General features: G+C 39.5%; 8 protein-coding genes and 1 long non-coding RNA gene across 12 annotated transcripts; 2 read left to right on the top strand and 7 right to left on the bottom strand.

Moving 5' to 3' along the window:
- Positions 1-7,079: 7,079 nt before the first annotated feature.
- On the bottom strand, positions 7,080-28,077 carry znf1035 (zinc finger protein 1035). Its single transcript, XM_023283152.3, has 3 exons — positions 27,591-28,077; positions 16,329-16,385; positions 7,080-16,236 (listed from the first exon to the last, which is right to left on the bottom strand). Exon 3 carries the CDS (start codon positions 16,193-16,195, stop codon positions 7,739-7,741), a length of 8,457 nt encoding a protein of 2,818 aa, XP_023138920.2. The 5' UTR covers positions 16,196-16,236; positions 16,329-16,385; positions 27,591-28,077; the 3' UTR covers positions 7,080-7,738.
- A 5,980-nt stretch (positions 28,078-34,057) lies between these two features.
- Positions 34,058-36,404, bottom strand: si:dkeyp-84f3.5 (uncharacterized protein LOC334144 homolog; the record flags this gene model as incomplete). The annotated part of the gene is made up of 1 exon (XM_023283174.3): positions 34,058-36,404. A coding segment is annotated over one exon (2,004 nt), but the record flags the coding sequence as incomplete, so codon positions are not given.
- Positions 36,405-55,304: 18,900 nt separating this feature from the next.
- LOC111577086 (chemerin-like receptor 1) lies at positions 55,305-57,990 on the bottom strand. The gene is made up of 2 exons (XM_055013504.1): positions 57,792-57,990; positions 55,305-56,702 (listed from the first exon to the last, which is right to left on the bottom strand). The coding sequence occupies exon 2, from the start codon at positions 56,683-56,685 to the stop codon at positions 55,582-55,584; it is 1,104 nt and encodes a 367-aa protein (XP_054869479.1). The 5' UTR covers positions 56,686-56,702; positions 57,792-57,990; the 3' UTR covers positions 55,305-55,581.
- A 2,742-nt stretch (positions 57,991-60,732) lies between these two features.
- Positions 60,733-63,655, bottom strand: LOC111577087 (chemerin-like receptor 1). The gene is made up of 2 exons (XM_023283177.3): positions 63,396-63,655; positions 60,733-62,118 (listed from the first exon to the last, which is right to left on the bottom strand). Exon 2 carries the CDS (start codon positions 62,102-62,104, stop codon positions 61,016-61,018), a length of 1,089 nt encoding a protein of 362 aa, XP_023138945.1. The 5' UTR covers positions 62,105-62,118; positions 63,396-63,655; the 3' UTR covers positions 60,733-61,015.
- Positions 63,656-68,870: 5,215 nt separating this feature from the next.
- Positions 68,871-74,535, bottom strand: fpr1 (formyl peptide receptor 1). The gene is made up of 2 exons (XM_023283175.3): positions 74,381-74,535; positions 68,871-72,222 (listed from the first exon to the last, which is right to left on the bottom strand). The coding sequence occupies exon 2, from the start codon at positions 72,209-72,211 to the stop codon at positions 71,069-71,071; it is 1,143 nt and encodes a 380-aa protein (XP_023138943.1). The 5' UTR covers positions 72,212-72,222; positions 74,381-74,535; the 3' UTR covers positions 68,871-71,068.
- Positions 74,536-83,363: 8,828 nt separating this feature from the next.
- On the top strand, positions 83,364-85,871 carry LOC111577097 (trypsin-3-like). 2 transcript variants are annotated; one of them, XM_023283191.3, is made up of 5 exons: positions 83,364-83,521; positions 84,784-84,937; positions 85,080-85,342; positions 85,458-85,594; positions 85,671-85,871. In XM_023283191.3, the coding sequence occupies exons 1-5, from the start codon at positions 83,482-83,484 to the stop codon at positions 85,821-85,823; spliced, it is 747 nt and encodes a 248-aa protein (XP_023138959.1). In that variant the 5' UTR covers positions 83,364-83,481; the 3' UTR covers positions 85,824-85,871. The 2 variants fall into 2 exon arrangements, with proteins under 2 accessions (XP_023138959.1, XP_054869483.1); XM_055013508.1 differs by lacking the exon at positions 83,364-83,521 and adding an exon at positions 83,594-83,621.
- Positions 85,872-86,665: 794 nt separating this feature from the next.
- spaca6 (sperm acrosome associated 6) lies at positions 86,666-119,436 on the bottom strand. 2 transcript variants are annotated; one of them, XM_023283181.3, is made up of 11 exons: positions 118,729-119,436; positions 118,528-118,614; positions 118,270-118,341; positions 117,991-118,014; positions 117,479-117,556; positions 116,851-116,954; positions 112,785-112,941; positions 111,288-111,465; positions 110,796-110,870; positions 99,993-100,067; positions 86,666-86,819 (listed from the first exon to the last, which is right to left on the bottom strand). In XM_023283181.3, exons 1-10 carry the CDS (start codon positions 118,940-118,942, stop codon positions 100,052-100,054), a joined length of 1,005 nt encoding a protein of 334 aa, XP_023138949.2. In that variant the 5' UTR covers positions 118,943-119,436; the 3' UTR covers positions 86,666-86,819; positions 99,993-100,051. The 2 variants fall into 2 exon arrangements, with proteins under 2 accessions (XP_023138949.2, XP_023138948.2); XM_023283180.3 differs by lacking the exon at positions 86,666-86,819 and adding an exon at positions 92,997-93,996.
- has1 (hyaluronan synthase 1) lies at positions 90,507-95,346 on the top strand. Of its 2 annotated transcripts, XM_023283164.3 has the most exons (5): positions 90,507-90,578; positions 92,328-93,031; positions 93,129-93,354; positions 93,466-93,598; positions 93,705-95,346. In XM_023283164.3, exons 2-5 carry the CDS (start codon positions 92,339-92,341, stop codon positions 94,378-94,380), a joined length of 1,728 nt encoding a protein of 575 aa, XP_023138932.2. In that variant the 5' UTR covers positions 90,507-90,578; positions 92,328-92,338; the 3' UTR covers positions 94,381-95,346. The 2 variants fall into 2 exon arrangements, with proteins under 2 accessions (XP_023138932.2, XP_054869474.1); XM_055013499.1 differs by lacking the exon at positions 90,507-90,578 and having other exon boundaries at positions 92,291-93,031.
- Positions 119,437-121,841: 2,405 nt separating the features above from the next.
- On the bottom strand, positions 121,842-143,933 carry LOC118471193 (uncharacterized). The gene is made up of 3 exons (XR_004848430.2): positions 143,373-143,933; positions 131,819-131,879; positions 121,842-123,024 (listed from the first exon to the last, which is right to left on the bottom strand). It is a non-coding gene; the product is annotated as an uncharacterized LOC118471193 (long non-coding RNA).
- Positions 143,934-144,179: the final 246 nt, after the last annotated feature.

Below are 144,179 nucleotides of genomic sequence, written 5' to 3'. Positions count from 1 at the left end.
TCAAGGACCAAGAAGTGTTGATGTCAGTGTAATTCAGGGTCACTTGGTTTGTTGTGCTGTAAATTTTATCATCCTCACTTTAATTATATGTTTTGTGCCATGATGTGTCAACTTAGCATAATGGGTGTAGAAATGTTTTGGCTGTAAGAATGGCTTGCCATTAAAGCCCCACCAAATATAAAGAGTGAATTTGCAGCCTGATGAACACTACCGAGCTTTCTCCTGAGGTGTAGCAAATGACTGCTAAGCAGAGAGACAATGGGAGTGAAACCATCTGTGAGGCAACGTCCTGTGGTGATGTGAGTGGTTGAGGCAGCTGCATCCGCTCACATATTCTCTAGTGAAACTGACTCTGATTTAGCGGTGTGTGCCTGGCATTTGCAAATGGCAGCTTCAGATGGTAATAGGATGGACTGTAGGAGAGCATCCACTTTGTCATAATGCAAAATGTGTTTGTCATCTGATCTTAAATTTCTGTGTTTCCAAAGAGAACCAAGATCATGCACTATACCCAAAGCATACTTGTAGTCAGTGTAGATGAGCACAGGCTTACTCTCAGTGATCTTGCATGCAGTAGTGAGAGCAGTTAATTCAGCTTCCTGTGCAGGGTAGTGAGAAGGGAAGAGAATACCACATGGTCAGACACAAAGACAAAGAATGCACGTGACTTGCCCGTGGCAGAGTCACCAAGGAGGTCACCGCAGCAGAGCCATCAACATAATGAACAGGATCAGTTTTATCCAGGGGAGGGTTGTAGAGATCAGGTCTAGGAGAGCGGACCTCATCCAACACAGCCAAACGGTTGAACAGAGACAGAGGGTTGAAAGCAATGCAATGTTTAACAGTGACATTGGACATGTCCAAAATGGTGGTATGGTATCTGAGAAAACGTGCTGAAAGGTGTGATGTTTTCTGTTCAAGCAAAAGGAGAGAAATTGCACGAGGAATGAGCAAGGTGACCTCAGAATAGCCCACTATATCTTGTGAAGCTTCGACAGCTTTTTCAGCTGCTGCAACACCTCTCAGGCAAGGAGGAAGGCCTGCAGTTAGAGCATTGAATTCAGCTGAGAAATAAACAACTGGCCTAAGTTTGTCAACATTTCTCTGGAGGAGTGCCGATGTCACATATCCATCTCTTTCATCCCGTTTGAGTGAATTGGATGAGTGACAAATGCATCAACAGCTTCCTGTGTCCATATGTTTTTTTCATACGACTGCGTGTTTGTGCCAAATATGAGAGAATTTAGAGATGATTCAAGAATGGCATAGTCAGGAACAAAAGATCTGCAATAGGAACAGTCCTAAGAATTACAACATTTGTTTCTTAGTGGGTGGCTTAGGAATGTTTTGCATGGTCATTGTGTTTTGGAGACAAGGTTTTCACCCTGAGAGGTGACACTGTGTCCCAAAAAGTTCACTTCCTGCTTTACAAATTGGAGTTTTGAGATCCCGGTGTGAAATATTGTAAAAATTTTACTGTGTCTGATGTGCACTGTTCTTTGGTTGGAGCACACCATAAGATCACCAATGCAGTTCAAAAGAGCAGAACCTGGGGTGAATACTAGGATGAGAGGCTGTCACGTAAACATTCATTGTAAATGGTAGGAGAGTCTGCGTAGCTTCAACGGTAATGAGTAAAGGTTAGCCATCAAAGTTGAAAGCAAACCAAAATTGACTCTCTGGGTGCACAGGAACCGTGAAAAATGCATTAGAGTGACAACTATTTTACATCAGACAGGACTGGGACAGAATGGTAAATGGATATGGAACATTAGAGGCTTTGTTGACTGCCTGCAAGTCCTGTACGATCCTTCACTCTGTTGGTTGTCTCTGATCTCTAATCTTTTTAACAGCAAAAATAAGCGATCTCGCAGGTGAGTTTGAGCATGTTACGGTAACGCCAGGTAGTAATGACTGAAAAACTGGTGTGATGCCATCTGTGGCTTCCTGTCTCAGGGGATAGTGCTGCCTGCATGGTCTGTATGAAGAGGGTCCAGCTGCAGACCTCACTCAGTCTGCACATTTTTTTTCAACACCTCATAAAATTTGTTGTTTTAATATTTCTGTTCAGGTACATGTGAAGTACAAATGTAATACTAATGACGCTGCTTTGAGTTTTGGTACTGAACATTCTGTTACGTACAGACCTATAACAGATTTTGCTGTTGGATTACAATTCCATCAAGGTTTCATCTCTGCACCCTGAGACAGATCTTTGCACTCACGCTCCATTTTGAGTTAGTACCCACACACTACAGCTTCACCATAAAATACCAGCAAACCTTTTTTTGTCTCTCTTTTTAACTTAGCCATCTTGAGGCATGGTTTTCTGCTACTCTTGGATATCACAGAATGACAGCTTGCAAGTCAAGATCTATCTGCATCTGGCTGCTGTTGATCTTGGATATGCAAAGAGCTTGTTTCTACAGCAATCAGGTGCTGTCCATAGACCAAGGTTGACTCCTGCTCCTACAGAATGCATGCCATCCATACCAGCTCAACACTGGCAGTGGTGTTCTGCCTGCAGTCCACACAATGGCAGCAAGCCTTCCTCACTGGTGACCCCTCCAAAAAATGGATACCCAGAGATGCTGCCTGATTTATTTAAAAATAATGATCAGACCAGGCATCAATATTCTACTTGCACAATTAGATAGTATATCAGAGCCTGCCTATGGTGCCTGGAAACTGGCTTTAATTCAGCAGCTCTTACATCTCTTGGTAATTGATGACAGGCCAGATAAACAACCTAATTTGTGTATGTGTTGAAGTTTCTCGTGGAATCTGGTGGTATCTCAGAAACCCTGAAAGAGACTCAAGCGTGTCAATTGCAAAGTCACTGCTTAACAAGCTTTTTATATCTTTTTTGTGAACACAGGATGTCTACTGAAGCGAGAGATACAATATTTTAACTTACAGTATGTGCTGTGCTCTGGGCAAGCAGCCCAGGCTACTAAGGAGCTGGATAGTACATGATGCTGTGGTTTAGCATGAGCTGGCAACCAGAGGTTTAACAACAGATGGGACCAGTGCTGCGTGAAGTCAAAGTTCTTTTTTTAAAATTTATTACTTAATAGTAATTATTGTTTTGAGTCTAGTTTCATTGTAAATGATCAAAGGAGGAGTCTCTATTTAAAAACTTCTGAATGAAGATCAAATGACTAATTGTGGTGCAAGAGGTAGAAATTTCCTGCAGCAAGCTGTCAGCACCACCCCCAGTGAGACCAACTCAAAGGCTCCAATGACACCACATTGACAGACAGGTTGAGCTGTGATCGGGCCTCCACTCCCCTGAAATTACCATGATTAACCTCTCCTTCTTATGGTACGTGTCCACAGGGGGAGTGTGGGCAAACGGCTAGGTAGTGTCACAATGGTGATTGACAAGTGGTCTCCAGGAAACCAGCACAAGCTACAACCTCCCACAAATGCACAAACACTGACTCCACCTGATTGGCTAAACACGTCACTCGCGGGATGTCTGCTCCTGGATTTCAAACCTGACCAACATGGCGACTCATTTTAAAAGTTTCTCTTACTCTAAGTAAACAGGTCATCAAATAGCCCTGCAGTTGCTGAATCAGTTAGTTTCCAGAGGTATTGAGTGGATGAATTTTATGCAGATGAGGAGTGACCAACATAACGGCCCGTCTCTCAAAACATATCAAGGTGCTCCCAGAATAAATTGCACAGCTGCTTACATAGACGATGAAAGGGAAATGTAGAAATAACAGACACTGTGGACATTAATTATTCTAGAGTCTAGAGCAAGAAAGGAAGTGTAAGTGGGACACATCACTCTGTTATCAAAGAACCAGGGATTACGTTGTGTATCCTAGTGTTCTAACATCACATGGGATTTCATTATGGGAGATACAGATATCAGAATCAGAATCAGCTTTGAAGGCAAAGTACATACAACATACAAGGAATTTAGTTTCAGCTGTTCGTGTCACTCTAGGAGTAAGGAAAAGAGCATACTAAATTAACTATGGGGAAAAAATAGGTATTTATACATCTAGAGAAGATTATACATCTAGAAAAGAATCTATATACAAAGCAGTGCAAACGACAACAGTGCAAAAATATTGTACAGGTGCAGTATTTAGCTGAGAATGGTTCAGCTGTTAAGTTGCAGCAGTGGGGAAGAAGCTGTTCTGATATAACACCCCTCCAGATTAATAAGCCCTTATGGCCTCCAGTGAGAAAACCTCTGGTAGAAAAATGGTTTGTAGCTATTGGGAAAAGCCTAAGAAACAAAGAGTTGATCGGTCTTCCTGAATTTCACAGTTTGAGCCACGTACACTCTCGGAGTCCACACAGGATATGTCTTAAGCTGGAGTCAATTAGGTTTTGAGCCAAAAACAGTAAGAAGTCTTAATAGAGGGACGCTTCCTGTCCACCACCTCAGTTGGCTCACAAGAGTGGTGAGAAAGGCCAACTAACACGACAGACAGATCACACAATGGGACCAGAGGCCTAGATTGTGGGAGTGCTTCCACCCCCAATGATGCAGCAAAACAGGGGGCACTGTCACATGTTTGTCACCAAACCCTACAGGCTAAAAAAATCCATCAAATAAAAGGTTCAAGTAATTGTGGAAAAAGCCTCCCATTTACAGCAAATTCTGCAGAAAACAACACATTCACCACTGAAAAGCAATCATTTAATAATCCAACTACTCTTCAAACACCCAACATTTACCATGTAGAGAGCAGGTGGATAGGGCTCTTAAAAATAGAGGCACACGTGATTTAAAATCCACTTTTCACAGGCCCAGAGAGCTATGCAGTCTGGCTGAAGATGATAAATCTGCCCCCGCACCTGGGGCAGAAGATGCCTGTGAATAAGTCAAGGCCATGGTTTGCCTGCCAGAAGCTGAATTATCTCTGCGATCCAGTGCTTGGATGGCCACCGAGGAGTTATCGGGATTAGAGACAGGCTCTGCTCCATCACTCTCATTAGAGCTGGGGAGATCAGGTGGAGAGGAGAGAAGGTATACAGCAGGACATTTGGCCATGGATGGGTATCCGTATCCAGTGGTGCATGTGTGTCTAGCCGGGAGAATAACAGCAGGCATTGGGCGTTTCCCTGAAAGCAGTCTGGTCGTATCTCTGCCAGATGTGTCTCACTATCTGGGGGTGAAGTCTCCTCTCTCCGAGCAGCGGGTTCCCTCTGGACAGAAAATCAGCAGCCCTAATCAGAATCTCTGGCACATGAACTGCAGAGAGAAATGTGGTGTACAATTATGTACCTGGCCAGCCTGTGCAGCTGCAGACAGCGAGTGTTCTGATGGTTGATCTAAGCTACAACGGCAGAGTTGCCTCAGCTTTCATGTCTTTGGAGAAAGGACAGAGAACGTTTTTATGCCAAAAACATTTTCAGCAGCTTTAACTCTTTCATATGAACCTGAATGAAACACATCATTCTGATATCAAAGAACTAGGGTTTACATTAAGTAATGTAGAATGTAGATGTAATGTAGAATTTTCTGTATCCAGATTGGGATAACAAAAGAGCAGATTTTCAGTCCTTGTTTCTTGCAATCCATTAAATCATTTGTGGCAGAAGCTTATTAGAAAATCCTGCTTGACAGAGGTATTCAAGATAACCCATTTCATATTCTGATTTCCTTTGACTCAAATCAACAAAACAATTTTAACCCAGAACAAATGGCCATTGTAAACGCTTGAATTCAGTAGTGTGCAAGATATACCTTAGATCACATCACAGGGACTACTTCAAACCAACCTGTTAGCTCAAGATTGCAGCATTTACAGGTTAAAAAAAAAAAAAAAAAAAACATGATCTGATGGATATACTGTACCTCCAGAAAGTCTGCCCCGCCAAGGTGATTGAGTCTGCAAGAACAGGGATCAAAGAAATGCTCCTTTTACAGTAACCATACCTGTATCCATTACCATGGCAACAGAGACCCTAAAACCAACCTGCTGAGCAGCTGTAACCATCATGTGTCCAGTCTGAAGCAGTGTCTGCACCAGCAGTCCTTCCTCTCATTACAGTGGCTGCCACAAGTTATCATGGCTGGAAATACCTAGTTGTGCAGCTTTGTACCACTGTTTATCTTTACAAAGTAAGTGGTGCTTTTTTTTTTTTTTTTTTTTTTAAACAAGTATTTGAAAAACCGTTCTAATGATTCTGTAATTTATTACAATTGTTTTAAATGAATAGCCCAAAATATAGATAATAGTAATTGACTGCGGGCATTTTTACTTTAACATGTCCTGCCTGAAATCCTAATGAATTACATCACAGATAATATTCCCCTTTTCTAAAGCAGTAATTTTATTGACACCAAGAACAGTACATGTTTTTATTCTGTGTCTATCAGCGTTGCAGCTGCTTCTTGAAGTCCTACTTATTGTGATTTGAAATGACACATTTTCAGTTACCTTCATTAACAGGTGCAGCATCAAGTAGTCCAGTCATGTTAGCTCTGATTTGGGTTGGTGATTGTTTCTTAAGCCTCTGAACCCTAAGCAGTTTCTGGCTGTTTATTGTTCCCATCACATTTTCACTCCCTGTGGGCTAATTTCTGAATGCAACGTTAAGTTCTGCATGTCTACAGAAACAGGCTGGAAGTAGACAGAAATCAAATGTATTTCATACAGTACAACAAAATTTTAGTGCCATATGACTTACAAAAAAGGAAACATGAATTTCCTTGATTTATTTTACAAAAAATGAAAAAACCTGGAATCAACATGTATAACATTTTTTGAGAATTTAAAGAACGAAGCGTATACAATCAAGAGATTTGGAGAAATATCACAATTTTGAGCTTAGATTTAAATTTCTAAATGCAAACTCATATCACACAATGAATTCAAGGACTGTCAGAGTTGAAAATCTGACAGTTTCTTCTATTTTTACAGTTTTAGACTGATAAATGATGTAATTTTGGCAAATTTTAAAAGACAGTATTCCTTTCAAATCTACCAGCAGATTTTAGGGGTCAGTGAATTAAAAATCAATCTTTTTCGAATTAGCCAGCCAGTCCTTAGCTTCCATTTGTTTCTCCCAAAGTAAAACAGAAACAAAACCAACAGGAGCCACAATAGATTTTCTAGTTGACTTTACTTCATTTGAATGCATCAACTCAAATTTCTTAAGAAAAGTAACATCTTCAGGTTGCCAAAAGAATATTCATCTTCTCAATGTCTGTACAAGGTACTTTTCTTTATCAAAAAATGCAACCTTTAGCAAACACAGGAAAACAATAAACTGAAAACTATAAAATTATACATAGTAAATGACCAGCCATATCATAGAAAATAGCAACAATTAAAATGACCAGTGTATTTTACATACCATCAACTGTCTAAACCTATCTCAAAATATATGTCAGATGTGATCATGATTGATCAGACCTCTTTATCCAAAACATGTCAGTATCCTGCCATGCTTAATCGGTATTCAAACAGAATAATAAACACAGATTTACAAACACTGTCAAGAAACTAAATGGCTAATTTCTTGTATATAAATCCCAAAATTAGAAGTAAACATATGTACAGTCAATAAAAATTCTGAAGGTGCTCTGTCATAGTGACACAAGCCAAGCGCTTTAAGCAACAACTGCAAAAAAATACAAAGTGGATGTAAATTTTAAATGAAGTGGAAGTACACAGTCGGATGTAAGGCATGAAAGGGGTTTCAAGGTATTTTAGTTTCAGCTATCCAAAGGGAAGATTAGGTGTATGGTATGCAAGAGCTATTACTGTGAGGACCCAGCATGAGTCTGTTGATGTTCCTCCAGTAGGTGAGGAAAAGCAAAGGCTTTGTCACATTCTGTGCATTCATAAACAACCTCACCAACATGACTTTCTTGGTGCTGCTTAAGAAAAGACCACTGGCTGAATGATTTGTAGCACATGTCACAGCGGTACTCTCCGACTTGTTTCTCAGCATGGACTCTCATATGCAAAGATAGTTCTAGTGCTGTACTGAAGCGACGGATGCACTGAGGACATTTGATCGTGTTCTCAGCCAACTGAGCCGCGTTTGCAGCTTTTTCACTGTGTCTGCGCTGGTGCTTGTAAAGGTACCGCTTCTTGGCAAATGTTTTCCCACAAATGTCACATGAGAATGGCTTCCCATTCAAATGTTCCTCATTCTGATGCTCCAGCAAGCCACTTTTGGAGGAGAACTGCATTGAGCAAATAGGGCAATAGAAGAAATCCTCTCCCGTAACATCAACCTCCTCCTCCTCTCCTGCTGCATGATAATAAGCAGAACTCGATGTCTTCGCTGATGGGTTTAAGTGTTTGGTCTCTATTATTGCCTGCTGCCGATGGGAACGATGGTGCTGACGGTAAGCTTCAGCCCCCAAAAAGCACAGACCACACTGTGTGCACTCATATTCAGAAGGTGGCATCAGATGATGCTGTTCTTTAAGCTGACTTCCAGAAGGAGATTCTATTTTATCATGCTCTAATGCACCATCAGAGTGCGTGGGAAAATGAAGAATCAGTTCAGTGGCAGAGGCAAAACAGCGGTGGCAAACTGGACATATGAAACTGAATGAGGATCCTCCATCACCTGCTGCAGTACCACCATGGCTCCTAAGATGGCTGAGGAAGTGCTGAGAGGAAGGAAAACTGCTGTTGCACAGATTACATGGATATTCGCTATTTGACCATGATGGCCGATGGGTGTTCCTGTGCTTTTTCAGGTGAGACGCATGAAGGAAATGTTGATTGCAGTCTGTGCAAGAGTATGGTCGCTCTTTTGCTTCCATGCAGCCATGCTCCGAGAGCTCCTCAGGGTCTCTGAAACGCACATTACACACGCCGCAGCGATATTTCAGTTCTGAGGTGAATACAAATGAGCTTTCAGAGGTTGCAGCTGACTTTTCATGTTCTCCCCTTGACACTGAAGGTGGAAGACTTGAACTGGAGTGGCATTTCCGATGCTCAGCCCGACTACTCTTGGACTGAAACACACGGTTGCATATATCGCATGGGAAGTTCTCCTCTCGGTGGGCGGACATGTGTTCTGCAAGCTGTGTGGATCCCGTGAAACTGAGGTGACACTTGGGGCACCGGTATGGGCGATTCCTGCCGTGAGAATGCTTATGTTTCCGCAGTGCGAAGAGAGAGACAAAACCCCTGCCGCACATCTGACACTGGAATTCAGAGTTGTGCATTCGCTGATGCTGCTGCAGCTGGGACGCCTGGACAAAACATTTGCCACATTCTGCACATTCGTGTGGCTTTACACCCACATGACACAGCTGATGATCCTCGAGACTCTCAGATGTTGAGAACGTCTTGCCGCACACGTGGCATGGGAAGTAGGGCGCAGAGTCCGAGTCACTGTCCTCGCTGCCGTTGTTTCCATCCTCATCGCTTTCACCAGCTTGACTACTGGAGTGTTGTTCACTGCTGCTCTTCTCCAGTGCAGCATCCCTCTGCTCTTTGTGATGCCATCTTTTATAGTGTCTTGACAATGATTTTTTGATCGCATAGGATTTGCTGCAGAATTTACAACTAAACACATCATCTTCATGTTCATCCCGGTAATGGCTGCATAAAGATGGTCTTGTCAAGAACCGCAGATTACACAGTCGGCAAACATAAGGCCGACTTGGGTCGTGACAGCTTTTGTGACTTTCCAGTTCAGATATGGTGTCAAACTTCGCAGAGCAGCTTGGGCAAGGGAAAGCTGGACCACTTCCATGCATCCTCATGTGTTTTTCAAGATTTGCTTGATTAGAGCACACTCGCCCACATTTGCTGCATGTGTTGCGCCTTTTCTGTTGCTCCTCTCTTCCGTGGTCTTCAAGGTGACTAATGAGCATTAAGCCATCTGTGAAGCTCTTATCACATTCTGAGCACTGATACTGCACAGTTTTCTTCTCTTTGCTTGAGTTGCTTTGCTCCTGATTCTCTTCAGAGTTTTGTGGGTATTCGTCTACTGCCTCATCTTTGCAGGAGAAGTTGGTCTGTAACACCCCAGTGCCTGTTGTTTTAGAGCCCTCCTTAAAAACAAGAACAGACTCATTCAGCGCAAAATCAATCTCTCCTGTCAGAGGGCCTTCTGACTCTTGGTTTGTAAAACATCCATTTTTACATTTTCTGTAGTGATTCCGGAGAAGAGTTTTATTCCAGAAACCCCTATTGCATAATTTACAGTTATGGGGGCGACCCACTGCATGTGTGCGCAGATGACCAGCTAGTCCAGCTTTATTTAGAAAAGATACATTGCAGTCTTGGCAGAAAAATGTTTTAGGGGCCTCACTCTGAAGAGCTGCACCTAGATTGCAGATTACATTAACACCACCACTGCGCTCTTCATCACAACTCTTATCTGAAGGCTCTTCTTTGATATTTGGAATATTAGCCAAGAGCTGTTGTAAGGGGGCAGTTGACACTGGGGGAGCCATTGTTTCCACTTTGTGTGCATTCAAAAAATGCTCTTGAAGCTGTGAAAACAGCAAAAAACGGGAACCGCAATATGCACAAGAAAAGCCTTTTGGTGTGCTATCAGAGGTTGAACGTTTGCTTTCTGTTGACACCGATGAACTTGGTGTTGAGGTGCAACTTTTTTTGTGATTTTCAAGCTTGTCCTGAGAGAAGAATCCTCCACATCTGTCACAGAGAACTGTGCTTCGCCGTTGTTTCTTGAGGCATTTTGGATAATGACGCTTCACATAATCCTTCCTTATGAATCTCATACCACAATAATCACAGGAATATGGCTTTTCTCCTGTGTGTAGGCGGACATGCACGTTTAATTGCCAGCTGTTTGCAAAAGCGCGGGGACAATAACTGCATGAAAACTTCAACTTTTTGTGAAAAAAAGGCTGGACCCTCTGTATAATTCTTTTTTTCATCCTACCAAGTGGTTTTGGAACATTTTCTGCTGGTGGATCAGTTGTTGGCGGCTGAGAAGCATTTGTTTCACCTGAGGGCTTTTTGCACTTGTATCTCTTCTTGTGCTTTTTCAGAGATCTTTCATGAGAGAATGATGAGCCACAGCGCATGCACTTGAATAACTTTGGAGCATGGAACATGGAGAAATGCCTGGAAAGTTTAGACTTGGCTGAGAAGCTTCTTGAACAGACTTCACACTCAAATGTCTCCTCTTTTTGGGCAGGCTCGCTGCCAAACCTATTCTGCCAACCTTTGCCAATATCGTCTAAACTGATTTTGGGAATGCGGACTTCCAGTCGCGTTTGTTTAACTCTGCACCGAGCCTGATGCACTTTCAGGTGATCGTACCTCGAAAAGCAGCTGTCACAGGCTTTACAGCGATATGGCTTCACTTCATTGTGCGTCAAAATGTGAGTTCTCAGGGATCGTAATTTCATAAAAGACTTGGTGCAGAATTTGCACTTGAACTCTTCATCAGCTGCTTTGGGCTTTTGCGCTGTCTCTCTACGAGTGGGCATGCTTTCCTGTTTTGTTTCAGTGTCACTTGAGACATTTGGTGGCCCCTCTTTGTGTACATCATCACAGACAGCTTGATGCTGCACACGCATTGAATGACTTGCAAATCTGTCTCCACAGTGCATACATGCATAGGGTTGCACACCCGTATGTGAAACAAGATGTCTCGAGAGTAATGATGGGAACCTGAACTTCTGCGGACATTCAGGGCATTGAAGCTTAAAGATATCGGTTGCATTAGGCTTTAAAGGCTTTCTATGGACCATTTTGCTCATCTGTGAAGTGCTGTTATTGACATCTTTTTTAGCAGGTGGTAAGCTAGCGTCAGATTTGCTAGTGTTCTCACAGTCGTTCCGATGCCTCGCTATTTTATTAATTCCAAAGTACTGTCCACATGCTGAGCAAAAGTGCAAGGAGTTAGCCATGTGAGCACGGTGATGATTTTCCACACGGTCTTTTTTACAAAATGTCCGTGGACAGTAGATGCAATGGTAGGGATTCTTTGTCTTGTTGTTGGACTCCACTGTGACATGAGTATGATGAGCCAAACACTTCTCACTGTGAAGTTTAAGGAATATGTCTTGGTAAAACCGTTTTCCACAGATGGTGCACAAAAATTTTTTGCCTCCAGTATGTCTGACCATGTGGCGTAGCAAAGAACGGCGACTACTTAAATTACGTTTGCAGAATGGACACTGCTTTGAAGAGGGCCCAGATATGTGTGTAAGGCAGTGTCTTCGCAGTAGATGGCCATCAATAAATACTTCTTTACATAAGGAACACTGCAGCTGCTCTGGTCTTTCCTCCTCTTCCACAGATTCCACGGACTGCTGTGGCTTTAAAGGTTCTTTATTTTCAAGCTGAGGGGGTGCCTTGTTTTCAGTATTTTTGTGAGTCTTCACATGTCTAATGAGATGTGCAGGATGTGGGAACTGCATGGGGCAATCTGGGCATTTAAGCATTCCCCTTTTAAGATGTGTACTTCTGTGCTGGATCAGTTCTCCAATGTTTGGAAGAATCTTTTTGCAGACAGTGCACTGTATCCTTCTCTGGTGAACAATTTTATGACTAAGCAGATGGGCATGTTTCTTGAATCCCTTTTTACATTCCAGACAGCGGTATGGTCTTGCACCACGGTGACCACGCTCATGTTTCTTCAGTGTCTGTGCATCACTGAAACATCTTCCACAGAAATGACAGCTCAGGGCAGGGGCGCTATTTTCCTCAGGCACTTCCAGGTCATCCTTGCTCTCTTCTGTCTTTGCGCTGCTTGAACTTTCTTGCATTGACATGATGGAGAGAACTGAATTCCTATACTTGAACATTTTCCCAGTAAGTTTAAATAACTCATGTTTCTTCATATGCCTGTACTTTCCAGAAGCGTGACGGAAAACTGCCGGACAGAGATTGCATTTGTAACGTGGCACAACTTTAAAAGTTTTCAGAGGTGGAGGTGCTATTTTTTTCTGTTCATTTTCCTTTGACTGTGTTTTCTGCACAGGCTCTTTTGACGGTGTCTTCTCCACATGCTCCTTTGAGTTCTGCACAGGTTCCTTTGACAGTGTTTTCTGCTCGTGCTCCTTTGTTTTTTGTTGGTCAGCCGTTTGCCTTGATTGTGCCATCTCTTTAGAAAGTCGACTAATATATTCACGAAGGCAAGTTACTTTAATGTGTCTGTATCGGTTGGATGATAAAGTGAAAGTCGCATGGCACAAGGGACACTGATATTTTCCACCAACTTTTTGCTTGCCACCATATATTGCCTCTTTGACACAGAAACGTAAATGTCGAGACCGGTTGTAGGAATATTTGAAAAGCCTTGGACAAAGAGGACATTTGTGTTTTCCTCTTATTTCCTTCTCTACTTCTTCATCTTTCACACTACTAACACTGGTGGCATCTGATGCAATTGCCACACTCTTTCCATGGTGTATGTTGGAATAGTGCTTTTTAGCTCTCTTAACAGAGCTTTTGACACAAACACCCCATATATCTGTCTTGGAAATGTCAAAAAGCTTGACGTAGCATTTTGGCATATTTGCAGAAGAATCGCTCTGCACCTCATCCTTAAGTGATGGTGTTTCAGTTGTGATGATATCAGCATTAGAATTTGTAACAGGACGTTTGGATGGCTTGCATCTACCAGGTACGCTCTTATGTCTGTACATCGTGCTACTCTGGGCGAAATATATGCCACATGCATCACACCTAAATGGCGTTTTGCCAGTGTGAGTCCGCATATGCTTGATATAATGAATTACTTTTGAAAATGTCAGTCTGCACTTGATGCATCTGTGGCGGCCCTGGGGATTTCTTTGCTTCTTTAGGGCAGAATTAGAAGACAGCCGGAGCCTTTTTTTGATCACAGTACACAAATGTTTTTCAGCTTCTTCATTCTTCATCAGATAGACATTGCAAGTCTTGCAAAACTGAAAACTGTGCTCTGAATGGCAGCAGTGGTGGTGTTCAATCAGATGATCCATATTGTGGGTTGTGTGTTGGCAAACTGCGCAATGGTATGAGTGATTCATTGCATTTGTTGAATCCAAGTTCTTCAATGTTACAACCGGTTGCAACTTTTTTCTCATTTCCACAGAGGATTTAAGTTGAGATCCTTGTCCTTCTGAATCTGTGTCAGCTCTGGCCAAAGTTGTTTCTTTAAATTGACTTGAGATGAGCTTAGTTTCATCGGTGTCACACGAAGAGTCTTCTCTTGACAAAGGTTCACCATATAGCATGCCAGACATCGAGTGTTCCTCTGCAGAGTCCAACTCTTCAAACGACCCTCGTGCATTTTCAGCAATATCTCCACCAAGACTTAGTGGTTCTTGGGCCACTGGAATTGTCCATCCCTTTTCGGAACAAGAATTGATATCTATCTCTGAGGCACTAGGCTGTAAGCAGGGTTCAGAACTACTAGAAACCTCTAGCTTTGTGCCATCACTATTCACAGCATGGCTACTGCATTGTGGATCTATAGAGGACGTTGTACTGGTCTTCTCTTCCTTTTCTAGACAGGGAGAGATGTCTGTGCTTGAGCTGTCTGGATGTAAGCTGGATTCTGGATGAATAGCAGCATCTTGCACGTTCTTGTCACTAGTGTCTATAGAAAGACTGTCACCAGTGACAGTGGGACCACTACCATCCTTATCTGGAGTTAAAGTCTCACTTGTCTTCTTGGCTGCATTTGTCAATTCTTTATCAAGATGGGGATTCATATCTGTGCTGTCTGACTTTAAGTGGGACTCTATATCACTGGCTGTACCTTGCTTGTTTTTGTCATTAGTATCTATAGAATCACTAGTGTCGCCTGGGCCACTACAATCTGGATCTGGATGACATACAGTAGTTGTCTGCCCTGCTGCACTAGTCGATTCTTTATCTAGACAGACAGACATTTCTTTGCTGAAGCTTTTTGGCTGCAAGCAGGATTCCGAAAGGCATGCAACTCCGACATTGCTCACATGACAATCACTCATCTCAGCATGGCTTCTACAAACATTGCCCTGAGTTACACTTTCAGACTGATGTTCCAGAAACTGCAAGCTGGATTCTGCATCATGATTACTGCTTCTCAAGGTGCCTGTGCATTCTTCCAATTCATTAGTAGTACCTTTAGAACTGGATGCCTTCTCAGCTGATGGATCAGAAGACTGAGAGGTATTTGTCTGAATTTCTTTATCCTGACAGTCGGTTTCCGTGTTTTCATCTTGACCACTTGTGGAATTGGGAATTGAGGAGTCTTGCTCAACACTAAATGATTCTTGGTCTTTCTTTTCATCTACATTATCTTTCTCTTTGTTAGATGTAGTCGTGATATTTGGAACACCTGAAGGGATTTGCTCCTCCTCATTGGGTCCGTTTGGGTCTTTATCTCCAGTTAAGTTTTCATAGTTACTTATTGTGATGTCTGAATATTTACCCTCAGTAAGATCTCTTTCCACATTCTCCTTTTGTTTATGATCTTGACAACCATCATAATCTTTTCTATTATGTACAGTCTCATTTTCTGGGGTTGTCACCGTGTATGAGGTAGTTGAGGACTCATCTTGTACTGCACAAGATTCAATAGTTTTTTCTGGACTTTCCATCTTTTCTTGTACACATTCAACTATGCTTTCTTCTGACTTCACATCTGACGGTGAAATTGCATTAGACTCTGATAAGTTAGGGCACAGACTGTCAGTTGGAAAGGTCATGCTTCCAGTCTGATTAAAAAACCATTCTGATGAGCTGTGTTTTGTAGGAACATCAGTTTTCGGTTTTGGAAATAATTGACTTGCCATAAATTTACAAGAAGGCCTTATTTCACTAGCATCTGCATCTGAGCAGCTGCTGACATCAGAGTAGTTCTCAAGAAATGATGTACCAAGCATTCCGCAGTCTTGTTTAATCCCTTGTAAATCTGCTGCAAAAGATGAAGGAAAAGATTCCGATCCAGTTAATCCATCGATGGCAAAATCTGTGATGTCACTATTTCCACAGCTTTGCAAGTAATCTTTTTCCATTTGTTCTCCATCAGCTTGCCACTGCGTTTCACTGCAGTATCTCTGATAAACACAGTCTGAACTCGAATTCGCAATAGTGGGATTTGAGCTATAGTTTGTTGTAAAGTTTGAGTTTGGTACAGGAGCTTCATGCGAAGTCGCTATGCCAGAGAAGTCATTGTGTCCCATGAAGTTCTCAATATGCTGGGAAATAGCTCCATCTGACTCTGATGTCCTTGGATCCGATGATAGAGGTGGGAGGTCATGGTAGTATGAATCCCACCCATGAGCCATTCTCTGCAAGAACTGGAAACCCTGGCTTTTTGTACCCAATTCTGAAAACACACAGAGACACAAAATATCTAGAGATAAACTACAATAACTATTACACAAAAGTGTGTACAAAAATGGTAAAGAAAATCCTCACCTTTTTTGGACACAAAAGGACTATTCAGGATGATATGGGTTACATCTGATTGGAAACCTGTGTAAAAAAAAAATTAAATCAATTATTCTTATTACTCTTAACATTTTACAGCCCTCAGAAAACTCATGTCTACAAATGCAAATAGAAGTCGTCTGACATTGTGGTCTGTTGTAAATTTAATTTCGAATTAATAAAATAGGTACCTCTGCTCATCAATCTACACTTAACAACCCAGATTGCTTGATTTTTATCCCAAATTTACTGAAAATGAAAACCGACATCCTTGGGGTATGTCTACAACCTGTGAGAGAGAGAAGACATTGTATAGAAAAGGACTTATTCGTGTATATCAGGTGGCACAATTCACACTGCATGTCAACACAAAAACCTACCCTTTAGGTCCAAGAAACTCTCTGTAGACCTGTGTGACCAAACTATGGAACATAATGGCCTTTTAAACAGAGCAAGTTTGGAACCAGCAGGACGAAAAACAAGTACAGAACAGAGCCAGTACGCCCTTGGTCAGGGAGGTGACCAAGAACCCAACAGTCACTCTAACAAAGTTTCAGAAGTCTTTTTCAGCAGAGTCGAGAGAACTTGCTTAAAGAACTAAAATGGCAAAAACCATCATTAGGGTGAAGCATGGTAGTGGCATCATGATGCCATGAGGGTGGTTCTCTGCAGCAGTCACAGGGACACCAGTTATAACTGAGGGAAGGATGGACTGCCACCAAATACAGAGGGGTCCTTGAAGAAACCCTGAGAGCACATGATTTGAAACTAGGTTAGCAACTCAGCAAAGGCTTGATGCACTGCTAGCCAGCTGGTGGGCTAAAACCTTGATAATGGTTTGGTCTAGCCTGCAGGACTTTGCTTTGGGAACTCCATTCCATACATGTGTAGTAGGTAGTGTCTGCATATCCCATGCATGCACACCATGGCCAAGCCTGTGCACAAATGACCTTTTAGTGCAGTCGCACACATGTTGGACTGCACAAGGAGATCCACTGAAAGGTCTTCAATACTTACAGGGCTCCGGAATAACGTTTTTATAATAGTTGCACTGTTGTGCCTAACCACTTCGCTTGGATGTACCAGCATGGAATTTAGGTGCACTTAATATTTTTCACCGTCACTTTTGGCACCACAACAATAAGTGTAGCTGCTGGTCTTCCGCGCTGTGCTTTCATGAAAAAGACACACTGTGAGCTCTTGGAGGTGATCTTTGTTACATCTGACAGTGACAAAAGATGCAGAAAAACACAGTGTAATAAGGCTTTCAGTCCAGCTTCTCTTCCACAGGAGAACAGTACCAAGGGTTTAAAAACGTGCATGGATGTTTGGAGCCCACAGCAGGGACTAGTGGAGGGTTTATTACTGATTGGTCAGCAATGCAGGAGATGGGGCCAACTGGCCTACCTCTCTCAAATGAGTCAATCTGCTGACATATCCTAATAGTGACCTGATGAGACAGCTGGACACAGCCGAAGCACAGCAAGTTCATAAACAAAAGTAAACATCATTGCCAGATGTATTAATACTATTCAAAAGCATAATGTACTTTAAAACATCCACAAAGACAGACTTTGTAATTTACTATTGGCTCTCATAAAGGCAAATTATTAAAAACAACTCTGAATCAGCTTGAGTAATCATCATAAATCAATGCAGTACCCAGCCTGAACACAAATACCATAACCATACAGACTAGCCACAAACCACAGAAACACTTGAGAGTCAAAGCTTAGGGTACAGCAGCGTAGTTCAACAGAGCACCTAGTGGGAGCTCACGATCGCCAATCTGTGCTGTAAAACAGACTTTGGGTGGGAAAAGAAATAACTCTGCAAACATAAAAACAGATACAGGAATCTGATATTTTTGGTTGCATGTACAAAATGGTCTCACTCTGGAGCACTAAACAAAGCCAGCAACCTACTCAGTTTCTGTTTAACAGAGTAAAGGTTAAATTTAATACTTGACTCTGAAAGTAACTTAGACAGAGCTATCATGAATCTTTCATTTTTAAAGTAGCCCGGGGAAAGGTGGACAGGAGAAGCAATATTCTGATGATGTGGCTGAGTGCCGAAGTGTAGAGTTTTTCCTGGAGGACTGATTTTTTTTCCAACTGCACATCGCTGAGAGGCTGGCACATACTGTACTAATGCACCAAACAGTCTCTTCTTGGAGTCTCTGTGTTAGGTCCTGGAGGGAGCACTGCTTGGGGACTTCATGGTCACACCGCTGGAAGATTTCAATATTCACAAGGTAATAACAGAAAAACCTGAATAAGAGTAATGGTGAGGAACGGTTTGCCTCATCTGAACCAGAATGCTGCCTCTGCTGACCACATTAAAGTACCAAAATGGGCAACTTTCACTCTATTAGGCATGCTTGGAGGACACAGAAAACAAGATGTGGTATATCATAGGCCGGGCAAGAAAATTTTACTGGAATGTTCCTGCAATAGATACTTTATCAGTAGTAGCAAACATTTTTCAACAGAATGTTTAACAGTTTCACCTAAAAGCATTGGATGCAAAGTGCTATGTAAGGGAATTACACAAAGCTCAGTATCATGAACAAACCCCAAGCATTCTCACTCTCTGACTCATAACAGCCTATCATACCCTGATATTTTGCACCTTGCCCCACTGCTGCTCTTCCTGGAGCTGTCGAGCAGGCTTACCGAGGCTGCCTGGGCTTTACGTCTCTATCTGCACTAGGGCTGGACCCGAACATCCGAATATTCGGTCACTGTGATGGTATCCAAATATTAATTTTGAAATCCGAATAATCGAGTCCCACCCCCCGTATCATGCGGACCTACCAATCCTGACGTTACGCTTCACTTCGCCGGTGTTAGTAAACAGAAGACAAAAGCTGAAGACGGAGATATCCATGCTAATGCTATGCTGTTGGACTCCGAAGCAAGATCAAAAAATGTGCTTCACCCCCCTTCCCCGAGACGAGCCAAATATTCAGATTATTCGTCATTAATTGGGACCAAATATCCGGAGCCCAGAAATTGCTATTCGGACCAGCCCTACTCTGCACACACAGACCTCCCCTTTTGGAGGCTACAGTGAGCCTGGACTTGTGAGAGATGAGCTTTATGGTCTATGCACTTCCACAACCCTCTATGCGTCCGAGTTCTACTTTTTGTAAAATTCATTTTATGTGCATCAAGCTAAGATCATTCCTTTACGCATATTATCATATCCAACATTGACTGAAAACAACTTCTTGCAATAAATTTTTCAGGTGCATTGTCCACTGCTAGTTTTCCATTTCTATTTCTGCAGTATTTTCTTGCCATTTTGAATGCTGCTTTTTTTTTCTCTCGAAAAAGACTATTCCTGCATGAGTGAAGTTTGGAGTTATGGCTTTGTAGCAGAAAAAGTACCATCTCTTTTAGGCGTTATCAACAAACTGAACTAGTCTAATTCAAGAGAATAATAAAATTCAGCGCTACTACCTCAATCTCCATTGCATAATTTCTGCAAAGCTGTTTTCCATCTACACACTAACATCCCAAGCCAGCATTTTCAAATCTACACAATCCACAATGTAGGAGGCCCTAGGATAAGGCTATGTCCTCTGTAGAGGGAACAAAGCCTGGGGAAGCTTTGCCCTTCTCCCTCTGTCAACACTTCAGCATTGTATGTTTGCCAGATCAGGTGCAATTCTTCCAAGTATACTCAGACAATAAATTTAATACATATTTAACAATACACACTTGATTACACTAACCTAGAAAACCATACCCTCATATTACTAGTATATGACCAGCATTGACAAAGGTGGTAATTACAATGATTGAGAGTATCTATTGGTATCTTAAAGAGATATATATATATATATATATATATATATATATATATATATATATATATATATATATATATATATATATATATATATATATATATATACACACAATGTTTTTTGGTGGTTTTTTTGTAATACTAGTAGTAGTCACGATCAGGCATTTCAAATATACACATAATTGTAGTTTTTTTCAGTCAAGCATTTCTCAAATACAAAAAGAAAACAAGAACACACTTGCAAACTTATTTTAAAACTTCTGTTCCTGGTGCTACAATGTCTGCAGTCATCTAAATCTTGCCGACATCAATCCTGGTTGTCTGTAGAAGGGGAAAAATGCTTTCGTATCATTACAAGTTTTAAGTGAATTTTATCTTTGCAAAACTATGGAATAGTCCTCTCTGTCTGTTGCTCCAGACAAGCCATATGTCTGTCAATTGGTTAAAGCTGTGATCCATATGCAAGGTGTCCACGCATGCTTGGTTTACAGATCTTGACTATCTAATCACAATGTAGCCTGAGAATGAATATTTCAATAATGCAGGTAACAAGGTACCTCTGGGCACCCTGGTACCTTAGGTGCATCATCAGGTGCACTTCCAAATCCTTAAGGAAGTGGCCTGGGTATACCTTTAGTCTGGGCCCTTTGCTGCATGTCATGAAACCAGTGTGTAGCTGAAATGGCCAAATGAAGGCAGAGTTGAAAGATGGGTGTGGCCCAACCCATAAGTAGTGAATAGCACGTAACAGTGTAGTATTGATTAACTGAGTACTCATGGACTGAAAAGTCAGCATGTTGACATTTTGTGGGTGTTTTGCATCGTAGCCTTTATGGGTTGTTGGCAACAGTTTATGACGATCACTGCAAAAATATACCCATGACAGTGGCAGAACTCCAAACTAAGGTTGCAACTAACGATGAATCAAACAGAAATCACATATATATGCACGATGCAGCGCGGATGTCCGTCCGTGTTCCGCTCGGACAGTGATTTCTGTTGCATTGCGCGCTCACTTCTGCTTCTGATGACGTATCGTGCCCAGGCGATTCATCGATTCATCATTAGCTGCAGCCCTACTCCAAACTGGGACCAAAATGGTAGAATATGCCACTATTGGGCTCATTTACAATGCAAACGTTAACTACCATGTGAATTATTGCACGTGAGAGTAGTACCTGTTGTTCTTCATGGGCTCAGTCTGTAAATTCTACCTGCCATAGCCCAGCATGATGCGTGAAACCATCCGTTGCGCTTCTCTTATGTTCTAAAGATGAAGCTAGTTCTACAGTTGATTATTTTAAAGAAGAAAATGAAAAGCAACTGGGGGAAGGTGGTAGCGAGACACTCAGACAGACCTGCTAGTAAGGGTGCAGACAGGGAGATGCTAACTGAGCCAGTGAAGAAGACAAAGTGCAAGTTCAATCACTTCAACTGCACCACTTGCAGTAGGAGGTGGAGAATCAAGGCTTTTCTGTGCAGAGCCACATAGGCCACATGTGAAGCATTTAGGGAAAATCTGTAAATTGTAGTAGCTATCAATATAATGATGTTCAGCAAGTAAAGAGTATAGCCTGTGCTTAGTCTTGGGGTGATACCAAACAATTTCAGGGGCTCAAAGAACACAGCAAAGTTTTGCTATGCCCTCCAAGCTGCACAGATTCCAATCTGATCAAGCATCTGTGGAATGTGCCATACAATCAGGATCCACGCAAGCTCCATCCCACAAATCACAGGACCCAACAGATCCATTGCCAATACCTCAATACCACACACCAACACAACCAGTGGTTCTGTATATACGGCACAACAGGTCATTGCGGCACAAAGGGGATCTACACAACATGAGGAAGGTGGTTTTAATGTTGTAGCTGCTCATTGCTCATTCAAACTATTCAAGCAGTTTCTCTCCTGTGGAATACTACTATTGCAGGTCCAGCAGTGTAGGATCTGATCACCATTGTTTGTGTTACCAGAAACACCTGTATTTCTGGGACATCATCCAGGGAATACAAAATGTCCAACTCCAACTCAGAGTGTTACTTGAAAAACCACAACCTAAAGGCAATCAACCTCCACCCCTGAGACTTTGAAACAGAAACAGCTCTAGTCATTCGTGATTTCCAGCATAATGTGGAAGAACTAAAAGCATGAGAGAGACTCGAGTGTATTTGACTTACATGTGCGCAGCTGCTATCTTTAGCAAAAAAGCAGAAGTAAGCACTATGCAGGCTCTACAGTAGCAGACATGTTCCTGCAAAACAAGCCAGCTGCAAAAGCTCCAAGCACTGACAGATTACCACACATGCCAGTGCTTGCTAATTTGGCAACAGAAATCATTTGAGAAATGCGCTTTTATCACCTGAAAGTGCCATTTCACCTAAACAACAGGCATTTACCCTTAACTAGTACTTTAACTATTAGTAATTAAATTTTTCAAACTGTACTATCCCCTATTTTGACAAGTTGTTATATCTGCACACCATCCAACTAAGAAGAGCACCTGGTTGCTTGCCACAAGATCTCCAAACATGTGTCTTCATTAAGTTACCACTGCTTTTAGCTACACTACCTTATCCATACTGAACGAGAAAAATAAGTGACAGTGCCCAAACAAATGTGACACCAATGAAACAGCCAAAGAAAAAGAATCCCAACAGAATAATGCTACTTCATACTAATCCTACAGATGAACCGTTGTGAAGGCCATCATAAAATCTCATGTCTACCTCACAGTGAGCACAAAATGGTGGGGTACCAAGCAACAATAGCCACTGCATTCCCTCCAGGTGTGCCACTGCTGTTGTACTGTGCATACTACGTCAGTGCAATACATTGCTGCCACACCAAAAGGCACAGATCTGTATGCATTCGTTGTTCACATCCAACACTGCCTCCTCCTTCCTCCCTCTCTTCCTCCTCTGACTCCCACAATGGACACCTCCCACCAACCATGTCAGTCTCCACACTACTGCACACCTTAGTGAGAGATGGGATATCAGCACAGCCACAATCCCAACAGATTTAAATTTTGGTTTTCATCAAAGCACCAGTTATGTTAGAGTATGATTTGTTTGAATTTGGGTGACATGTACAAGGAAATATCAGAAAATGGAATTGTAATGGAAATACACTATTTAAGTCATATAATAATGGGGAAAATTATTCAAATACATGCTATATATGAAGCTATGGCACAGTCACAACTTCACATGAGAATTATGATCCTGAATCTTCTCACAAAAGTCAAAAATACATTTTTAATGATGTTAGTGAAGAACATCATGTTGACGGAATGCAAAATTGCAGCCAGGGTTACACTTTCCACCTTTAACTACATGATTTTCTGCATGTACATCAGTCATGCTGCTCCATCCAATACCACAACAAATTTCTCTACTGCGATATGTTAAAATGGCCAACATAACGCATTGCATTTAACGCAGAGTCCGACCAAAGCATGACTGGGAACATCGCAACAGAATTTTAGCGCTAGGCAGCAGTAAATGTAAGCAGTAACAAGGCTCCAGACCGTAATCAAAATGGTCACATGTGACTTTTTTTGAGAGTGTGTTAGTTGAAATTTCCTGTGGTCGTATTGTGAGAGTGATTGATGATCATGAGGCTGATCTGGTGGTGGTCCTTCTGTCAGCACAGGGAGCTATTGCGTAAGTTATTGTGGTTGGAAATAGTACTATTTCTTCCACCTTGACCAAGTCTCTCCATGCCTGACATGTAAAATTGTGCATTTCACGTCTACAGTCAATTAAGAGTTTTTGTTTTTGTTTTTTTTTTTTAAACCCAGTGAGGACAGAGAAGGAGGCTGGAGGAGTAGGAGAGATATGACACACCTAGTGATACAAAGTGTTATGGTGCAGGCAGAGAGATCTTGACTAAGTCAGAAGAAAAAGCAGCCCCCACATTCAATGATGATGGCTCAAATTTTAACAGCAATCACAATTTTGACGATATAAACATAATCGACTACAGTATTGACATTTTAAATTCGATCCACTTGTAGTCCACTCATAGAAAACTTTGCTAATAGAAAACAGTGCAGTTGATAAAATCCACTCAGTTTCAACGCTCTTTTCACTGTTTTCCAACAAATCTTTGGTCAGACACCAGCCAGAGCTGTTGCACTGCAGCTGCCTGGTTGTGTCTACCAGAGCCTGCATGTGAGGCATTTAGGGTAAAATGTAATATCTACCAATAAGCAGCAAGTGTTTAGCCTGTGCCCAGTTTCAGACAGATGTCAGAAGAGGACTAGTGACAAAATAAATATATTTTCAGATTAAAACCTATTACAAATATCAAGTCTTGTATCACTGAAAGCTAATGCAACATACCTAAGTCATGCAAAACCCCTATTCATCAGCAGGCATGGTGGATAAATAGCTCTGGCAATGATGAACCAAAATAAGGTGGTGGGATGGGGTGACCAAATCATTTGCTGATGCGACCAACCAAGACAGTTGGCAGCACCAGTGTGACCAGTGGAAAAGTTAGTCTGGAGCCCTGAGTAAGGAGTCAAATATAAGAAAACTTCCCACTGATTATAATACCACCAAAGAAAAGCTACCCTTTACTAACTTAAATTCCCATATCATCCTTAAGTACAGCTTACATGTACAAACATTTTTCTGCACCTTTATTACTCATTACAAACCTTTACATAACGTGTTACGACATTTCCAATGTGTATGGGAACTGACGACAAATGGTAGCGTAACCTAAATGAAAAAGTTAGGTGAACTAGTGCAACTCATGTAAAAAAAATAAAATAAGTGTGTCTAGAGCCCTGACCCTTATCAAGACACCACGTTGTTTCAGCTGCAGGTCAGTGGGCTTAGGACAAAAGTCAAAGGTTTGGCACACACTCTCCAGATATAGTGCAACTGTTCTTTTTTTCTTGAATCAAGCATTGTTTTGAATCACATGTTGATTCTGAATCAAATTGTGACACCAAAAATTTGAGTCAAATCATGAGATTTCCAAAGATATTCACCACTGCATGTTAGGACATCAACAATATGTTTTTTGCACACAGGTTCAAGGGTCGAGAGAAATTCTAGAGAACTGGGTCTAGAGGTTTCACGGTCCTGGATCAGTCTGCTGCTGATCACCTGAGCAACACAACTGTCTAATAATATGACACAGTGGAGGGTTTATATAACACTTGATGATAACTCACAACTACACACTCCAGAAAGGTGACATTTTATGGGGCAGGTGCTTCCCCTCCATTTTGACCACATGCAAAGGTTTCAATGCTTGGAAATAACACTCGGATTCAGTTGACCTAATTTAGGACAAGTGTGTTGGAATAGCAAATAATGATGCAACCTGCATGACTAGAAAACCACTTGAGGCAGTGAGGCATATTCCAGAAAAATGAAACATGCCCCTAGGCATATTCAAAGATGTAGAAAACAATACAATTTGTGTTTAATATGATGATATAGACTTCATTTATCACCTTATGACAGACTGACCAATAGTCTAAGTATGAGTGAGCGCTACAGACAGGTGACACTTTAAAAGAAAAATTAAGATAAAATGTCATCACAACAGCTTCAACAAGCCTTGACAGTGATTCTGCAAGTATCTAGAACTCTATTAGACAGAGATGAAACATCATTCTTCCAAAGTAAATTCCCCAATTTGCCGTTTATATGATAGCAAGGGAGAATGCCACCTAGCACAAGACTATAAAATCTCCCACGTATTTAACTGGGTTGAGATCTGGTGACCACAGCATGGTTCACAAAATTTTCCCCCTGAAATCATTCACTGTCCCCTGTGCCCTATTTTGAAGGGCTCAGTGATCTGGGGTAAAGAAATATTTGCAATTTTTCTGACAGACACTGCAATTGGATTTGCAATATTTTTATTTTCTGTCACGCTTCAATGGAATAAGCGCTATGTTGCATATGAGGTCCCATCAAATATATGACCGTCGCACCAAAAGGGTGGCATGAATTTGTAAAACCAATGGCAATATAAACCCACTTCAGACACACTCCATAACATACATCCTAAACTGCAGCCTTTGTCATTTGCTAATTACAATGTGTCAAATCATTATTGTTTTTGGATTTGAAATCTATCACTTTTTCAGATTATTACTGAGGTGATCACTCAGTACAAAGTTGCATTGATTTGCAGAGATTGCTCCCTCTGAAGGGACTTGTGGGCCCAAATCATACCAGCAAAATGCCTCCCACTGTATGACAGAGTCAAAATTGCTCACTGGAAAAGTTAAGGTTTTATGTTTTTCCTAAAACTTGACAGCTGCCTCTATATATGCATAAGAAAGCAAGCACTATGCATATCACTTTCTACTGTGTCTATCAAACTGTAGCATACAGCAAAACTGACTGTGTGCTGTGACAGGGGTGCAGTCATTATTTTTCTGAAAGATGCAACAATTCGAAATACAACTAGCTCCCCTAACTTAAGCCACAGCTGGGCAAATCAGCCCAAACACACCATAGAACATTTGCAAAATCATTAGATTGCAACACATAATGTATGTTAATTGACTTTTGATTTAAATCTAATATACAAAGGGGAACAAAAGTCTATCCTGGCTACAGGATACTTCTCATTCATTAGGTGTCATTGATTACTTTCTTTGAATGACTTTACAATCATTCTATAAAACTGGAACAAAACGTCTGTTTTTAATTTTTCTTGGGTATTAATCTACTATTTCACCACATTTCCAGTGTAATTCACAAAATAGTTAACAACTGCACTTCTAATACTAATGCAATCAAACACAACTGCTCAGCCATAAATTAGAACTTTACAAAGATGATAATGTTGAGTTTAGATTGAAACTGTCATAGAAGCATTAATTTAACTTTCTTTGTTATTGAAGATGCACTAACAGGAGAGGGGAGGAATACTAGAAAGACACTTCAATGTAAGACACTACAACATCACCACTGTTACCTCAGTAATAAACTTAGAGCTGAACGTGTGGATGTTTTAACAAGAATTGGACATTTCGTGCTTTGTAAAGGCAGAATATGTGGCATTTAACTGTGAAGCTGCATCTAATAATTATCACATCATTCGGCATTGTCAGAGCACCTGGAAGCTGTGTGCTACTCTGGTCTGACAGTATTACTGTGAGATGATGTAGTTTAATCCAAGTTGCACAGGGAACAGCGGACCAAAACAAAACGGTAGGTTGCAGTTAGATCTACAGGAACATAAACAAGCACAGCAGCGGTGCGGTTTGTGACTCTAGCCACGTGTTTGTTTATTTTGCACTGACGTTAGCTGATGATCTGATGCCAGCTGATGATCTGATGCTAGCTAGCTAGCCCCTGAGCCAGCTAGCTAGCAACTAGCACGATGCTAGCTAGCATTGATACCTAACAGCTAATGGCTTCTCCGCAGCTGGTATTGAGCAGAACCACTCACCAGATACGGGATCCGCGTTGCTCTCGTCACCTCCAGATATCCGTTACCGGCTACATATTCTGCCCCGTAGCTCAACAATAACTCAACAGACTCCGCTCGGCGACATTGCACCTCGGCTTTCTGTGCCAGGATAAACAGAAAGCGACTGTCCTCTTTGCTAATGTCTTCCGTCTTCACCGTCAAGGGACCTCTTTTCCCTTTTTCCTGGACTGTGAACCGTTGGGACTTGTTCAATCAAAAAGAACAAAACATTGATCTCTTATTCAGCATTAGCCGGCTTGTTGTGCACCGAAGAGCGATGCTTGATTCAGAACCGCCTCCATTATCTTTATTTGCGCATTTACGGACAATGTGCCCGAAATTGTGCGCACGTTACACAACTGTCGGCTAACAACCAATAACAAGGTGCAGGGACTCCAGAAGAGCCCGCCCCCTCCCCGCTTCGTGGCTGTCCCCGCTGCAGCCGGACGGGGCGGTATCAAGGACGCGCCGCGGTTGAGTCCCTGCAGCTGCTCCTGTTCAGGCTCAGGCGGTGCTGCTCGTTGCTGACGGTGACTGCGCCGATCTGTGAAGTCCTCAGCGGGGTTTCGGTGCTCCCATTTGCAGTTTCACTACCTCTGTGCTGCTGCTGCTGCACAAGTAACATCAAAGTTATGTGGGCACTCGAGCAGACATGCCTGCACCTCAGCCCTGGTTGGTATTTAAAGGGTTAATAAGTTCCATACAACCATTTTGTGTGCAAGACTTGCTACAAAATGGCGCCACCTCTTCTTGTGCTGGTCTACTACAAAACCCCTTTGGCTGAGGAGGCTCACAAGAACCAGCTCCCACGGGAGGGGGAAAACACACATTGCTGTAGAGAAGAAAAGAAAAAAAAATCCCCAAAACCTGCATGGATGATCAGTAACTTGTGGACATGTTTGATATTCTGTGACCAGTCTTTACCTCTGGTACTGGTGCACTCCTGCACCTATCATGCTATTTGTGCTTTTACCTCAGATTGTGCAGATATGCAATAATTTATTAGATTCAATTAAATGTGTCCTACAAAATTATGCAAATCAGTATGAAACCCCTCTCTGACCAAGTCAGACCACATAAACCACTCAAATTTTAAACCTCCCACCCAAAGGAGCAAGGGAGGAAAAAAGGTCCACTGATGTAACAGAACTGATTGGATCTTTTTTCCTGTCTGGAGTCCATCCATGTACTGCAGCTTGCTATACAATACACAGGTCTGGACTATCAGATGACATAATCAGTGTGTATCTTTAATGTCAAAGTTTGTCCCATGAATGCTTCTCTTGGCCTGTAGCCTATAACTTTGTGAGGGGCTATTTTGTCTTATATGGCATTAATATATTTGCAGAAAAAAATGCATCAAAGTTAAATTGACTGCACAAGCTGTACACTGAACTTGCCTGCAATGGTAGAAATCCCACACTCACATGACAGCTCTTGCCTGCTGTCAGTGTAACTTCAGATGTGACCAGTCAGCCTGAAAGAAGTAGTCTCTGCAGGATCAAATGCTTCATCCTGGGATTTGGGGGAAAAAATTGTTGAACTAGGACATATGAGCAATGTCCAAAGGCAAAAGTGCTCACAGCTGCTCCCTAATAGACATGCAAACAGGTCAAAAAGAAGAGGCAAGATGGTAAAAGGATCAAATGGAGACGATAATGTGGACTTTCAGACTCTCCAGAAAATCTTTTATTGTGTTGCATTTATTTGTACGCATTCAAAATGAGGGAAGTACCGAGGGAGCTTGGGGGTGAAATGTGAACCCTGCCTGCTCTCACTTCTACACATCTGGCCAAAAGAGGGCAGGGTTGACTTATTGTCGGTGTTGGAAAATCTACAGTTTTTGGAGTTCTAGACCCCGCCCCCAATTCCGACATTGATGGAGCGCATGGGGAATAGGTGGTGGTGGGAAGTTCAAATGCTCATTGAGTGTCTGCTACGCATATTGGCCCTCTTAAGCCCAAAAGTTTTACAATAAAGGAGGATTTCCTAATCTATGTAAGTTACAAAAGTGAGCAATCAGCTGTTGATCAGTGATTAGGTACCATGAGAGTAAGTGTAGCTTGGAGTAAGCCACAAACAACACAGGAATGTGAGGCACTTCTGGTCTAGAGGTCACACTTGGTAGTGCAGCATCATGTCGCGCACACCAGCCTAAAAAGTCTTTTCCTGTCCACTATTGTCAGAAAATAATAAGCAAAAAAATAGTGAATACATTTTCTGAGCATGACAAGGATGCCAGAATTTTAGTATTTTTTCTGTTTGATCCATTTAGTGCAATAAAATGTTTAATTATTTTATACCATTTATGTTTGCCGTGGCTCATCAGAAAATCAGCTGCTTTGGCTGGAGGAAGTCTCCAACATGAATGCTTTCAACCCCCTCACTGAGAGAAGGACACTGGTGCATATGCTCTCTGAGCCAGGAGACCATTTCGGCATATCTGCCAGGTGAGCGAGTTTAATAGGAAGAAGATGGACACCATGTTGGCATGTGCTACATGGCTCCTCTTAAAGTATCCATTGGTAAAGACTTGTCTACACTGCATACTATATGTGTAGATGAAAGGTGTGTCTTCAGAAGTGAAGCCAAAGTATGGGCACTGCCATCTTGCACTTAGTTATGTCATTTGCAGCCAGAGTCTGTACAGGAGTGATCGGGGTTGGAGAAATGGTATCGAAATGAGCTCAAGATAACAAAGGGCACAACCAACCTGTCAGGAAAAAGTACTGGCACCACTCAGCCACAACAATAAAAGACCTATGTAATACTCTCTAGGTCCTCGTAGTGTGCTGAAATGGCTTTGGTCTGTCAGGGCATGAACATAGAACCTCTAGGGGTGTCATGTGGTTTGGGGCATTGGGATGTTGGATCCTTTCTCCTGTAGGCTGCAAGATGGGGCCTCCATAGATCTGGCACATTTTGCCGCATCCCGATGACGATCAATTGGGTTGGTATTTTGGGTGTTTGGAGGTTAATTCAACGCTTTGGGTTCTTGGTCGTGCTCCCTAAGCCATTACTTAGAAGCTTTTGCGGAGCGGCAACCCACACTGTCCTTCTCGGGGAGGTCAATACTGGGAGCCTCAGGTGCTTGCCATGGGGAGAATGCTTGGTTTACAGTGTTTAAGCAGGTGATACGTGTCACATCCACAATGGTTAAAGTATCCTTGAACAACATTTAAATGTAGTGAGGTGATGACCTGTCAGTCGGTTTAAAGTTGCAGTGCAACAGAGCCTGTGAGCTCACATTGACCAAGCAGGTGGCAAGACAACAATATCATGTTTTCCACCCCCGGTCACCACAGTGCATCCTCTGACACAGTTAAGAGTGGGGCCTTAACTCCCTTCCTATTGTAATGTTTGTAGCTTTTTAGCTCACCCAAGTGTTCTACTTCCCCTGGATTTAGTGCTTATTTTCTTAACTTCGGTTAGTGAAACCAAGTTCTTCACCACATAGATATTACTTTGACATGTAGCACCCTCTAAAACATTGTTGCCAAACAAAAATACTATTCTAAAATACCCAGATCCATAGATCCCCCACCTCGCAGCCGACGGGACTCAAAGGATCCACTACCAAACATCCTAGTGTCAGATGTCACAGGACATCTCCAGTGGTCATGTGTCCTTAAAATGATGGGTTTCAACTGTTTTGTTAGTAAGTACAAAATGTAAGGCAGGTGGTTTTAATGTTGTGGCTGATCAATATACATTTGGCAGTAACAGAACCATGAACTAGAAAGAGTCAGAAATCCCTCCATATCACTCATGGCAGGCACCAAAGAGGGGATGTCAAACTGTCAACCCACATTAAATGGGGGGAAGCTGCTGAAGGACTGTGTGGTGGTTGCAGTGTTATAGACTGGTCTGGCCAGTGATTGATGAAAGACGAAATGACAGTTCCTCAAAAGTGAAGCCAAAATATAACCTGTCGGGGCATGAACACAGGACCTCTAGGGGTGTCATGTGGTGTCTGACACTGGGATATTGGTAGTGGATCCTGTGGGTTGTGAAGTGACATCTTGGGTGTTTGAAGGCCAGGCCAGCACCTTGGGCCTGTTTCCATGTTCATCAATATGTTCCTAAGGAGTTTTATTTGATATTAACTATAAAGAGTGATATGTGAATAGATTCTTAAAGATGCTGTACCATTGAGTCTTGCCAAAATGTGCAGTCGACAAACTTTCCCTTGTAGTGAACATATCATGGGTTTGTAAAGATGGTTGACCTTATATGCCCAGAAACAAGAATGATGGCATATGCGGATGTCATTCAACAGCAGACAGAGGTGTCATTAGGCAGGGTTCCTGTTTGGATGGCCAAACATGAATGGTAAATTCCTTAATTCATAGATCAGTAATACACAGGTAATTATAGGGCATAATGACTTTGTACAGGTTTATATTACGCTCAAAATCTAATTACCGACCACCTAATAATGCGAGTTAGCAAATCACCTTTGCTGTTCCATGTTATTTAAATTTTTATCCTGAGTCCAACATATATGCACAGTAGTCGATCACGATATGCAAACCAAAATGTATGTGGAGCTAGGAAACATGCTAGGAAGGTATGCAATTAACTACAAAGAAAGCTTTCCACTACAGGAACTTTGAGTAGGCGTGAGGTGGCAGTTTTAGGAATGGCCCTGGATTGGGCCATTTTGGTCCTTCGGTTTCCAATTCAGTTTAGGATTTGATGGGTTTGGACAAAACGTTAATTCAGACTGCATCAAAACCACAAAAAATGGCAGTTGCTGGACATGAGTCGAGTTCTATGAGCACATGAAAAATCTAAAAATGGAGTTTGCTACTTTAGCCCTTATGATGAATTCAATGTTTGAGATTGCATAGTAATGTTTAAGGACTGGTCAGAAGTGCCTATTGAGGAGTTGGTACTTTTTACTCTCTCCAGAGAGAGCCCACAAGTTCTTGCAGTTGAAAATTGTCTAATAATACACAGGTGTCACTTTCCAGATAAACAAAACTCTTCACTCTTGTCTACCTTACTAATCCCTTTGTGACACACGAGTTCTTATGGAAATATGGAGACACAGATTAAATTCAAGCAAGAAGCCTGCCCTCTGGAGGTAACAATGGGACCAGGGAAGTAAACGATGGTAAACAATAAAGACAGCGAACAGAAAGGCACTAGAGACATTTCACATGCATTCTAATACATGTTACAAGGAAGGGAGAGTTATGTGAGCACTCTGTGGATATTGCAATAATAGCAGTAAAACTTTGATTTACTGCATGTTCTTGCCAGGGGGCCAGGGCACACACCCACTTCTGCTTTGCAGAGAAACCTTAAGATCCAGACATTTATGTCTACACAAATTCAAGAAGTATTCAGGCCAACATTAACTTGCCTAAACTGGACTGCGGTATTCCACACATGAGATAATGAAATATAAACTACAATTTGAATTTTTTGATTCCTGCTTTAAGATGAGATTTGTCCACTCACTGCACAAGGTACTGGCTGCTCAGAGTTTACAACTTTTTCTTTGACCAAATAGCAGCAGTTGATTTGTCAATCAGTCTAGCTGTCTTCTTAGTACGAGATTTGTCACCAGAAAATGTTTAACAGTGATTTATGAATGACATGACCTTTTATCTAGAAACACCAAAATGTGAACCCACTGTCACCAACACCAACACTTATGGGTACAGCCAAATAATTTGGGGCTAATGATTATCAAGCTCAAGTTTTTGACTTGATTTGGTATTTAATGTCCCACCTGTGATACCAGGACAGCATTATGTGACAGTGTTATCTGTGATTTTGCCCATCACACATGCATAGTATTCACTTCATACAGAGGATAATAACTGACTTTTTGTGAAGTTTAAAATTTCATGTCAGCAATTAAATGGGCATGTCTCCAAATCAGTCTTTAAGAGTGAGCCCTTAAGAATAAGGTTTTCTTGTCCACAATTGTACTGCGGTTGGCAATCAGGACAGACAGGCCACTGGATTTCCTACAGCATTGCCAGCTCTCTGACTACATGCAGATAAATAACAGTAGGAGGAACTACAGACATTGAATATCATTATTTTAAGTGTTTAACATTTTTAATAGAAAGGCATAAATGTCATCACTGGTCACGGCTCTTAAAATGGTGTTATATTATTTCAGGATGTTGTAATTAACCAACTGCAGTATGATAGAGATGTCAATAAATGTAAAATGAGGGTTTCAGAAACCAGAATACAGAATCCATAATGGTGAAAGATAAAAAGGTGGGATAGACAGGTAAGTAAAAACTGTGTGCCAACAACAAATGCTGCTTACATACTCCCACTTTCCCTCAGTTTCTATGTTGCCGTCAAGTATAATTGAAATTATAAACCTAGATGACATGTTGAAGGAACAAAAATGTACAACTACAGCCAAATAGGAATAAAAAAGGGAGTCACAGCAAAATTAAGAGGACATAAAATCATTTGTACAATTTTAATGACGCAGTCAATCTAAAGTGTGACAATGCTATCCTTTCAAAATCAAGATATATGCACATGACAGGTTTAAAGTAATCTCAAAAATCACATGATTCTATGTAAAACAGGATAAAAAAATGCAGCAACATGACTTACAGTAACAGCATTACATCAACGGTAGCCATTGAAAAATACAATGAAAAGCAACTTAATTACCCTACCTAGTTAAGTGGTGGGACATTCACGTTAGCTGCACCCATATGATGTGGGAGAACACTGGGTTTAAATGTGCATTTTACCCATGACAGAGTTGTGTCCTTTTTATATTGTTCGTCTGGCATTTGTTTAATTGTTTTCTGAGCCATGAGAAGTCTGGTGTTGAAGAAACGTCTCCAAGCACGAAAATGTCTCAGTGCACTCGGTGCATTCGTAAAGAACCTCTGAGGAATTTCTTTTATCATGTTGAGTTTGGTCCATATAGTCATCTTCTATGTCCTCTGCATTATCCTTTTCCACGGCAGGGTCCCTATTTGTATCAGTGCCATGAGATGCTTGACCAACATTGTCTTCTTGTCCAGTGGTTGGGTGATTTTGAAGATGAAGCTCAAGGGACGAGGAACTCCTAAACTGAGCTGGACATTGAGGACACTTGTTGGGTTCCTTTTTGTGATAGCGCAAGTGCCGTTGGTACACACATAACAACCCAAATCTCTTCCCGCACTCCTGACATTTGTAGTTAACTCGACCTGCTTTTCCTGACTGCTTCTCTTTTGCTTGCTGATCTGGTGACACTACTTGCTCATTGTCAGAAGAGCTTTTGGTGTTCTCCTCAACAAGACCTGTGATTTTATCATCATCAAGAGATCTAGGGAGAGGCCCATTTGAAGATGCATATAAGTGCTTCAAAACTGGTTTCTTATCCAGTTCAGCTTTGTGGTACATGACTACATGCCTTCTCAAATCACAGCGCTGAGGAAAATGTCTACCACAAAATACACAGGTGTGCATTGTGCCTTTATGGTATCTCATATGCCGAGATAAACTACTAGAATGATTGAAGACACGATGGCAGTGTTTGCAGGGATGCAGCTTTCCATTTGGATTACTCCCTCTTTTACGCTTGCCTTTTGGTGGCACCCTTCGCTTAAAAGTTCTTTGGGATTCTTGATTCAGCTGATCTATTTCCTCCTGAGTCTGATGTGTGAGATGATGCTCCTTTAGAGCTGCCAACTTTTGGAAACGATCTCCACATAAACCACATCTGTATGGTGTGAAAGAGTATTCAGCGTCAATCTCACTGCTATTGTCCCTAAAGATTTTGCTGTCCCCATTCTTAATATCAGCAGATGTTCCATTGCTGTGGCAGTTTTCAAGCTGAATGTCATCTAAGCTCTTAGTATTCACTTCAGTTTCTATTTCAGGTGCAATGAAAGCATCAGGCTCTTTTCCCTTGCAATGATAAAGTGAATGTGTCTGGAAATCTGACATCCAAAAAAAATTCAATTTGCATTTCCTACAAGGATACGTTTTCTCCTGCTTTTTTTCCTGCTTAACCTCTGATTTACCCAAAGCTGTAGCCTTGGTGGAGGGGTGATTTTCTTTTTGATGAGCATTCAGTGCATCCACTTTCAGAAATCGCTTACCACACTGACCACAGCAGTGAAACCTTTCATTGACATGGTCTTGGAGGTGTTTCTTAAGGTCCTGTCTATCCTCAAAGATCTTACAGCACAAAGTGCACTTGTAACCTCGCTCTGTGTTTCGATACTGTTGGTGACGATGTAAACTCTGCAGACTGTTGAAGGATCTGTTGCATATTTCACAACGGTAATGGCCCTGGCGAGACTTGTCCAAGTTTGAGTCTGATGGTCTTGGCCTGAACACATCTCTGTAAGGAGAAGGCTGCGGCTTTGGAGTTGGAGATACTGGTTTGATTGGTGATGAGAAATGTGATGGCAACACTCCAGGAGATACTGGTTTCATAGAAGAATGTGACTGCGCTAAACCATTTACAACTGTCAGTGTCCCATTTTCTTGTAGCACATATTCTCGAGGGATTTCAAATCCATTGGATGAGCCATCAAAGGAAAACGACTCCAAAGGTCCGTGAATGGCCATGTGGGCCAACACATTAGAATACTGACTGAACCCATCACCACACTCAGTGCAGATGAAGGTGCATGATTCTCCACCCAACTGTGCTGAACCAACACTGTTCACTGATCTCTGCTTTTCCATGATGAAATGGTTTTGTCCGTGTGCTGATGGCATCACTTTTCCACCTGCAAGTACTTGTAAAACTTTATCCAGACACCGATACCATTGGTCTCCATGTGGCAATCCGTATCTTCATTCAACACTATGGCCTTCCGAAGACATTGTTCTCCCTGTGTCCATTCCTCTGCTTTTCCATCTTGTATTAGCACCTACAGGGATAGGAAAAATGGAATTAGAATCAAACCACTGAACCTTATGCTTGTAATTTTAGGAAAAGCATGGCTGTCCACAGCATTTTTAATGCCAGTGCACCTTTGATCAATTAATTCCTTGAATTACTAATTAATAAGCTGATGACTGAGCAAGCTCCATTATAGGATGTTCCTTGCTGATATCCCCCTTGGAGCTGCAATTAGCTTGTTGGAGTGGTTAAAGGAGACAAATGAGTGGAAGCACTTGTCCAAGATGAGACGTTTTAGCATGAAGCATATATTCTACATACTGCCATGCACAACACTTCTGCCCAACACCTTACTGCTTCTTGTCCTTGACCTCCCAGAACCAAAATTAGGTGTGTGAGCCTTTGGAGAGTTCTTTGGTCACAACACTATGGAAGACGGAGAACAGGCAGATGTAAGGGCCAATAATGTGGGGTTCCCATGGAGGGTTCTGAAAGCCTGGTGGCTTGTGACTTGGTTGTTGCTTTTTTTACAGGATTTAGCAGCTTGTCGCAGATTGGGCTAAAGCAACATCTGAATGTGATCACTCCTGAGGTAGGCAAGTAACATGTCATTTTTGGTGAATCTGAGTCTTCCCACTGTGATAGCATGTACAAATCAAACTACAGTAAAAATCTGTCAGTGACTACTTCAATTACAACTCTTTTAATGATGTATTGTAAAAGGTGTAGATGGCAATGTCCTCGCACAGTCTCTCCTCGAAACAAGCATTTATTTTAGGCAACATTTGTTTTCCTGGCACATGTGCAGTTGGTATGCTTGTAATGCGGACAGTACAGAAACTTGCAAATTTTGGGCTGCCTGCAGATGTCAGCAGAGGGGTTCAAGCCGATCTTTGTGAATTTCTGTGGCTCTGTGGATGAAGAAATTCACTTCATGCGACATTTGGTTCTTCATACATTTATTACAGGACCTCTGGAAATATGACAAAATCTGCTAGGCCAAAAATATACATACAGCAATACTAATATTTGGTGAAATGCCCCCTGCGGATTTCACCTCCATTATGCACTTTAGTTAGCTATCGACAAGCTTCTGGTTCTATCTTTGACCACTTCCCTTGACAGAATTGGTACAGTTCAATTAAATTTGTTGGCTTTCTGACACAATCTTGTTTCTTCAGTACAGTGCACAGGTTCTTGATGAGGTCTAAGTCAAGTCTTTGGGAAGGCCAGTCTAAAACCTTAATTTTAGCCTGATTTACAGATTTTTTTTTCATATATATATATATTATTATTATTTTTTTTTTTTTTTTGATGTATGTTTGGGTTAATTGTCTTGTTGGAACACCCATCTGTGTCCAAGGCCCAACCTTCTGGCTGATGAAACTAGGTTTTCCCAAGATATTGTGGAGTATTATATTTACTTTGTGTAAAGCACCAGTTTTGCTGGCAGCAAAACAACCCCAGAGCAGAATACTGCCACCCCCACGCTTGACGGCAGGTTGGGTGTTCTTGGGGTTAGGGCCAACAACACTAGGTAGGGTAAATAAGACCTCACCTTCACTCCTCCATGCACAGTTCTGCTTATTGTGACCAAATCGCTCAAGTTGTTTCAACTGACCACAGAAATTTCCTGTAAAAGGCCTTTCCTTGGCCCATGTGATCAGCAGCAAACTTGAGTCTAGCCTTAAAGTGCCGTTTCTGGAAAAACAGCTTCGTTCTTGCATGGAAGCATTTCAGTCCACTGAAAAAAATGCATGCTGAAATGCCTCCACAGTGATTCCCTGCAGGCTGCTCTGTTAGCTGCCTGCAAAATGTGGAATGGATTTCCTGAATGGAGGCATGTCTGAATGAGACGCGGAATAATGAGCCACGTCTCTGTTCAAGAAATCCATTCCACAGTTTGCAGCCAGCTAGTTGGCGAGCATTGAGCAGCACTGGGGCCAACCAGCTTTTCATCACATGTCTGCTGTGTGAAAATATGGTATGTACAAATGTATGCATGCATGTCCCAAAAGGCAACTTGCCATAAGCATGAGGTCAGAAAAGGAAGTCAGAAAACAGGAAATTCTCTAAACAGGAAAAATCCCATCGTAAAAACAAGTACGCAACTGTGAAGGTACGTGTCCACTCCATGCATTTTTTTCGCATTTAAATGCATCGCATCTGAAAATTGTTCGCATGGTGGTTGGTCACTAGTGGCCGCAACATTGTCACCACAGCTCTTTTAGCTTGACAGTCTGGCAGATGCGTCGGACAGGTATGGTGGGTCAGCTGCAAACTTTCTCTTTTATTTCGAAAACACTTCAGCAAAAAGTATTTCTGAAAGCCAGATCTCTGCACACCGCATTTAATTTGCATAAAGTAGGAGTCAAGTCTACTTTATGCAAAAGAGCTGACCCTTTCCAGGAAGACACACCGGATCGCAGCAAGATATGCATGGCTTGCTGGTCCGTGCATTTCGACATATCTGCCAGACTGTCAAGCTGAAAGTTGTCATATGACCACTTAGTGGCCCGCTAGTGACTGCCCACCATGCAGGCGATTTTCAGATGCTGTGCATTTACATGTGAGAAAAATGCATTGAGTACCTTAAGGGTTTCAAATGGACTGTCAATATTTATTAAATCCAAGACAGATACACACATCTCGAACACTACCCCTCTCCAAATAAAATACAATCAGTACACTCCAGTGATCATCTGATCAGCACAAACTAAGTACACTGGCTCTTGTAGCATCGACAAATCAATATTATACTTGCCTGTAGAGAAGAGTTTATTACAGCCTCATATAAAACCAACAACAATGACAATAATAATATTAAAGCAAACAGAGCTCTGGTATCGGCATAGTATCGGTATCAGCAGATATCCAAATTTAGGTATTGGGATCGAATCGGAAGTGAAAAAATGTGGATTGGTGCATCCCTAATTCAACTATCCATGAAGCACATTAACACTGAGATGCTCCTGAAAGAAGCACTCAGTATCATCAGACTGAAACATGCCCAAGTCTTTCACGCCACATTCAGACCAATACAGTGCCTCAACCTTTCGGTCAGTCTAGAAGGATCAAACCTTGTTTTATACCAAAACCAGCGAGGACAGCCTCCCTGTCCTTGGTAGATAGACCAAACATTAATCTTGAGAGGGAAAACTTCAGCAACACTTGTGGCAACATTCCATTCCAGCATGTGGCATTCAGCTGGACACAGTCCAAACAAAGTGGTCCAACAACATGGTTTTTTAGTGCTGTCAAAATTTTGACAACAACTCTGTTGTCTAGAGCTACAAGTAACGTAATGCTAATACTATGAATGGAACTGAACTACAACACCTTGCTTTTATTATCACATGATAAATGCAGAGAATTTGAGATATGAATGGAGCTGGGCTAAGTTATGCATTTAATTACTGCTAATGCTGAGTAGGAAAGACCTGAATTGTACAGATATTTCACAGAATGTCTAACTCAATATCCATTGAACCAGCCCCACGACATTTTTGGAACAACTAGAGGTAGTACAAACATTAAGCTGTTTTTCTTGCAGGAACTTGAGAGCCATTTTGGGATGGCTCTAAACCTTTGTGCTTGTTCTGGCTGTGAGAATCTCTACTTCTTTTCTTGTTTCCTGAAAAAGGCCTCCTTGTATAATTCTGAAATGTACATTATTTTTCAGTTTTGTGTAACCTTACCTTTTTTTAAACCACTGGCAGTTCACCACTTATCATTGTACCATTTCAAGCTATTCAATGGACTTCAACTGCTGGAATTTCAAAAAAATATGTTGAAATTTTGGGGCATTCTAAAACTTTTGACCTGTAGTGTGTGTTTGTGTGTATGTATATTAGGGCTATATCTTTCATTTTTCTGCCCAGGTATATATTTTAAATGACGCTTCCATACGTTACTCCATAAATACTGACAGACTAGACAGAAGAGTGATAGCAAAGCAAAGCTAAAGTGCAACACGTGTGTGGGAATTTCTGCAACACTGTTGTACAAAAAACATCGACCAAACGTTTACTTTTTACTGTAGAAAGAATACCATGAGTGTTTGGCTGCTGAAAGGACCACAAATCTATTGGTAAAAAAAAAAAAAAAAATGCAATATTTTGTTGTTATGCGATATGTATCATGATATGAAACTTAATGACTTGCATAACTTTATCTGGAAAGAATTAATTATTCTGGGTGGTTGGGATGGTTTAACGGGAGTGTATCTGTATTGTAAATGAAAAAAGAAAAAGCTGAGAAAATTACTTTGTATAGACTTTCTTTTAAGTACAAACTGGAACCATCATCACATTGCATCACACTGGCAAAGGCAGTTTTCTTTCTTTGGATGGAATTCAGATCTGGGACCTTTGTGGTGCTGTTATAAATGGTCAAACAAATCAGCTGTGTTGTCTCATGTAATGGGAACAATTTAAAGACACTGCTGACAGATGACCTGTTTGTGATCAACATTATCCTTTCTATACACTAACTACACTTTCACAAGTATGGCCAACGTGATCACTACAAATATTTTAACCAACACTGAACTCAAGATTATTTCTTACAATTGTTCACGGAAGTTATAGACAACAGACCCCCACATTATACTACCAATCTTTTCAATAAACTGGACATAAGTAAGAAGTCCACTTTGGAATACATTTTACACAAGTAATTTAATTTTACTTACGTACAGTTTTCAAAGACTTACCATCCCTGCAAATAGAAAAAAACTATTTTCTCTGGTCCAACAGATAACTTCGATATTTAATTAAACGTTCTTCATCCATACTGTTTTTTAGCTGGTAGACACAACAAAAATGCCTTACAGATCTTAATTATAAATATCAGTTTTAAATTTACTATAAGCCTCTGATCACCACAACTCACAAATTTGAAAGGGATGTGTTTTTTGTAGTCAGCCACTGTGAAAACAGAAAGCATCGTAGGACATTAAATTTTTCAACTGTCTTTGAAGCCCTCATCCATGACATGCAGTTCTGATGGGAAACATACCAAATCTACACTTAAAATTGTAATATTTCATTATTAACACTTTATTCTACATGTCTCATTTAAGTCTGCCCAAAACTAAAATGTATTTGCCACATTCTATCAAAATAAAAATAAAAACTCTACAATTAAGCCATTAGTTAGTCAGTTGTGACCCAACAACAAACCACAGTTGTCAGCTGAACTGTAGGCTGTTTACAATGAACAGACAAGAAACCAGTATGGAAACAAACTGAACGTGAAAACAGTAAGTGGCCTATGTTATGTAGAGTCTCCTTTCCCCGCAGGTATTAGTAACACCCGTGGAAACTGTGTGTGTGTGTGCATATATATATATATATATATATATATATATGTATATGTATATGTATATGTATATATATATATATGTATATGTATATGTATGTATATGTATATGTATATGTATATGTATATGTGTATATGTATATATATATATATATATATATATATATATATATATATATATATATATATATATATAAACTTGCAAATGCAGATTCAAAGTTTTTCAATTTTCATGACCTAAATAATCAAAACAGAAATGTATCTGTTGCATTTCTTTTATGTAATCATTTAAAACTCTCTATATAACTATGTCGTGCTGCACAACAGACATTTTAGGTTCCCTGTACTTCTAGCCATGGTTGTACTGTTTCTATAGAGGTGCAGGACTTACATTGCATATTGCAGTAAAAAAAAAAAACCCACAATGAGTAAAATCTGAGCCAAAAACACCTGCAAGCTGCTTGAGCTTCAGACGATTAATGCAGGCAAGATACGCACTGTTAACTATATAGAGACATAAAAGACCATTTCCGTTTGGGGAGAAATTAGCCTTGCCAAAATCAAACGGGAGCAAACGTCTAATGTAATCTGAAGCTTTATTTGGTCTACAAAAAGCTTTGACCTGATTTGATGTTCACGGCAATGTGCAACCACAGTACTCTCCCTCACTAGACATAGTATATACTGTAGTTAAGCCACTTAAACTCTGAATCTTAAAGTTAATTAAAAACAGTACACTCCAGTGATGTGTAAGTGAAAGATAAAGCTACAGAAAATTGTAAATTAGCGCATAGGCAATTTAATATGAAGCTGTGAACTACTATTGTGGTAACGGGAGCTAACGCTAGCTGCTGCTTGCTAACGCTGCCCAGCAAAGGTAGAAACAAGCTGTTATTTTTTATAAACACACGCATTTAGGAGTCACACAGTTTGCTCCGAAAATCCCCTTAGTCATGACTTACCTTTAAATTAAGTGCATTTCCAAACACGATAAATCTCCTGTGCGGCACTTTGCCTGCTGTGAGGCCGAGAAACGTTTAATGCTGGAGGCCAGGCGCCTGTTCTTCTTCTTCGAATCATTTCCGGCAGGCTGCACTGTGCAGAGTGTACTACTGCCCTCTGCTATAATTCAAACAAAATGACACACTGCTGCACTTATTTCACAGTCTAATCAGGCCTGGAAAACCTAGTTTCATTTTTTTATACGTTAAAACAAAAAATTAAAAATGCACAGATAAATATATCTTCACAAATAAACAGGGATGAAAGAAAGATTTCACTTCGATTCATTTTAAATAAAGAAAGTAAGTAAAACCTGGATGGGAATGGAGGGAAACCAGTGTGAAACTACAGCACTGTGCTTAAGTGCCTAATCTGGACCAGTGCTGTTTTCCGCTTGAGCAGTTATCATTTTGTCTGCATTATTTTACTTTCTCTTTACCCTGGATAATAACCAATCCACTTTTTTCCCCCCAAGTTAAAGCTTAGATGGACCAATTCGGTTTATATAATGCAGCTTTCCACTTGCCAAAAAGGGAGTGCAGCTCCTCCATTGTGACTGAAATCCTGCTAATTTATCTCAATGAATGGATTTCATTAATGAGAGCTGTGTGTTATACATTATAGTCCACATTATAATTGCATAAGACATCATTGCTTTATTTTATATATCAAACCCATCCATCAATCGTGTTAATTACAGTCTAAACAAAGACATTAGACCTTTGAAACATGTCTTTTGGAGATGTCTTTTGGCTAGATATATCAAATACATTTCATGATAATTACAAAGGAAAAATCCTGTTTTGTCACATTAAAATTTGAGGCCGTGATTGGATGGCAGTTTCTCAGGAACCATTAAAGATAAAATTATTATTGTTCTGTATGTTTAGTTTGTATTTTTGTGGCATATAACTACACATGGCTTTATGTTCATATGCGCTCAAAGATTGGATGTTTTTGGTCATATTTCAACTCACCCATAATCAGAGACTATTTGATCTACTTGTCCAATATTTCAGATTCCGAATCGACAACATGAGAGAAAACAGTGAAAAATTCAGGCTTTTATCTCTAACAAATTCTGAAATACTGTCATCCAAATGTAGCTGTTAGGAAATATGCAGACACATTTATATATTAATACATATATGCTTCATTAATATGAAATTTTATTTTAGCCTGATCTGTTGAACTGTGTGATAATTGTTGTTGTGACCCTTATACTGACAAAAGAGTGAAGTGTTTGAGATGTATCCGGCTGAGCTAGCATTCCAGAGATAAAGAGGACCTTGGAATGAAAGTGGAGATGACCGAGACTGCGCTTTCCCGGCGATCAAAAGGAGAGAAACGAGGAGTGTAACGGGGCGGGGGGATTTCTTGTATATGTATTCGTGAAGACACTGAGACTGCCTCAGTGCAGGTGTAACCCATTGCCTGTACTCCTTGCTGCAAGTAAACCATTAGAAAGACTTTAAAGCCTCACTGAGTTTTGATTTTGTGTTGGGAAATTTTGTGGTATGAACTAACAGCAAAAATACAGTCTTTGTCTTACAGAAATAATTTCCTGACAGTAGCCTTAAGTTTTATTGAAGCTGCTAAAATCTAAAATTTCACAGATACCATTTACATATCGTTTATGATGGTAAAGTTTAAGCAAATCACAGATTGATCAGCCCCTGATGATTTGAGATGAATTAATCCATTTTCCCTCTGCATTTAAGTGAATCTGCTGATACTTTTGTCCAATAACTTTCTTAGTGCTATCGCCGGTTCATACTGCTATCATTTTATCACCCTGGCCTAAATGTAATACAGTACACGGCAAAAAATTCAAGGCAATCTTCCCAATTAGCTGATAGTTATTACCAAAAAAAAGCAACAACTTCATTGAATAGAAAGAAACTCTGACAGCTCTTTAAACAGTTGTTGGGTTTTTAATGTTGAGTTTTCTGCAGGCAAGAAGAACATGGTGCAGAAATTCTGGATTCCCACATGAATATAAACCATCTGTAGTCTCGCCTATAATTTTCCATCAACTTCACCACAGTGACCCATTCATGAGCTGCTCATGATGGCTTCATCTGCTCAGCTACAGCTGAAATATAACCGTCATCATGTCTTGTAAACAAAAATACAGCCTCCTCCTTCTTTCGTCCTTCTACTCCTTTAACTGGTCAATGCTTAAAAATACTTTAATAATGCTGAAGCTTTACAACCTTTCCAACATTTTCCTTTGCAAGAGACTCTTTAGCTTTTTTATCTGCAACGCCGTTACCTCAACTCCTAAATAAAATGTCAGCCACATAAAGTCAACTCAACATCTTCAATCACTTTGAAACCTTGATGTTTCACTTCAAAAGCAAACAAGGCAGCAGTCAGAGCACATGATACAAATAGTCGGTTTGGTCTCCTCCGTCCACCACATGGCCTACAAAGTTACCAATAATGCTGTTGGGAACACAGACACTCAGTTCGGAAAGGCTTTGTCGAATTCCAACATACGTTCCGAATCCTTTTGCTTTTTTTGCAGAAAGTGAATTCTGAGAAACATCAGTAAATATCTTCAACAAACAACCACTTTTTCTTTGATTTACAAGCGATGATAAAACCACCCAAGGCTCTGAGAAGAACCAGAAGGGAACAGCAGATGACCCATATCTATTCTACTTCTAATGTGGCACTCTTCTTAGTGCTTGTTGGTTTTAACAAGAAAGCACATAACCTCCGGTTTGGGATCACTTTGAAAGCCCTTCATGGCCTCTCTCCTGGTTACATTTCTGATCTTTTAGCATCTTATGCACCACTTTGCACCTACAGATCCTCCTGTAGAAGTCTTTTGTGTTCCTGAGCTGAAAACAAAAAGGGAACAAAGTGTTTGCAGTTATGGCCCGAAGCTCTGGAATGATCTGCCCAAAGAAATTAGGTCGGTTGGGTCTTTAGAGTCTCTTCTTACATACAAGACATGCTTTTATCTAAGAGTATTTCCTGGTTTTATTTGACTTTTTATTTCCTTTTAACTGTCTTTTGTTTTGTTCAGTAATGTTCCAGCATCTTAAAACACTGGTGTGTTATAGTTTTATACAATTTTATGCAATATTGTTATTTTCCCCATTCAGGAGAATTTGTGCAATTAGAATTTATACATACAGAAGAACCGGTGCTTATATATATATATAATTTTGTGTATGTTGACATGTTTCTTCTAACCTTGTTGCTGCTGGAACACTATAAATTTCCTCATTGTGGGATCAATAAAAGCTTATCTTATCTTATGTGTATCATGGTAGCCTTCCTAGCGTAAACTGTCAAGCAACATTAACTTTTACTGCTTTGGACACCACAGATGAATTCTTTTAACTCTGCAATAATGTGCAGGACAACAGCTATAGACACCCTGCTAACCTTCAAGACTGTCTGCTGTACAAAAGACTGTTTCCTTCTTTCTTTCCTCACTTCATTCATTTGACTCTATGCGAGTCCATGTGCAGATTCTCAATTAATCTTGATTTTGCGCTTTATTTAACAGAAGTTGCCACTACAGATCTTAAAACAGTTTGGATTTGTCCACTCCACGTCTTGGTTCAGAACTTAATGGCTTTGTAAAGCCAGGTAGGTCATATTTTTCCCTTCCTCCAACTGCTATGTTCTGCAAGACTCTATATGGCATAGATCCAGAGTAGGATTTGCTCTGATGGATTAAATGGGACCACATTGACATGTTTCAATCTTACACATGATCCAACTCAATCTGGAGGAAATATGTATCGAGAATAGGAAGAAACAACAATAAAAACAAGCAAAAAACACCCTTTTAAAGATTCAGTGAAAGAGTTTTTGTGTACCTCAGTATTAGGAGCAGACTTCTCTCAGAGTGGTGTCCTCTGATTTCATGCCAATGTTGGAGTGTTTCTGCTCTTCTTGGAAAGAAGCCTCTAATACATTCAGGAGGAATTTGGGGATTTTATGCTTGAAATTTTGGCTCATAAACATTTAGAGCAGTGAAATGCCAGACTGGTGGTTATAGAAACACCAACAGTGATGGCTAATAACTGGTGAAGAATTTCCTATCTAACTATACGACTATTCGACTAGTTTGTTGTGTAGGTCCAGATTCGCTACCATTGTGGAATGATGATATATACCAGATTTGAGTGTGGTTTTGCACGCAGATTGGAGTGTGCAAGTACAAGCCGATGATTGGTGGGCCAGACGCCGGCAGGTGATTGGCTCCTGGTCCACAACAAAGGAGCCAACATGGCACTGCTGCTATGTGGGGAATAACTACCTCCCTCTCCTCCAAAGTAGACACGCATCTGTTGTTTTCACCTGCAGTTGTTTTTTGTTTTTTGGGGTTTTTTTGCCATATGGAGGAGCTTGTAGGGGCAACAGATTTTTTGACGTTGTTTTCTCCTTTTTAAAAATGGACAGGAAATTTTGGATTGTTGCTTTTGGGGAAGTTAGATATGTTTAGACCTTTGCTCACCCTGAAGATGAATGCGGCTCCTGTGAATGCAAACACGTGATCAAATCTCAGCAATCTGCTCCTCTGGCTGCTTGGGACTTGGGGAAGAAGGCTCACTTTCATGTTGTGTCTTGGCCACCTCTAGATAGAGCATAACAAAGACATTAGAAAGAATGCCAAATTTACCTTCAGAAAGTACAATTCTACAATTTCACTAAGGAGGTAAAAAGTAAAATATTCTACCCTCTCATTTCTACAGAAGGGTGGAGAATTAATAAGCACAGAATATTCTCCACAGATCATCATTTGATTGCTAATCATTATACATCGATTGTTTCTTTTATTTCCGGTGTGGCTGAAGCGTCAATATATTTGGTTCTACTAGTTATAATTAGAATATGGGTGATTCCATCTCAGATCATCAACTTGGCCTTCAAGATCAATGTTACAAGTTGCAGTAAGTTAATGTTTCCTACGTGACAACATGCAGAACTTTTGTGTAGAGATGGACATGAATGACACTATTTAGTTCAGTGGCTGCAAGGAAAAATTATATTTTAAAAAGTTATGTTTACTTGTCTGATTTAAGTCAGCAGCCTGATTTTAAAAAATACACTAAGTTTGCAAAAGCCATCACCTGAGCTTCTTCCTTGTAGAAGCTATCTGCTATCTGCCAAAGCAGCTTCTTTTGTAGGTTCCCTGAGTAGGTGGGATCTCACATATGATTATTATAAACATGTCCTGATTGGTCAGTTTAAACAGGAAGGCAAGCCCCCTGACAATATATATGTATATATATATGATATATATATATATATATATATATATATATATATATATATATATATATATATATATATATATATATATATATATATATATATATATATATATATATATATAGAGAGAGAGAGAGAGAGAGAGAGAGAGAGATATCTAGACAGATAGATAGATAGATAGATATAGATATAGACATAGATATATATATATATATTAGTATAATGAGTATAATGGGAGGGAAACGGAAATGTTTTGTTCAACGCGACATTTTGAACTGTAGAATGCGAGTTTGGAAAGTTTTCTTGTAAATTTATTTGTTTCTTTTTTTCCAACTTATGGAGATGTGTTGCTTGTTTAAAACTGCAAACAAACAGCTTCAGATTTTCAAACACTTTTTTAAATGTTTGTTCACCTCATGCCTCTTTGCAACATTGTGAGTACAAATATATTTATAGGAAGTACTTAAGAATTTACCTTCAAGCATCTCTTCTAATAAGTATATAAATTCAGTAAGTGTAACAGGAAACAGTCCACTCTGTTTCTGCAGGCTCTGAAAATGAAAAATATATCCATATTAAAAAAAAAAAAAAAAAAAGAAAGTCATAGTTATATTTGAAGAATTACTTTCAAACTTATGGAAGTGAAAATAACTTTTTTGCTAATTTTTGTGACCAAGTATTTCATATTTAAAGGGTTTTATGTGTTTGGTTTTGTATAATTGTGACATGCAACTACATATAGGTCAGAAAAAATCAGTAGCTGGTTTCTACACTTTTCATGACAACTTCACTTTTTTAAATTCATATTTCAGCTCAGCCATTTTCAAAGATTATTTGATCTACTTATCCAGTGCTGATTCTGAATCAATTACAAGATGACAAATAACAAATGCTAGTTCCTGAAATTAGATGCCATTAGCCTTAAAGTTCAATGCCTGAGAAAACATGCTGAAAGTGGGTTGATTTGTACTTTAAAATGTATATCTTGGAAAATATTGGATATATTAAGCTAAAATTTCACAGATACCATTTGAAATTTTGATAGTTTGTGATAAAAAAAAAAACAATTCAAGCAAATCAGAGATAGTCGAGTTGAACGCTGCTTTTAATTTCAGATGGAATGACTCATGCATAGCAGCATTTCTGTTGGATGAACATGAGTTAAACTCTTGAGAGCTTTACTGTATTAAAAATAATCTGGCGTTAGTCTTTTGCTTTGGGAGGTTTTAACCAAAAGCTGTCATTATTCTTCATAAATTTAACCTCCAGTGTCATTAATTCACTCTCTTGCTTGCAGTCCTCCATCATAATTAACTTGTGCAGTATTTTTTTCCATATAAAATCAATGTTCATTTGGTTGATGGCTCTGCTGCAAAGAATATGCACAGTATATACAGTCTCTTTGTGGGAATATGATGAATTTAGATTGACCATCTTGAAGCATGCACATTCAAAATTCACTCATATTTTTAGCCATATAGATGGTCAGGTATGTAGCGTAGGGTTTTGTAGGAATGTGGGAACCCTCAGTGAGGGACGTTCATGGACAACCAGGTTTTTTTTTTTAAATGTTGAGGTCAGAGGCTCCTGGAAAAAATACCACTATTTGTTTTAAGGAAAAGAGTGGGATCTTGAACAAACTGAGCCATTATAATTTGCTGGTCAAATATATTTGGTTTGGTTTTATCTGAAGTTTTTGAAAGTGGTGTCATTCAGCTGCTGAGTGATGAAGAATCTGGGCGTCTGTGGTGTCTGAACAACAACATTTCTCTCAGTGATTTCTAACACATAGTTCTTATAAAATTTGCACTTAGTTTGGATGCGGGCTCTTATTTAAAGTAAGCAGCTTGATTAATTTCATTAGCTTCACGCAAGTCTTTAAACATCTCTGAGACACAAGATGGGAGGAAGGAAGATTTTGATTTTAAAAAATTGCCCATCCCATTTGCAATGGATGCAAGGTGCTATTTACTATGTGCCATAAGTACTTAAAAATAAATAAATAAAATGAATATGGTCAAACATCTGCCTCTCTTGTTTTTATTATATTTATTATATTATATTATGTTTTATATTTTATTCTAACAATTACATGCCATCATGTTCTGAAAGTTTAAATGCATTTATATTTGTTGATTTAGTTATGAATTGTGTTTTAAATCACTTCACTTAATCAAAAACAGTACTGTTATTCTATATTTCATAAGTTTGGATTTTGCACTAAAGCTTGAGGTATCTTCTAAAATTACTACTCCAGAGTCTCTTAAAATATGAATAGTAGTAATTTTAAAGATTGGCATTAATCTCCAGTGGTTGCTATTATGTGGGCATTTCCTGAAATAATGTAAAAATAAAGTAGTCCAGTAGTAGCTAGATGGAAAAGTAGGCATTATTCTACCAGTAACAGAAGGCCCGGTGGTTGTCCTTGAAAAATGATGCCATGCACATGTTCAGATTTACACAACCTTGCTTTGAAAACCAGACGATGACTACTTCTGAGTTGGCACGAAGACTGTTTGTGTTTCAGTGACTAGTCAGAAATTGTGTAAAGGGAATTTCTGCAGAAGAAAATGGACTAAAAAAAGCAAATTCTTTGGTCAGATGAAACCACAATAAATTTGCTTGGATCAGATGGGGTCCAGTGTGTTTGGTGTATACTTGGCAACCACTAACACATATTCCACAGTCTGTTGAGTGCAAAAGATGAAGTGAAATTTGTAGAGGACAATAGAAATGCAGGTTTGTACACCCAGATGCTGAAAGTAAGTTTGACTCGTAGCCTCAAAAAGCTTGGCAGGAGAGGAAGAGCAAAAGTGATTTGAATTCCAATAGAACACCTTTGGAGTATTTTAAAGCAGAAGGTAGGACATCCAAACCCCTCCAGCATAGAGCCGCTGAAAACAATCCCTCCACAGATTTGTCCAAGACTGATATCATCTGTGCCCAGGTTTTCAATTCATGTCCAACTGGTGTTAGAAACAGATTATACGCCTCATCTAGTCTAGGAATTTCCCTTAGGAGAAGCTGGAAAACATTGCTGGGGAGAAGGAGGACATCTGGGCTGCTTAGCTTACCGTCAGCGTGACTTGATTTTGAATAAGTGGTAGAAAATTTATGGCTAGAGGGAAACCACCTGCTATCATAAGATTATCAGTGAAACATTCAGTATTTAAGCTATTAAATTCATCAAAATTATCAGAACATTGCAAAGAAATACATTAAAAACCTTCTGATAAAATCTGACGTTAGCACGAACAACCTGCTCAAAAATAGTATTCTGTTGTGTTGTAACTGATTAATGAGGACCAGAGCTCACATTAAGTGGATTTAAAAGCACAAATAGCTAATCAGTTTGTACCATCAAAGGCTAAAAAAGGAGTCTTGCAGTCTTTATTTCCTTCTAAAGTCTGCTGTCCTTTGTATGCACCTGGTTCTACAGCACATTCCTCAATGCATTTTGGGTTGAAAATGGTTCAAATTGTATTCTAATAGTGGAAAATCATGATGGCAATAAACAACAAGATTTGGGTTGCAGTGTTTGAGACACAGAACAAGTTTTCATTTTCTTTGTTGGGTGAAAATACAAAAATTCTCAGGTCTGAAAACACAGGAAATTCTCTAAATTCAGAAAAAAGGTATAGAATTTAGTTTTAGGTCCAAAAACAACAAATAAGTAAACTCTGAACAAAATAGAAGATTATGCAGCTAAATATTTACTGAATTCTGTCTGAACTGATACATACATACATACTCAAGGCTGGCTATATACTAGAATCCTGCCTCAACATCTAAAATACATCTGAAGGTAAAATAAACCCTGTTTTTTTTTTTTTTGCATATTAAGGTAGCTTCACAAGTCAGGGTTTACCACATTATAGTCCTTCCTGTCAGTATCCGCATTAAAACAGATATTTTCAAAGGTACCTGTCCTTATTTGTAGGTTATGAAAGCATGAGCTTGAGCAAAAGCAGGATGTTTCCACCAACACTACTGGTACCACTTTATTATCAGTTAACCCTTTAATGCATAACATGGGTGACAAGTAACCCATATTCAATGGAAAATGGGGATCTCTTGACCCATGTTTTGTATCAGAGGACTAAACACATAAGATAACACCATCGAGCTTCATATTAAAGCTTGATGATGACTAATGATTTATGCACTTTCTGACTACTTGACTGGAATAGACTTAATTCTTCTGGACTGTAGCACAATAACTCTCACAAAATCCTGCCAATGCTAATTCTAAACAGGACAAAAGTGTGTGTCAAATATGTTGTGTATGTGGCAAGGCTACGAGGGTTAGATGTATGTTCGTTATTTACCACGTGTCCGACAACGCCACCTGGGGGAGTTTCACCCCCAGGAGATTTATTTAGGGAGGATCACCACTCCAATGCAGACAAAAAAAAAAGGTCACACAGGTACGAGAGACATCGGAGACTGATGCGATTCCAATTAAAGTATAAAAAAAATGAAATTTATTAACAATATGTAAAAATTTACACTCTTTCATCACTAAAGAAAAAAAAACCTTGGTGGCGATGCCAAGAAATAACTCGGTAGTAAGTGGCACAGTATTAATCTAATCCTCCAGCCCCCCCCATACAAAAAAATTCTAATACTAAAAAAATTCTAATAATAATAACAACACTAATAATAATAATAATAATGGTAATAATACTCTCAATAACAGGCGAGCTGGGCAAGAAGCACGCGCACATCAAGATCGTTGTTCTTTTTAAAAAAAAACATCATACAAAAAACCCCCAAAAAACAATAAAACAATTGCCGATGAGCAGAGAGCTTGCCGCGATGAACCGCAGACAGAACAGCAGTAGCCCGCTTCAGGAGGTAGAGCCGCCCGTCAGTGAAGACGCAGCTTGTCAGGCAACAGGGGAGACAGCCGCGGAAAAATGCAGCTCGATCACTCAAAAGTCCAATGCAGCGCATGGATTTTTATGCACGGCTCCGAGGCCACACACACACACACACACACACACCCGGCTCCCGGCCTTCGGCCAGGATACGGCCGACTCTGATGAAAGGAAATAGCGAAAGCTCAACAGCCAGCGTCTCGAAACCACCACGCAGATCCACGCTACTGATGTAGCCCTCCGGCTCCAGGAACAGGGAAGAGGATGCACGTACGAGACGCGCAGCCCTCTCCCACATATAACTGGGCGTGGCACCGCCCAGCAAGCAAGGTGCATTAGGATGATTACTCCCAGCTGCACACACCTGATCCGATACACACAATACCAGTGGAGGCGGACTGGGCCGTCCTACCACATGTAACTAGCGTAACAGACTCATTTGTGTCCAGCTAAATTAATTATGAATACCATACCTTTTGGTTTTGGTCAGTGCATGCTGTCATCATGGCTCCACCAAGAAAAAGAATTGCCAGAGGAACTGCAAAATCTGTTTGCAAGATTCCTCAAATGTGGAACTAGATGCTGGATGATTTGTAAACAACTAAAAACTGTGAAACTCAGTGAGAACAGTCGCAGCACTCATCAGGAGGTATAGGACGAGTCATAGTACTACTAATCAGAGCTGCAGTGACTGTCTTTCTAAAACTACACCACAGAATGCTTAACTTTGCAGCAGAAATAAACATATTTACAGTCTGATACAAAAATGAATTTAGCACATTTCCCCATCCGTGACAACAGTACAGAGGATGATTTTTTTTAAAAATATAACTCACTTATTTAAATTGTATAAACGCTGAAAATTAGGCATAATTACATCAATAGTCATTTTGAGTGACATGTCAATGCCCCTGCAGGTTATCACAGGAATTGTTTGCAAGGCCTGCATCAGCTCCGGTCACATTCCACCTCTTTGCTAACTTTTGGATTAGCAGGGAGTTAGTAGGAGTCTCCTCTCACACAGGAGAGCACGTTTGCCTTTTTGTATTTCTTTTAAACCAGTCACAATTGTTGTAGGTGGTGCTAAGCCCAGGATGCAGCGATGATGTCCCTGCAAAATAATGACTGAGGCGTCTTGTTTTGGTGGAACATTTGCATGCAAGGAGGCGAGCACTGTCAATAAATCTGAAGTAAACAAATATCTGGCAAAACTTAAAATGTTCAGCATGCAGGTTGTTGCTTTGATATTGTTGTTTACCATAGTGAAGGGTAGTTTGAAAGCGGTAACATGCAGAGAGCAGAAGAAGAAAGCCATGTGAAATGCACCACACATACGGAGGACAAGACAACAAAGTACATGATGAAACACAGAAAAACAAGCGGCAAGGACAGAAGGCTCAAACAAAAAACTGGTTAATGACTTGGTTTGAAACACAGTAACACTCGCAGGTGGCTTGGTCTGTAATCTGGCAAAGTGTAGCACTCTTGATTACAGAGCTGATTGCAGCAGGTGGGATCCAATCAACCGCCTCCTCTGCTGCAATCAAGCACACACATGCACAGACACACAAAGAGCAAAAGAGTCTCTGCGAAATGGAGGCAGGTTAGAGAGTTTAGACAGTAGAGGAGCAGTCAGGAAGGGATGCAGAGGCAGATGTGACAAATGATGACATCCACTAATCCGTGCACAGTACAAGAGCAACATTACAAGATGATTTATTTTAGTTTATTGGAATTTTGTCTTATTAACACGTGCAAGAAAAAATTAGGCAATAGTGTAAATATTTCTAAATAAAATGGCATATTTTATAAATACTGAAATAGAATACTGCAATGTACACAATTTTAATAAAACTTAGTTTGTAAAATTAAAATATAATAAAAAAATTTTAAAAAGTGTAAATGCAGGTGTAAAGTGTCATTTAGGCCTGTATCTGAGTCTACAAAAAAAGTTCCTTCAGTAACGTCTTCTCCGAATTGAACTGTTTAAGGTTCCTGTAGGAACCTCCCAAGTAAGCAAGGACCTCAGAAATCCCCAGAAGTTCCTTGACATTCTCCTAATTCTAAAAGTGAAGGCACAAATAACTCTGACTGATGCTTGATCTTTCTGAATTTACTTTCTGTAGAATTTCCACATTTGCAACTGCATATCCGCCCACTTCACTCTTACCTAAGAAGACCTTCCTTATAAATATTGTGTATTCAGTTTGGTCTCGAATGGAAACTTCCTCTTTTGCCAATCAAACCTGACTTTTTGATGTCCTTGTTGCACAATTTCAACCACCGAGGTACTGCAATACTGATTTAGAAATGACTGCTCAGATCTTGTGTCCAGGAAATTTTACAATCCTTTTCAGTTCTCTTATGGTGCAGCCTGTGACACAAATAGCAACAAGACGGCTTAGATCTGGTTCATCCATTTATTCTATTACAGTTAAAAATGCTCCACTGTCTTGTTGAGAGAAGGTTCAGTCAACATAAAGCATCACAGCATATTGTACCATCAGTCTTCATGGTTCTGATTAGCTGGCAAAGCATACAGAAAAGTCATAGAAAATCTAACGTTATCTCTGTAAAATGATTTATTCTGAGATAATATGTACAGCTTGGTAAAATCCATTTGAAATTGACATTTGAGTCCAAATTGTTTGCACTTTCAGTATAAGTTTCTTCACAGACAACTTTATACCTCAGTATCATCAGCTGCCGACCTCCCTTTGATTTCCTCTGTTTTCTTTTCATTGATGGAGCGAGTCTTCTCCTCCTGGAAGGCCGACTCCAGCGCTTTCAGAATGGATTTGCGGACTTCATCTTTGAAATCTTGTCCCATGAACACATACAGCAGTGGGTTCAGGCAGCTGTTGAGGAAGGCCAGACTGGTGGCTATGGGGAGGCCGACACTGATGACTAACTCTAATGTATCGCTTGGTTGATCTGTCGGGACTCCTGCCAACTCAACAAGACCCATGATGTGAAGTGGAGCCCAGCACACGAAAAAGGTGATGATGATGGCAGCGATGATCTTAAAGGGGCGGCTGGTCTGGCTGGCCAGGGTTCGGTTTCTCCTGAGACGGTGGATGATGATGGCGTAACAGGAGACGATGACAGTGAAGGGGATGACAAATTTCAGGAAAAAGCGGATGACGACCAGCACCTTGTGACGAAACTGTCGCAGCTGAAGCACAGATGGCGTTTCGTAGTCATCGGAAAGAGCAAAGTTGTTGAAGCAGAGCGTGACGTTTTCCTTGGGGGAAACCTCGGTGTCTCTGAAGACGAAATATGGAATGCTGAGAATCAAAGCCCCCACCCAAACTCCCAGACTCACCCAGGAGGCCTTGCGTACGTTACGGTGGTTCTGCGCCCAAACGGGCCAAACCACCGACACGCATCTGTCCATGCTGATCACCATCAAAAGGTAGACGCTGGTGTACAAGTTCAGAAAGGTGACTGCAGTGTTCAGTTTGCACATGAAGTTGCCGAAAGGCCAGTGGAAATCCAGCGCCAGGGAGGTCACGCTCAAGGGAAGACATGCTGTGAACAGGAAGTCGGTTACAGCGAGGTTGAGAATCCAAACCGTGTTCACCGTTTTCTTCATCTTGAACCCAGTCACCCAGATGACCACTCCATTCCCGATCACACCGAGAACGAAGGCCAGAGAGTAAACTATCATGGACATGATTGGCAGAGAGTTTCTCAAATCAGCATACTTGTCAAAATACTCTGAGACATTCCCAGGAGGCACAGCAGTTGTACTGAAGTTGTAGGAAGAGGAATTGATCATCTCCATCACGGCCTTCAGACTTGCTGTGGCAACATGAAAAAACTATATAAATGCAAGTAAAAGTCATAGTTGAGTTTGTCACTGATTCTGTACTTTATTTTGAAAATTTTTAATAAATGAATGCATTAATACTCATACATGTATGGAAGAGTCTTGAACACTGAATGTTCACGAAGTAGGATTCCTCTGGTGACTATTAGCTTTGCTTTCAGCTCACATCATTAAAGAAAGAAAAGCTACAGAACAGCTGTGATGTGATAAATTTGTAGATAGTTTGTTTATTCACATGTCTTGTGGAGGAACAAGTTTTTACTGATGATTAATAATTTGTACCTCTAGAAAACATATTTCATATTCTCCACATTCCCTTAATACTAAATGGCATTAACATTACTACGATGACTACTACTACTAGTGACAAGTCAACTCACCATTATTTTCACAGCACATTTAAAACAACAATAACTAAACCAAAACAGTTTCCAATGGGGCAATATTATTTTTATGAATTTACCAAGTTAAATACTAAGGTTACAACTGTACAGGATTTTTTATGATATCAATTTTTCTAAATCATGTAAATGTTATGGTTAAAACCCTATAATATTATATAAAATACAAATCAACCTGACTAACTGAGTAACTATCAAGGTTAAGATCCTAAAATATTTCATACAAGACAAATTTGCTTGTCTAACTTAGTAAATATTCAGGTTAAGACCCTCCAGTATTACATATAGATGTAATTTACCTGACAAAATTAGTAAATGTTGAGGTTGAGACACTACATTATTACATATAGGACAAATTTACCTGACTAATCTAGAAAACAATAAAGTTAATATCCTACAATAGTATATATAGTACAAATTTACCTAGTATTAATTACTAGTACTAAGACTACTGATAGCAATTCTCAGAATAATGCTGTTGTTTATGCATTGACAGCTTATATCTCCTCTAGTTTTAGCTTCCTGGCCCATTGAATAAAGACTAACTAGTTTTAATCAATTGCTTTATTGTTTAAAAGAAGTGTCAGATGTGAGTCTGTCTGTATCTGGAAACTGATGATTTTATACTCCTGTAACAACAAAATATCAAAGGTAACCTACCTTTTTCAGAGTTGTTTGTTGATGACTCTGCAGAAGAAGAATGCCTGCTTAAACTCTGGTAGTTTAATACAGTCTAAAATAGTTAATGAAAATAACAGCCTTCTCCTTTACACAAACACACTCTGACATCAATATCAGAATACCTGCATTTTTTGGCGTTGATGCTTATCGTGATTCTTCTTCTCAGCTTCTGGTTTTTGCGCAATTCTGACACTGTGCCTTTGCTGTTGGGCAATATTCATGAGTTATGCAGCAAGTTTGAGTAGGATATTTCCACAACCAGTGACATATAACACTATAAAGTAAACATAAAGCAATCAGCTTTATGTCCATGTATTCCTAATGTGTAACTTTATATTTTACTTCATAGAAGAAGAGCAAATGCATTAGACTTTAACCAGCTTTCCCATAATGTTATTTACACCATAGAACCTATTTCAAGGTGGATTGTTTTGACATCACTGGTGCTATTAACTAAGTGAATTTACGTCCACATTTTGGATTTGACTTAAACATGACCATAAAAATGTCATTAAGGGAGGTAAATTTGTCATACATATAATATTGCAGGGTCTTAACCATGATATTTACAAATTTATTTGGGATATTTTGCATAATTAAAATATCAAATGGTCTATGTTTAATAATATTGTAAGGTCCTAACCTTTTGATTTATGAATTTAATCAGGTGAAATTGTATTATATTGATTAATGTAGGGTCTTCACCTTAAAACTTACTGATTCATTTAGGTTAAGGTAGATTATATACAATATTATGAGGTGTGAACCTTAATATCTACAAAATTTTGTGAAGTAAATTAATACAAAATATAGTATTATAGGGTCTTAACCTTAATATTTAGTAATTTATTTAGGTTGTCCTGTATTCTGTACAGTTGAAGACAAAATTTTCCCCCTATGAAATTTTAGTTTTTTTTTCAAAACAATTCCAAGTGCTGTGAAGCAGATCAAGGAATTTTTAACACAGCTTTTCTAAACATCCTACTTTTAATTTGGATGCTTACATTCATAGCATAGCGTAGCATTACATCCAGGCGTATAACTCAAAGAACACCATCCCCACAGTTAAACATGGTGGTGGCAGTATTATGCTGTGGGGATTCTTCAGTGCGTCTGGAATTGTGAATTTTGTCAAGGTTAAAGGGAACATGAAAAAAGAAGGATATTTGACGATTTTGAAAGGAAATCTAAAGCAGTCCGCTGCAAAACTGGGTCTGGGTCAACGATCCAAAACATACGTCGCTCCTGGTGAAGAACTATCTACAGAAGACCAAAGTGAACGTTGCTGACTGGCCTGCACAAAGCCCTGACTTGAATCCCATTGAAAATCTGTGGGGTCAACTGAAGACTAAGGTCCATGTCAGAAGACCATCAAATCTGGAGGAGCCCGAGAGATTTGCCAAAGAAGAATATGCTGGGATTCCTCAAGAGATGTGTCAGACACTTGTTACAAACTACAACAAACAACTGCAAGTTGTTATCCATCAAAAAGGATACACAATTGACTATTACCATCAAGGGGGCTAATAATTTTATCTTCAATTGTATATAATACAGGACAACCTAAATAAATTACTAAATATTAAGATTAAGACAGTACAATATTATATTTGGTGTGAATTTACCTCATAAAATTTTGTAAATATTAAGGTTAGGAATATACAGTATTATATTTAATACACATTTACCTCACTACATTTCATAAATATTAAGGTTAGCACTTCACAATATTGTATATAATCTACCTTAACCTAAATGAATCGGTAAATATTAAGGTTAAGACCCTACAGTATTAAATATAATACAATTTCACGTGACTAAATTCCTAAATCGTAAGGTTAGGACCTTACAATATTATCAAACAATGACCATATGATGTTTCAATTATGCAAAATATCCCAAATAAATTCATAAATATTATGGTTAAGACCCTACAATATTATATGTACAACAAATTTACTTCACTTAATGACATTTTTATGGTCATGTGGACGTAAATTCACTTAGTTAATAGTGCCAGGGATATCAAAACCTAGCATAAATGACACGTTACACCTGTGTTTAAGTTTAATTTTACCTATTTGACCTTTAAAGCCTTGCTTTTTGGTAACTGTGTACACTGAAAAACACAACAGAATTCATTTGAAGTGTACAACAGCTCAAGAGGATTTTTTTCATCAATAATAATAATAATAATAAACCTCAATAAGAATAATAATAACAACAATATATATTATTATTTTTAGTTTTATTTTATTGTTATATTTTCTTACCAACAAGCATCAGAAAAATATTAGACAATATTGTAAATATTCCTAAATAAGATGGTATATTTTATAGATACTGAAATAGAATAGTTCTATGTACACAGTTTTAATAAAACTAAGTTTGTAAAAATAGAAAAATAAAAAGTGTAAATGCAGGTGTAAAGTGTCATTTAGGCCTGTATCTGAGTCTACAAAAAAAGTTCCTTCAGTAACGTCTTCTCTGAATTGAACTGTTTAAGGTTCCTGTAGGAACCTCCCAAGTAAGCAAGGACCTCAGAAATCCCCAGAAGTTCCTTGACATTCTCCTAATTCTAAAAATGAAGGCACAAATAACTCTGACGCTTGCTCTTTCTGAATTTACTTTCTGTAGAATTTCCACAGCATTTGCAACTGCATATCCGCCCACTTCACTCTTACCTAAGAAGACCTTCCTGGTAAATATTGTGTATTCAGCTTGGTCTCGAATGGAAACTTCCTCTTTTGCCAACCAAACCTGACTTTTTGATGTCCTTGTTGCACAGTTTCAACCACCAAGCTACTGCAATACTGATTTAGAAATGACTGCCTGGATCTTGTGTCCAGGAAATTTTACAATCCTTTTCAGTTCTCTTATGGTGCAGCCTGTGACACAAATAGCAACAAGACGGCTTAGATCTGGTTCATCCATTTATTCTATTACAGTTAAAAATGCTCCACTGTCTTGTTGAGAGAAGGTTCAGTCAACATAAAGCATCACAGCATATTGTACCATCAGTCTTCATGGTTCTGATTAGCTGGCAAAGCATACAGAAAAGTCATAGAAAATCTAACGTTATCTCTGTAAAATGATTTATTCTGAGATAATATGTAGAGCTTGGTAAAATCCATTTGAAATTGACATTGACATTTGAGTCCAAATTGTTTGCACTTTCAGTATAAGTTTCTTCACAGATAGCTTTATACCGCAGTTTCATCAGCTGCCGACCTCTCTTTGCTCTCCCCTGGTTTCGTGTCATTGGTGGAGCGAGTCTCCTCCTCCTCCTGGAAGGCCGACTCCATCGCTTTCAGGATGGATTTGCGGACTTTATCTTTGAAATCTTGGCCCATGAACACATACAGCAGTGGGTTCAGGCAGCTGTTGAGGAAGGCCAGACTGGTGGCTATGGGGATGCCGACACTGATGACTAACTCTAATGATTCATCTGCTGAGAATTTTACCAACTCAGTTAGACCCATGATGTGAAATGGAACCCAGCACAGAAAAAATGTGATGATGATGGCAGCGATGATCTTAAATGGGCGGCTGGTCTGACTGGCCAGGGTTCGGTTTCTCCTGAGACGGTGGATGATGATGGCGTAACAGGAGACGATGACAGTGAAGGGGATGACGAATGCCAGGAGGAAGCGGGTGATGACCAGCGCCTCGTGACGAAATTGTCGCAGCTGAAGCACAGATGGCGTTTCGTAGTCATCGGAAAGAGCAAAGTTGTTGAAGCAGAGCGTGAAGTCTTCCTCGGGGAAAACCTCGGTGTCTCTGAAGACGAAATATGGAATGCTGAGAATCAAAGCCACCACCCAAACTCCCAGACTCACCCAGGAGGCCTTGCGTACGTTACGGTGGTTCTGCGCCCAAACGGGCCAAACCACCGACACGCATCTGTCCATGCTGATCACCACCAGAAAGAAGACACTAGTGAACAAGTTCAGAAAGCTGACTGTGGTGTTCAGTTTGCACATGAAATTGCCGAAGGGCCAGTGGAAATCCAGCGCCAGGTAGACCACCGCCAAGGGTAGAAATGCTGTGAACAGGAAGTCGGCCACGGCGAGGTTGAGGAACCAAACCGTGTTCACCGTTTTCTTCATCAGGAACCCGGTCACCCAGATGACCACTCCATTCCCGACCACACCGAGAACAAAGGCCAGAGAGTAAACTATCATGGACATGACGTTGAGAGACTTTCTCAAATCAGCATACTCGTCAAAATACTCTCCAGGAGGTGCAGCAGTTGTACTGAAGTTGTAGGAAGAGGAATTGATCATCTCCATCACGGCCTTCAGACCTGTTGTGGCAACATGAAAAAAACTATATAAATGCAAGTAAAAGTCATATTTGAGTTTGTCGCTGATTCTGTCCTTTATTTTGAAAAATTTTTAATAAATGAATGCATTAATACTCATACATGTATGGAAGAGTCTTGAACACTGAATGTTCACGAAGTAGGATTCCTCTGGTGACTATTAGCTTTGCTTTCAGCTCACATCATTAAAGAAAGAAAAGCTACAGAACAGCTGTGATGTGATAAATTTGTAGATAGTTTGTTTATTCCCATGTCTTGTGGAGGAACAAGTTTTTACTGAATTAAACTGGGTTACTTATGGATTTAGGTCCTGACATACATTTAAATAGTGATTACTTTGCTTTGAGAAATGTAAGAAGTGAACAAAACAGCTTGAATCAGCAACATGATGAATAATTTATACCTCCAGAAAACATATTTCATATTCTCCACACTCCCCTAATACTAAATGGCATTAACATTACTACTACTACTAGTGACAAGTCAACCCACCATTATTTTCACAACACATTTAAAACAACAATCATTGAACCAAAGTGCTCTTCAACAAGGAAATAACATTGTTATGAATTCACCAAGCAAGTTTAAATACTAAGTTAAGACCCTACAGGGTTTTTTATTATATGAATTTACCTAAATAATATAAATATTATGGTTAATATTCTATATGATTCTATAAAATCCAAATTATCCTGACCTATTGAGTAACTATTAAGGTTAAGATCTTAAAATATCACATACAAGTTAAATTTGATTGTCTAACTTAGTAAATATTAAGGTTAAGACCCTCCAATATTATAAATAGATCTAATTACCCTGACTAAATATTGAGGTTAAGACACTACATTATTACATATAAAACAAATTTACTGGACTACACTAGAAAATACTAAGGCTAATATCCTACAATAGTACATATAATACAAATTTACATTAGTAAAGTAGTAAATATTTAGGTTAACACATCACATTATTATATATAGTATTAAATAACCTAACTAAATGAGTAAATAATGATAATAATCACAACAACTACTACTACTACTACCACTACTGATAGCAATTCTAAGAATAATGCTGTTGTTTATACATTGACAGCTTATAGCTCTTCTTGTTTTGGCTTCCTGGCCCATTAAATAAAGACTAACTAGTTTTAATCAATTGCTTTATTGTTTAAAAGAAGTGTCAGATGTGAGTCTGTCTGTATCTGGAAACTGATGACTATACTCCTGTAATAACAAATATCAAAGGTAACCTACCTTTTTCAGAGTTGTTTGCTGATGAATCTGCAGAAGAAGAATGCCTGCTTAAACTCTGGCAGTTTAATATAGTTTAACGTGTGGAGTCGGTCACCGCCCACCTGAAGGCGGATGCACAGGAAGCTTGTGGTTAAAAAAAAAAAAAATTCCCTTAATTTGTCTACTGATGCTCTTGCATAACTGCTGTAGAAGTATCTTGTATGGTATCATGTTACATGCCAGATAAAACTCACGGAGCTTTGGGGCCAGTGTTGTTGCTTTGTGCTCACGTAATGAATAAATCTTGACATTTAGTGTCTCCTTTCTTCACTCTGCAGTAATTTGACCAAATAGTTTAAGAAAATAGCAGACTTTTCCTTACATGAACATATTAACTATGCAGCCTCTGACATCTAAAATCAGAATATCTGCATTTTGTGGTTGCTTCACTATGATTGTCTGTGTAGTTTCTCATTCATCCAGGTCATGGTTATCCAAAGTTGTTTAAATCAATCCAGCTGGACTTTAAGACTTCTTAAAGTCCAGTTGGATTGATTTAAACAGCTTCACTATGATTCTTCTTCTCAGCTTCTGCTTTTCCACAACTCTGAAAGACACTGTGTCTTTGTTTGTTGCTGGACAATATTCATTAGTTATGCAACAAGTTTGAGTAAGATATTTCCACAACCAGTGACGCATAACACTATGAAGTAAATGTAAAGGAATCAGTTTTCTGTCCGTGTATTCCTAGTGTTTGATTTTATATTTTACTTCATAGAAGAAGAGTAAATGCATCAGATTTTAACCAGCTTCTCCATAATATTATTTACACCAGGTAGCACCTGGTGTAAATAAGGTTTCCCTAGCAGGTCGTGCAACCTTAATATTTAAGAAATCTAGTGGGGTAAATTTATATTTAATATAATCTTGTAGGGTCTGAACCTTAATATTTGCTCATTTATTTAGGTTATCCTGTATGATAAATAATATTGTGAGGTGTCAACCTTAATATCTAACAATTTACGTTGGTTAACATGTATTAATAATAATATTGTGAGGTGTTAATCTTAATATTTACTAATTTAGTGAGGTAAGTTTGCATTATAAAGAAAATTGTAGGGTCTTCACCTGAATATCTATCAATTTAGACTGGATAATTTACATAATTAAAGTACAGACTTGTCTTGACCTTCAAATGTACTGAATTATTTAGTTTAGCATGTATTATATCTAGCATTGTAAGGTGTGAAACATAATATTGTAGGGTCTTAACTTTAATCTTCACCTTAATATTAACCAACTTAGTGTGGATAATTTGCATAATTAAAATACTGTAGGGTCTTAATCATAGTACTTTATTTTTTTAAGTATATTTGTGCTTCATGTCATATTGTGGAGTTTAACTTTTGATATTTACATTACTGAGGTAAATAAATAATACCTGAAGGCGTTATTTCTGTAAAGCACTTTGGCTCAACGGTTGTTATTTCAAATGTGCCACATAGAAACAGTGACTTGTCCAGACTTAGATTGTGTAATTTCCTCAATGGAAAGTCTGGCTGACAGTATTCGTGTTGCACAGATGTGTTTATCTTTACAGGATGTTACATTCATCTGATACAAGCTGCCTCATTAGCTGTTAGTGTTCATGTCATTCCTCTGTCTATCAGATTAGACCCTCAGCAGTTTATCCTCCAGCTACTCTTCACAACATCCAGCTTTATAGATTTCTGCAGTCGCTACAGTCCAGTGGTGTCAGATGTTCATGAAACTGCTCCACCTCAACATTCCCATCGTGGTTTTAGCAATTCTTGGGGATTTTTTGGCATCAAACACTTTATTTCCTGCATCTGTTGAATTCTTATGCACCACTTAGGGCTTTTTTTTTTACAACAGTTAATGGTGAAAATACCTATATTTATTTAGGATAACATAAGTCAAACGTCAAGCACTAGATGGCAATTCCATATACAATTGAATATACTGTATATGGATCTAATTGCATGTTTTCCATAAAAGCTGCTCTGTTTGTATGGGCTCATAATTTCACATTTCACTCTATTTAATTGATCTTATCTGAGATTAATTTATTTTATCTGAGATGAACTTAATTTAGCTTATATGAGAATAACTTAATGTATTTGAGAGTAATTTCAATGATCTCAGATCAATTTATTTAGATTATTTTATCTTTTCTTAGATTAATATATCTAAATATTGAGGTGAACATATCTTCAGCGTCCTCTCTGAAATTCCTGCTGGCAATAAACTCGGGTTTGTCCAACATATTGCAAATGACGCCAGCAAAGTATTTATATCAAACTTCCCATGTTGTTTGACTGAGCTCATCAGAAAAAGAGGAAACTGTGATAACAGCTGACATTGGCAGAAAAAAAAATGCCCTCAAAATACACACTTGACAGATGACCCACTTCCTGCCTACAGAACTTGCCTGGAAAACATGTAAGAAGCAGAATAAACACAGACTGATTTGCAGCCTGTAATTGTGCAAACAGATGCGTTTTTTTTTTTTTTTTTTACTGCGACTCAGATCTGCAAAGCACCTGATAATGTAAAACAGCTTCCTCTAGTGGTCACAGTGTTTGGGGAAGTCACGTAGTAGATTACGAAAAGTTGCCAAGTCCAGACAAAAATAATAATTAAAAAAAAAAAAAACTCCTGCTTCAAGCATTAGAATTCTTCGTTGTCTTTTTGTTTATAGTTTGTGTTATTGCCTCTTAAAGAAATAAAATAAGAAATCTAAAGACTGACAATGTAAAGATTTGGGGAAAAACCTGGAAGATTACTTGAGTATGAAAATAATTTTAAGTTTCAGCTATTAAATAAACAGAGTTACTACACATAAACTTTTGTAGATAATGGTACAACATGCATGTGATCAGACAGAAGATAAGCTATCTTAAGTACAATATTACTGCAGAAAACATCATTGGAGCCCCCTTGCCCTCCATCCAGGAACTGTACTCCATTAGAACCAGGAAGAGAGCAGAAAACACTATCAGAGACTCCACTCACCCTAGACACAAACTGTTCTCTTCCCTCCCCTCCGGCAGGCACTAAAGAGCCACATACACTAAAACCACCGGGCACAAGAACAACTTCTTCTCCTAAGAACAGCTGAGCCATTCCTCCACACCTGTAAAATATAGCAATATATGTGTACATTATCTTTGCACTGCATTTTCACTCTAGCATTAGCATTTAAATGTATTTATAGGAAAACCTATAAAGTAGTGTAGAAAATGTTAGGCTGTTCAGCTAAAATGATATCAAATGCTTTAAAATGGCAGTCAAAACCAGAAAGGCGAGGAAGCAAAAGAAAAGCGACTATTCGAATGGATCAGAGAACAACCAAAATGGCAAAGGCTCAGCCAATGATCAGCTCCAAGAGGATCAAAGAAGATCTCAGGTTGCCTGTGAGTACTGTAACAATCAGACGACGTCTATGTGAAGCCAAGCTACCAGCAAGAAGCCCCAGCAAAGTCCCATTGTTAAAAAACAGATGTGCTGAAGCGGTTACAATTTGCCAAAGAACACATTGACTGGCCTAAAAAGAAATGGCGTAATATTTTGTGGACTGATGAGAGTAAGATTGTTCTTTTTGGGTCTAAGGGCCACAGGCAGTTTGTCAGACGTCAAGCCACAGTACACAGTGAAGACGGTGAAGCATGGTGGTGCAAGCACCATGATATGGGGATGTTTCTATGGTGTTGGTCCTATTTATCGCATACCAGGGATCATGGATCAGCTTGAGTACATCAGAATGCTGGAAGATGTCATGTTGCCATATGCTGAATAGGAAATGCCCTTGAAATGGGTGTTTCAACAAGACAATGACCCCAAGCACACCAGCAAGCGAGTAAAATCATGGTTCCAGACAAACAGAATTCAAGTAATGGAGTGGCCAGCACAATCCCATAGAAAACTTGTGGGCTGACATAAAAAATGCTGTTCATGAGGCAAAACCAAGAAATGCAGAGGAATTGTGGAACGTACTACAATTGTCCTGGGCTGCAATACCTGTTGACCGGTGCCAGAAGTTGGTCGACTCCATGCACCACAGATGTGAAGCAGTTATCAGAAACCATGATTATGCAACTAAATATTAGTTTATGATTCTAAGGAAAGTTGAATCTTGAAGCATTTCTTAGTTTATACAGTACATTTTTGAGTTTGTAAAGAAAGAGGTCAATACTGCTATTTTTTTTAACATTATATTTCTTGACTTTCTGTAAAATATTATCAAATTCAATTACTTTTTCCAATTTTCTTGCTTTGAAATAGAATGTGCAGTGTCCCCAGTGCATTTGTGTTCATTAAAATACATTTATTTGAAGAATTTTGAGGTTTACTCACCTTTTTAAACACACTGCTATTATTATGAACATAATCATATATATATATATATATATATATATACACATACATACATACATATATATATACACACACACACACACACACACACACACACACACACACACACACACACACACACACACACACACACACACACACACACACACACACACACACACACACACACACACACACACACACACACACACACACACACACACACACACACACACACACACACACACACACACACACACACACACACATATATATATAAAAAGTATTGTTTTTTTCTCTTATTTTTTTCTTCTCTTCTTCTTTCTATAGTTATTTTATTATTCTCTTCCCTTATACCTGGGGTGACACCAACAGCCAACATCAAATTCCCTGTATGTTGTGTACATACTTGGTCATTAAAAGCAGACTCTGATTCCCATCAGCAGGATTATAAATACTGAAGCTGTATTTAAACAAGAGGCCTTGTGGTAATTTGAACAGTCCCTGTCACATGTGAGTGTAAATATTAAAACATTTAACATTTATTTTGCCTAATCGAGCTCTTTAGCATAAGAAGGTAACTTTTTAAAATGCACATCTTTCTTTTATTTTTTAGTTTCCTCAGATTTTTTCACTGCACTTCAGCACATATGAGCAGACCCCAAGTCTTCTGCAACATAAATATTGCACCAGCTTTTTTCTTGTGTCAGAATGAGTATATTCTGTAAATAAATTGAAGACAAAACGAGGTAGAGAGACAGTGAACTGAGTTTCATTGCACTGATACCTTGTTTATTGCTGCATAAGAATCCTGTGAAAACATTGAAGAGGAAAACACACCGACTCCGCAGCCTTTAATTGTGCACACATTTGTTGCACTATTTTCACTCTAAAAGCTGCAAAGCATTCAGTGTGCATCAGTGTTTTTCCTTCTGCAGTTTGCTGTTCTTAATCTGCGATGTCCCTCATGTGTAAAACAGCTCCCTCTACTGGTTAAATCTATAATAGGAAGCGCATTGCTTTTGATTTGAACATATCACTGTTCATAATTGCACAATACTGGCACAAAGATGCACTCATGTGGTGATTACGAAATGTACATTACGAGTGGAAAAGCGGTTAAGTCCAAAAATATTTTAATAACGGGAATAATGGTTACAGCAAGAACCATAATAACAGTCATCATCATTATTACTGGTTATAGACTCTTATTAAAGTGGGCCCTGTGGCTACGTAAAAAAATATCATTTACATTGTATACATTAGATTTAACCCTGTATAGAGAGGTTCATGCTATACAATGATATACCACATACATCAAAAGTGTTATATGTTTTTTTCTTTTCTTTTTATTATTTAGTTGAGAAAAAAATAATTTGGCAGCAAGTTTGATACCTGATTGATTACCTGAGTTAATTTTCTGAGGCAAAAAACATGAAAAACCTGCTGATTTCTGCTTATAAATGAGAACAATCAATTTTTCTTTTTTGACAATAACTCTTGAATATCATTGAGATGATACCATTCTTCAATAATAACAATTCTACAATAGCTTTTGTAATCAATTTTCAATATTCAATTGAAAGAAAATAATTTGGCACAAGGTTAATTGATTTCCTGAGTACATTTTTTTTAGAGAAAAAATAACAAAATCAGCTGATTTCTGCTTCTAAAATGAGAATAAGTGGTAATTTTAAAAACCGCCTTTTAAAAAAAAAATAGATTTTTTTTAGCAATAACAAGAGTATCTTTGGAATTCTAAATTCTTAGATAATAGCAGTCTTGTAATATTTAAATTTTGTTTTCATTATTCAGTTGAGAGAAAATGATTTGGAAAGAAGCTGACTGATTTCCAGAGTATATTTAGGCAAAAAAAAAAAAAAATTAATAATCCACTGATTTCTATTTCTAAAATAAGAATTGCTGGGGGTCTTTTTTTTTTTTTTTTTTTGCCTTTTTCCCATTAATTTTCATTTCTCTGTTGAGAAAAAATTGCGCCAACATTTTTGATAACTAGCTGATTTCCTGAGTGACATTTTGAGGCAAAAATATGAAAAAAACTGCTAATTCCTGTTTCTAAAATGAGAACAATTGGTGTTTCCTCCATGTCTTTTTTTGACAATAACCTGAATATCTTTGAGAACACAAAATTCTTGGATTATAGCACAACATGCATGCGTTTAGTGTAAAGGTCACAAACATTAACCCCTCACTGCTCTGGCAGCCTTTCAAAGGAGCAAAAATACATCAAAAGATCAAAGTAAACTAAATGTACAATGCAGCTGCTGCTTTAAGCACAATAATCGTATAGTCACTATCATACATATTAACTGGGATTACATTAGACTGTCCTTATGCTTAATAACAAATGTAAACAACATGTTTAGCAAAGCATGCAACAGACATGTGGCAGTCAACAATCAGCTCTAAAAGAATTCTGTTAGAGATGGCAGGATTGATGGCAAACAGGTGCTTCTTACAGCATATGGAATCTATAAACTGAATGTACACAAAGATGGGCTTTGTGGGAAGTGGCATGTGCCCACTTTTGCCAAAGTGGGATCAGTGGGTGAAAAAGGGGAAGTTAGCTTGGTATGAGCCTGTTTGTGGTGAATGGGCAACAATATTTCACACTGGAGATCTCTCTTGTACATTACATGTACAGCCTGCTATACTGAACAGCAGGAAATGCATCGTGTTCTTTCTGTAACCTCCTTAATCACATATTTTTTAGGTGATGTGCCAAAACACAATCAATAAAACCCACAGTTATGCCCTTTGCGTAACTGGCACTTGAATCATTTTCTTTTCCGTCATGCACAGGCAAGACGATGGCAATTAACACGTGGAGTGCACGCAATTTAAGTTCTCTTAATCAACTAAATGTGGTCTTCATGCTGCTTGTGTTGAACAAATGAATCATAAATAAGGATTTCAAAATTAGGTTTCCCTTCTTGAAAAAAAATGGTATCGAATAGGTCTAACATAGTGCAACTGAAAACACAAATGCACAATAAAGAAGCGCCACACGTACTCATTAGAATAAAGTAGCACTATGGGTTGCTCAATTTGGATTTGTTGGTGGAAGTATGTATAAAGTTATTTCCCCTTTTTTGAAACACTTTACTTTAGATCTGACCAGTCAAATTGTAACAGATGAAGTCCTTCCCTCATGTCAAGTGGAAGAGATTGCCTTGAGGATCTTTGAATGACAAAAAAACAAACAGTTTAACAGTTTAAAAAGTTAGTTGTTATATACAGTTGCATTTACTATTATGTACAGTTTAAGCATTTGTTCATTGGTGTCGTCGATAACCTCACACCTCAGCATCAGAAACCGATTTCTCTTTGCTCCGACTGGTGACCATTGAGTTTGTGTAGGTATAAGAGCGAGACACCTCCTCCTGGAAGGCCGACTCCAGTACATTCAGGATGGATTTGCGGACTTTATCCTTGAAATCTTGTCCCATGAACACATACAGCAGTGGGTTCAGGCAGCTGTTGAGGAAGGCCAGACTGGTGGCTATGGGGACCCCGATAGTGGTGATGTGATCCAGTGTTTCGCTTGTATAATAAGCCATGTGGTTGACCAACTCAATAAGACCCATGATGTGAAATGGAGCCCAGCACAGGAAAAAGGTGATGATGATGGCGGCGATGATCTTAAAGGGGCGGCTGGACTGGCTGGCCAGGGTTCGGTTTCTCCTGAGGCGGTGGATGATGATGGCGTAACAGGAGACGATGACAGTGAAGGGGACAACGAATCCCAGGAGGAAGCGGGTGATGGTCATGGCCTGGTGACGAAACTGTCGCAGCCGGTTCACGGACGGCGTTTCATAGTCATCGGAAAAGGCGAAGTTGTTGAAGCAGTTGATGATGTCCTCGTTGTGGTACGATGGCCCGGTGTCCCTGAAGATGAAGTAGGGAGCGCTGAGAATCAACGCCAGCACCCAAACTCCCAAACTCACGCAGGAGGCCTTCTGTACATTCCGGTGGTTCTGCGCCCAAACTGGCCAAACCACCGACACACATCTGTCCACGCTGATCACCACCAGGACATAGACGCTGGCGAACATGTTCAGGAAGCTTATGGTGGTGTTCAGCTTGCACATGAACTTGCCAAAGGGCCAGTGGAAATCCATAGCTGTGTACGTCACACTCAGGGGCAGGAATGCTGTGAACAGGAAGTCGGCCACAGCGAGGTTGAGGAACCAAACCGTGTTCACCGTTTTCTTCATCTTGAACCCAGTCACCCAGATGACCACTCCATTCCCGAGCACACCGAGGACAAAGGCCAGGCAGTAAACTATGAGGGACATGATGTTAAGAGACTGTCTCAGCTCACCGTGCTCGTCCTTGTAGTCGTACTCGTCGCCGTCATCGTACAAGGAGCCATTTCTTCCACTGTCATCTGTCGTGTTGAGGTGGTAGAAAGGGGTAGCAGTCATTAGCTCCATCATTGTCTTTAAACCTGCAACCGGAGGAAACGTGATGGTTATCCTTTTATATTTTGGATCAAAACAGTCCACAAAACCCCCATTTTTAACCAAAACTAAGGATTCAGCCCACTTTACGGAAATGAGTTGCCAAATTCAGCTTCATTTCTGTCATTTCCAAAAACAGGTCAGTAGAAGATTCTGACATGATTTAACCCGTTTAATCCCACTGGCAACAATTGTTGCTGCTCATTTTTCTTTTAATTTTTATTCTCTGAAAGTGTTGTTTTGGCTTTGGGCAGCTAATGCAAGTTTTAAAATCAAAGAATAGGTTGTCTCCTCTAAATTGCATCAATGTCATGTAACTAGTGTAAATGGTCACATGACTAGGCCTCTTTACTTCCTGCTTGCACCGATGGAAGGAGATGTCTGCTTCAAACTTGTACAGAAGGAATTTATTTAAATGCCTTAATTAACAGATATAACTGAGATATTTTGGACATACATTTTTTAAAAGGGTCTACTACTGATATATAATGAGAATTTTATGCCTGCATGCATCTTTTGATCATAAGAAGAGTAAACGTAAGCACAGCCACATTTGTTGCCGCTAGCTTAATACATAGTCACAGTGTTGTGCTACTTGTCAAAGGTTTTGGCTGTTTATTCTATTTATCTTATGCTTTTTTTCCCCACACAGCTTAAAACTATCAGAAGTTTTGAATCATCTGGACTTAAAAGAGCCCCAAACTGATATGTGCTACATCACAGCCATTCCTAGAGTTGAAAAAGATGCAGTTAAAATTGACTGACAGTGACCACTCAGATACAGAGTACAGTACTGAGGTGAAACACGCCATTTGCCTGCTAGACTTCTGAATGGTGAAGCAGAGGTGACCAATCTGGAGGATGATGAAGATGTTCACCTGATAAGTCCACACCAACACAATAACTACCCTTTAAAATAAGCAAAATAGGAACAGGGTTTTTAAAATATCATGATGACCAGGCACATCCAATAAACCAGATTTTGTGACCTATGGAGCAACTGCAGCAGACTGCATGAAACAAACTAAAGCAGACTGTTGATTTGTTCCTGCTGATGTGTCCTCTAACTCTAAGGGTGCTCATAAGATGATGCCATAAACAAAACGGCTATCAACTGCAGGAAAGCATTATGTACACTCATCTTCTGGCCATGATGTTAGTGGTCAGTAAATAGTCAATCTAAGCTACTGCCACAATGTGAACTGATTTTATTTTTTGTAAACTATGGTCAGTTCTTATTTTGTAAGATCAAACACTCATAGCTCTACGGTTATTTAACTGTTTTATGAGACTGTGAAATGCAGTAATTGCAATGTTGTCAGTTTTAGTTCTCTTTAGTGCACATTGCCATGGTATCTTTATGTATCTTGTAAAGTTGCGAACACACTTATAACCGTGCCTAGTTATTATATATTACACTTATTAGTGTTATTCTTCCTTTTTTAAAATGTGTAAATAGGTCAAACTGTGGAAATTTAGACTATGCAGTTTCCCACCGGCAACAGTTGTTGCCGAGTATAAAACCTACGTTTTCACTAAGAAAAATCAACATGAAATGAAAAAAATGTATACATATTAAGTGTTAGGGAGGTCTACGGAGTAAAATACATGCACTTATCTTGCAGGGAAAAATTCGGGATTAAACGGGTTAACTAATCATGCTCTTCTTAATGACATTATAACATTTTCCTGAACCAGAAACGACATAAAGACAGATTTTAATGCCATTTTGAGGATTTTTTTAAACAACTTTGGATGCAACTTGGAAGCTTAACATCATGTTGAACTCGCACCAATTTGTCCCCCTTCACTGCGTAAAATCCACATTAAAGAACAGAACCAAATTTGATGCGTAAAAGTTACTAATCAAACCGCAATCACGCCAATCTGCTGCGCAAAAGACAGCTGTTAATTGTGTCTCTTAATTGCACACAACACAGCTGCAAAACAATTAAGCAGCTTGATTTCTTACGGAAACCTTTGTCGACTTAAAAGAGAAATACTCCTGACTGAGACGCAAGCCGGAGGTCCAATAAAGTCATAAATACATGCTTTACTGCTTTATTGCAGTAGTTTTTCTTTTACCAACCACGTCGTCTGAGTCATAAAAGTTTGTTTCTTTTTAAATGTGAACAGACAGACTACCTCTCTCAGCGATCCAGTCCGGTGCGAATGCGTCCTCCGGTCCGCTCCTACTCCTCTGTGGAGAAACTGTGCAGCTTGGAGCCCTGAATCCTTAAATATGTGACGTCACTGTTCATGCCCGAGGCGGGACCTGAAGCTTCACCCCTCTCCAACCCCTCCTCCACCCCAAAAGATCATTGAACCTCTTGCACTTTTGATTCCCTTCGAGAAAAACACAACTTCCCCAAAATGTTTGCCTCAGTTGTTTAACTTCTGCTTTCTTTCAATACATACACCATGAATATTTTGATCAAATGAAACAAGCACTTTCTTCCCCTTTCACTGACAAAAAAAAAAATATATCTTATTCTGCAGGAGCTGAAATGATGCAAAAAAGAGTCCTGCCAAGACATGTCTTCATCAAATGCTTCACTACGGAGTCTTTGTGCTTTGGGAAACTCCAGAAGTGAAAACACAGAGTAACCAAACAACCAAATGCATAAATTGCCGGGTTTGTTGAGATGACTACCTGAGAAAGAGTGGAACTGTGACTTCTCATTCGCTCCCACCGATGCTCCTGCGGTGTAATGTGTTTTTGCTCTACGTTGGCTGAGCTCATGTTTGCTTGAGGTTTAGTGTAATTGCTTTGTGTTGACTGTGTGACTCGACATCTGGACATGTAGGTATAATGTCCCCTCTCTTCACCCTGTGCTGCAAGTCACAGCGGTGACTGACAATAAGTTTTGTGAAATAGTAACACATTCCATCCGCCAACTTGAAGCCAAATTATGGCGCCGCTGTAGAATCAAACCTGCAAACAGAAAAGACCTGGAGGAAGTTTTTGTGATAGATTTTTCAATTTAGTGATAATACATGGTATCCTGCTGCGTGTTTTGAGGGATACTCATGAGGCAACTAAAATATTGACAATAAAGTTAGTGCAGCTTTCCTTGTCAAGAAGTCAGGTAGGTGCAAGGTGGCGCCAGCGTTTATAGGAACTATCCACAATCGCCATTTTTGACATTTCGAGTTCCGTTTTGCTGTAGGATCTGCCAGGTTTTGGTCACAACATTGACTCAGAGTGCAAAAAAACAATGATGAATAGTAGTTACTGGATGAAACTCCAGTTCTATGAGCATGGGTTTTCTTTGTTAACCTACACAGTGAATCTGTACAGTGAAGATGGTGATATTGAGACAAGAGGACTGCTGGTCGGCATCTCTATGGAGATGTCAGAAATATGGCATTTCCTTAACTGACCAGTGTTTGTATCTCCACACAACAGATTTTCAGGGTTGCTCAGAAAGACCTACCCCAGAGTAGGGACTTTTTCTCCCTTGAAAACAAACCCGAAAGAGGTTCTTGTGGTCGGAAAATGCACCAAATTTTGAGACCTAAAACAGCCTGCAGTGTAAAACAGAATTGTTTTGTTCTGAGATCTATCATGAGTCTGTGTATAATGTTATTATTGTCTTTATGGAAGAGATGAATTTGGATGAACTGATTTTGATTTTATCAGTTTGAAGGGAAGCAGTGATGTTGTTGCTGCTTATTATAGGTTGCTGAATGTTGCTTTTTAAAGGTGGGTTGTGCGTTCTGATCAGCTAAATGCATCCAGTGGGAATGATCAGCTGCATCATTCCTGACGGGCCTCACCTGAGAAAGTGTTGGGTTTGTCTGTCTGGCATGTTCTTTGTTCCTAGGAGAAGGTTTACATGTACATGGTTATTTTTTCCTCTTTTCTGAAGAAACATCCATGTCCACACAGAAATGCAAAAACGCACCAAATTATTAAATCAAAAAATTTGATCAACAGCTTTGACCCAAACCCCAAAACCATGATGACCAATCAGAAGCCTTAAAAACAGTTTTGGCAGGCTACCAATGATAGCGGATCAAGGATGGAGGGAATCATATATGTTTACTAATTCTACCGCCTTTGTTCTTTCATAAATTGAAAGAGTTACTGTACATTTATGTGTAAATGTATAAAATGGCAGATATATATATACCAGTTTATTTGCATTTGGTTACACTAGCAGTTTCAAGTTTACAACTTAACTAATGCATTGGTGCACCATTTCACCAGCACACTAAAGCCTCTGCATCTGTCCTAACCAATATTATGTAGTCCTCAGGATTTACACTTTAAAGTCTGCCAGAAACAATGAAGTGATGATCCATATTAGTGTGCACAAGGCAGGAGTTTCTGAAGATCTCGACTGTGTAAAACGTTTTCCAAAAGTCTTGTTTTCAGTCACCCAAGACTGCATTTGCGTGTGAAAGAAAGTCCAAAATGCTCTTTACAAAAAGCCAAGTTTCAAACCGATACCTGTGTGGACAAGGCCTCAGATTTATCTGATGATGTTCTAACTACTGAAATGTATTTCATAAAAACTTTATTGCAAGATAAAGGCCAGGGTGTAAGAGTTCTCTCTTATCTAACCTACTTGTAAATTCTTGTTTGGCAGCATGGTGTTTTCACTCTTAATCAGATTTCCTTTGAAATGTTAAAAAACTCCTGACGCTTTTAAGGTGTCAAACAAATAACACTACCTGTGAATTATCTAACAAGCTGGAAATTAAAGTGAACAAAACCACTGCTGACGTCTGTAACACAGTTTATTGAAATATAAATTTTGCAATTTCGCAAGGCTAAAAAGTAATGCACTCGGATATGATGGGATGTTTTTATCACTCATCAGGTGAGCCATGCATTCCTGAATCATCTGAAATTTACAGCCTTTGCCAAAGCACAGGAATCTGGGAGAATGAATCCAGCAACAGCCTGATTGCAAGATTAAAACAAAGAGGAATTCATATGCCTACCCTGAAGCAAATCTAAGCTGTAATTCTGAGCAATTTAATTGTTTTTACACGAGCCTGGCACATTCTTGCTTTCTGAACTTCACATCCAGCCCAGTCAAGTACTCAGAGTTCCCCCGTTTTCCTGATACACTCACCATTTTTGCTGTTTAAAGCACTTTTAATTCAGTCTAGCATGAAGACAGGAACCTATTTCAGCAATCAAACTGTATTATATTTAATTAATCTAGCAAGAACAGGAAGAACAACGAGAGGCAAGAACAAGAGTAATGAGAGCAAGATGGACACGGGGGAGTGTTGGCTGTAGAAATCAGTTTCATATCCCCAGAGTGAAGCCCTACCTTTCAGCAGGGAAGAAATGCTTCATCTGAGTTTGACTTCATGCTCATATTTCCTCCCACACGGTTCCCCATTACTCTCAGTTTTTACTGCTCCTCTTCCCACACATTTGTACATCTGTATTACATAGTGATGAGTTAAGTTTATTTTCAGGAAATGTCCATGGAAAATTGCAAAACATGACTATGAATTCTGTTAACATATGTCCAGTGATCAGTGTTTCTTCACTTTTCACGTGATGGAACGCTAAATTTGGAGTATAAATAGATGAGCTGGCAAACATCTGACAGATAAGCTGGAAACTGTTGGTTTGTGGCAACAGTTTCCAGAGTTATTTATAGAAATGGTAATTTGCAATACTTATTTCAAGGTAAGAGTCTGCCATTTTGAACAAGGTAGTTGATATTTAGCCTACTAACATGTACATATATTAATTGCCAGTTTTACTCCACTCTCTTCAACTCACTGGATGTTGATTTCTGATCTAAGCCTGCCATTTCCTCCACGCATTTCGCATGGTTTTCCTGTCTCGTTGCACTAACTGTGTGTAACTGCTTTCAAAATTCCCTTTGTTATGGGAAAAAACAACCTCCAGGCAGCGATCTACAAGCTAAAAATTACAAGTTTTGAAGAAAATTTGGCTTGTGTAATAAAGTCGTCCTGCTTGGTTCTAGAAATAGCCTTTTCAATGACAGCTCACTTGCCTACAAATTTTCTTACCTAACCAGTCAATAATCAATTAATCAATAATGCATACTGAACTCATCATTCCATGTCTTGATTGATCTGCTCTTCATACGACCACGTAATATAGACAATTACCAACTGCACCACAGTGACACTTTCACCCGCAGACCGAGATCTCTGTCTAGTAGGCATTAAGCGGCACATGAGACTCTCTCATGGTGATATTCTGCTAACTAAACTCCCACAATGCTCTCTGCTCACTAACATCACTACAGTGTTAGTCTGAGTAGCCAGATATGAGATTTGCATGCAAGTCTGTTATTGGCTGCTCATTTTAGGCAGCTTTGTCCATCCCTTCTGCTGTATTCTTCACTACGGGAAACAACATCATCAACCTCTTGACAAAGTTTTGCCAAACATTTGGATCATGCTGGAAGACAATCCTGCTAGTTTTTTTATTTTATGGATTATCCATTTTAATCACAGAGCTTGTCTCCCTGCTAATGTTCAAATTCCACCCATCACTATTTTGAAGAAAGCCACATCCTTCGCTTATCTCTGCCCACAACGATTGTGATTGGTTTAAAGAAATACAAACAAGTCAGAGTGGTTTTTTCACCCTGTTTAGAAGAATGACAGTGTTGTGCATTCAGATTATTATATTTTACAGAACAGGCTGGCTAAGCAAGGCTACCACAGCGTCACACAGAAAGAGGCTCCTCCTGGTGGCGCTACCAGATGTTACAGTTAATGTACAATACATTTTCTGACATATCCTTTGTCTTCTGCTTTATCGGCTAAGATATTTTTATGTTATATTTAATATTTATTTGATTAACCTATTCTCTTTAAACATCCCTTGCGCAAATGCTTCAATAAAACAAGTTGTAGCATTTTTTTATTTTTTTTTGCAGAGGTACCATTGTTCCTGGGAGTAGCACTGCCCAAGCTGACAGTGACTGGATCATAGAAACACAAATAAGCCACACTCTTTGATTCTCCCTATTGACCGATAATGACGTGTGGCCAGAACATTCTCCAGTGCCATGGAGAAAGGTCTGGCTATGCGAAGATATGGATATTTTCAGCGCACATACAGAACTTACAGCTCGTTGATCGTGAGGAGATATTTACTGAATTTAACAAACAGAATATTGGATTAGAATTGCATACCCCACCTTTAACTGGAGCTTCAAAATTAAAGCGTCTCTGCAGTTTAATCCCCTTGATTCATCTTGGTAAATCTCAACAACTGCAAACAGCAAAGCCATCATGTTGGTATGCGACACTAGAAAAGGAGGTAAAATCACACAAAGGAACATCTTTGTGATGATGCCGGCTTTGATGATCCAACTCATGGAAAAGCACAACGGGGCTGAAAATGTTGAACTGATCGGATTCGCACAGTGTGAGCTGCTAGAACCTGCCCAACCCAAAAACCGGGTCCCCTGCTAATGCACTAGTATACACACCACACAGGAACTGGGTCCTGCCAACAGTCCAGATGTGAGGGGGAGGAAGAAAAGGAAAGAAAGTGGGGGAGGAAGAGAGAGAGAGAAAGAAGGAGCAACACTACATGTCTGTATATGTGTCCGTTTGTATGTTCTAAGTCCCAGCGTGAGTTCAGAGCAACACCCTTATTTTCAGTGTAGGAGGACTCACGCCTCTGATATCTTTGCCCTTTTGTTTTTGGACGCATAAATATTCAGCGTCGGAAAATCTTCTTCCCACTGAGAGATATTTTACTCCAGTACCAAAAAACACAATCTGTCGTAAGAGACAGGAAACTATTTCAAAAAAGCTGACCCAGCTAACTTCATCATCACTCCTAAAAACTGTACTGTTCAGCTCCATTTGTAACACTAAATTACATGCTTGTTTTAGCTGAAGTCTAGACAGCGTGGCTGCTTTGTTGAATTTCGTCGTGATTCTCTTCAGCGCTTGCTTGTATTTCTCTGCTAAAGCTTTTGAATTCTTTGCTGTGCAGCAGTCTTGTAACAGAACTTGAAGGCAGAGCGTTTTGCTGCAGTCTGTAGGGGATATTAATAGCTATCTCAAGGCTATAGTTTGAGGGAAGCCTTCAGAGCTCAGGGCTTGCCAGAGTTCTTGATTTACCAACCCAACGTGCAATTATGTGTGTGCCACACAAATACCAATTTGGGCGTGTAAAACAACCAGTGGAGGTTTAAAGGGAATTCAGTTTGTAGCAGAGTGTGATGTGCAGAGTTGAAGTTTGGGGGGGTTTATTGTTCAATGCAGCAGCTGGGGTGCAACCTGAAAGGCGAAATTAAAAACTATGTTCATTTGTGTGTCTTTTTGTGCGCCAGTCCTTGTGTGTGGGACAGTAGAATACTAATGACACACTGCAGCTCCCAGCGTCACTGTAATACACCCAGTATTTTTCGTTGCTGTCGAGTGCAAAACACTCTGACCTCAAAGCATTTCTCAATTCTTCAAAAATGTCTAAATCCACAGCTCCGTTTCTTGAGTGGTATTCTGAGAGCTGTGTTGAAACGTCTGCACTCCGCTGTCACAAAGATACAAATAATGGGAATCTGCTGGTGCCCCCAAAAACCTCAAAGGTTTGTTGATCTTGTTACGGTGCTGCCTGGAAATCAAACCCTTGTCTCACGGGTGTGGAGAGGTCAGGAATTTTGTTTTTCAAGTCAAAAGCGGTGCCAATGGCTTTCGCTCGCATGGCTCACTAGCATTTTTTTTTTCCATGAATACACCACACACGGGGAAAAAAGCTGAACCTCAATAACCTAAACCACTTCCTTACATTCGTCCCTACTTTCAACCGCAACGCCTGATCCCCCTTAGCAGACCTAGAGGGATATGAATAATCAGCCTGGGCTCCGTCTGACAGGCTGGCAATGCATAAGTCATAGAAATGTTTGACACAGTGCTCTCTCTGTGCGTCCGAGGGTATTTTAAGGGACAGGATTCGGGGGGAGGAAACCAGAACTGGTCAAGCAGAAGAGTGCCAGATGGTGAAATAAATGGAAGTTTTTATCCTTTTCATATATTGTAACCAAGGGCTGGGGTAGCAAATGTTAATAGAAAATGCTGCGGAGTTGGAAATAGCTGAAGGTCAACGCCAGCTTTAGGCTGCAGAGTTAGCAGTGAAGAGCTTCCTTTTGTAGCTGATCACATCCTGAATGCTGCTTTGCAGATGTGCAACTAAACAAGCGTCTGGGTGTCATATGTGAGACAGTCAAAGACCTTTTCCACCTTTGTTGCACAATTTAAACAACCGTGGCTATTTGCTTTTCTCTAATAAACGCAGCTGAAGGTTGCTTTAATGCCCCGCAGCCTTGAATGTAATGAAAATTTATGAAGAGGTCTCGTGAAATCCAGATAAACACAGTGAACACATGTGACTTTTTTTTTTTTTTAAATCTTCACAGAGAGAAAGATTCTCAGAAATGATATGCAGGTTGAGGGAGGCAGACGATGAGAGCGCCTCAGAGTAATGAAGGGGGGGAGAACTTGCCTGTGCTGGATGGGAATGCGTTATATTTTAACCTTAAGTGTATAATCACAGGGTTTGGGTAAATGTGCCCTCACGTTTAAATGTTTTCCTGTCTGCTGCTGCTGATAAACACCTATGCTCATACATGAGTAACAGAGCCTCGTACATCTTGGTATGTCTCCATTCTAAAACAGTGACTCAGCATTAACTAAGCATTGTTGAAACAGAGTTCCTTTAAATATTTCATCTGCAAACCAGATAGACACACAGGGAGCCATACAGTGACTGAGTTTCAAGACACAATGGCTTTATAGGTCATTTTATTCATTTAACTGGTTCAGTTTGTGAACACGCCTCCCAAATTTACAATAAATAATAATAATAAATGTGAAAAACTAATTAGAATAGCCATTAATTCAAAGAAACCATGGAATAAATTCACATTTTCAGTATCAGCAAGTGACCTTTCAGTGATAAAATAGTAAAAATGTGTGTCTATCCCAGAAACGTTACTCATGCAAGTGGTGAAAGCATAAACACTTTCACTTCTCGTATTGCGACAGCTGCATGCTGTAATTTCCAGCTAGAAGCTTGCTGATAAGCCTATCTTATATGATTAAGCAGAGCAATAAAATGATAAGCTATTACCACCATATTTCTTTTAAAAATAGATTCCTTGCCACATCACATACTGAAAAATGGAGATGCACTCTAAAAAGTTATTTGATTAATTGCATTATTGCAAGATAGAAATTCTAACTTATGATTTAAATTAGTTTCAAATATTATTTTTTATTTGTTGGGTTGACATAACAATGCTGGTATAAGTGCATCAAGCTAATATATTGTGGAATTTAAATTTGATTTTTTGTTTTTGTTGTTTAAATAATGTGTGTTCAATGACAAAATGAAGTTCAAAATAAAAATTGGGGGTTAACTGGCAAGAATTTTGTTGTTGAATGAAAGCTAGCACAAAAACATAAAACAAATCTAACTGGAGTGACTTCATTTTTAAAATGTTGATCAACTTAAAAACATTGCGCTTGTAATTATGGCACTTTATTACATAATGCTTGAATTTGCCTTAAGATAATGTGGAAATGGTAGTTGGAGCAACTTTAAAGCCTGTGTTTTTGCTACCAATCATCAAGAAAGTGGTGATTATATTAAAAAAGTCTGAATTGTAAAGGAAAAGCTAATTCTATTAACTCACTGTAAATTTGTTGATTGAACAGAATTTGTCATGACTCAAGCACACAGATGCAAACTTTAGGGTTCATTACCTTCCTGTTAGGTCTAAACATGAAGTTTTAGAGTGCAGAACATTCTTAACTGCATGAGTTTACTGCGCTCCCACATACCGAGTCTTGCTCAAAGTCAACAAGCATGAATCTGACTTTGTGGTTCACTGGAAGGCGGTACATGCCATGTCCAGCATCGGATTGTATAAAAAAAAACATCCATTGTGAGCGTTGCAGGGACAATTCTACAGAGAAAATGTACTAAAACCACTGTGAGCTTAAATTTAGAACACTGAAAGACATAAACACCAACATGCTGAGTGAGACATTTCAAAATTCAAACCATTTCCTAATCCAGTCAGTGCTGAAGTGTTTTTCTGTCCTATATTGTGTACATTAAGTCCAGTGCGACTGGGGAAATGTAACACATGTTTAGTGTTTGGGGCGTACCTCTGACGATAGAAGACCTTGAGAAAAGGGAGATAAGAGGCCTGAAATACCCGAAACGAAGAGCGTGACGGCGCATTAATCTGCCAGCGAGACAGACAGAAGGCATGAAGCTTCTTCTTCTCCTGACTCTCTTTGGAGGGGCAGGTATGAAACACAATAATGGAGAATCAGTAGCAACAGAGATTAATTATAGATGCTAATACACAGATTTTAGCAGATATTGTCCAAAGTATGCGATTCACAGGTGAATTTCCATTTATTTACACTTTACAATTACATTATTATTATTGAATGTAACTGGCGATGTGTCTCTTTTGTGTGTTTCTATGTAGCGCTCAGAAAGAATGCAATTAATCAGCTTAAAACGGTTTTGCAGTATTTAAAAATTATTTCAGTTGATTATTTCTGAAAAAATAAATCTGTTTTCAATCACAGATTTTTTTTATCAAGAGAGAAGTTACATTTCTATTGCTGTAGAAATAATATTGACAATTTTTAAAAAATTGTAAAATAGGTAAGCAATAAATTAAAAAGCTACATTTTATAGTTACAGGATAAAGTGTGGTTTATGTTTTGTTATATATTTTTTAAAGCACAACGTAATGTTATTTTGTGTTTATTTAAAACATAGCATGTTTATTTAAAACATAACCATTTTGAGTTTTTTTTTTTTTGCTGTAGATAAAAAAGTACATTAAATAACAGAAAATGTCTTGGTTCTACTGTAGGTACATGTCTAAGTAATATCATGCCCAAAATGCCTATTTTTTAATCATAGATTTGCATTTAAATAACAGAAAATGCTCTGGTTTTCACTGTAGATATACCATTAAATGACAACAAATGTCTATTTTTTAATTATGGATTTATCATTATATAACAGAAAACATCTTGTTTTTCACTATGAATATCCAATTAAATAGCAACAAATTAGCATTTTTTTAAATGATAGATTTACATTTAATAACTGAAAATGCCCTGTCTTTTAAATCATGTATATATCAGAAAATGACAGAAAATTTCCTTTTTTCTGGTGTAGATACACAAACAAATAATAGCAAAGGTGCATTTTTAAATTTCAGATTCACCATTAAATAGCAAAAAAAAAAAAAAAATAATAATAATCCTGTTATTCTGCTACAGATAAGCCATTAAAAAAAAATCTTGGCTTTTAAATGTTTTTTTATTATGTAATTTTTTAAAACTATATAATCACCATTGAAATATAGAAAATGTCCTGATTTTTTTTCACTACTCATTAAGAAAACAATTCAGATTTTATTCATAGCAGGGCAAAGTTTGGTCAATGAGCTACCAGCACATTTTCTGCTATTTAGCAGATGTATTTCTTACAAACATAATCTTCTGCCTGTGTCGCCTGTTTATTCTGACTTTCTATCCTACAGTTGCCCTCAAAGACGATGACAAGATTGTCGGAGGGTACGAGTGCCCGAAAAACTCAGTTCCCTACCAGGTGTCGCTCTTCACTGGGTACAACTACTGTGGTGGGATTCTTCTGTCTGAGGACTGGGTGCTCTCTGCTGCACACTGCAGACCAAAGTAACACAATCACCACCTGCTTTTCTCTTGTCAGCATATGTAAACCTTAACTCTAGCAGCTGATTGGCACAGATGGACTGATTTTGTGACCAAATAAGGGAACAAGGACTTTGTGGAAGCTTAAATTGTTTAATTGTTTTAGGTCAAATGTGGAGGTTCGGCTTGGAGAGCACAACATCTGGGAAACTGACGGGACTGAGCAGCACATTATGTCTGCTGAGTTCATCCGCCACCCTGACTACGATTCCCGTTCACAGGACAGCGATATCATGCTGATCAGACTGAGCAGACCTGCCACTCTCAACAGCTTTGTGCGTCCTGCGGTGCTTCCTTCAAAGTGTGCCAGTGACGGCACCATGTGCCAGGTCTCTGGATGGGGGAGTCTCCGGGCCAGCGATGATGGCTGTGAGTTTACTGTTATGCAATCTGCCTGCATGGGAATCCTTCCAAAAAACCAAGCTGTGCTCAGTAGAAATCAGGCATTTTTATAAAGATATGCACACTCTTTGTGCCTTCACAGCGAGGTACCCAGATGTGCTGCAGTGCCTGGAAGTCCCTCTGCTGAGCGATGACACCTGCTTTAATGCATATCCTTTCCAAATCACTGAAAACATGATCTGTGCCGGATACCTGGAGGGAGGAAAGGACTCCTGTCAGGTAACGTAGAGCTCGCTGCTGCTGCACAAATATGGGAAAAAAAGAGGAAAAATAACCCAATGTCTTTGAACCTCAGGGTGACTCCGGGGGTCCCCTGGTGTGCAACGGTGAGCTCCAGGGAGTTGTGTCTTGGGGTCACGGCTGCGCTCTGAGAAAGAAGCCTGGGGTGTACACAAAAGTTTGCAATTACGTCTCCTGGATCAAGAACACGATGGCGTCTGGCTTGTGAGCGGAGAGAGAAATCTGAGAATTCACATCAGTAAAGTCAACTACATGATGTTCTGTTTGTGCTGTGTGTTTCATGCTGTCTAATTAGTGGGTCATTGGAAGTATTAAAGAACGCAACATCCTGTGTGAAGAGAAATAATCTGCATTGCTCTTTATGACCTCCCACGCACACAGCAGTTTCTATATTTGCAAGACAATTCTCTTTACTACAGATAAGACTCAAACAAGTGTGTAAGAGAACTGTGTCATCAGCATGCGGGTCTGCAAAGCCACTTGTGCGTAAGTCATCGCTTTTAGCTGCTGTAAATCAAACTGGCAAGTATCTGAGAGTGTAATATGGTGTGTAGCAGATCTAGCTGCCTCTCATGCTGTCACAGCGCTCGTAGCTACAAGCTCCGAATGGCTTGACAATGAAAGGGCAGACATAGTGTCATGCTGGAGGAGCCTCAGAAGCTGAGGAGCAAACCTGACATTTACAGTCAGGCAGCAGTAAATCTGAAAGGGCAAAAACATGCCGCTGCCACTCTGCTCTCCAACTCTGGAGCTCGCTGCACACTCTGGAGATACTCCATAATCTCTGATTATGGTGCACTGCTACAAATGTGGTACTTAGACAGTCTGCTTTTTCATCTGCAGTTCACTCAAACTATATAAGATCGTTTCATGATGCAAAGATGAAACAGTAAGTATTAGAGTATTAGAGGCAGCCCCTCTGAGCCCCAAGCAGTTTTTGGATGTTTTTTTTGTATTTGCTCCTTTCACACTTTTTCCTCACTGTGGGCTCATTTTTCATTGCAATAAAAAGTCCAAAACAGCACAGCATGGCTGGAGGTAGAATGATCTCAGAAATGTCTTTTGTGCAAAATGACAGCATGATAATGTCACAAATCATAAAAAAACAACACCAACCTGTACATGGAGGAAGTGGAAAACAGAGCTCTTCAAGGACGTCTTCTTGAACCTACAAGAGAAGTCCAGCTGATTTCTACTGAAGCTCCTACGAAACAAAAAAAAAGTTGAATTTCAGTTATCTTTTTCAAAATATTTGAAAACCTCTGAAAACAGCATGTGCAACATTTCTTAAAGTGCCCACATGTGTCACCAGTACTGAAAAAAGATGGTGGCTCTACATTCTCTACAGGTGTTTTCACTCTATTCTGCACATCAGCTCCAGAAAAATGTTTCACCATGCTGAATGTATCTTCCATCAACTGCTGAAAACTCATATATTCTGGTTTCTAAACAAGCACTTTTTTTTATATATTTCTCAGTTATTTTGCTCTCAGCCTCTCTAATTTGTTTCCACACTCGCCTCCTCTCTGCTCTGTGCAAACACTGCCTGCAGTTCAGTCAAGAAGTCTTAGAATTTTTGTCACGTGACTGTTGAATTTCTTCATTTTACTAAAAAATATCTAGTATTTTTTTGATTTTAGGTTTATATCTGGACGTTTTCCCCCAGTGTAACCACATGTCACTCATGATTAGTTCAAAGACTGTCAGAAAAATACAACAGTGTGGAAGAAACACATGAAGATCACACATGAAACAAACTGAAATAAAAAATTGAAGAACAATCAAAGCAAAAAACATGGAATAATAAAATATATCAAATAGATTCACTGTAAAAAAAATACAGCTAAATTCTAAAAAAAATACAGCTAAATACTATAAAATTTGATGGTCTTTTAGGACTAAAAACAAGTTAAACAAATATTAAGCAATTTTTCAACCTTAGTTTCTCACTTTTTTATACTTTGCTACCTTTAAATAAATATTCCCAATCCATTAAAATGCAACTCATCCTTTATCTTTTCTTGTTTTCGGAGCTTTAGTTCTACATGCATTTTAAAACGTTAAACAGATTCTGGATCGAGAATATTCGGACGCATTTGTATTGATGGTGTATGTGTTCAATTCACAGTTTATACATTTTAATGAGGAAAATGCTGTGATGAATCCCCAACTACAGTTAATGTTGATCACAGTGGCAACACTATATAAATACAGTGTATTATTGGAAAGTTTAGTTACAGTATTAAACAGTTAATATCTTATTCTACTGTAGAAGCGTGTGATTAGTTATACAGTAAGTAACTAATTATGTAAATTACAGTTAAAACATAAAAAATAATAATTTTACAGACAAATTTGCACTGACTTTCAGCCAATTGGCCCTAAAAGTATAAATACCAAAAGTCTTCCATTGAAGGAGGTGTTTTAGTCTGTTTCCACCATTTATACTTCTTTGATTGACCTCCAAGACAATGGTTTTCAATTATGATATATAGTAATATATTGTATTTAATCATCTTAATAGCATATCTGTGTTGTCCTGAGTACAAAACAGCCACATTCAAGCCTGCAGACAACTTTTCTGTGTTGCAACTAACAACATTTCGGCTTATTTCAGTTGTTAAACAACCAGAAATGTGTTGTCTCTGTTGATTTTGTTGCAGTGATTGCAAGAACCACATCTGGACATCCCAGTGGGTTTTGGGAACCAGGTGGTAGGATTAATGGTGCTGCTCTTCTGGTTCAGGAAACACTGAACACAAGGTGGGGTCAATGAGCAAGATATTCCAGTTTTCTGTTCAGACAATGTCAGGAGCAGATCTAAAGTTTGATTGAGAACCATCCTGCTTCTGCTCAAATCTGTGGTACGTTCTGAACTTGATGTTCAGGGTCACTCCCTAGCACAGATTCTCCCACTAACGTTTTTTTTTTCTGTGTGTTGTGTTGGGTCAGGCAGCACCTAAAGCAGCACAAACACGGGCACAAACTGCAAATCAAACAGCATCAGGTGCACACATGGGAATACTCTGTTAGAAAAAAAAATCCCAAAATGATTTAAGTGGATTTTAGCTGCTTGGGTGTGGCTCTGAGCAGATGAGTGAGTCACCAGGCACTTGCTTGACCGCCGCATGAAGCCTGGAGCCTAACGAGGTTTCTGAGGGCTTGTAGCCTCCATACAAAAAATAGCTCTCGCTGCCGTAGAGGCTGCACTCAAAACATGATCTTGGACACGATGTTGACTCTGGCAGCGCAGATGTCTGTGTTTTGAATCCTTTGGAATCCCACAAAACCATGTTTACGAGCTGCTTAGAAGTTATGGCAGGTTGGCAGAGGGATCCTCATCCTTCTGCAGCGAGCGTTAGAGTAGATGCTACTGATGTGGCCATATACTAACTCTGTTTAATCCTCAGTAACTGCAATGATTAGTCAGGCACATGGCAGGAGAAAGCAGATGTTTGGTCATGGAACTCCAAAAAAGACAAAAAAAAGATGCTGATAAACCTCAATAAATGGTCCAACATGCATTGGAAAAAGTGCAAAATTTTGTAGATAATGAGCTAAAATTGACAAAATATCAACAGAGATAAACTTCTATTTGCAGAAAGAAAACTACATGTGTTTCCTACAGGCCTGAATGCGGCTGTCTGTACACTGGTCGCACAAAAAGAAAGCTGCAGGACACAAATACACTAGTAGAGCTAACAAATATACAGTATAAGACAGTGTGAGGATGTATTGCAATAAAATATAGTTCAGAAGTTGCTGCAAAATAATCTTGAGCCCAGTGTTGCAAAGAAAATGAAGAAGAACATCCAGGCCTCGTGCAGAAATCCCACATACAACAGCACATCCAGTAAGTCCAGCCAGCTCACCATCCTCTAAACACACATGGCCGCCCTCCTACATGACATCAGCTTCCTGGTAGCTTCTATTTGGGTCTGACATGAAGCGTGTTGATGGATCAGGCCAGCTCTGGTGGCTAAGGGTGTGGACCCTCATGAACGGTCAACAGATTTCCCCCGTAAAGAAACTCTCCAGGGATGTAATCATGGTTAAACCAGGACGGTGGCAGCAGTGCAGTGAACCACATGGGAAAGGTTTTTTTTTTTTTTTTTAATTAAATTTCAAAGTTTGGTTGGAGAATGCAGCTAAAATGTCCTTTAAGTCTGTGACACCCTCTTTGATCCCTCTACAGCTAAGAAGTCCTGACGTACCTTTCCATTTTATATTTTTGTGCGTGCATTTTCATTGAAGAGCCAGCAGAGGGCGACATCCAACTTGTGAACAAGCTACATTGCAGACTGAAGTTGCCCACCTCCTTATCTTCTCTCCTCTTAAGGTTAATTTGATAGACTGACAGGACATTCTGTTCAGTTACTGACAAAATGTGATAGCTTTCAGCTTCAAAAGTCACACGACTGACATTTTTTATTTTATTTATTTATTTTTTTATTTTTTACCATTTTTGCGCACCAAAATGCATCTCCAAGCTGCAAAATATAATCAAATAAAACAAAAAATATAATATTATTGTGCTTTGTTAAAACAAATAAATCAATCAATATTAAGTTAGGTGAGAGTTGGGCTTAGACTCATTAGATTGATCAGTGAAATCATGGAAACAAGTACAACCATGTTGCCAAATTACGCTTATCTGCGTCTATCTAAAGCTCCCACCCTGGAAACAGTTTTTACGGCAGAAGATGGATTTTGCCACCGACCTAACATCTCCATGGTAAAGATAAAAACAAAGCAGCAGTGCGCGTCTTGGCTCACACCCCTCAGGACCACCGCCTCTCCTGACGCACGGCTGAATCAGCGGGGGCGCGCGTCCTTAAGCGCGCACGTGGCTCCATCCCCATGTTGGAGCTATAAAGTCAGAAAAGTGCTCGACAGGTCGCCAGACAGGACTAACACCGAGTGGATGTCTCACAAAGTTATATCCAGGGGAGCTTGACATCAGGTAGGGTTCAAATAAAATTTCTTTATCATATTTTCATCGCTGTTTTGCTGATTCTTTCATAATTCTTTCATTATGCAGTGGAATTGTCTTTAGTTTAATTTAAATTGAAAAAAAACTTCTAAATATTCTCTGTAAAAAATAACTGGCATGCAAATAAAGATGATACACTTTTTTAATAGTCTTGTCAATTGATGATGATTTTAATTTATAATTTTTGATTGAAATAACAAATTTATTGTCAATCCTTCTGTTGTATTCTGATTATTTCTTTTTGATTGCATGATGTTGGACATAGAAGAATTTAAAATAAATTATTTCATAATGCTACATTTCTTTGAATACAATATGGTTTAACATTAACACAGATAAATAAAATGTTCTGAATAAAAGTAAATACGTTAATGAAAGTCAGTGATGCAGGGTGAAAATATTTTCGATTTTATAGTGCTACATATATTTATTTTTCTAAAAAGTGCAAATAAGATATAAACAAATACAATGAAATGAGTACATAAAACAGAAAAAAGTTAATGCAAGTTAATGGTGAATTTTGTAGACTAGAAAATATTTTATATTCTGACATTTCTTTTTGATCACTATAAATAAGATGTAATGTAATACATTGAAACAAGTAAATAAAATGGAATAAATAAAAATTAGTAAGTTAATGAAAGTCAATGATGAATTCAGAAGATTACAGATCATTTTATTTTTATATTCTTACATTGCTTTGAAATTAATGTAAATAAGATGTAACTGAATACATTAAGATAAGTAAAATGTAATAAACTAAGACAATAAGTTCAGGAAAGTTAAAGATAAGTTATGTAAGCTAAAATATGTTTTATATTCTTACTTTCCTTCAACATTAGTGTAAATATGATGACATTGAATACACTAAAATCAGTGCATAAAATGTAATATAAAGTCAATAAGTAAATGAAAGTTAATGATGAATTTCATTGGCTCACAAATATCTTATATTCTTACATTTCTTTTGTGATCAGTGTAAATAAGATGGAACTGAATACATTGAATTAAGTCAAAGAAATTTAATGAATATAAGGTAATTACTTAATGATGAATTTTGTATTATAAAACTACACTATATAGTCTTGCATTTCTTTGGCATTTGTGTATGTAAGATGTAACTAAATTATGTAATAAGTAAAAGTTAATGTGCCTGCAATGATGAATATTCTTGCCCATGAAATCGTAATTTGTACTTTAAGCTATTGCTAACTATATCACCAGACCCGTTATATATCTTTTCATACATAAGTGAGAGTGAGAGCTTTGAATCTGTCCTCTCACAATTTCATCTAATATCAGTAAAACTGAAGAAAAACAGTTGCTAGAGAAACCAATTTGTGGAGTAACACCTTTGAAAAATAATACAATGGAATTTAAAACATTTGTGACCTGTATTAATTCCAAGCTGTACTTGAACAGTCCCCATAAAACATCTCATTCCATTTAACACCCTTTTCTAAGTGTGATTAAATGCCGCAGACTCCCTCATTTATGCACTTGAAACTCATACTGAAAGCAAAGGTCAGAGAAAAGGTCAGCGCACTGTTCTCATATCAACTAGCAAGTGTAATTTAACAGAGTGACGTGCCAGAACTTCATCAGGCGCTGTCAACATTAAGTAGATCTTCAGTTTGTCCGTTTGTTTTTGGGCTCAGCACCTGTCAAATGTCACTGGGTTTCTTTCTACAAAACATCCTAACATGTGTTGTCTCTTAGGTAAAGAAACAATGGAGCTGAAACCTTTATTGAAGAAGCTGCTCTCGGTGCTGCGAGCCATCTTCACTTTCCTCTTTGCTCTGCTGGTGCTGGGTGTCATGGTGTGGGCCTACGTTGCCGGCTTCCAGCTGGTGTCGTCCGCATACGGGATCATCTCCTTCGGCTTCTACGGACTCCTCCTCTCGCTCCACTTGCTGGTCCAGAGCCTCTTCGCCTTCATTGAGCACCGGCGGATGAAAGCCCGCACCGACCCCTGCACCTTCACCAAGACGATCAGCATGACGATATCGGCCTACCAGGAGGACCCTGTCTATCTCAGGGAGTGCCTCGACTCCGTCAAGGCCCTCCAGTATCCCCCCGAGCTGCTGCGCATCATCATGGTGGTGGACGGGAACACGGAGGAAGACCGCTACATGATGGACATGTTCAGAGAGGTGTTTGCGGATCAGAATCCGGGCTGTTATGTGTGGGAGAACAACTACCACTCATGGGAACCCGCCCAGGCCCAGCAGAATGCAGAGGCAGCAGCAGAGGAGGGTCATGGAGGGGGTTCTGATGTAATAGTAGAGGACCTACAGCGACGAGAAGTAGAGGAGCTGATCCAGAACAATAGGTGTGTGTGCATCATGCAGAAGTGGGGCGGCAAACGGGAAGTGATGTACACTGCATTTAAAGCACTTGGGTCGTCCGTCGACTATATACAGGTATTTTCTTTAGATTTCTCCCTGTACATATTCCTAAAGTGTCTTCTTACGTAACGGAAAAGAAAACTGAAGTGTTCCACATTTTCTCCTTCCTCAGGTGTGCGACTCAGACACTAAGCTGGATCCTTTAGCCACACTGGAGCTGTGCAAGGTGTTGGAGAGTAACCCCAAGTATGGCGCCGTGGGAGGAGATGTGATGATCCTCAACCTCAAAGACTCTTACATCAGCTTCATGAGCAGCCTCAGGTACTGGATGGCTTTCAACATCGAAAGGGCCTGCCAGTCCTTCTTCAACTGTGTGTCCTGCATAAGTGGTCCTCTGGGTAAGTGAATTTCACAAATTTTTTGTGATACAGGTCAAAATGAGCAGTAGTCATGGTTTAAATGCACTCTTACTAACATTTCTTTGCATTTTCTTGAATTTCCCTATGCAGGTCTATACAGGAACGACGTCCTTCAGCAGTTTCTAGAGTCTTGGTACAATCAGAAGTTTTTGGGAACTCACTGCACATTTGGTGACGACAGGCATCTCACCAACCGTATGCTGAGCATGGGCTACGCCACAAAGTACGCACATACACGATTCATTGATGTTATCACGCCCAGGATGCAGTAAACCTCAAACGACGTTGCAATGTCAAAAGATTTAATTGTTGTTTTTGTTTTGCTTTAGGTACACAGCTCGCTCCAGATGCTACACGGAAACACCTGCTCAGTTCCTTCGCTGGCTCAACCAGCAGACGCGCTGGACCAAATCCTACTTCCGCGAGTGGCTCTACAATGCAATGTGGTGGCACAAGCACCACCTGTGGATGACCTACGAGTCCATCGTCTCCGGCATCTTCCCCTTCTTCGTCACCGCCACCATCATTCAGCTCTTCTGGACGGGAACGCTGTGGGACATCCTCTGGGTCCTTTGCTGCATCCAGATCATCGGGCTGTTCAAATCGTTGTACGCCTGCATCCTGCGGAGAAACATAGTGATGGTGTTCATGTCGCTCTACTCGGTTCTGTACATGACCAGCTTGCTGCCTGCCAAGTACTTTGCGATCCTCACGATGACCAAAAGCAGCTGGGGAACGTCGGGCCGGCGTAAGATTGTGGGAAACTACATTCCCCTCCTTCCCTTGTCGGTGTGGGCGGCCATTCTATTAGGTGGGCTCGCTTACACTAGCTACAGAGAGAGTCTACTGGACTGGTCGACTGATGAGAAGAAGTTGGAGACTCAGTTTCTTATCTTTGGTAGCGCTGCCTACGTGAGCTACTGGCTATTTATGCTTCTCCTCTACTGGATTTGGTTCCGCAGATTGTGCAGGAAACGCTCCCAAAGCTATTCACTGAATGTGTAGGTCTGAAGAGGGACGATAATTTATTTGGACTCAACCATTTATTTTATTCAGTTGATTACTTTTATTTATTTATTTTTTTTGACATTAGTGAGAGACGAGGGCGGTTCACACAGCTGCTAAACAAAGAACAATCAAAAACGAAAAGGGAATTGGTGATATTTTTGTAAATGGATAGCATCCATATTACTTGAGCCCTTTTGAAAGTGTGCCAAAACTTATAAAAATATAAAAGAAGAAATGTTTTATCCATAGAGAGATGTTGTTGCACATTTAAATGAAACTGTACTGAGGGCTTTTGGGGCCCATGCACTTCTCAGGTTGCTGTAGTTTATCAGATGATGGAGGAGATCCATCAGGTATTTATTCATGACAGCCAAAGATGGAGAATTACATTAAAAAATTATTTTGTATTAAATGTTGTGGGGTCAGGAATCTGTTCAGTTCTTTTAAATACACAAACAGGAATGTGTGTGTTTTGAATATGAACACGTATGTCCTTAGATTACTTTAACAACAGTTCCAACCTAGGGATGCATAACTGTGTCAGTTTCATCAGCGTTACTTCACCACTGTTGTTGTTGTTGTTGTTATTGCACTGGATCCTGGGCAGCACTTTCTGCAGCATTGCAGACTTACTTGAAAACAGAAAATTGTTGTTTTAGTATGTAACGGTGTGAAACGTGCAAACAAGAAAGAAATCCTGACCGTCTTTGAGAAACCAAAGCATGGAGTCACTTACTGCAGACAATTTACATTTCCTTTAAATATTGTATATACTACATTGTTTCTGTGTACCTGCTCTTGATACGTGAAGTGTAGGTGTACTTTGTAAGATGCACTTTGTTTGACTTGTAATGCAGAGATTTGTTTATATATATATATATATATATATATATATAAATAAATAAAAATAAAATAATTTTTTATGTTTTATTTTTCTAAGCGATACATTTGTAGTCATGGCTGGAAATTTTCTGAAAATGTGAAAAAAATGAATGATTTAGGGAAATGAAATGAAGAAATAAAGTATTTTTCTAACATGAACAGTTGAGTTTTCTTTTAATCCTATTATTTTACAGAAAGCAACAGAAAAACTGACTTGGCTGACACACCAGCAGGTGAAATATAAAGACAATTTCAAAATTCTTCTCCTCTATTAGTGTTTTCATAGTTAGTGTCACTAGTGCGACACCAATGTGACAGTCAATGTCCACACTAGACAAGACCTCTGCTGATAACAAAACACCTGAAGTAAAAGGGCTAACTGATAAAGATCACAATAACAGTTTAAGTCACAGATATTGGTGAAAAGTACATCCAGGGAGATAAATCACCAGAAAAGTGCTTATCTTACTTTAGCTTATCTTAAGTAGTTTGTGTCTGACAAGACCACTGCTGTTCCTACGCCCAGGAGATGTGGTTGGCAACAAGTGTTGATTTATACACAAACACAGAAGTGGAAACAAGGACACGATGAAAGGGTTGACCTATCTTTGCAATTTAAGTTTCTGACTGGATTTGCAAATTATGCAAGATGCTAAAATATCCTTTCTCAACTCCTTTTTTCCTAATAATTTTGCTTGTTATTGCTATGTTACATCTTGTCTACTCGATGTCCCTGTGAGGACATTTCTCTGATTTCATAAAGACTTCACATGATACAATTCAATTTTCAAAGCACTGAAAATAATCTTTGTGAGAGGGACATTGTGTCATTTTATGATTTTTTTTCTTTGATTTTTATAAAGCACCTTTAAGTGAATTCTATGGCTCTAAGAAAACCTGTAAAGTGTTTTACATGGAAATATCTTTTACATAACATGCAGGGCGGAGGTGCTGTTTCGAGCTTATTAGTGTAAAAGTGCAGAGGGAGCGACATCCCACTTTTGTACCGTTAACAAATGATCATGAACCTGTCATTCATTTGCTAAGAGGAGGAGTGACACTGCTGCATACCTACTGACAATCAATGGTAGTATGCAGGATCAAATAATTGTTTTTAGTACAAACACAAGGTCAAAAACGGGGTGGTTCTAGTTGTGCAAGCATCAAAGTGGCTCTTGACTGTACAGCTCAACACCTAAAGGGCATTACTGCAAGTGTCAAGTGCATATTTGTCAGTCATCTTTATATTTCTGAGCTAAAGCACGATGTATGCTCACATTCTGATTGTGGGTGCGGAAGAGGGAAACTTTCAATGTAAATATTGTTTTCAAACAGCTGTATGACACTGGAACTCAAAGTATGTGTGACATAAACATTAAAAGGATCTGAAGTGGAATTTGACTCTTATATTAAATTTTAGAGCAATACATATTGCACACATATTATTCATTTTACGTGACCCGGACCCACGGGGTTGTCATAGCAATAAAGAAAGGAATGCGAAAAAAATATTTATCTGGTATGGTTATGCTCACAATGAGGTTATAATACTTTTAAAATAACAAAAAACAAATAAAAAACAGACAGACAAGCAACCAATTGACACAATTAAAAAGAACTAAAATAATAAATTGCTAAAAAGATAAAATACATTTAAGGTAATTTAAAAATAAGACAAAAAATAAGAGGAGATAAACAGATTGATCTTGAGCTGTTGATCAGTGGTGTCCACATGGTCTACAGATCTATAGTCTGAAGGGACAGACTTACAAAGTTAAGCCAAAAATATTAACTTTTGTTTTGTCAGTACTGAGCTGCAAACAATGATCTGCCGCATTTTATTTACTGTGGGCTCATGTTTCACATCAATTTAGAGTCCCACACCTCTATGGAAACAGCACAACTATAGCAGGCAGTAGAGATAACTAAAAAATAATAGTAAATAAAACTGACAAATGAATGAAAACAGTGATGATATAATAAAAAACTAAAGTTGATTTTCTTTGACCATTCAATTTTCAAAAAAATGAAAAAACATGGAGTCACTATGTACAATATTTTTCCTAGAACCAACAGATGTTAAAAAACTGTTGGCTTGACATTCAGTAGATATTTTACTACAGACATTTGTTTCCACACCAGTCTCCGATCTGCTCTGTGTTTGCACCGCCTGTAGTTCATCCTAGTTGAGTCAAGAAGGCCCTGAATTTTTGTCATGTGACTGTCGCTCACAGCTGAGTTACTACTGGATTTGTGGCTGTTAACTGAATCTGGTTTTATTCGGTGTGACCTTTAAATGAGACATGTTGAATGAAGCAACTTTGGTGCATCACAGATGAGTAGAACCCAGGGCCTATTAGAAAGTTGAAAATGCAAGGATTTTTTTATGTTCTTACAGTTTCTGACTCTGACAACAGATGTCATTTTGGAGATTTTAGAAATAAGACATTATGTGTTTCACTCATTTGGTGTGTGAAACAAAACATACAATGTAATGTCACCTGTATAGCAGTGATTGGAGGCAACTTTAAAAACACTTAGTCTTTCTCCTGGCATTGATTTAACCCCTAAAAACCCACCACTATAAATCTAAACTATATATTTAGAAGTTTCTTATCATGAAAATAACCCCTTCCTGACTTAAAATGGCTAAGATTTAAGCACACTGTTGCTTTCTCTAGAATCTGCAGATCTCACTGGCATCCATACATGTCTGAACCTAAAAACAATTCTGAAGAAGTATAATGCCAGACATTGTAAGCTGACAGGACTGGCTCCTTAACTTTGCCATGTATGAAACCCCAGAAGTCTGTGTTTTTGAAATTGTCATCAGTACACACCAGTGTCAAGGAAAAAAATGTCAGCAGTTGTGATGACTACTGTTTTCACTCATAATGTGTCTTCTAGCACATGATGAAAATAGCATACAGATATGTTTAACGAGGTAAAAAACTTAGAAGAAGTTAAGAAGAGAAAGTCCAATTTACTGGTTCAGATAAAGTCATTTAGGAGAAAGGTTTAGTAGCCAGTGACCTTGTACTTAAGAGGGCATAGACTGCAGAGTTAGAGTTTTTGTCTTTTGTGTGTCCACAAAATGCCTTTAAAGTACGGAGATTTGCAGGATTTAATCTGCCAGTTAAAGCACTTGCTTTAGTAGGGAGGGAAGAAGGTGACCAGTTAGGGTAATGATGTTTACTGGTAATATGGACAGGAACACAGAGAGGTTGGACAGCAGTGTGATTATTCCACAAGGGGGAGCTGGTGGGGGCAATCGTAACAGGTGCTAGGGGTGGGAATGGGTGTGTCTGTGTTTTGGACCTATGGGCTGAGACACTGTCAGAAATTGATGTCAGGGGAGGATAGCAGGGGGTGCTGGTGCTTGTAACAGTGGCCTGACATGGAGTCAGCAAAGAATGGGGAGGTTCCAGGTTGTGGGGGACTGTACGGTGCGCAGCAGGTTAGCCGCTAGCATCTGGATACCCAGCCTGTTGGGGTGAACTCCGTCAGGTCTAAAGGAGGAACTATTCCAAGACAGATTGAAATTGTTAGTGAAACCTATGGTGTGGGCTCTACAAGCAGAATGAAGAAATGCTGAGGATTCTGCTGAAGCGCCCCATGCCACGGGTCAGTGTTTGAATGGGACCAGAAATAAAAACAGATTTTCCACAGTTACTTAAAAAGTTTAAAAGGTCATTGAACTCTTTCTTGGTCAGCTCAGACTGCGAATGAGCTGCGTCATTAGCACCCACATGAACTATCACTCAGTGGACAGAGGGTGGACAGAGGGTGGAAGTGAGCGCAGCAGCCCCAACATCTTATCCAGGATGATTGGGACGCTGGCTCTGGGAAGGCAGTGTGTGACTGTGTTGAAGAAGCAGATGCTTCTAGGGATGGAGTCTCCAACTATTAATGTGGTTGGAGAGAAAAGGGGACAAGGAGATGACCATGCAGACTGGTGTGGTGCGGCCATGATATTTGAGCAAAACTACCCAATTGTGTGAAACACGACTAAAACTAGCTCCACATAAACAAGCTACAATACTACTTTTGAGTGGATGCAACTTACTTAAAGCACTTGTGTTGGAAACACTTAATTTGCTTAATTTGGATTGGAAAATATTGCTTGTGATACAATACTTTGATGAGGCTTTGACTGCCTTGTCAAGATTTTCATCCTTATCCGTACTTGTCATAATGTCTCCACTTGGCTACTGTTTAAAAAGAATAAAAGATTTTACTGGTATAAATGGAAACTAGGTGACCATCAGAGTAGAAGACGATCAAGGAAACACTCCTGATACTCTCCAGCATCTTTCTGAACATCTGCCAGTGAGTCAAAACCACTGGTGGAAGTTAAAACAACTGTTTGGCACGACTAGAAGATTTTCACACATGAATAAATGTGTCTGGATTTGCTCAACTGCAGCAGTAGTGTTACTCACTAGATTTTGCAGAGATACCCGATACGTCTTAGCGACGTCCCACCAAAGTGAACTTCAGATCTCAGAGGGGATTTAATAGAAGAAATCAGTTTCTGTACATTGAAAGCGCCTAGTGAGTCAGGGAAAGGAGAAACCGACGGTATGACGAAACCAAGCATCACTTCCCTTCGTGTCTGTTTTCAATTAGCTCGTCCTCCCACACCCTGTCTGGGCCTCCTTCACTGACATCAGCTGGCACATGTGTTGGGGAGCACGTTCGGTCTGTTAGCAGAAGTGTTGTGTCACCTTAAAAACATGGTGTGATCCTGATTGCTGTTTCCTCCATCGTGGCTGCTGCATTGGCATCATACAAGATAGGAGCTGTAGAGAAACAACATGAAAGAAATCAGTAACGACATCCTATAAGTTTGTTTCCCCTTATTTGTTGGTGTGGCTTGTGGTTGTAGTATTTTCCACATCAGATTTATGGTCTACATTTTTAGTTTCCTTCCACTCCTTTCTGTACCGCAAACAAAAGAAAGACCTCCAAAAGAGGGTGAGGGTGAGAGAACGGATCGTGTAGAACAAGAAATGGACAACTCTGTTAGATCATTTAGTTATTTCTGGCAGTATTTAGACAAATTAAACTGAGGGTGTTCCCCACAGTCTGCAAGCTTTCATCTGACAACCTCAATGTCAGCTGCAAGCGTGCACACTCATACCGGCGGAGATGCCGTCATTTACTGGAAACTGCGTAAAAACACATAGCATACCAGCGGAAACCAATCAGAGCCCACAGCTTTTCCCAGCGTTTCTGTAGCAATCAGTGATTAAAAAAAAAAAAACAACAACAAAAAAAGCCACTTTGTTCTTGAGCTGAACTGTAGTTCCGCCTCGAGCGTCACAACAGCGAGAGTCATTTCCCAAAGTTTTATCATTACTGTGTCACCGTCTGGAGTATTTTATAAAACGTACATGAGGGAAAAATATAAAGTTGATGAGAAAACATTATGAAACACAATCTAGCAAAGGAATGCTGTCATGTACTCCAATGGAATCAGATCAGCGAATGCAAGGCAGCAGGATAAAGTATACATTGTCACACATGTTTGTCAAAGGTCAGCTGTGGTAAAAATAAACTTTAGAGGATAAAAGCTTACGTACATATTTTTAAAGTGTTATATTATGATAAATTGCAAATAAGAGGGTCACTCTTGCATGTTGGTATTGTTACAGGTGTAAACGCTGTAAACATTAGGGAAATCCTCAAGCAGTTCAAAGGTAAAGGCCGTCCATAGGAATTACTCCTTTTATCCACATGGAATCCTGAAAGAAAAGAAAGATTTATGGTTCTGTCAGGAACTTTTTGACATAATGACGCTGCTAACCTCACAGCCACTCCTCTCTGTTGCCGGTTTAGATAAGGAGAATGAGTCGGGGTCCAAAAGAGGGAAACATGTAGAAGACTCAGCAGAGGCACAAAATGACTAATATAATCCAGAGTAATGTGCATAAAAATCCAAAAAATCTGATGCCATTTTACAGCCAGAGAGCTTACATTTTCTGCTGTTAGTCTCCTCACAATGCGTTGTCTTAGCAACTGGGCAACCCCGTGGAAAAAAACATTCATCCCATTAAATGCAACAAGTATTGAGTCATGTCTGACTATATTTAGGTATTCCACAAATGCTTTATAAAGCTCTCACATCCCACTCTGCCCTCACTTTGTGCTTACTCCAGCTACAACCATTCATTTAGGGGGAATAACTACAGACGCTGTTTCTTTTGTGTTCTTGCCAGTGTATCGATACACATCTTTCTTTACTGTTGAACTGGCATGCTTTTTATCTATTCCAAAAACAGTGTAATAAAACCCATTGACTGAGTTACATGGCATGACTATTAGAACAGCTAGTCAAAGGTGAAGAAAAAATGATGAAATTGAAAGTCAAAACTTCAGGGAACAGCTGTTAAATTCTGCATGTTTTTGTTGGGCACAAGATATTGAACATGAGTATAAAATGAAGGATAAGAACTAATTCTTGCTTCTTGATGCTCATATACGTCACTCGAGGTATGCCAAACTCATCTGATGATTTTTTGACACTGATTCAGGATAAGCAAAAACAATTTCTAGTCTTTTTAATCTACATTATCTCAGCTGGGCTGCGCCTCTGTGTTTCCATAGAGAGGCCTGGACCTTAAACTCCTGCAAAACATCAGATGTCTCAAAAGTCACCTCAACTTCTGACTCGATATTTGCACAGACAATTAAACTTTGAATGTCTGACATCCAGAGTTGCTCAACTAGAGATAAAAAAAAAAAACATATTAATATAAAAAGTGATCATCCAGGACTTTGGACGCTCTGTAGAGTTATCTTCTTGGCGTGGTTTTTATGGTTCTACAAAAACTGGCAAGAACATTTTTATTTCTTAAAGATGGCCTCTTGATAAGAAGACTGTAGAATTAAAGCAACACAACTTCAGCAGGTAAATTATATGTCGTATTATGTTGCATTTTTATAAAAAACATGAACATTTTTAGCATTTTTAGATGGTTCGTAAACTAATGATAGTGGATGGATATAGTACGTCAGGTAGTGTCAAGTTTTGCATTCCACACAGCAGGAAGTGTGTAGTCAGATTTTTTTTTTCTTTCAAAATCATTGTCAGATATTTAAAAACCTTTAGACACTTATGGCAAATACCACAACAGTGACACTTTTATACACTCATGGGCCACTTTATTGGGTACGTGTTCAACCGCTTGTTAATGCAAATCTTGAATCGACCAATCCTATGGCAGCAACACTGTGTATTTAGGTCAAGAAAACCTGCTGACGTTAAGACCGAGAATTTAATTTGACAAAAGCAAAATGCTAACATGCTCATGAACTTGTTCACTCTATCAGTAATTTGCTAATTAAACACAGGGTACAGCTGAGACTAACAAATGTCATTAGTTCTGTTGTATTTAGTCATGTACCAGTGATGGATGCTGTCAACTCTAGTCCCTAAAATCACAGATATTTTACCAGCTGATTCTAGTATTTAGATAAATGTGAATACTTTTACTCCAACAACTTTTGAGGGGCGATTGGAAGGTTTAAAATTTTCCAGAACCATAGAAAATCTCACCTGGGTGACACTTTTCATCACATGGATCTGCAGTACAAATCCTTGATGTGTGTTATTTTAATCAGATGTGAGTTTTAACTAATACTGGCTGCTTTGGTGGTTTCCAACAATATGCAGGTACGGATGTGATGTCCAAACAGAGAACAGACTGCACCCAATTAATCCGATAATTTCTTTTCTACCAGGAACTGCACTTGTAAGAACATAACAGGACACTCTCAGCAGCTGTGCAGCCATTACTTCGTTGCAGTGCCAGTAACACGACCTTGTGCTACTGCATGTCTGATTACCTGGACAAGCTGTAAACTCCCTGTTCTGACTTTGGGTTCTGAATGAATGTTGTTCATGTGATCTCACTCCTCAGGATAGAAATGTTTTTATTTGACTCAGCAGCTTTAAAAATAGGGTGTGTCTGAGCAACAGCCCTTTTTATTTGAGAAATCAGTGTCAGTAATTGTGTTGTACAGTCAATTACATTTATGTGTTGTTTACATGTTGTATGTAGCTATGAAGCACCAGTGATGTAAAAGAAGGTTAAGCAGTATGGGTCATCTCTAAATTTAGGGCAAGATCTTTAAACATACCGCATGAATATGACATGAATATGAAATTAGTAAGACTTTATTTCATTTTATATTTGAGCCTTTAATTATGGGTGGATAGTAAGAACAGGTAGATGTTCCTAAAGGCCGTTAGATTATAGTCACAGTGCTGTGAAAAAGAATCTGCGACCCTACAAATATCTTCTATTTTTGCGTATTTGTCACATTTAAATGTTCCAGATCATCAAATTAATTTTAATATAACACAAAATGCAGTTTTTAAATCATGATTTTATTTGTTGAAAGAGTAATGCTGGTCAGCCCACATTGCCCTATGGGAAAAAGTAATTGCCCCCTTCCAGTCTACCAAATTACCAAATTAATTTGGCAATTATGTTCACACTCACATTTGATTACTGCCAGGCTTATTGAATCTAAACATCACCTAAATAGAATCTGTGTGTGAAGTAGCAAAAGGGTCTCAAAAGGCAGCACATGATGCCAAGGAGATTCAAGAACAGGCGCAAAACAAAGTCAGTGACTTTCCTCAGTTTGGGAAGGGTTACAAAGCCATTGCTGACTGAGGCTCTGGGTCTCCAGAGAATCACATTGAGAACCACCCTCCACAAATGAAGAAAACATGGAACGGTGATGTACCTTCCCAGGAGTGGACCAGCTACCAACATTTCTCCAAGAGCGCATCAACATCTCATCCAGGAAGTCACAAAAGAACCCAGACGAACACTAAAAGATCTGCAGATATCACTGGCCTCAGTTAATGTTTGCCTACACGATTCCGCAATTAGGAAGACTCTGGGAGAAAATGGACCCATGGGAGAGGTGGAACTTTTGGAAGACGTGGGTTCTTTTACATCTGGTGTAAAGCTAATGCTGCATTCCACAAGAAGAACATCATACCAGCAGTGGAACATGGTGGTGGTGGTCTGATGGTTTGAAGACCTGGACCACTTGTCATAACGGACGGTGCCATGAATTCTGCTCTCTATCAGAAAATCCTCCTTGAGAACATCCACCATCAGTTCATGACCTTAAGCTCAAGCACAGATGGTTTAAACGGTATGACAATGACCTAAAGCCCACAATCAAGTCCACCTCTGAGCGGCTCAAAAAGAACAAAATTATGGTTTTGGAGTGGCTGAGTCAAAGTCTGGACTGTGGCAAGACTTTAAAAGGGCAGTTCATGCTCATGAACCAAATTAAAATTATTCTACAGAGAAGAGTGGACCAGAATTCCTCCATGGTGATGTAAAAGACTAATAACAAGTTATCACAAAGATTAAACTGCAGTTGTTGCTGCAAAGGGTGACCCAACCAGTTATTAGGCTCAGGGGGGGCAGCCTCTTTCTCACAGGGGTGATATAAGTTTTCACTAAATCTTTGACAAATCATCATTTCATAACTGCATTTTGTGTTCTGTGGGGTATGTCTGTTGAATATTAAATAAATATAAATATTAGTTTGATGATCTGGAACATTTCAGGGTGAGAAATATACAAAAATATTGTAGGGGGGCAAATACTTTTTCACAGCATTGTAACTACCTATTCTTATTATCCGCCCATAATTAAAGGCTCAAATATAAAACAAAATCAACTCATTCTCATTTCACATTCATGTCATATTCATGCACTATGTTCAAAGATCTTGTTCAAAGATCTTAGAGATGACCCATACTGTTTAACCTGCTTTTACATCATTGGTGCTTCATAGTTACAAACAACACGTAAACAACACTGAAATATAATTGACTGTACAACACAATTGCTGGCACTCAATTCTCAAATAAAAAGGGCTGTTGCTCAGATACACCCTATTGTTAAAGCCGCTGAGTCAAATAACATTTTTCTATCCTGAGGAGTGAGATCACATGAAGAATATTCATTCAGAACCCAAAGTCAGAACAGGGAGCTCACAGTTTGTTCAGGTAATCAGACATGCAGCAGCAGAAGTTCATGTTCAAATCAAATCAAATCAAATCAAATCAAATCAAATCAAATCAAATCAAATCAAATCAAATCAAATCAAATCAAACTTTATTTATATAGCACTTTTCATACAGTTAAAAATGCAACGCAAAGTGCTTTACATTAAAAACAAGAAAACCCATCCCTCCCTCCCTCCATATATACATATATGCACACAACTGCAGGAGCACGCACACGTACACACGTCCACATACACACACATACACACACACCCATACATACACAGACACACACACGCCCACAGACACACACTCCCACCACTGACAGTAGGGTGACATGTTATTGGCATGTACACTACAACAAAGTAATGGCTGCACAGTTTCTGGGAATGTCCTGTTATACTATACTTTTTCACAGCGATGTATATCTCACAATAAGTGTACAGTGCTTGCTTAAAAACTGAGTGATCAGAAAAATAGAAACCGTTGTAATGTAATGCAATACCATACAAAAGTATTGCAAGAAATATCTAATCAAACTTAAATTGTACCCTTTAAAATCGTTCTGTATACATCCACTCAGGTCTTATTCACATTAAACCTCAACAACACAAATACCAGTAATTAAAACATGAACAAATCCTCTATATACATAAAGAAGAAAAATGGCAGCAAGGGTAGCAGAAAAATACATTAAAAACAATGCTGAATATCTGTAATATAAGTATATATAACATTAAAATAACGATTTGAACATATTAATAATGATGTAATTGTCCAATACATTACCATACCATAAAAATACAGGTTTTTAATCTTGATGGTATTTACAGTTTTAGTCTGCTTCTTTTACTGGTAACATGTAATGTAACAAATTGGGAAAATCTCTAAAATTACAGTAAATTGCTTTGAAAAAAACTATACAGTTAGATGTTCATCTTTTATAGTGTATTTGTGATGGATGGATGGATGGATGGATGGATGGATGGATGGATGGTTGGATAGAAGGATGATGGATGGATGGATGGATGGATGATAGATGGATGGATGATGGATGGATGGTTGGATACAAGGATGATGGATGGATGATGGATAGTTGAATGGATGGATGATAGATGGATGGATGGATAGTCGAATGGATGGATGATGATGGATGGATGGTTGGGTGGATGGATGGTTGGACGGAAGGATGGAAGGATGGATGGATGATGGATGGATGATTGATGGATGGATGGTTGGATGGAAGGATGATAAATGGTTGAATTTATGGATGGATGGATGGTTGGTTGGATGGAAGGATGGATGGATGGATGGATGGTTGGAAGATGGATGGATGGATGGATGATGGATGGATGGATGGTTGGATGGATGGATGGATGGATGGATGGATGGATGGATGGATGGTTGGATGGAAGGATGATGGATGGATGTATGGATGGATGTATGGATGGATGGATGGATGAATGGATGGATGCAAGTATGAATGAACCTTCAATACAGTGTTTGATGTGATGGTGAATTTTCTGTTCAGATTTCACAAAGCTCTTAAAAAGCCACAGAATCCACAGAAAACTGCACATAGTAACTGAGAAGGTCTCAACCTGACATATAAAATGGGTGGAAAAATGGAATTAGTTACATTTCCTTAGGCTCATCTGAATTAATAGATTTTAGTGCCTTTTTTTATTTAAACCTGTCTTTCCTTTTTAGAGTTTACATTTTCTCTTTCTCTTTGTTTGCTCAAATCTTTTGAAGCCATAGAGCAAAAAGCTCACACACTCGTGTTTACTGTCAATTATGAGCGCAGACTCACACACAAAACACAGAAACGTCACTTAAAAATAGGATCTTTGTCCTTTAATTATGTTACCAATGCCTAGTGACCAGGCTTTGTTGTATCAGAAACTTCTGCTGTGCATCAACATTTACTTATTATTTTGATCATTTGTTAGAACGCTGAAATGGAGAAATGGCAGCAAGGATTTGCGTGGCATATAAAACATTATCACTCTTTATTTTTATTGAACTGATGTGCATTTGATATTTTCTGTGTTTTCTGCAATCACTCGGTTTATTTGGAAATCTAGAAACCTGAGAACAGATGACAAATAATAAGGCACTCAAAACCACCATTACACACACACATAAACACAATCACACCGCATTAAAGAGTCATTATCGGAAATATAAGCCACTAAAGTTTTACTGAGTCTCAGGCTGTGTTCCAGTGCACCGTGGGCAGAACTCCTTTTTGAGATATCTAAAACATAATTTTGGATCAGCTCAAACTGATTGAGTGCAGTTAAAGTTATCTTTATGACTACAATCAGATACACGACGTCTAAAACTGGAGTTTATACAAGTGATTCGAGCGCAGATATCTGCAGCTGAGTTGTGGATGTCGGTAATTAGAAACCTCACACACATGAACGGGAAAAGTGACGTCACTTGTCCTAAAGACATTTGCGATATGGATATGTGAACTGTAAATAGAAATAATGCCCTGGTGGACATCTGCAATCTTCTTTTTGACAAGGAAGAATTGAATTACATATGTCTGCAATACATATCCAGTCCAGGTATGCCGTACAGGAAAACAGTCGTCCCCAGTTCAGGTATCCACAGTGTCATTTTTTCTATCCACAATTGTGTATGAGAGGGGATTTCATGTGAATGCACCTGCATGAAAGTGTACGTTCAAGTGTACTTTTGTGTTCGTCTGGCAGAGGGATTTGTGTCACTAACCTGAAGCAAACCAGGCGTAACCTGCCACTCCTTTTCTGAAGGCGAGGTAAAGTGTACACTCATTAAAAGTAGTTATTGTGGCTTTTTTGGGGTAAAAAATCTTCAAAGGTCAAAGGTCTGGACAACGGGACAAGCAGAATCAGTTACATAAGGCCTAATGACTTCTGCTGTACAGTCTTGAGTGGACCACAAAGGCAGACTCTGACATCAGAAGGGTTTGGGTGAGGCTTTCAGCTTTGAGGGCTTTTTCAGACAATAAATACGACCACAGTCATTTGTTTTTCGCCAACATGCGTTTTGCAACTGATTTACTTCCCTATCCTGGAGTATGATTCAGTTTTGTTTTTGGCGATGTTGTCCTTGGTTTTAGCAACCGCATTTTCTCTGTTCCATAACCCCGATGTGACACACTGTAAATGGAATAACAAAGTTCAATGCAAAGTCAATTTAAATACTGTGTTCTGTTCTGGTTTGGATGACTTCTTCTTCTTGTGGTTTCTGAGGATACTCGCTGTGATCTGCTGCCTCCCTGTGGTCACCAAGCTGTACTGTTCCAGTTGGCTGTATCAGTGGAACAAAGCAATTTTTACCTTCTTTGTAATTTGATTTTGGTGCTAATTTTCTTTATTAGTGCATTCTAAACTAAAAAAACAAAACAAAACAAAAACTCAAAGATATCAACAAAAAAACTCGCAGCTCGTTAGCAAGTTTTGTCCCATAATTACAGAAATGAAATTTTCTTTTTAATTAAGAGTGTTCCCACCATATAAAAGTAATACACTATTATTTAGTAGTGCATCTAAGTGAAAACTAGGGTATTTTTTATATTTAATGGTATATCTATGGAATAAAATTATAAATAAATAAATGAATTAATTATAAATAAATCCACAAAATAACAGAAATTGTGTTGGTAGCTCATTGCAATTAAAAAACAGGACATTTCTATTCATTTATGGTACACCTGCTGGAAATACCAAACAACAAACAATGTCACTAACTAAATAAATAAATAAATAAATAAATAAATAAATAAATAAATAAATAATATACTTACGGCAATAAAAATATTGTATTGTATTTGATAATGATGTACCTACAGTGATAATAGCTCTTGTTAAAAGTTACTTTTTAAACTGTTAAAAAAAAAAAAAAAAAAAAAATCAGTTGATGTGTTTTCTGGACATGTCTTTGTTTATGTTCATAATGTTGTGATATTTATTTATCTTTATTTATTTAGTATAAATTACAGAAATATAACATAGTATTTTTTTATTACAAAAACTTTGTTTGCAAAATTTTCTATAATAATGGAGACTAGATTTGAAGAATGGAAAATATGATTGAAATATTTTCTGTAACAAAATCTGGATTATAATAACTTGTTTACCTTTGTATTTCTTTAAAAAAAATATTAAATAAAATAAATATAATAAAATTCAAAACACAAACAAATGCATGACAACAATTACATACTGATATTAATGCAACTCCGAAATGTAAACAAATACACCTCTGAATCATGACAATTTCAGTTGAATATACAGTCATAACATTGTTAATAAGCAGGGGTTTCTTACAGTGTAAAATACACGTTTTTCAGTGTTTATAGAAAACCTGTATGGAGTTAATCTCCGAGCACTTTTCATTCAGCTCTTTTCCAGACACTAAAAGTACAGGCCACAATGTTACAGTCAGTTTTAACTTATCCTCCCTTTTAATTAAAGTTCTACCTTCTGTCCTGACTGGTACTGATAATAAAGTCCGTTCATGGTACTTCCACTCTCCCTCCTTGCAAAATGTTCTTCAACTTCCTCCCTGTCTGCAGCCAAAGGCGCCTGAGTGATCCTTCATTACTTCTGGCTGCACCTTTTTTTAAATCTTTGACCTCATTATTATTATTAACAACATGCACTATTCTGAGAAACACTGAATTTCACAGAAAACATCCAGTACCAGGCAAAAACTGCCAAACATTTCATATTTGACTCTAAAATAACTCATTAAGGCATTTAATAATATATTTCTTTTAATTTTGTTTTGTTTTCTTAAAAAAGTCTAATTTTTGCTTTTATTGTGACAAAACTAAACAGGGACTTGCACTACAACGTATTTTGTTAGATTAGAAATGAGAAGTAGTAACAAAAAAAACAATTTTTAAACTCTATTATAGCTATACCTGTATGAAAAGAGTAACATTCACTTTTCAGATCAGTCACTTTTTGGGTTTTCTTCTTTTTTTGTCTATTTACTTTATCACATCACTAAATTATTATTTTCAATACTTCAATATAGATGCAATAAGGCATCCTTTGCTATACCTTTATATTATTCAGTGTGCATAGTTCACTCTGCAACTTTGATTCAGATTTTACCATTTTTATGAAGTAAAATCTAAACATGCACGTGAACAGGTAACTGTAGCTGTTTGGTGACAGTAGCGGAGTGAAAAGTACAATATTTCTCTCTGAAATGTGGTAAAGTATCAAGTATAAAGTGAAGTTGAAGTCACTCAAACATGTTCTAACGGTAACCACAGTATCGGAGTACATTCAGATGTTTCTACTCCTGTGGTTCTTGCATACAGAACAGTGCTGACATCTGATAAAGATGAGCATCCTGTCCTCTAGTGGTAGAAGGAGTCACACACAGCTTTTCTAAAAACTATGACGTAACGCTCTGTAGAAGACCAGAGGCTTGAAGCAATGTCTTTATTGCTCTTTTTCCCAGCCCTCACCTCTCTTCATCTTCACTTCCATCTGTTTCATCGGCATCACCTCTTCGCTGCGGTATTGACGACCAGTACAGAGCCCTGAAACAGCCGAAGAAAAAGTGTGAGATTTGACACCCTCTAATGTACACTACCGCTCAAAAGTTTGGGGTCAATCAGGCAATTTCATGTTTTCCATGAAAACACACATTTATTCATGTGCTAACGTAACTGCACAAGGGTTTTCTAATCATCAATTAGTCTTTCAACACCATTAGCTAACACAATTTACCATTAGAACACAGGAGTTGGAACTGTTCCTCTGTACCTCTATGTAGATATTCCACTAAAAATCAGCCATTTCCAGCTAGAATAGTCATTTTCCTCATTAACAATGTCTAGACTGTATGTACAATAGTGCATGTGCAAGAGACATTTAGCATTCATGAAACAGGTGTGCATTTCTTGACTGTTAATGTCTTATATTGTGCAAATAAAAGCTGTTTTTCTTCTTCTTACCCCAGGGAGAGGCACAACAGCAGCAGTGAGGTGGTTAAACAGGCGGTGAGAAGCGATGGCAACTGGAGGATGGGGTTGGGAGGGCCATCAGGCGAAGAGAGTAACTGCCCTCCTGGGAGCAGAGAGAGGTCAAATATCTCCTGCAGCTCTGTGTGGCCTGCCACAACCTGGGGGGTCACTTAAAGAGAGGAGACGGCGAGTAATTAATATGGAGGAGACGTTGAACTCGCATCAAGGAAAAGATGATTTGTGAGTTTCCCATTAAGTTAAGCGCAACTTTGTTTGAGCTTTTAGTTTGTCACATTTATTCTGTCATTTGTAACTCTTACTTCAACAGATGCAGATACAATGCTCTAATTAATGATGGATAATGTCATAGAAAATAACAAGACAGCTAAAAGACAACTATGCACTATATAAGTGTATGTGCTCTAGCACATATATATTTTGTACGAATACATGTATATGTTCTTACATATGCGAAGCTGTATGAGCTGTATATGCATAAACACATATAGAGTGTACAACAGGAGCGAGTGAGCAATATCACTTAAATATCAAATGATTCCAAACTGTGTCAGTGTAAAATAATTCCACTGATTCTAAGTTGAATAGTAGAGTACTTCACTGTTATGTACAATCAAAAGCAAATATGTTAGAAAGACTATATTCTAGATAATGGCCCCAAAACAAAAACTGAATGCAAAAAAAGTGCCTGTGATCACTGACACACAAGTTAGAAATCCTGTGATCAATTAAACAAAACTGGGTACCCCTGTGTTTTCCAGTTAGTCTAACTGCATTAAAGTGGTGAGAATTGTGAGACTTCACAACTAAAAATCTGTCTATCCAGTCTCTCAGATGCGAACAAGATAAATCTATTGGGCTCAGATGGAGTCCAGCATGTTTGGAGTACCACAGTGAATGTTTAGTCCTGACAGTGAAGCACGCTGAAAAGAGTTTCTGAAGGAAAAAAAAAAGAAAACTGCAACCTGGACATGCATGTTGCCTGATTTGAATCCAACAGATCTACTCTATCACGAAGCAGGTTAAAAAAAGTTGTTCCTGAAGAACAGCAGAACATCTCTCTGGAAATTTAGAACCACTGGTATCCTGTCTTCAATATGAAGGCGGGATCATAAAAGAATTGAAAAAATTAAAGTAATGACTTTTGTAGCCTTTGGTTTCCACCGCGCACCCTGTTTTTTGATATAGTAAATCTGTTCAGTTAGTTTTAAATTTCACATTAAAGCAAAACTCTGAAATACTACTGTTCAACTTAGAAGTAATGCAACCGTTTTGTTTTGTGATGGTCTTGCTTTTGTGATTTGTCTAGTTCATTTCCATACAGACAGTAATTTCTGAATTTTATAGGGATTCTTAATATTTCATGTCTCTACTTAGATGTGTCAGAGCTGCTTTTCTCTCCAAGTACAAATGACCTCCCATTGATCAATATCAGTGACAAGTTCTGGTGTTTCTTGGTGTCCTTGTTACCTGTGATGTAGTAGTATAGCCTGACAATGGAGTTTTGCCCCGAGTAAATCTCACACTGGTATGTGCCCTGATGGTGCAGGCGGGTTGAAGGGATGGAATAGAGCCTGTCCACCCCCACAGTCACTTCTTTAAACTGATCCAATTGCTGAGTTTTCACCTGAAGGAAAAAATACACACACATTTCATACACTGTAAACAGAGATTATTTATGCTAATCTGCACAAATCTGAAAGGCTAAAGTGGCATTTCTATAGAGTTCCTTTAAATGAATATATTTTCAGTCCATATCTGCTGCCAAACGAGGTAACACAGTGGATATTGACAGTATGACCCACTGATGGAATTATATTAAAGTGCTTGCATTTGCAGTGTTATAAAATGGGCATCACACAGTTAGCAGCTTTATGCTAGCTTTCCTTCCTGGCTTCACCTGCAGCAGCTTTGTTGCTTTCAGCCTTTATTGTATATTTAAATATCTTACATTGGTTTTGGATCATTTTTTTCTTCTTGTAAGAATAATGTGCCTCTAGATCTGTCCATGTTTGGTGATCCGGTTTTATTATTTCACCGGCAAAACTGGCAGAACAAACAAGCTTTCTGTACATTACCGGGAACACACCAACAACCGCGCAAGCATCCAGGAAACACACAAAGAACAGGACTTCTTCTACCTGACAGTAACTTTGCACACCTCTTTGCGCTGCCCCCTGGTGGAGGGTGTACATATTGTTTGTACCAAATAACTGGAAGTTTCAGCTTACTAACTGCATAAAGTGTGAATACATATAAAATGGTTGTACTAAATATTTATACACCAAACGAATATCTTTCTAGGTGTCACACACAGATGTGTGTTATGCATGTGTACGTTATGCACGGATACTGAATTGCGAGACCTAAATATGTAGCAGGCAGCAGGATTTGATGGGATGCGGAAATACTCCCACGATTTAATAAATTGTCTCTTGTATCATTTCCAATGGCTAAGTCAGTGTCATTGTTCCTGAGGTGTAGCACAAAATATCTGGAGAATTTATACCTTAGAACGTAGATGGAAAGCATATACAAATCAAAGCATCTCCAAAGCAAGGCAGTGACTAATTTAATTAAAACTCCATGACTGATGCATTATAAAGGTGTGGATGACAAAGAATCTCTGTTCAGCCTCTCTGAAAAACCAACATTTGTTTAAGGAAGTTCTCTGGGTACGTGAGGAGTCGGGGTACTTGCAAATCAGTTCGCTTGGCCACAATTTAGGAATATATATGAACATCGGCAAAAGGGTTAGCACAGATCCTCGTGAACCTGTCTGGATTTACATCATGCAGTTTTTTAGTTAGGTAAAGTTGGCAAGATATTCACAGATTCGGACTTCCGGCCTCAATAACTCATGGGATATACGTTGTAAAAACATAAACAATGCCTCTTTCAAATCTTTGTAAGCTAGACAATGTGCTACAAGGCCAGTTTTATCAAAAGTCACTGTCTTTCAAGCTGCAGAAATAACATTGATGTCTATGAGCAGACGGCTGTGCGACGAGTGAACAGGGACCGTCTGCAAATAGCAAAACCGCTGCAACAGCGAAGAGAGGCACTACACAAATATTCAATAACTTAACTTTTATACACTGTAGCGTCACCAAATTTACTGGAGCCATCAGTTGTGTCTTGCTGGTCATACTACAAGTCTTGGTTTGATGCTAAATACAAAATCTGAATTTTAAGGAATTTTCATTATTGTCTTATTATTTTATTAGTCATAAAATTCAATAACTTCACTCTTATACATTGTATTGTCACCAAAATCAGTGGAGCCATCAAATGACTCCTACTGCTCATACTACAACTCTTGGTTTGATATAAAAACATTCTTTCATAATTTTAATGACTTTTATTATTATTTTATTAGTAATTCAATTCAACAACTTCACTCTTATGTACTGTAGTGTCATCAAATTCACTGGAGCCATCAGTTGGCTCCTGATTGTCATACTACAAGTCTTGGTTTGGTAATAAATCAAAAATCTGAATTTTAAGGAATTTTTTATAGTAAATAAAATTCAATCACTTCACTCTTAAACACTGCAGAAAAAATAAACTCCATCCAACCATCAAAAGGTCCTACTGATCATACTTTCAGGTTTTTTCTTCCAAGTATTGTCCATACAGTCCTTAACTTGGAAAATATTATTAGTGGTTTAACATCATGGTTTAAATGAATCAGTTAACGCTGCAGCCTTGTAAGAAGGCATCTTATTGTCTTTCTTCCCAATTGTCAGTACTTGAGGAGACAGGCTAAACAGTTTAGTTTGGTATATTGGTGTTATCTGATCTGTCTTTGATGAGGATTCCAGGTTCCATTACTATTCAGTATTATGTATTTGGACAAACAGGTGCACTGTGGATCTAAAAATATAGCACCACATACATCAAGAGAAGAACCATCAAAGCTAATTTACTCATAATCCTTAAACTTCACACACAAGCATGCACACTAAATGGTGTGCACATCTTCACATGGCAATAAACAACCCAAATAAAATAAAATTCAGTTACTTTTGGTGATTAATGTTGCACAATCTACCCAAACAATGGATGAGCACTTTTATCTGTTACAACAAAAAATATTTGAGATATATAACAACAATTTCATTACTAATAAAAAATTCCTTAAAATTCAGATTTTTGATTTATTACCAAACCAAGACTTGTAGTATGACAATCAGGAGCCAACTGATGGCTCCAGTGAATTTGATGACACTACAGTACATAAGAGTGAAGTTATTGAATTGAATTACTAATAAAATAATAATAAAATTCATTAAAATTATGAAAGAATGTTTTTATATCAAACCAAGAGTTGTAGTATGAGCAGTAGGAGTCATTTGATGGCTCCACTGATTTTGGTGACAATACAATGTATAAGAGTGAAGTTATTGAATTTTATTACCAATAAAAATTCCTTAAAATTCAGATTTTGTATTTAGCATCAAACCAAGACTTGTAGTATGACCAGCAGGAGACAATTGATGACTCCAGTAAATTTGGTGACACTACAGTATATAAGAGTGAAGTTATTGAATTTTATGACTAATAAAATAATAAGATAATAATGAAAATTCCTTAAAATTCAGATTTTGTATTTAGCATCAAACCAAGAGTTGTAGTATGATCAGCAGGAGACAATTGATGGCTGCAGTAAATTTGGTGACACTACAGTATATAAGAGTGAAGTTATTGAATTTTATGACTAATAAAATAATAAGACAATAATAAAAATTCCTTAAAATTCAGATTTTGTATTTAGCATCAAACCAAGACTTGTAGTATGACCAGCAAGACACAACTGATGGCTCCAGTAAATTTGGTGACGCTACAGTGTATAAAAGTTAAGTTATTGAATATTTGTGTAGTGCCTCTCTTCGCTGTTGCAGCGGTTTTGCTATTTGCAGACGGTCCCTGTTCACTCGTCGCACAGCCAGCTGCTCATAGACATCAATGTTATTTCTGCAGCTTGAAAGACAGTGACTTTTGATAAAACTGGCCTTGTAGCACATTGTCTAGCTTACAAAGATTTGAAAGAGGCATTGTTTATGTTTTTACAACGTATATCCCATGAGTTATTGAGGCCGGAAGTCCGAATCTGTGAATATCTTGCCAACTTTACCTAACTCAGATTTTTGTGGAAACAAGGATGCGAAAAGTATGAATTGTGCTTAACACAGCTAAACAGAGACATTTATCTACACAAAGAGGAAAGATAGAGAGAATCAGAAAGATAATCTAATCATTTTGACAGCATAAACCCTGTTCATAATAGGCATTTCTTTTTTTTGTATGATATATTCATTCTAGCTGTTTCAACCTGCTTCCCCTCTTAATGCTAAGCTAGGCTAACTGTTTCTTGGTTGCAGCCTCATGTTAAAACCGACAAGCGTGAGGCTGATGCCAATCATATCATCTACCTCTCTGCGAGAAAGCCAGTATGTGCATTTCAGAAAATGTTGAAGTGTTAGTTGAAAGGCACAGCAGTGACCCTGAATGATTCGCCATATGCTGAGCCTACCTCCTCTGCGAACCTCCAGATCACTTCAATATCATTTGGCAAGCCAAATGGCACATCGCACCGCATTCGGCTCCTGCTGTTCTCCATTACTTTAATTTCTTCAACTGAAATAAACATATAGCCACCCACACATACACAAACACGCACACACAGACACACACATAACATTCACAGGGGGGCAGCTCTTGCAGTCTGAGCCCTCCTTAATGATAATACTTAAGCCCAGTCTCTGAGGAGTGGAGTAAAAGTGATGATATGCTAAACAGTGGCTGTGCTGTACAGGGTTGATAGGAATACCATCGTGTGTGGGAGTCAACTGTCACCTTGCATAAAGAAGCCACGGACTTAAAGAGTACCTTGGGGGCTCTGTGCAAAAGATATAATATGTGGAAATAAAACCTTTCCTCTGTCTCTTTTTCAAATCCTGACTTTATGCTAAGAGCATTTCAAGGATCAAAAGTGGAGCATTTCAAGGATCAGGAGTGGATGCTTATGAAGTAGAAATATAGTTATTTAAGGATGTGTCAAGTCTGGATTAGTACATCTCTTTTTTTTTCTTTTTGATGCTTGAAAACTGTGATGTAACAGGATCCCTAATCCAATTTATCATACAATTATTAATACTCACCTGGACAGTCGAGAGGGAATTCACAGGAGTCGTATTTGCAGGTGATGCAGTTGTAAACTGCGCCTGCACTCTGAAAACCTGATGGGTACATAAAACTGTAGATTAAAAAAAACTATAATACTTTAACAGCAGGATAAAATACTGTACTTTTCTACAGTGAAAGACATGTTTAATGTATTTATTTTGACTTTTTAATGCTTAATTTAAAGATTTAAGATCAACAATATACATATAATGATAAAAAGTGTATTTTGACAGATTATAAATTCCTATAAATATCGTACATGCGTGAAAATACATTCATTTAACATTTTTGTTGCAAAAACTTTTGTATTTACACAAGATATTGCCCTTAACAAACAAATCTAGATTACAGAACCAATCTGGAATAAATAATAAGGACATATCTGCGAAATTAGGGTACATTTGCATTTTGACTGTCCTCTACAATTACAATACAATTGCAGCTTTTCTGACATTATTATATCGAAGAGACCAATAAAAGCACTAACCACATGGAGGAAAACATCCAGTCACTGTGAAAAGAAAGACACTTAGATTACTAAATTTTACTTCACTCAGATAATTTGATTTAATGCCAGCATCAACATAGAGAGTCAGTTCAACCTGACAGCTTCCTTTATTCTCCACAAGATTTGAAAGCCTGTAATAACGTAACTAGCTTATTATAGAGAGAGGAGGCTACAGAGATCAGAGGGAGCTGTAATGACCTAATATAGGCCTCACTATAGATGAAAAGATGAAGGAAGGGGGAAGAGACCACGTCTCACCTCTAGGCAGTTTGGAGGCAGCAGCGATGAAATTGTCTGCTGCTGTCTGCAGCCTTTCCTCGTACACGGTGTCTGATAGATAGAAAGGAGGAGGAAGGCGAGGAAGACAGAAATATTTGGCTCAACACATCCTGGTGAATTGTGTGCTTTAGGGCAACATTTAAAAAAAAAAAAAACTCTCATTCCCGTTTCTGACCTAACACTAAAAGCTCATTTAGTTGTGCAGTAAAATGTCTACTTGAGCAGGTGTTCAGTTACCGGGATTCAGCTTATTGTCAAACTCCTCCACTAAAGGCATGATCTCTGCATCCAGAATTGCCTTCAGCTGGGTATCATAGCCTTGACCTGAAAGAGAGATGCAAATGACACAAGACAACTTTCTCACTGTTGACACTTTTGCTTGTAGAACTCCTTGTACTGTGGAAAAATAATACCAAAAAAAAAGAACATTTTCCTCACCCACTCTCCCAGCCTCAATCACCGTCTCGTTGTTGTTGAATATGCGATCCAGCTTCCTGAAGCAGCCGTCAACATTTCTAACATTGTGTTCAGTCAAAACGTGACCCCAGCACAGGCGAAGACTGTCTTGCACGTCAACAAAGCACTGATAGCAGCTCAGAGAGGGGCTGAGCAGCAAGCTAACGCACAAAAGCCTCAAAACAGATGTGCACATTTTTCAGCAAGAGCTTTAAAACTCAGCAAATGCATCCCTACAAAACTGTTTTTATTCAAATCCCGGTCTCATGGTGACTACAAATGTGGAAATTCCAAGGTTTCATTTTGCAAAAATGCCAGCCCTGAATATGAATTTTTATGTGCATGTGCCACAGGAGATGAAAAAGATTTTGAAAGTATCCTGCTCATGTTTTCTCAACCTGCTTGGGTTTGAGAGGAGAGCATCACACACTCCCCTCTGTACTTCCCTCCATTCTATTGTCTCTAGTCCCCATTTCCTGCTGCCTCAATGCACCAGTTTTACTGCAGAGCACAGAGATGGAGCGAGCCAAGGAGGGAGGCGGTGGTGAGGGAGGGGGGGGAGAAGGGGCAGATGAAGAGGGAGTTAAACGCTTATGTACGTGGAGGGATGAAGTGGGAAGGGTGCCGGCGAGAAAAAACCCTGGAGAAATATAAAATACACAGTGAATGAAAGTGGTGGTGTGTGGGGGGGAAAACGGCGAGACGGGGAATGAAATAGAAAAAATAAGGGGGACAAAATGGATAGAAATAGTGAGCGGGGAGGCAAAGAAAGTGCAGCATTGGTGCCGATGAAGTTTAGAAAATCTGAAAAGTAGCAGTGAGAGAAAAGAAACCGAGGCCAGGAGAGACAAAGAGAAGAGGGAAGGTGCGAGAGAGGAGACACAAGTGACAGACGGAGGCAGAGAACGGGGAAGAGGGAGCGGGACTACAAATCAAGTCGACTGCCTCATCACATCCTGTATCCCCCACTCGTCTCCCATCCCTCCGACCCTCCCCTCCTTCTCCCCCGGTCCCTCACTCCTGGTGTATCTCCATGGCAACCAGACAGGGTGCCTAATACATGAACTTAATATATTTCCAGTGGCAGGGTGAGCTGGGTACTAATGCATTCATCTGTCTCCACACAGACAGGCCAATCAATATTAGGCAAGAGTGTGCTCCAGGACTGCCAAAGTCAGATAGCTAGTCAGATGGTTGGAAATCCCAAATAAGAGTGTGTGTGTGTGTGTGTGTGTGTGTGTGTGTGTGTGTGTGTGTGGTTGTGTTTGAGGGCATTTTATTGTGTCTGGTTGGTACTGCGTGCATTCACACTTGGATAAAAAAATTTCCAGCACATGAAGTGCCTTTTTCATCTCATTCACAGCTTAATAAAACAGCTATTTGTAATAAAAGACAGCTTTTATTTATGTGAAAGATGCCGCACTATTTCTGCAACACGCTGCAAATGTACCTTTTTAGTTGTCACACATATAGAATAAATTGGAACAGAGTACCATTTATTGGCATTGCAATACAAAGTGCATAAGTAGGTAGTAGGAATTGCAAGTAGGCACTTGGGTCCAGACAGTTAGTATGAGTGTTCGGCAGTTTGTTTGTGGCTCTGGGGTAGAAGCTGTTTTTCACGCTGTTCATCTGTGATTTGATGGACCTGAAACATATATTCACACACACTACTTTTTGTAATTTTTTATTAACATACAGGAGTTTAAAACAACATTTCCGGTACAAGATAAAAACCAAAAAAAATAAGGCCACAGACTTTTGAAGGTGACTTATATGTCGGGGTCACAACCCTCGGCTGTCTTCCTACTGGCCCCCACTGGGAGCACCAACACGAAGCCAGCCAATAGGGTTGGCTCCCTGAGAGTTTCTGTGCTGCAGCAGAAGTCCTCTTCCCGTCCAGCCGGAAAAGTCTCGTATCGTGGCACAAAATAGCCTGAGGAGCCACTAATATGAGAGAAACTGCGACTTTTCTTGCAATGAGAGTGCTACAAGAAACATTAAAACGGATGCCTACATGGGGAGAAAAGTGCTTCTATATTTCCACAATATGCTCCCCTCTTTCGTAGGACGTTGAAACTGAATGCAGCCCTGTTCCCGAGGACCTCACCTGTGACCTGCTTTGACCTCACAGGTTAAGGGTCTCAGGGACAGAGGGGCATACTGTGAAATTAAACTACAGCGGGAGGCTTTCATGCACACGTGAAAATCAGAGAGGCAATGCAATAAAAGGAAGAACCAGAGTCGCAGCATCGAGACAAAGACATGACCTCATCTGACATTTGGATTCTGCGGCACCGACCGGTCTCCTGGTTTCGCTGCAGATCACAGGCGCAGCTGATCAGTTCAATTAAAGCGCAATTGCCGCATGATCACGACACGTTTGTTCGCATTTGAACAATTTATTTTTTTTGCTTTGCAGTGCAGCAATCAGACGCAACGTAACATTTTTCACAGCAGGAAACAAATAATCGCAGCAATGCAGCCGCTGAGCTCGTCCTGGAGGAGACACAAATTCATTAAGGAGAAATAATTAATTCTAAACTGTTGATAAACATCCTGAGCATTCTGAACGTGGTTTATTGAGCTAGCACTGTCAAATGAGTGTCTGATAGCTTTCTGAGAAAATCACATTCATAAAAGAAACATTGCACATGTCAAAAAGGGTCATTTAACTTAAATTCTCCATACTTGCCATTCATGTGCATGCAAGACACATACCTAGCAGGATCTTTGCCTGAATCATAACTTATGGCAAAGAGGGAGACTTTTACCTTTAGTTCTTGATAACTGCGAACGTGTTTCATTCTCAAAAGCTTCCTAACCAGAAAACTTAAATGTAGATACAGTCAGAGTGAGACTTTTCAGACAATATCTTTATGCAGTGCTTATTATTATATCTGTCCTCTAGCTTACCAGTTAAGACGAAGCAAAATTTTGAGGATTATGGACAAGAAGGGATTCAGTCCACCTGTAAATGAAGTAACATAAAGGCATAAAGGCATTTTACACTCATATATATATATATATATATATATATATATATATATATATATATGACTCTTTTGGTGATTGAAAGAGAGAATTCATTAGAATGCAATGCCACCCACTGGCAGACAGACAGAATGACACACACCGACTAGGGAAGACTGAATATGTCCATACGTTGAGGGAAAAGGGAAATCTGCCTCATTTATCGGGGAAGCATGTTTTTATTTTATTTTTCAATCAACACCTCGGCGTGAATGTGAATGAAGGTGTAATGTGTCTGCGTCACGCGCTGCATCAAACTGAACTGCGTTAATTCACATTATGCATTTACCTACAGGTTGACTTCATAAGCCAACAGGCCTCGAGATTTCTGAACACAGAGGTGAAATTTTAAGCTTGTTGTAGTTAATGTCGCATGTGACAGATGTGGCAGCTGGAACAGACCGGTAGGGGGGTGGGGGGGAATAAGGAGACATTTGTCATAACTGAAATGAATAATGGATTTGTCTGCAGTATAGGCAGCATTTAAGTTGTTTAAAATACTGTCAGAAATTAACTGAGCCAAATCACACAGCAGGGCAGGAAGAGAAATTTTCTGTTGATCGCAGTCAGTTCAGTGACAGTGTAAAAGCATGCTGTATTATCACCAGTCATAACAGTTAAATTCCTGGACAGCTGCTAGTTTTAAAATAGTAATCATAATGAGAGAAATTTTACAAAGAAGTTGCTTAAGGATAAGGCGAACTACAACAAACCACGAGACATGACCTCGACAGCATCCAGCCTTGATACTAATTGAAAGGCTTATGCAAGCAGAGACAGTAAGGCACGTAAATACTACAAATATATATATACTAGAGCGCTCACATGCGTGCACGTACAGCATGACATGACTGGTTGAACTGCTGTGAAAGGATGTGATGAATTAGTGGTGAAAAAAAAGTTTCAGATTAAAAAAATGCATGCAACCCCTGCATTTTAAAAAAACCCCACACATTCCTTGATCTGCATCCACCTTGTTAGTAAAAAAATATACAAGAAAGAAAAAAGACAATCACCTTCCGCTCTTCTTTTCTTTTCCTCTCGCAGCCAGAGTGATTCTCCCAGCTCCCTCTCTCTCCCTCTGATGGTCTCTGTTGGGGCCAGACAGGGAGCCCAGCGGCAGGTAGGTTACAGACAATAGTATTGATTCCATTATTCTGCTCTCTACCTACCTGCCCGACGAACATCTATCCAGCGCTCCACCTTTTTGTCTCCGCAGGGCTGCTGTCACAGACGCACGGGGAGCTGCAAACGAGAGGAAAAAATAAAGAAGGGAGAGAGAGAGAGAGAAAAGCCTGCTTACTTGTGCGTTCACATGCTCGCGTACACACTGTACCGCCTGGCACACACATGCTATCCAACACTACGAGGCGGCGCACACACACACACATTTACCCTCCATGCTGCACTCTCTTTTTTGCTTTTCATTGTACCTCAAAGTCCCCCTCTCTCTTTCCTTTCTCCCTCTTTTACGCTCTCCCAGTCGTCATCCTACCATCTCCCTCCTCTTTCCCTCACACGTTTTTCCAAAGCCTCACGTCTCTGCTCGCCCGGTAACCCCCCCTTTACCTCAACACACACACACACACACACACACACACACACACACACACACACACACACACACACACACACACACACACACACACACACACACACACACACACACACACACACACACACACACACACACACACACACACACACACACACTCCAGTCTGTGAGCTACGTGGATGTGTGTGGAAGTGTGAGAGCTGGAAAGAGAGAGTGAATAAGAGTGCAGTGAGTGCATGCGTGTGTGTGTGTGTGTTTGTATGTGTGTGAAAGAGAGGAAGTGTGTGAGTGAGGGGGGAGGTGGTGGGGAGGGGGTGAGGAGGAGAGAGAGAGAGAGAGAGAGAGAGAGAGAGAGGCTAGCAGAAAGTGAGGATGGAGGGGGAGGGTCAGAATCTCTAATAGGACGAGAATAGAGAGAAAATATGAAGCCCAGGAGTGTCATGAACGTGAGAGCCTGACATTACTGCCTCCTCCTATGTGTACAAGCAATCATACCATCATCAGATTGATTACACGATTTATGGTGTTGCTCCAACACCACTGTAAATTGCAGCTGGAGTGACATCAAACGCGCTAAATAAACCCATCACGGAGAGCTCTGCCAATTATGAAATGTGTCTTGATTATACAGCTTGACATCAGAGGTGAACAATGTGCAGTTAGTCCGCTCGGCACAACCCGAATCCAAATGGAAACGCATCGAAAGCACCCGCCACCCTTTGTGTTGCAACCACAAACAAAGAAATTGCAACAGTTTTTTGTTTTCCCCCCACATACTTAATGTGCAATATTTTTTAATAGGTTTAATATTCCTGCTCAATCAGTTCACGTGTCTCACGGCGGTTTTCATTCTAATATTTGTGCTCCTCTCTCTGTGTGAGAGGACAGAGAGTTGTGTTTGTCGGATAACAGAATCATACAGCCCCGAGGGAAATTCAGAAATGAAAGTAAATCTAATTTGGACCCGCTGATTGGCTGTCTGTTCAGCGAGACGGAGCATAAACACTACACTTGATGTGTAAGCATCATTAATGGCCCTAAAGTGTTCTGACCATGTTGTACAACAGAGCATATCACCGATGTCTCACACATTCAGAGCAAATGAGGGTAACCTGCCAAAGAAAATGCATCACTTTTGGCCTCAAGGAGCGAGCACTGACTGAGGCCTGTGATAATATGATAGAAAACACAATGGCCGACATGGAAAATGCTGTGAAACTAAGAAAAGCACAACACAGACTGACCTCTTGCAACATTTGAAGAACAACTCATGAGGTTCCTTTTTTCATAAATATGCAAGATGAGGCTCCAACCTTTCAGAAATGTAGGTTAGAACAAAAATGCTATACATTCGTAATACCTCGTGAATAATCATGATGTATCCATATCGCCTCTTTTAGCAGCAGACGCATGCTCTGCACAGCCGAATTTATTTCCTGCTTTGATCCTATTCTGTGTAACTGTCTTATTCACAGCTCGGATGCACTACACCACTCTTAACATCCTCCTCCGAAGCTGCAATCACACAGTAATGCCATGACACCTACATTTGCATAGAAACAACATGCTGAATGTGTTTACACTATCTGCTGTGATGCACCGCTTCTTTTGCATCCAATGTGAGTTCCTGCGCAATATGTGCTGGTGCAGCAGAACATATATCCTATCCGATCCCGCATTAGTGTCACAAAGACAAACTCCAAACAGATTGCGAATAGATTATAGAGTGCAGGAGTGTGTGTGTCTGCCCTCCTCTTGTCCACGTTAGAGCAGCTCTTTCCAAAACCGAGTCTACCTGGGCGCCATTTTGGCTGAAGAACCAGGAGAAAGCAGCTCTTTCTGATGTGAGCAGCATCCGAACCTGAGTGACAAATGCAGAATGTCACAGACAGGTGTGTGTGTGTGTGTGTGTGTGTGTGTGTGTGTGTGTGTGTGTGTGTGTGTGTGTGTGTGTGTGTGTATGCCTGCGGCTGCACTCTGCAGTGCCACCGAGAAACAAAGCACTGGGAGTGCTCCACAGGGATGACATCATCAGTCTGGGATGGTGTCTGCCTTGTCTGTCTCTGGATCGGGATGCTCCAGTTCGCCGTTATATCCCAAGAGATCGCACACCGCATTGTTTATGGCAACACTCCTACTCATCACACCTGTTTTTATGAAGTGCGTAAAGGCGCCATAAAAAGGGTGCGATGTAGGAATTTTTGCACGAGCAGATGCTTCAAGGAACTCCGTGAAGCTGTGGCATTTTCCTCATGATTCCAAGTCTGTAAAGACATCTTTAAAGCAGCATATGTGCACGTGGACGTATGAGAGTATGTTCGTATGACAATCTGCTCGCACATATGCACCATGTGCAGCATCTGCTAGGCTGGAAAATGAGACGGTCACTGGTGTATAAAAAAAAATCTTTGCTATATCAATCCCTGGCAAAGATAGAGGAATATGCAATGGTGCTCCCCTCCCATGTACATTATCCTTGCTCCTCACACCTTGCAGTATGTCTGGCATTCCAGTGTCTGTCCTGGCAGGAGAACAGCATTGTGTGGTGGATGATAAAGAACGACTGACAGTGCAGAATCAGCACAATTCTGATATATGCTCCCGCTCTTTTTTTTTTCTCTCCCCCCTCTTCCAGTAGGGGAGGAGAGCTGGCTATAACGCACTGCAGATGGCTGCTGTCTCAACCAACAGTCTGACATACTGAGGGGGGGAACAGGGGGGAGGAAGCAGGTAGGTTGTGGGGTAATGAAAAGGGGAAAAACGATGCATGTGTGCGTGAGATATAGCTTTAAAGTAGCACATGTGTAAAAGTATAATGTCCTCTACCTGTTGTATTACATAGATATCACAAATTACTGCAAGACACATGCTTTCCATAGCGAGGATGTATATAATGAACGTATCTCATGCAATTTGTATGTATGATATGTTGTGCATTGTGTTGTTGCTCATTGGGGATGTACGGAAACTATATGGGGGGGCTGAAAGAGGGAGAAGGCGAGTAGCTTTTTTTCTTTTTTCTTGGAAAAGCATTTCAGACTTTCTTCGCAATTCATCTTCTCTAAATTCAGTAATAGTGTTACTTGTGAGGTTATTTGCCGGCTTAAAAGATTTGGAAATTTAGTAATAGCTTATTTAGCAGCTGTTTCCTATAAAATAGGAAGCAGCTGGATTGTATTTTGCACCGATTTCTACAAATATTGTCTTTAATATTAGGGGGAAGACTACTGGAGCTTAGTAAAAAAGAAAAAAATATTATAGTGATGACATCAGGAATTAAGCCACCCTCATATCTAATAAAATTTTGCACAGTCTCTCCTCCAACTTGAAAGTCAGTCATAGGATAAAAACTGAGTTATTTCTGCTGCAGTAAGAGCTACAAGCAGCAGGTAGTCATCCTGACAAACATGCCCAAATATGAACCCACAAAGTAACTTATCAGGGGAAGACACTTCATGAGGACTTTGCCCCAAAGGAGAAAGTATCATGATTATACCTAGAACGAATAAAAGGCGCTCTGCAGCTGAAAACGGACGAGTCAAGTCGTTAAACACCAGGAGGTCCTCTGGCTGAGCAACAAAACATACTTACCTCTCTGCTGGTGGTGCGCTAGACGTGGCAAGGAGTGACTCCGCAGGGAAAGCTAGAAGGTTGTACAGTTATCTCCGTGCTGTTTATTATGCGAAACCATACAACCAACTACCTCACACTGCAGAGCACAGAGTGTAGAGCCGCTCTCCAGACAAGATCTTCAACAGCAGGTGTCTGTGTACTTTACACCTGTCTGCCTCCCGTCCTCCAGTCGACCAATTACCTCATGCCCCACTTTACTCCTGTAGCAGCACGTTCGTAGAACTAACGCCCTCCTCGCTGAATCATTCAGCAAGTTTTGATCCTAAGTCGTACAGAAGGGATTTGTCCTCTTTGATTTCAAGGTGTGCATGTTGTGTTGTGCTATAGAATAAATTAGAAATTGATTCTCAACTGTAGAGGTGTGTGTTTGTCCATGCATGTGGCTGTAGTATAGAAGTTTTTTTTAAATGAATAGCAGGGAAAGAAGGGAAAGTGATGCATGTTGCGGCTCTACAACAATAAACAGAGATTACGATCAAACTGGGGGAACCATTCGAAGCTGCACCCCAAGAAATGCTGCAGTGACACCACAGGACAAAGGAAGGTTATTTAAAGTACACACAAGCGCAGAGACTCTCAGTTGCATCTATGTAGCTCAAGGTTTGAAGATAATTAAATACAATGCAGCACGGTGAGACAAAAGTCAGAATTTTGACAACACTAGCACACAACTATGAAAACCCTTTGACACCGAGGCCTCTCATGCAGGTGAAACTACTACAAAAGCTTCATTTCCGATGTTCATTCATAGCGCTTCCATTCATTTCTTAGGAGTTGTTGCCCTCTACTGGTGACTGTGCAAACTCCAGCTCACTTCACTTCACTTCTCTCAGCTCAGGTCTTTCAGTGCCAGCAGATCTAAATCTCTTTCTCAAAGCAAATCCCAAAAGCAACGCCCGAAATTCTTGTTTCCTCCTTTAAAAATCATCATCATTAGTGAACCGTATTGTGCGTTTTCTTTTTGCACTCATACATCCACACACACACACACACACACACACACACACACACACACACACACACACACACACACACACACACACACACACACACACACACACACACACACACACACACACACACACACACACACACACACACACACACACACACGCTGCAGCATCCAGCATCCAAATCAGCTGTCCGACTGGACTTACTAGCTGACAGGTTTTCATGGGAGTTAAACGCCATCTGCCATAACTCTGTCATCGCCATCGAGCCTGCCGTCAGCTGTGATGTCTAAATCTGGGGGAACTTCTGCTTCACAGTAAAAAAAAAAAAAAAAAAAAAAAAAAAAAAGGAATTTCCTTCATGTCACATGCTGAGTAAAACACACAAAAAAGGAGACTTCTAAATTAAAACTTTTGAGATCTGTCGGTGCTCTCTGAGGGAATCATAATCGCTGTGTGCTACAGGTTTGCTGGCACAATGCTACATTCCAACAGCTACAAGCCAGGAGTGTTACGTTACTCAGATTCAGACAGAACTGGGGCAAGATGATATGCTGTGTACATGCCATTTGAAGACTTTCAACAGACCCTCATCGGAACTGAAATGCAACAAGAAATGCCGTCAAAATAAAGATGGCGAACTGTGAATATTTATTCTGCACTGCTGACAAAAGGGAGCAGCATGTAGGAGCTCTGCATTCTCTGCATGAAATCGCTGCTTGGCATGTGGGATTTAAGGAATCCATCTCCTAACAAAGAGGCATTAGAGAGTAACTAGATAGCCCATCTCAAAACCTTTAACTGTTAAAGTGTTGCCAGGTGAATTTGTGTAATTATGAATTTACGTCTCCTCCTCCTGCTTTCTTTTAAATTTTTTGGTATAGTTCTTACCCACCTCTTTCATTCCTATGTCCCAAAATGCACCTCTTTCCCTTCCCCTCCCTTCCCCTCTTCTCTCTCCCTCCCTCAGTCGCTTTTTTCCCTGCTTCAGCCCTCATGGGTCCCCCATTTCCCGCCTCTTACCCTTTTAACCACCCTCTGTCCTCATACCCGCCTCCTGCCCTCTTCTCATCCACACATGCCGGCTGCTGGTCTTTTCCTTTCTTTTCTTTTTTTTTTTTTAAAACATACCCACAACCTCCTCTACTTTACCCCGTGTCTGCAATATTTTCACAGTCAAATCACGCAGAAATGCAGTGTAATAGTGCCAATGTCAGCTATCCTTCACACCCTCTCGCTCCCTCTTCCCTTGTCTCGCTCACTGCACCCTTAAACATCGAAGCTGAGAAAAACTACTCCGCTATGAGAATAAATTTAAAAAAAAAAAACGTCTGGAGCGATTCCTAAATGGGGTGGTGTCACGTCAAGTTCAAAATTCCTCACATACTTGATCATCATCCACATACAGTGACACAGAATGTGATGATCCTTAAAGGCATGTCAGAGATTTCACAGATTCGACAGCCGACACAACAAGACTATTTCGCTTTCAGTGATTTTCATACTGTAGGTGATGAAACGAGCATGATGCAACCCTGGGAAAGATGGGGAATACTCAGTGGCCTGAGTGCGCAGCAACACCTGATTCTGGAGCGCCAAAAAATTTCCAGTTTTTACAGCTAATATTAATGTAACCTCTGCTGCCCCTTTGCATCTGAATATTGCATGCAGCCTCTCTGAGGGTAACTTTGTGTTTCAGTGTTTGTAATGTTAAAGAGCAACTGCCTGATCTGCTGAAATATGAATGTGGTTTTTTTTCCCAGGTGAAAGCAATCCTCTATCCTACACTAATCTGCTTTTGGTTGACGCCAACCTCATATGCCAAGATGGCAAAATGAATGTTGCCATGGGAACCTTTTGCCTGGCAACCCCAACAGCCTGGCAACTAGCCAAACTGTTGCTATGGCACAGCTGTCAATTTGCGTATGCTGGAGATTGGTGTGTGACTGGCCTTTCGAAACGCCTCCCCTTGCGAAGTTTCCAATCAAATTCACGATGGAAGAATGTGTCTGAAATTAAAGCCTTAAATTTCACAGTGGTGACAGTGTGATGGTGGATGTGTCTAATTAGGGGGGAAAAAAAACAGCCTGTTCGTTATTTTGCCCCCCGATGAAGCACCACAAAAGCATCCTACTTTGGAAATCTGGATCATTTTATTTTGCATTTTAGTACTAAATCTAATTTTAGACAAGTCATGAATTATTTTGATCTCTCTACAGCGTCTTGTGAGCTGCATCACATCGGCTTGATAATTATTTCATATTTTGCTGACAGGGTGCGAGCATTATTGAATTTTTGGGATTTCTTGCCAAATAATTCAAGGACAAATGCTATATTTTGGATACGAGGCCTAAAGCTCCTCAGAGCTATCACAGTGTGTTATGTTTGTGGGTTTAAAATAATAAACATATGTTTGTGCATGTTTATATTTTTTATAGGACCTGCATTTTGGCTTGCAGCGTGCCAAAGAATCATTTGAGAAACGGATGAATTTTGCGAGTAAGGACACTCTGGCTGAGCTATATTTAATTTATGGTCCATGTGAAGTAAATCTGTAACAAGAAATAAATGCGATCACCACGGAGGACCTTCACTTGTCTGTGGACAAAGAGAGCAAAATGAATATATTAGCTCATGTTTCTAAATACATTTATCCGTGCTGTAAATATGTATAAATTAAACCTCTTATTTTACTTCAGTATTACTATGTTGTGCAACTTTATACTTCTACTCCACATCCAAGAGGCAAAAATTTTCAATTTTTATTCCAGCTTTCGGTCCTTTTCAGATTACTATTTTATACTCTTTCTGTACAGCAAAAACTGCATACCTTCAAATGTGGTGACTCTGAAAGTTAAACTGAAGGATGTTTCTTTATGGGTTGAGTAAATTCTCCTATTTTCTAAGCTCTATAAACTTTTCAAACTGCCCCTTGGGTTTGCTGAAAAATGCATAGTGAAGATAAAAACAGGAATATTTTTTGTGAAAAGTTTCCTCTTCACAACAGCGATACTGCAAACATAGAAAATGATGCATTGCTGTATAGGCAGCAATAATATTAAAAAACACAATGTATTATAGTAACACTAACACTGACCATTGAATAAGTATTTTTATTTTTGATTCTTTGAGTAGGAAGTTTTTGAATTCAGGACTTTTACTTGTAGTGACATATTTTTAAAGTACTATATTAGTACTTATTCAAGAAAAGGATCAGGATATGCGTTTCATTACTGAATTACGGTGAGAGTTTTTGTGCACACAAATGAGTTAGACGATAAAAAAAGAAAACCATGTAGATCCATCTGTCAAAGTGCAAAGATTCAAAGTGCACGTGACTGAAACTCTTAGGAACAGAACTTTATAATGAGGGTTGAACAAAAATCCAGGCTGCAAATGATAAATATTGTTGTGAGTGTAAATATGGACACCTTTATAAAGGGGCCTGCAAAAATCCTGTAGATGCACTAGTTGATGTTTGTTATATTTCACAGTTTAAAAGTGTAATTTGACATTTTGGCCATTGAATCCTGTAGAATGTCTACGTCTATTCCTTTGTTTTTTAAGCAATTTATAACCGGGCATAAATGCAAAAAGAAATACCCCATCTTAGTGTCACTAATATCCTGATTAATCCAAGTCCTGGATGGATTTTTCTCCATTATTTGCTGCCAAAGGTATCCCTGCATCATCTGCTGATATTACACTTGGCTGTATGTTGAACAAGGACGGTGCAGATAAACACGATTGCCAAAGAAGAAGAATAAATGCAGCACACGTAATGCAAAACAGAATTGATGTGGGTGTTTATGCCTGTGTACACTGACATATAATGTGTGTGTGAATCATCTATTCAGGTTTTTAAGACAGATGGGATGAGTTAAATGTACAGAAATATTACCTTGAGATCACTCCCTTGTCAGCGTGCGCCAGGTGTGCCTCGTATTTGAACTGGAGGCCGACTGAAAAACACACACACACACACACACACACACACACACACACACACACACACACACACACACACACACACACACACACACACACACACACACACACACACACACACACATCATGGTTAGAGGGAGTGAAGAGGGCCTCGTGAATAGAAAGACTGTTTAACCAAGAGGTCACAGGTTCAATCTCTGCAACAGCTGAAGTGTCAGAGGACAAGCTACCGACTTACTCCTGAGCTGCTGGAAGGAACAGCATCAGCTCCAAAAAAGTAGCGCACATGATCGCCTCTGAATTTAATCTAAAATGTGCAATCAAAAAGAAAACAGAAGTGAAACAGTATAAAGAGTGCAAACATGCAGAGTTTAAGATTCCAGCTCTGTTTGTAATGAAAGTGTTTCAATTAAGATATGAGGGATATAAAGGATACAAGTATCCAGAGCAGGGGCCATGGTTAAGCACATAGAGGCAACAATAAACCAGATGACACAATTAGAAAATGAATTATCATCACGTAAAATAAAATGAGAGAAGCATCAGAGGTTGTTTTTGTAATAAACATGAAACAGAGTGATTAATGCACACCGCAGAGTTAATCACATTCTAATTAGCCCCATTTTGAAAGCTGCACTTAAAGCTGAAATGTTTTGTGTTGTTTCATAAGTGCTGCAATTAATACATGTTTGGATATTTACAAAACGATCCCAACACAATCGGCACTCAGTGTAACTGTGGCCACTTGCAGTTTGCTATGAGGGAATTAGTGAGGATAATTCTATTTGACACAGTCAGCGCTCAAAGGTATCAAATGCAGACTTTACTGGAGGCAACACTGTTACATAAATCTATTTTTTATACTCACTATTCTGTCTAAGATTGCTTAGGTAAACATTTAAAGGGGTTCAGATCTTGATATTTGAAAGCCATCTCGTTGCACACATGCGTTCTGCAGTGTGGACAAAGCAATGCACCAGCTTGGAGTGCTAAGCCTCCTGCTCCGGTTTGATAAATATAACTTCAAAAGAAGCAGCCAAACAGCTTTAGCTGGCCGACTGCACAATGAGCATAATAACTCCCCACCTCCTGGGAGCTCCAGCCTAGTTCATTTACCCTTGCAGAGCGCTGCCATGTCTATATGTGCACATGTGTCTTTGTTTGACTGGCTCTTGGAGGCTCCCCACCTTCTGCTGTGTACAAAGCGGACGTATAGAGGAACCTTTTGGGCCTAATTTTTACAGAGGAAATGCAGCCTCCCCTCCCTCCTCGCTGCCTCTCCTCCCTTCTATTTGCCCCTCACATGTAATGCCTGATTGACCACAGAGCCCCTTAAAGAGGTCAAAGGGCAGACAAAACAGTCTGGTGTCATGGCAACCTGTGTGCCACCAACCAGAATGGCAGGGAGGGAGGGGAGAATGCAAAGGAGAGGAGAGGCGGGGGTTCAAATGAGCTGTCAGTTAAACCTCTAAGAATGCCGCTTTGTGTTTAGCCGAATGCGAGCGCAACATACAAACATGTAATGCACCTGCGCTACGAAATGGACCCTCCTACTTTGCACTCCACAGCCCAGAATAATCAGGCCCAGTCCCCCCGGTGCAATGCAGTTAAGTGTATCGGAGTGTCAGACGAGGCGCGCACGCTCGCAGGGGATGTGTGTTGCCTCGTGCGCGGCACTGAGCGCGTGCACGGCGAGACACTCCGGTGTAAAAGGTTCTTTGTGACCGCTCAATGCAGTGGCAGCAGCAGAGCGCGATGGGGGGAGGGATGCTAACAGATAAATGGGAAGCAAATGCATTCAGATCAATACCGAGCCGAGAGAGGGTGAGTGGGGTTGAGAAGAAAGAGTGGAAGGTGGTGAGTAGCGAGGGAGAGGCCACAGAGGGACTGATTAATCATTCCTGTATTGTTATTGACTTTCTGTTAAAGGGAGTGAGTCAGACTCTGAATTATGTGCCTGTGTGTGTGTGTGTGTATGTGTGTGTGTGTGTGTGTATATATACAAACATATATATGTGTGTGTGTGTGTGTATATATAGGTGTGTGTGTGTGTGTGTGTGTGTATGTGTTGTACTGTATTCATTGCGAGCACAAAGTCATGAATTACAGGTCCGGACTTTCCAAAGGTTTGTTGCCGGCGTCTCGATTTTTGCATTCCCCATGCGTAGTTACAACTTTTAGGCTGTTAGATCGCGTAGTCAGCACAATAACTGCGAAACGTTAAATTATTCATGTTTTGTAAAAAGAGCTAATACGCCGTTCCATTTTGAACAGGAACAGGGAAGCGAAGGAGGCGAACAGGAAATCCCCTGTGAGGAGTTAATGAGGAGCTGACGACTGAACAGACACAACAGAGGAGAAGGGAGGGAGGGTGAGGGAGGGAGGGTGAGGGAGGGTGAGGGAGGGAGGGAGGGCGGAGACCCGACATCTGACCCCTTGACAGTGACCTTGTTCATTGTCTGAAAGGGCAAAGACTGGGCACACCTGAGCCACATGTGAGCACGATTTAATATTACAGCAGATAATTCTCTCAAACCTGCCAACATTTGCTCTCCTCCTGCACCAAAAAAGAAAACCCTAATTAAATAAATAAAACCGGCATAATTAGTTTACAATTATAACAGCACGACATCAGTGTCGAACAACGCCAAAGGCGGTGTTTTCCTCTAATAGCGGTGCTTTTTTTAATTGAAAAAAAAAAAAACAAAAAAAACAGCGACTTGTCAGAGGACGGAGGGCCGGCCTAAGTGAATGAAAACCCCATTCAGTGTTACCTTGAACTTGAACAATGAGTCTGGTGTTTGTGCTGGGGCCACTTCCTGACCTTTCCATCCCTCTGTGGAAGCAACCAACCGCAGCCTCTCCTTTCATCTTACAGATGTGACCCCGTCGACCCCCGCTGACCAAAGAACAGCCGGCAACGGCAGGTTTTACTTCAACTATATGGACTCCTCAACCCCTGAAAGTTTTGCTCGCAAAAGTTCACGTGTTCTCTTCAAACAGGTGACGCTGACACTTTTTTTTTTACTGCTACACTAAACTGCTAAGTGGAACTAAAAAAGGTTGACAGTTGATAGCACACTGTAGCAAAAAAAAATCTGAGAAACTGGCAGCAAGGGTGCCAGAAATAATAAGTCAATGAAACAGTGGCATACTGTAACATTCAAAAACTGTGAAACAAAAGCAAAACGTGTAAAATAATGATCTTTTCTAGTAGATTTACAAACAGTAAACAGAGTAATTTTACTGTCAAACAAGTAAAATTACTAATAGTAAAAAATATAGCTAAAAAAGGTAAAGTTTGGCCTGTTCATTTTACAGTTAGCATGTAAATTAATATTTTTTGTGTGCTTTTACTAAATATTATGTATAATTTTGTGGGGAAAGTCTGTCACATAACAGCAGATTGTTCAAAAACATTACAGTTGAAACTGACAACAAAGAGCGATTCTTAGTTCCACAAAAAGCTTTTTTTTTTAGCAGGATCCTCTTTAAAAAACCTCGACTGTAAGCATTTCTTTGAAGAATCCCCAAAGCTGTCTCAAAGAGCCACAAAAATGGTACTTGTAGCACTTTAATAAATTTTGCTCTAAAGAACTGAAATAGGTTCTATAAAGAAAGGATTTTCAGGATGTGGACCCACCTGCTACTATTTTTATTTATTTCTTTATTTGGTTTTCAAGCCAAAATGTAAGCATTTGCAACAGTTCATGATCTTTTCTGGTAAAGTAATACAGTTAATATTTTGGGCTCTGACACAAAACATTTTACAAGATGTCAACTTGGGAAACTGCAGTGGGTATTTCTCACAGTTTTCTGATAGTTTACATATGAATGATTATTCTATTAATTGAGTAATTGACAATGAAAATAATTGTTAGTGTGGCACCATTACCAGCCTCCAAACACCTCAAATAAAAAGTACTTCAAAGAACTACATAAAGCACACGAACAACCATCTCCGAAATAAAGATGTTTTTCAGTTTGTGATGGTGCTTTGAGGAACCAGAGGGCCTTCTGGAGAACCTTTATTTTTCTGAGACTGAGGTGCTGCGGTGACAGTCGGCCCTCTGAACCACGAGGTTCATATTCGAATGATTCACAGAGCGACTCGCGAAGAATCCCTCCTCTTCCTCCTTCCTCTTCACCTCCTCCATCATCAAACCCTTTCTTCCTCCCTCAGATGCTCCCAGTCTCGCCTTTTCACCCACTTGTCTCTACCTCTCAGACAGCCTGCTTCTTTACACCTTCATCTTTGTTTTCCCTTCCTTCTTCACACCACCCATCCTCCTCCTCCTCCTCTTCCTCCTCCTCCCTGTCTGGCACCACAGAGCTGGCACACTTGGGGGAGTCGCAGTGTGACGTGGGCACCGGTTACACCTCCGACACATTGCAGAGCTTGTGTATCACCAGAGAGTGTAATGGAGAGCCTTGTGAACGCCATCAATATGGTGCCAGAGGAGATGTAGCGACACTTCAAACCGCGGTCAATAAACCTTTTACGCTTCCCGCACATATTTGGCATTTTTTGCTTGATAAATGATTTAAAGCATTGATTATCCATACTGTTAATAACTTAACCCCTCGGAAACCCCAAACACGCCCGCAGGTGTGAAAGCCTTCCAAAAATGTCAAAATTACACCGTCGATCAGATCCAGAAACTGTGAAAACCGAACGAATAGTTTGATTTTCAACCTTCTGACAGTCCTTGAATTAATAATGAGCAATTCCATTGTCTCTCACATTCCGAGTGAAGCGATTCTGAGCTTAAAAGCATGATATTTCAACAAAATCCTTTATTGTACACATCTAATTTGAAAAAGTCACCAAGATTAACATGTCTACGCTAAACAGATTTCATAAAAAACAAAAATTCTGCATTCCTTGCCTCAACTGTAATGCAGTCAGGGATGTTGCTGGGACTAACAGCCATGCGACAAAAATTTTGGGACTTTTTGGCTGAACTGCAGGCAGTGTTTACACAATGCAGGCAGGGGACAAATGTGGAAACAAATTTTAAAAATATAAGTAGTAAAATAGCAAAATATCAATAGTATATACAGTCACTATTTATTTCCAGTACTGGTAACACCTGTGGGCACTTGAAAAGAAATTCTATATGCGGATTAAATTTTTTTCTTCATTTTTTGGTAAAATAAATTCTCAAAACATTTTTTTTGGCATTTTTGCTAATTCTAGCCATGGTTGTGCATTTTCTGTAGAGATGCAGGACTTTATATTGGAATAAAAAATTTGCCTACAGTGAATAAAAATGTGACTGGAGCAAAAAACACCTAAGAAACTGCTTAGAAACTGCCAATTTCTTCAAAAGAAAAGAGGGTTGATATTTAGCAGTTTGTTAAATTTAGCAGTTAATCTGGTTGTTTTTTAAGGTAACAAATTTTGCCTACCAGCACCTGTAATGCCACTAATTTACACGTTGTTTTTGTTAAAGCCATTAAATAAAATGGCTGACTGACTTCCAGCTGTAGCATAATATTCAATACACAGATATGAGAGTGGTGTCAACCGTCACAAGGACGTTTCTTTCAAATTTAAAGAAAAAATTTAAATACGTTATCAAGGATGGAGTTTCTGTGATGGTGATTTTGGCCCTGATTTTACCTGAGCAGCAGTGCCGACCCTAATATCTTACTCCCTGGTCCACCGTTGAAGCAACTCATGAGAAAATATGAATAGACAATGCCTGATGACATCAACAAAGCTCGCTCCTCAGGAACCTGCTCCATAAATCATACATGACTGATGTACTGAGGAGAACACGAGGCCAGCAGGAGAGAAGAGAACCCTGCGCTAACGTTATCACACTCGCTCACAGTTTCACTATCTCCTGCTCTTTTTTTACCCAACCCCCTACTCCTGAGGCTCCTAAGATGTCTGTGAGACATCTAAGGAGCTGGAGAGGAGAGGGGAAATGGTGAGGATCAAAACTTGAGCGAGAGAAAGAGAGAGAGAGAGAACATAGAAGAAAAAGATGTGCATCAGGAATGAGACAGCGGCGGGAACGTGTCGATGAAGACGAGACAGAAGAAAGAGGGGACAGATGAGGGGGATGAATAAAAAGGGGGGGATTGAGATAGTTAGACGAGGTAAGAGGCAACGCTGTGACCTACTAATGCAGAACTGAGGAATTCTCACTGCTGACTCCAAACACATTCCTACAGCCTGCAAATATTAACCCCCACCTCACCACCTCTGCCTGCTTCTGAACACACAAGGCAGCCACCTGGTCCCTCAACGAGGAAACCATTCATTGATATCAACTCAACTCATACTGGAAAAGACCCTAACACTGCAGTGAAAGGGAGGTAAAAACGTTGTCCTGCACACAGCTCAGTGCAGCTACTCTGTACATATGACAAGAGGCAATTCTGTTCTCCAATATGTAGAAATAACGTAGAACCATCATGAAAACTGGTCAATCTGTGATTTCTTTCAGTTTCAGGATACAAGCAGTTACAGAAAAGCAAAATATGCAAACAAATGTGAGGTGAATGCAGTTTTCTCAAAGTGAAGAGTCATTGATTTTATTTGGTCACAAGGTGGACTAGCACCATGGACACCATGATATTTCATTTTAGATGCCAATACTGATACTAAAAGTCAAGTCACAAGATATGTGCCAAGTAAGACGTTTAACAATTGGAAATAAATCTGTCACTTCTCTATTGGACAAGTTATGTGATGGTGACACTGTTTCTAAAGCACCTCAGGCTACTTTTTAGCCGACATATATGCTGACACCACTGTATGTTCTATACACTAATATTGTACCAGTATTTTGGCCCGGTCAATTTACCAGTGCAGCTCTAATTGAGACAATCTTTTCTGTCATCTGTTGTCTGAATACTCACATTTTTGAGAGCAATATCAAATTTAGGTGTGCAAAAATAGTGAAAAAAACAATACTTTTCAGGTAGAAGCTGCAATGCCCTGCTTTAAAAAAAATCTTTTGGTATTTTGTCTTTATTATATAGTGACAGACAAAAATGAACAGGACACATTGGGAGGTGACATGCAGTAAAGGTCAAGGCCAGCTAGGAAGATCTGAACTGAGGGCTCACTTCTGACATCACCATTTGGCTATTGGCCACCCCAAAATAAGATGCTTTGCTACAGTACAGAAGTCCTGCATTCAAAAATATCCTTGTATGAAAGTAGCAGCAACCCTAGAAAAACAAAAATTGTTTTAAAAAAAAAATAAAAAATTTCCATAATTAAAGTACAGATTTTGCCCTTAATTTTACAACATCATGTGCATTGTTTTGACATTCTGACGTTCAACAGCGGTGATTTACATATGTAAAAATAATACAGTTACCCATAAATATGGTAGAATAATGCCATAATACAAATTATCAGGCAAAATCCTGCAGAAAAGTGCCCTTTTTACTTTGGTTTTATGCCACTATTTTATTGAAACGAAACAAAAAATCATGAAGAAAGCCAAACTACTGTTGTAAGACTCATATAATTTTAGATCATATCAAGTGACCTCGACACAAGCAAACTTTCAAAATAATCTAATCTTATGTTTTATCTCAAATTTACAGGCTCATTCCTCTAATCTCTAAGCTCAAAATGCATTTCTACCTTTAGAAACAAAGGATTTACCTCTGACAAACTGAACTGTGTAACAAACACTCGAGAGACAGGTATCTCTGATATGACAGTGTGCTTTCTGTACCCCAATGTGTCACATGGTTACTAGAATACAGTTCAAGTAAGAGTAGAATTAGTACCTGCTCATGAACACTGTTTGGAACCCACTAATCATTACAAAGATCTCTGTCATGGTGGCTTTTTAAGTGAAAAGATAAACCCCCCAAAAAGGAATTATACAGTTCATCTCAATTACAGATTTTCAATGTTTTTTTTTTTTTTTTTTTTTTTACATTTAACATGTAAATTCATGGTTTATTTTTGTAATTTTATTATTACTTTTCTATATTTCAAAATACAGAAAAAAACAGTTAAATAAGACAAAAAAATTATGTGAAATTACAGTTTGTATTATACACTGAAGAAAATCTAAAAAAAATCAAAAGTGCAGTACTTGTTTTGCAGAATGGGTCCGTTTGAAGTCTATTACACATTTTATAAAGTTGGATTAAGAATAGTATTTATGTTTAAACATGATGACGGCCATATTAATGTATTAATGTAGATGGAACTGTCATATCCATCTACACTGACACTATCACTGTCATATTTTACAAGAAAATCATGTTTTTTTGGTAATTAATTGATGTTGCTGTCAGATAAATGTAATGGAGTAAAAAACACAGCACTGCAAAATTTGTGGACAAAAGCTTGTACGGTCAACAACATCGCTGGACAGCTAAAGATAATATCAAGAAATACAACTTTTGACACTGAAACAAAATACAAGGACAGTTTGAGAGTGAAACTGGTGCAGAACTTTGCATCCTGTGCAACAGCGAGAAACACGATCAGCGCTGTGCTAATAAAGTAGGAAAGCCCTATGGGTATCCAGATGGAGCTCTCTCAGCTCTAGCCCCATTTCAGCCCCATGTCCTAGAGAAGGCAGACAAACACTGATGCAACTGGAGCACTGAGTCCAGGGGGAATAGCTCTCACTCAGACCGTGAGAGAGTGTTAGTACATCTACAGCAGTCACATGGTGCAGCGCTTTTCTCTCCACGCCGGACCTCGCTGCCTGTTGTGTGTGGCCCTTTTCCCCCATCTCTTTCACACCAGAGCTGCATAATTGATAGCGAAGGCCGAGTTATGGTTTATGAAGTGAAACACATGAATGGCTTCCTCTCTACTCTGAAGTTCAGATGCGCAGGGGTCAGTAAGTGGCAGCCTCCAACTGAAAAGGTTTTAAATAACTGATAGATTCTTTGTCAGTACAACAAGCCATGGCAATCCATTATTTCTGCCAAATGTATTTAGCATTGCCGGAGCAAAGTGGTTCAAAGGAGGCATACTGAGTGTATGATGATGATGATGATGATATGATGGCCAGTCTTAGTGCTACAGCAGAAACTAATAAGCTCCATTCATTACAACCGTCTTATTCTCCATTTGCTTTTAAGTTTGTGAAACACTTAATCCACAAAATGAACACAAACCACATATTTATTTGCTGCTGTGAAGCAAAATATTTAAAGTGCATTCCAAACAATTTATCATTTGATTGGACAAATGTCTAAATAAACCTAAAAGCACCTGGAATGAAATGATAATAGTGAGCGAGAAGGTCAGAATGCTGCAATTAAATTACCATTTTAATAGAAAAATTGAACAACTGAGGTGGAAATTGATATTAAAGTAGAAACAAAAACACAACAACAATTTTAAAACACCAGCTGTCAGGTGTATTAGGGTCACTGGAGGCTGACAGAAAGCTCCCAAACAGCTGTACAGGATGAAACACCATGGATAGAAAAATCTACACTTGTAGTTGTGCAAGTTGAAGCTCCACATCGAGCTATAACTTCTGGATAACACCAGACCACTCGATAAATCAAGCATTAAGGCCACTCCACTGTATAATTACCCAAATTACTCGTGTGGTTTGCTGTAGTGTAGTACAGCTGAAATTATGAGCAAATTAACAGAAAATAAAATAGCAACTAAAGTATTAACTGATTTGCTAGCAGTTCACTGACCCTGACTTCTCAAATATGAACATTTCTTGGCTTACCATGACAGTTAATAGAGCATGTTTGGGTTTTGAAAAGTAGTTGATCAAACAATTTGTGCTTTCTTTACACTATGCTTTGATATTTTATCCAATTAAATGTAGAAAGAATTAGCAGATTGTTCAACAGTGACAAAAGTACATGCATCATCTGCATATTATCACATCAGCTTTCTGTTTCTTTGGCACAAAACCACTTTTAAAATACAACTGTTTTAATTTCAAATACTGGCACCTTTACTTGCCATTCTATCAACAGAACATCCCATATCCAAGGAAAATTATAGAAATGGAGGATGATTTTTTTGTCCTCATGCCACCAAATTTAGTGAACATACCGAAGACTTCGGACTTTTCATAAACCACTGATCAATACCTGAAATTTGGTGATATTATTGCTGTATACAGGAAGTCAAACACTGTAAAAATCAAGTATCTAACAGTCAGACCTTGCGGCCACCAGCCCATCCCCTGTATTGGCTTTTCCGTGTAGGTATATCTCCCTACTGTGAATGCAAAGGAGTTGCCAAATTAAATAAGAGGTCTGTGTAGATGTAGCTCATCAAGGTGACTTCATTTCCTGTGTGCATATTCCAACTTTAAGATGAGATACGATCAAATTTGTTCACCTGATTGAACAACTGAGTGTTTGACACTGGCATAACACCTGGAATAAAATTAATATTTTTTGAATTCATTTTTCGATGCAACCAACTCCCCCTGTATTCGTTTTACTCTTCTTCGTTGCGATCCAGCCTTTGCTGAGCCCTGCACAAGCCAGCCACGAGCCAAACCACTATCCACAACTACTGAGGTAAACCTACAAGCTGACATATATCTATCAGTGCTCACCACCATCCATAGCCACTCTCTGATCCACCGATCAACACTATTTCTGCCCTCTGCCAAATGGCGCTCCCTGGCAGAGAGAGAGAGAGACAACTGGGGTATCTCTGTGAGTTTGATATGAGGACGGAGAGCTTGTATGAGGTCTCCATGGAGATGCACAGGCTTGTTAAGAACATATACAAAGGACGCATCGCAGATCCTCAAACCAGCGGCGGATGGCAGTAACTTGTCAATATTAAACAATGGAGGCAAAGCTCCGAGCAAACAGGACGACAAAGATGAGGATCTCGACGCTTTAAGGCATCCAGAGCAGTAAGTTTGGTGTTGGTGGACAGTCAAAGATGTCCAGATGAAGGTTTGATCATCAGCAGCGTAACAGGGATGCGTACTGCGACCACAAACAAACAGTAAGGGGAAGTAGAGGGTGGGTCGTGCCAGTTCCAAACTAGGGAGGATGGTGGCCAAATAATTCTAATACTTTGTGTCATCTTTTCGAAGAGTTTCACATCAGCTGAAACTGAAAACCAATACTAGACCAAAACCCACTCACTCAGAAACGGCACAGTTGATGTTACAATTTACAAAGACACTGACAGACACGATAATGGCACAGAAGTGAGTGCACCAACCCCGTTCTTCCTTCCCCTTCATCCTCCCAGCTGGGCCCCCAAACCAGCCTTTAGCTAAAAACTGAACTCGTTCTCAGGCAAGCGCTCAAACAAACATATTCTGTCAAGCAGATAAAAAGGCATGGCCGGATCACTGGGAGAAGCGTGAAGACCGGGGAGGGAGGGGGAATGTTCCAGTGGGGAGTGGGAGGAAGGAAAATGACTTTAGGTAACAGAAACTAGCAGAAACCAGAACCGAGGAGAGAAATGAAGGCGAGATAGACAGCAAAAACCAGAAAAGATGTGTGCACAGTGGGAATTAGAAAATATATGTAATATGTATATCATTTTTTTTTACCTTTTCCCGCATTTTTCTCTTGATTCCAACGTGATTCTTCCTCTTCGTCCCCTCATCCTCCTCACTCTCGAGTTCCCTCTTGACTCGCAGCCTTGCATCTCTATGTCACTCCAGCCTCGTCACATTTTTATCCACCGCTGCCTCACCTCCTCTTCCTCAGACACCATTTCTCTCATTTTTCCTCGCCCCCTTCCACGCTCGGGTACTTTGCGAAGGGGGAAATATGTCTTGCGGACAAAGGAAAACAACACCGTGAGGAAAAGCACAGGAGGGAAAGAAGAGGCAGCCGTTAAAGTCACAGGCAGCAAAGTGAGAAGCAGGCTGATCCAATGCCGCCGCCGCCACAGTCGCCACTACTGCTGCTGCTGCTGCTGCTGCTGCTCAGTTTGTGGCTGGGACAGCATGTGCTGGAGCTGTGCAGAACCGGTTCCACCATACGCTACACCCAGAGGACAAACAATCAAAAGTCTCTGTGGTGCAGAGGAAGAGCGAGAAAGAAGCTGGGAAAACGGCAAAGAGAAGGCATCAGTCATCGTGTGTGTGTCTATATATGAGTGTGTATGCATGCAGGATAGGAATGAAGAAGGAGAGGAGAGAGAGGGAGGGACAGAGATTGAAAGAAAGAAGGTGGGAGGGAGTATACGTGGAGAGAGGAAAAGGGGAGGAGACATTTTTTCTCTGTTTTCCTGTTTTTTTTCTCCAATTTTTCCTTTTTGTGTGTGTGTGCGTGTGTGAGAGATGATCCCTATACTGTCCCCATGTAACACGACTGCCTCGTCAATGGGTTATTATGCTGCCTTTTCCACG

Source organism: Amphiprion ocellaris, chromosome 9 (genome assembly GCF_022539595.1).
Source record: "Amphiprion ocellaris isolate individual 3 ecotype Okinawa chromosome 9, ASM2253959v1, whole genome shotgun sequence".
In the NCBI taxonomy this organism is placed as follows: Eukaryota; Metazoa; Chordata; class Actinopteri; family Pomacentridae; genus Amphiprion; species Amphiprion ocellaris.
The sequence above is the reverse complement of the archived record's forward strand: the minus strand, read 5'-3'. Positions and strand labels throughout refer to the sequence as shown.

Bases quoted from the DNA above. Each gene is read 5' to 3' on its own strand.
- znf1035 (XM_023283152.3), bottom strand. From the start codon at position 16,195: ATGGCTCATGGGTGGGATTCATACTACCATGACCTCCCACCTCTATCA.
- LOC111577086 (XM_055013504.1), bottom strand. From the start codon at position 56,685: ATGGAGATGATCAATTCCTCTTCCTACAACTTCAGTACAACTGCTGTG.
- LOC111577087 (XM_023283177.3), bottom strand. From the start codon at position 62,104: ATGGAGATGATCAATTCCTCTTCCTACAACTTCAGTACAACTGCTGCA.
- fpr1 (XM_023283175.3), bottom strand. From the start codon at position 72,211: ATGATGGAGCTAATGACTGCTACCCCTTTCTACCACCTCAACACGACA.
- LOC111577097 (XM_023283191.3), top strand. From the start codon at position 83,482: ATGAAGCTTCTTCTTCTCCTGACTCTCTTTGGAGGGGCAG. The intron at 84,938-85,079 runs GTAACACAATCA...TAATTGTTTTAG, and splicing joins GCTGCACACTGCAGACCAAA to GTCAAATGTGGAGGTTCGGC. The intron at 85,343-85,457 runs GTGAGTTTACTG...GTGCCTTCACAG, and splicing joins CCGGGCCAGCGATGATGGCT to CGAGGTACCCAGATGTGCTG.
- has1 (XM_055013499.1), top strand. From the start codon at position 92,312: ATGTGTTGTCTCTTAGGTAAAGAAACAATGGAGCTGAAACCTTTATTG. The intron at 93,355-93,465 runs GTAAGTGAATTT...TTCCCTATGCAG, and splicing joins CTGCATAAGTGGTCCTCTGG to GTCTATACAGGAACGACGTC. The intron at 93,599-93,704 runs GTACGCACATAC...GTTTTGCTTTAG, and splicing joins AGCATGGGCTACGCCACAAA to GTACACAGCTCGCTCCAGAT.
- spaca6 (XM_023283181.3), bottom strand. From the start codon at position 118,942: ATGTGCACATCTGTTTTGAGGCTTTTGTGCGTTAGCTTGCTGCTCAGC. The intron at 116,955-117,478 runs GTGAGTATTAAT...TGTTTATTTCAG, and splicing joins ATTCCCTCTCGACTGTCCAG to TTGAAGAAATTAAAGTAATG. The intron at 112,942-116,850 runs GTAGGCTCAGCA...TTTTTCCTTCAG, and splicing joins TCTGGAGGTTCGCAGAGGAG to GTGAAAACTCAGCAATTGGA.